The sequence below is a fragment of the Loxodonta africana genome, chromosome 5, assembly GCF_030014295.1.
Source record: "Loxodonta africana isolate mLoxAfr1 chromosome 5, mLoxAfr1.hap2, whole genome shotgun sequence".
Taxonomy (NCBI): domain Eukaryota; kingdom Metazoa; phylum Chordata; class Mammalia; order Proboscidea; family Elephantidae; genus Loxodonta; species Loxodonta africana.
In genome coordinates this window covers 26767368-26911546 of record NC_087346.1, presented here as the reverse complement: position 1 = coordinate 26911546, position 144179 = coordinate 26767368, and the positions used below count along the sequence as shown (strand labels likewise).

General features: G+C 39.6%; 1 protein-coding gene across 1 annotated transcript; it reads left to right on the top strand.

The window, feature by feature from the left end:
- Window positions 1-68737: 68737 nt before the first annotated feature.
- On the top strand, window positions 68738-123918 carry LOC104845436 (rho GTPase-activating protein 20-like). Its single transcript, XM_064285402.1, has 12 exons — window positions 68738-69152; window positions 74209-74395; window positions 76726-76824; window positions 77749-77798; window positions 80058-80219; window positions 87399-87589; window positions 94915-95035; window positions 98445-98596; window positions 109426-109575; window positions 110257-110418; window positions 121857-121968; window positions 123735-123918. Exons 6-9 carry the CDS (start codon window positions 87419-87421, stop codon window positions 109429-109431), a joined length of 450 nt encoding a protein of 149 aa, XP_064141472.1. The 5' UTR covers window positions 68738-69152; window positions 74209-74395; window positions 76726-76824; window positions 77749-77798; window positions 80058-80219; window positions 87399-87418; the 3' UTR covers window positions 109432-109575; window positions 110257-110418; window positions 121857-121968; window positions 123735-123918.
- Window positions 123919-144179: the final 20261 nt, after the last annotated feature.

The following is a 144179-nucleotide window of genomic DNA, read 5'->3' as shown; positions in this document are numbered from 1 at the left end:
GACTGTTTAAGTGTGTTTTGTTTTGTTTTGTTTTGTTTTTTACAATCAGAGTGCAGCTATAACAGAAATACCACAAGTGGATGGCTTTAACAAAGAGAAATTTATTTTCACAGTCCAACAAACTCAGGGCATCAGCTCCACGGGAAGGCTTTCTCTTTCTTTCAGCTCTGGAGGAAGGTCCTTGTCATCAGTCTTCCCTTGGTCTGGGAGCATCTCAGTGCAAGAACCTGAGGTCCAAAGGACACGCTCTGCTCCTGGCACTGCTTTCTTGGTGGCATGGGGTCCCCGTTGTCTCTCTGCTTGCTTCTCTCTTTTATATCTCAAAAGAGATTGGCTTAAGACACTATCTAATCTTGTAGATCTCACCAGTATAACTGCCGCTAATTCATCTCATTACATCATAGTGATAGGATTTACAACACATATGGAAGTCACATCAGATGACAAAATGGTAGACAGTCATACAATACTGGGAATCATACCTAGCCAAGACAGATATTTTTGGGGGACACAATTCAATCCATGACACAGTTACCCACCAATCCCAGAGGGAAGTCAAGCTGCCCAACCGTCCCACAGGAAGGCTTCATTTTGCTTACAGTATTTTGAGCTGGATGCTTAGTCATCTAAAGAAAAATAGCCACACATCGTTGACTTTTTCAGTATTCAAAAATGTTTACGAGCAATCTTAACTGAGAAACACTATAGATAAATTGCCTCAGGGACAATTTCCCATCTTAGAAGAGAGAAGGGATGGGTTAAAGCCATCTGAATATAGTTCTACATGAATATCTATTGATTCCTTAATATTAGAGAGAACTTTTGATTGGTTATCCTCAGCCTCCTGTCTTCCCCTTAACATCTCTTGAAGGAGCTTTTGATCTGGTACTTTGGGACTTGTAGAGTTTTTATTACCATGAGTTGAAGAAGTCATCAGTTCTCGAACAAATTCTGGACAGAGAAGACAAGAGAAAAGGGATTAAGATCAATTTCAAAGTTGTCAGTAGAGACCTTAACTAGAACAGACCAAAGAAATACCCATAGAGAGAATTCCCAGAATCTGGAAATTGTCTATTCATGCTTAAAGATCAGTTTAGCTGCCCTTTCCTAGGTTCTCCAGTATCTAAACTGTTCCATTGCTGTCAAGTCGATTCCTACTCATAGTGACCCTATAGGACAGAGTAGAGCTGCCCCATAGAGTTTCCAAGGAGCACTTGGTGGATTTGAACTCCCATCCTTTTGGTTAGCAGCCATAGCTCTTAACCACTACGCCACCAGGGCTTCCAAACCTGTTGCCATTGAGTCAATTCTCACTCATAGCAACTCTATAGGACAGAGTAGAATTGACCCAAAGGGTTTCCAAGGAGCAGCTGGTGAATTTGAACTGCCAACCTTTTGGTTAGCAGCTTAACTCTTAACCACTGCACCACCAGAGCCCTCCAATATCTAGTAAAGCTTTATACCTTCAACTTGCTACTGTCAGCAGTACAATACTACTATTCTGAGTTGAACCAGGTGAACTTACAAGTTGAGAAGAGGCTTCCCTTGGTTGTTCAGGCATTCTGAAATAAAAGAAAAATTGGTCACCAGAGAGCAATAGCTCTCTACTCTTACTGTATCTCTTAGTCAGCAGCACATGTTGATTGAGCACGCCCTACATGCCTAGTTCTGTCCTTAGCACTTTCTGGGGAAAGAAATAAAAACATGATAGCTTCCTTTCCCCCAGAAGCTTTCATTTAATTCTACAGAAAAAATGGAAATGCATCACATAGAGCCCATCTATCACACACAGTGAGGTCCAATGGACCAGCAGCACTGGCTTGATCTGAGCCTTGTTAGAAACGTGGACTTTCAGGACTTACCCAAACCTAGGCATCAGAATCTACATTTTAACAAAAGATCCCCAGGTGGTTTACAGGCACATTAAAGCTTGAGAAGCACTGAGAAATGGAACGATATTTTCTCCCCCCACAAATCTATGCCACCGTTATAAATGACCGCTGGCCCGACCACCTGCTGAGACTCTGAACGGACATATTCCTGGAAGGCAAGAAATCATCAAAATGAACTAACCTAGAAAGCTGGAGATACATTAGACAACCTTAGCAAAGGGGCTGTTGTTCATCTTTACTGCTACTGGAGTAAAAAAAAAAAAAAAAGACTTAAAGATTTCAGCTTATTATTTGTGGACCTCCAAAAGCTAAAAAATGACTTCATTAACGGGAAAAAAGATCCATAGTCTGAAATGTTTACATTAGTTTGCAAGGCTAAAGGAGAGCACCTGGAGGTTATTCAACTCGATTTATAAAAGATTTTGTGATTTAGTGAAGAAGATTTTTGTATCCTTATCTTTTTTTCCCCAGAAACCCTGGTGGTGTAGTGGTTAAGAGTTTGGCTGCTAACTGAAAGGTTGGCAGTTTGAGTCCACCAGGCGCTCCTTGGAAATCCTATAGGGCAGTTCTACTCTGTCCTATAGTCGCTATGAGTCGGAATCAACTCGAGGACGATGAGTTTGATTTGTTTTTTTAATCTTTTTTTCTAGAACTAGCATATCTCTAGAATATATCACCAAAAAGAGACATATCAATTAGGAAAAGATTTTACTCAAAAGGACGTTTCAGTTTGTATGTAAGAAAAAAAAAATCAGGCTGAACTGTGGAAGTTTAGAACACGTAATTTAAGTACATTATAAGTGATACAATATGAAAGCATTTTCATTTCAAAACTATTTGAAATCAACAGAAGATAATTTTATATGCAATAATAATAAACATAAAATCAATATTAAAATGACGACTGACATTGGTATAAAATGGGCAACAAGCTCTTTATTACTGGACCATGAAGGAAACACCTAAGAATCACAGGCAATTACTAAATTGCTCTTCACAGTACCAATTACACTTTGTACCATAACGTGCAATTAGGTCGATGTATAATTATTGCACATTACCATCGCATTAGTATTGTCATACAGTCATTCTTTATTCTTTTTGATCCCTTAAAGTATCAACGACACTCCTTGAAGCTAAAATAGATTCCATTCACATTAATGAAGGGTTTGATTAGTTAATGGAAAATAATTCTATGTACATTTCTGTATTGAATTACCCTTTTCAACTTTTTCCACATGACCCTGTACTCTTTGTTTGATATTAGCATCTGTGGTGTGAAATGCAGTTCGAAAGAAGAAGAAAGGTGTTATTGCTTTCTTCTTTCCTGACCTCCTGTAAATTCAAGTTGCAGTGCATAAAAATCACATTTGGTCATTAATGAATTATTTTTTCTTCTTCTTTGTGAACTTCAATTCCCAATAGTGATGAAATCTCACCATTAACTATGAGAAGGAAAACATAGCCATGACCCCAAAAGAAGTTCAAAATATACTTCTATTCTCAGTAGACCTGTATTAATGGGAGTATAAATTTGTAGGAATGCTGAAAAGACATTTGCTTCCATGCAAAGTGTTTGTCTTGCTTCGCCTGATGCTGTGAGGCACAGGTTAAGACAGATCACAAAGGAAAGGGTATAAATGGCCAATGGATTCTCAGGCTGGAGCTTTCTTCCTGGTATTGCTGTTCTATTAATTTGTTTTAGATTTGTAGTTAGTTAATTATCACTACCTGTAAAATATTAGCTTGTTCTAAAATATACTTTAGAAAATAAATATGTAAGTGTGTATATAATTCACATATGTACAGGGAGAAATATAAACTACATATAAAAATATTCATATAAAAACTAAAAATGATATAACATTAAGACTTAGACCCAGAATATAAAAGTTCTGGTCTGGAACTTAATTAGATTCAAAGATATTTCTCCTTTAAGTAATATTGAAAATACTATTTGGATTTCAGGTCCATTATGAAATCTCAAAATATGAAACACAAAAAATCATTTTATAAAAGAGTGAGTAACTTCTCTTTTCTCAAATATACCCTACAATATTTGGCTCATAATCATATCCACATCCCTCCCAAAAAAACAAAACCTATTGCTGTTGTGTCAATTCTGACTCTCAGTGACACTTTAAATTGCAAACAGAACTATTTAAACATTTTCCTATGTCATGAAAGATGAACTATCCCCTCTTTTTCATATGAAGTAGGTAGTTCATGGGATAGCCCCACACACTCATGGAAATCTTCATGACCAAAAGAAGGAAAGTCTAAATCAACAGTTCAGTGATTTTTCAAGTCTCATAACAGAAATGAATAAATTGGACAAAGTCAATTTTATGAGAACAGAATAAAATAAAATAAAGAGAAAGGAAAGACAAATACTACAATAACTCACTGCAATGAACGTAGGGTCAGGATAAGAAGAAAATTCTTAGAATCATGGATTCCATGCTAAAATTTCTCAATTTGCTGTCTTGATGTTTATTTAGGCGTCATAGCCAGGGTTTTTCCATACACAGTTTTTTATGAGGCTGGAAATCTGAATCTGCATGGAAAATCTGTGTATCCTCTAAAACAGTGCCATACCATTAGACTTCTACAAGGATGGATACGAAAAATGGTATTCCGAAGGCATAATGAATACCCACTTGGAGCCACAAGGCAGCCTCATCTGCTTACAGAGCTCTGGGTAAATTTCTCTGCAAAATTATCGGCACATAACTGACAGCATTTTACTTACTATTTCTATTTCTTTGTTTGAATGTGGGAACCCATTCTAGATATATAGAGAGAAGAGATATGCCATCTCACCTTGTTTTACAGTGTGGAGTGTGAAAGGACCTTTTCTGGAATACAAACTAAGTGATACTGTTTTCTTCACGATTCAGTTAATTTCAAAACATATTATATACGAAGTACCTACTATGTGAGAACTACAAGGCACTGTGCTAGGCCCTGCAAGGGAAGGGGATATAACAAGAGAAATATTACGAAATTCCATAAGACGTTTGCAATCTGATAAAGAAAATAGAACATTTCATCAATTAATATACCAAAAAAAAAAAAATTCTACCATGAAAAAGATTAAAACAAAGAGTAGACTTCATCAAACATACAGTCTCCTTCATCAGTCTCTGCATTCAGTATCTTCCTCATCCCCATTCCTTCCCTACCGCCTCCATGTTATGGGAGACCCTGGAGCTATCTTGGCCCCTCTCTGCTTAGACAAACTTCGCTGTCTCCTAGGATTCCAAATAGGAAGTGCAAAAGTGACATTTAAACCTCTCCTTCTATTCTTGGAGTGCCCTAAATTTTTCTGCAGTTGTATCATCAGCTCTCTCACATGGAGGGCACTACCCTGGGGGGGAGAGATTTGGTGGCAAATGTTCTCAGTAGTATGCCCCAATGAACATTTCCTCCATAGACAATACAGAAACAAGTGCATTAATCACCTTGAACTTTACCTCATCTTGACTCCCCAGTTCCACCCCTCTAATTGCCTTAATTTATTTTTAATTTCTGAATTTGCGTGGTGAATTTTTAAGAATACATTATACCTGGGAGGTAGATAGTAGGTAGGGGTGTGATTGGAGCTGGATTAGCCACAAATTGATGGTTGTTGGGGCTGAGTGATGGGTACCCGGGGGGGGGTTCAGCATACTTCTCTTTCTACTTTTGTGTATGCTTGAAATTCCCTATAATAAAAAATAAGTTCGAAGATAGACAAGGAAAGGAAAGAGAGGGCCACCACTTGAGATACCAGGACAAGGTCAAGGAAAGCTTTTTAGGATGAGGTAAGGCAGTGGTTCTCAATCTTGGCTGCAAAGGGAATTGCCTGGGTAGCTTTAAACAGTACTGAAGCCTGCCCTCATCCATTGCTGATGGGAATGTAAAATGGTGCAGCGATTGTGGAAAAGTTCGGCGGCTCCTCAAGAAGTTGAACATAGAATTACCATATTACACAGCAATCCCAATCCTAGGTATATACCCAGAAGAAGTGAAAGCAGGAACAGGAGCAGAAACCTGTACACCAATGTTCATAGCTGCACTTTTCACAATAGCCAAAAGGTGGAAACAACCTAAATGTCCATCGGTGGATGGATAAACAAAATGTGGTACATACATACAATGAAATATTACACAGCTTTTTATAAAGAAAAATGAAGTCCTAATGCATGTCACAACATGGATAACTCTTGAAAACATCATGCTGGACAAAACAAGTAAGTCTCAAAAGGACAAATACTGAATAATCTCACACATATGAAACAAGTATATAAAAAAGAAACAACCCCATAGGACAGAGCAGAGCCGCTCCATTGGGTTTCCAAGGAGCAGTTGATGGATTCCACCTGCCGACCTTTTGACTAGCAGCTGAACTCTTAACCACTGCACCACCAGGGCTCCAAAGATTTTCAGTTATCAGGGGTGAGAGGAAGGGGCAGAGGCGGAGCATTTGTAGGGGGGTCATTGAGTTTATGTTAATAGTGGTGGAATATGTTAGAAAAGGATAGCAATAATGTTGGCACAATACGAAAAACGTAATCAATGTCATTGAATTGTAAATGTGGAAGTTGTGCTGGCAGATGCTTTGGTGTGAACATTTTCACAATTAAAAATAAATAAGTTAAAAGAAGAAGAAAAAAGAATGCATTATAAATGCATCTCTGCAGAACTCCAAAATTACAGATCTTAAGTGATGTGCTAAGGCTTTGCCAAGTTGTACATGCCACTTCCTTCATCTATCAAGCCCTTCCTTACTTGTCTTGCTCTTCAAGATCCAATTCGATATCATCCTTCTCCGAAAGCAACTCTGAAGTTCTCTCCACACCATTTTACAGAAAAGGAGGATTCATCACGCCTACCTCTGTTTCACTGCTACAGTCTGTACACATCTCATTTCTTGCATATGTATCATTTTCTTATAATCATCACTGACAGGGTTATCTCCCCTTCTAGATTTGTCAGGGATTATGTGTATTTAATTATTTATTTTAGTTTAGTAAGTGAATGAATCATTGCATATATCTTAGACAAGAGAACAAAAGTATAGGCATCGCTATATCATATATAGGGCAGTGATGGCTCTGTGGTAGAATTCTCACCTTCCATGTGATAGACCCTGGTTCGATTCCCAGCCAATGCACCTCACGCGCAGCCACTACCCATCGGCCAGTGGAGGCTTGTGTGTTGCTGTGGTGCTGAACAAGTTTCAGCAGAGCTTCTAGGATAAAACAGACTGTGAAGGAAGGCCTGGTAATCTGCTTCTGAAAAATCATCCAATGAAAGCCCTGTGGATCAATGTGCAATCCCCTGTTGATCATGGTGATGGTACAGGACCAGGCAGCGTTTAGTTCCATTGCGCATCGGGTTGTCATGAGTTGGGGGCGGACCTGAGGGCAGCTAACAACAACAAATTTTATACATGTGGAAATCAACACTGTGATAGACAATAACCAGGTTAACATGGTGGTAAAACAGAAGCAAGGCCTTAACGTTTGGACGCTTAGTCCAGTGAACGACTGCCACCCTCTACATCAGGCTTTCTTCATAGCAAATAGGAGACACTCCCAGGAATGTAAAGGAAATTTCATGAAACTACCAGATAGAGACTCTTCAGTTCTCAATAGTTTCCCAGAGTTAATATCCATCCTCCACACATGAATACAAATTCAGTAATAATAATGGATTGTGTTTATTGAATCCTTACCATGTGCTAGGATGAGTTCCAAGCATTTATGTGATTTAATATATCTAATTATCACAACATTTTTTTTGTTGCACATAGTTATCCCCATATTATGGATGTGGAAAATGAAAGGGTAAGTTCAGTAACTTATTCAAGGCAAAACATGGGATAAGTGAAAAAATTACATTATGTACTCTTAAAATTATGATCAATATTAATGTTGAGATTGTCAATATGTTACTTAAAATTAGACGCATCTCATCCTGATACTTCTTCTTTCACATACATGGACTTCATTTGCACTTTAGCCAGAGAGCACTGAACACAGTGACTCTCTCCTTAGTTCCTTGCCTTTAGCACCTAAAGTCTCTGAGCCTTTCTATCTCTGAAATTGAAAAAATAAATTACTGCCTTTACTAATTCATTGCATTTTTTTAAATTAACTTTTATTGAGCTTCAAGTGAACGTTTACAAATCAAGTCAGTCTGTCACATATAAGTTTATATACATCTTAGTCCTACTCCCACTTGCTCTCCCCCTAATGAATCAGCCCTTCCAGTCTCTCCTTTCGTGACAATTTTGCCAGCTTCCAACTCTCTCTATCCTCCCATCCCCCCTCCAGGCAGGAGATGCCAACACAGTCTCAAGTGTCTACCTGATATAATTAGCTCACTCTTCATTAGCATCTCTCTCCTACCCACTGTCCAGTCCCTTCCATGTCTGATGAGTTGTCTTCGGGGATGGTTCCTGTCCTGTGCCAACAGAAGGTTTGGGGAGCATGACCGCCGGGATTCCTCTAGTCTCAGTCAGACCATTAAGTATGGTCTTTTTATGAGCATTTGGGGTCTGCATCCCCCTGATCTCCTGCTCCATCAGGGGTTCTCTGTTGTGCTCTCTGTCAGGGCAGTCATCGGCTGTGGCCGGGCACCAACTAGTTCTTCTGGTCTCAGGATAATGTAGGTCTCTGGTTCATGTGGCCCTTTCTGTCTCTTGGGCTCTTAGTTGTCATGTGACCTTGGTGTTCTTCATTCTCCTTTGCTCCAGGTGGGTTGAGACCAATTGATGCCTCTTAGATGGCCGCTTGTTAGCATTTAAGACCCCAGACGCCACATTTCAAAGTGGGATGCAGAATGTTTTCATAATAGAATTATTTGCCAATTGACTTAGAAGTCCACTTAAACCATGGTCCCCAAACCCCCGCCCTTGCTCCGCTGACCTTTGAAGCATTCATTTTATCCCGGTAACTTCTTTGCTTTTGGTCCAGTCCAACTGAGCTGACCTTCCCTGTATTGAGTGTTGTCCTTCCCTTCACCTAAAGCAGTTCTTATCTACTAATTAATCAGTAAAAAACCCTCTCCCTACCTCCCTCCCTCCCCCGCTCATAACCACAAAAGTATGTGTTCTTCTCAGTTTATACTATTTCTCAAGATCTTATAATAGTGGTCTTATACAATATTTGTCCTTTTGCCTCTGACTAATTTCGCTCAGCATAATACCTTCCAGGTTCCTCCATGTTATGAAATGTTTCACAGATTCCTCACTGTTCTTTATCGATGCGTAGTATTCCATTGTGTGAATATACCACAATTTATTTACCCATTCATCAATTGATGGACACCTTGGTTGCTTCCAGCTTTTTGCTATTGTAAACAGTGCTGCAATAAACATGGGTGTGCATATATCTGTTTGTGTGAAGGCTCTTGTTTCTCTAGGGTATATTCCGAGGAGTGGGATTTCTGGGTTGTATGGTAGTTCTATTTCTAACTGTTTAAGATAACGCCAGATAGATTTCCAAAGTGGTTGTACCATTTTACATTCCCACCAGCAGTGTATAAGAGTTCCAATCTCTCCACAGCCTCTCCAACATTTATTATTTTGTGTTTTTGGATTAATGCCAGCCTTGTTGGAGTGAGATGGAATCTCATCGTACTTTTAATTTGCATTTCTCTAATGGCTAATGATCGAGAGCATTTTCTCATGTATCTGTTAGCTGCCTGAATATCTTCTCTAGAGAAGTGTGTGTTCATATCCTTTGCCCACTTCTTGATTGGGTTGTTTGTCTTTTTGTGGTTGAGTTTTGACAGAATCATGTAGATTTTAGAGATCAGGCGCTGGTCGGAGATGTCATAGCTGAAAATTCTTTCCCAGTCTGTAGGTGGTCTTTTTACTCTTTTGGTGAAGTCTTTAGATGAGTGTAGGTGTTTGATTTTTAGGGGCTCCCAGTTATCTGGTTTCTCTTCTTCATTTTTGGTAATGTTTTGTATTCTGTTTATGCCTTGTATTAGGGCTCCTAAGGTTGTCCCTATTTTTTCTTCCATGATCTTTATCGTTTTAGTCTTTATGTTTAGGTCTTTGATCCACTTGGAGTTAGTTTTTGTGCATGGTGTGAGGTATGGGTCCTGTTTCATTTTTTTGCAAATGGATATCCAGTTATGCCAGCACCATTTGTTAAAAAGACTATCTTTTCCCCAATTAACTGACACTGGGCCTTTGTCAAATACCAGCTGCTCATATGTGGATGGATTTATATCTGGGTTCTCAATTCTGTTCCACTGGTCTATGTGCCTGTTGTTGTACCAATACCAGGCTGTTTTGACTACTGTGGCTGTAAAATAGGTTCTGAAATCAGGCAGAGTGAGGCCTCCCACTTTCTTCTTTTTCAGTAATGCTTTGCTTATCCGAGGCTTCTTCCCCTTCCATATGAAGTTGGTGATTTGTTTCTCTATCACATTAAAAAATGACATTGGAATTTGGATCGGAAGTGCATTGTATGTATACATGGCTTTTGGTAGAATAGACACTTTTACTATGTTAAGTCTTTCTATCCATGAGCAAGGTATGTTTTTCCACTTAAGTATGTCCTTTTTAATTTCTTGTAGTTTTCTTTGTATAGGTCTTTTATATCCTTGGTAAGATTTATTCCTAAGTATTTTATCCTCTTGGGGGCTACTGTGAATGGTATTGATTTGGTGATTTCCTCTTCGATGTTCTTTTTGTTGATGTAGAGGAATCCAAGTGATTTTTGTATGTTTATCTTATAACCTGAGACTCTGCCAAACTCTTCTATTAGTTTCAGTAGTTTTCTGGAGGATTCCTAAGGGTTTTCTGTGTATAAGATCATGTCATCTGCAAATAGAGATAATTTTACTTCCTCCTTGCCAATCCGGATGCCCTTTATTTCTTTGTCTAGCCTAATTAATTCATTGCATTTTTATGAAGAAAAAAAAAATAAGGATTTTGTGAACCACAAAATTGGATTTACACAATAAACTCAATAATCACTTAAATGTAAACTAAAAAAAAAAAAAACCTGTTGCCATCCAGTCGATTCCGACTCATAGTGACCCTAAAGGACAGAGTAGAGCTGCCCCATAGAGTTTCCAAGCGGCATCTGGTGGATTGGAACTGCCGACCTTTTGGTTAGCACCTGTAGCACTTAACCACTATGCCACCAGGGTTTCCATGCATGTAAATAGTGTTCTTATATTTGATTTTCACCACACTGCTCTGCAGTAAAGAAGTCCTGGTGGTGCAGTGGTTAAAGCGCTCAGCTGCTAACTGAAAGCTCAGCAGTTCAAACCCACCAGCTGCTCCGTGAGAGAGAGGTGTGGCAGTCTGCTTCCATGAAGATTTTAGCCTAGGAAACCCTATGAGGCAGTTCTACTGTGCGCTATATGGTTGCTGAGTTGGAATCGACTCAAAGGCAATGGGCTTTAGCAGACTCTGCAATAAGCAAGAAGGACTTTACAATGAACTCTGTACTGATGAGAAAAAAAGGTTCTGGAAGGCCAAGGACTCTTCATGGGCCACAGAATTCTTTACAGAGTGCAGCTGGGGCTGGACCTCCGTGTTTAGCTTCCCTTCCAGTGCTCCTTCCACTGTATCGTGCTGCCTTTCTGCAGATGGGACTATTCGTAGAGTTTCACACCCACATAACTCAACCCTCACCTTTGCAACAGAGAGAAAAAGAGTCTGAAAATGTGTGATCTAGCTTAGAGGTCTAAGTTTTAGAAGCATAACTGAGTAAAAACGAGGGCGTATACTATCAGCGTCTGAGTGTTGTTTATCCATTAAGCAAAAGCAACACCAGCCACAGCTGTGCAACTTTTCACATGCCGCCATGATGATCAATTTCAGACCTCTCTACCAAGTTGGATTGGATTTGACTCTTCACATTAATTTAATCATTTCCTTGTCTGCTGAGACTGGCAACAAGGCCACCAGTGGGCGTTCTTTTGGTTTAGCTTTTAAAACAGCTCTTGATAAAGCAAAAGATCCTGTCATCATTTTTACAGAGGTAGCCTTATTGATGGCTTCCACTCCAACTCCAGTCATTTATACATTCTATACCTACCGCCAGAAACCCTGTTGGCGTAGTGGTTAAGAGCTATGGCTGTTAACCAAAAAGGTTGGCAGTTCGAATCCACCACGTGCTCCTTGGAAACCCTATGGGGCAGTTCTACTCTGTCCTATAGGGTTGCTATGAGTCAGAATCAATTTGATTGCAATGAGTTTGGTTTTTGGTATACCTACTGCCGAGAAGAGAACCACCTGCACAGCCTGGTTTCATGGATGGGGTAACATACTTTTTTACCTCTGACTTGTCTTTGGGCTGCATGAGTTGGGTTTTCCTTTTGGAAAATAGAGACAAACACATTACGTGCAATTAGATTAACCACATAAATAGATTTACACTTCTCACTCTCACACACACATATACAATTTTTAAATTTTTCACTCAGTAAGTCAGTAGACAACAAAAGATTCTGCTTGCTAAATATGCCTGTTTTGTTAGACTCCTTGATATTCCTGGATTTCTATTTCCTTTTTGATAGATCATGTTTATTAGTTTCCTAGGGCTAACATCACAAAGTACTCAAACTGGATAGTTTAAAACAACAGAACTTTATTCTGTTACAGTTTTGGAGGCTAGAAGTCTGAAATCAAGGTGTCAACAGGGCCATGCTCCCTCTGAAGGCTCTAGGAGAAGAGCTCTCCTTGACTCTTCTTAACTTCTGGTGGTTCCTGGAAATTCTTACATTCCTTGGCTTGTTGATGCATCCTCCAGTATCTGCCTCTTCACATGGCTGTCTTTCCTCTGTATGTCTCTTCTCCTCTTTGTATCAGGACAACTGTCATATTGGATTAGCTCCCACTCACTCCAGTACGACTTCATCTTAACTAAAAACAATCTTCCAAGACCCTATTTCCAAACAAGGTCATAGCCACAGGTACCAGGTATTAAGTCTTCAACATACATTTTTGGAGGACACAATTCAACCCACAACTTACTCTAGTTAGGATCTAATTTTAGTTATTTTGTAATCTGTAGAGTTTAGGTTCCACCATACAATATTACCAAAAAAAAAAAAAGGTGTTAATAACAATGAGGTTGATACATTCACTTTCCATTTCTCCCCATTGAAGTAAGAGAAGCACTGCATCCCCAAAGTGGGCCCTGGGGTCTGATTTCAGTCCAGGCTCTTTACTAACTACAGTGCCATCCTGGCTAAGTCTTTGGATATGTCTGTACCTGAGTTGTTCAGCTTTAAAGTCCAAGAGTAAGTTGATATCTTAGCCCTCTTCTACTTTTAAAACTTTTGTAGTCCTATGAATACTGAAGGATCCCCCTATACAAACAGCATATAGTTGGGGATACAAAGATGTTTTCACTGTCTTCAGGGAGTTAATGGCAAATGTTACATAGCATTGGCATGAGCAGCTAAGGATAAGAGACATTTCTATTGAAAACATTTAGCTGTCTTTCAGCTTTACCATATGTAGCTAAATGACCCAGACCACATTATTCTACCTCTGACTCTCATTTTCCACATGGAGAAAATAATAATCATACATTCTTCAAAAAGAGATTGTGAGTATTCAATATAACAAAAGATTGCAATATGCCATATTAACTATAAGATACAAACAAAATATCATTCAGCATGTTTACAAAAAACTATTAGTCTGGGAATTTAAGTGAATGTGGAGTTGAAAAAAAGTTAGCAAAATCCGTGTACTGGAATTATCAAAAGAGAAAGCATTGGGGTTGAAAAAGAAATATATAGAATCTTAGCTAAGCACGCTGATTTTGGATTAAAAAAATTCTAAACTCTACTTCTGTTCTTGAAGGTACTATGTAACTTTGGGCAAGTCTTACAACTTTCTCATCTGTAAAGTGAAAATAATAGTGCTGCTTCTATAGGGCTGACATAAATGAGATAGTATGACTGCTCAAGTTATCAGTAACTTAATAAATATTGGTTATCATTAATAAGGACCTTAAAGGATATATGGGAAAAATGGAAAATTTAGGGCAATGGGAATGGACAAAGTGAGTTTAGGCAACAGAGACCAGACAGGGAATAATGTCTTATGTTGAGTAGAATAAAAGATACATTTAAAAAAATGAGTTAAGGTCATTGAGGTTAATGTCAGGAAGCTATTGCTGCATAATAAACTACCTCAAAAACTCAGTGGCTTAAAACAATGATTTATTCTCACTTACACATCTGTGGGTTGGCTGAGTATCGGCTGATCTAGACTGGTTTCAGCTAGGTGACTCTGCTGCAAGCTACAAGTCCAGCTTAGCATAATTGCTCACATTGTGTTGGGCTCATGTATGTTCCACATTTCTCTCATCCTCCTCGGACCTGCTTATTGACTTTTACAGGAATGGAAAAAGTACATTTGAGCATGTCCAACAATGTAAGTGCATTTCATGCCTCGGTTTGTGTTGTGTCTGCTAAAATTCTATTACCAAAGTAAGTCACAAGGCTAAGCCCAAACTCAAGGGTTGGAGAAGTAAACTTGACCTCCCATGAAGTCAAAGCAAGTCTCCTGACCAAGTTCAATATCAAAGGGGCAGGGAAGTATGCTCCTGCCATGGAGAGGGAGAAGAGAAAGGGAATGTTTTTTAACAAGTGTCTAATACACTATGCTAACAAATACCAGGCTTTACTTTAACACAAATGGTCAACCTCTAAAGTTGTTTTGAGCAGAGGAAACACATTACATCCATGTGTTTCCTGGAAAATAATCTCCCATGGGTGTGCCATAGAGAGTGAAGGAAGAGAATCAGGGAGACTGGTTAAGAGGCTAAACACTACAGCCATCTGTGAGTAGATACCAAAAAAACTAAACCCATTGCCGATAAGTCAATACCGACTCCTTGCAACCATATAGGACAGAGTAGAACTGTCCCATAGGGTTTCCAAAGCTGTAATCTTTATGGAAGCAGATTGCCACATCTTTCTGCCATGGAACAGCATGTGGGTTCAAACCTCCAACCTTTTGGTTGGTAGCTGAGTGCTTATTTATTCACTCTGCCACCAGGTCTCCTCTAAGCTAAATTGGGGCTAACATGGCAATAACATTTCAAAGAAGGAATAAATACCCAAGCCACTTCAAAGTAGGAAGCCATAAAACTTGAAAATAAATAATTTAGACATATATAGGAAAATATAGAGGTATGGGAAGGAAGATACAGGAAAAGAAGTAGATGTGGGAGAGGTGGTGTATTAGTTATCTATTGCTACACAACCAATTGCCCCAAAACTTTGTGGCAGACTTATTATCTCACACAGTTTCTATAAGTGAGAAATTTAAGAACAGCTTAGCTTGCTGGTTCTGGTTCAGCATCTCTCATGTGGTTGCAGTAAGATGTCAGCTGGGGCTAGCACAGAAAGGCTTCACTGGAGCTACAGGATCCACTCTAAAGCTTGCTCACACACATGGCTGGCAAGTTGGTGCTGGCTGTGGATGGGAGGCCTCAGTTGCTCTCCAGGTGGATGCCTCCACAGGGCTGCTTGACTGTCCTCACAGTACAGTGACAAGCTTCCCCCAGAGAGTGGAAGTGACAAAGTCTTTTACAACCTAGCCTCCAAAGTCACACATGGTTACTTCTACCTAATTCTATTCTTTACAAGGGATTATTAAGTCTACTATACATCTAGGAAGAGGAGAATTAGGCCCCCTTTTAGAGAGTGAGCTCGGCTGCTAACCAAAAGGTTGGCAGTTCGAATCCACCAGCCACTCCTTGGAAACCCTATGGGCAGTTCTACCCTGTCCTATAGGGTCACTATGATTCCGAATTGACTCAATGGCAATGTGTTTAAAGAGAGGAGTGTCAAAGAATTTTTGGATGTATTTTAAAACTGCTGTGTTTAGTTTTAGACTTATCAAGTTTGAGATAAGTATAACAAACAATGGAAATTCCAAATAAACAACTTAGCTATTGAAATAGAATTTGGATCAAAATGATCACTTTGTAAATTACCTACATAGAAGTAATAAGCAGTTGAAAACATTAAGAGAATTTAGTAGGGAAAGAACAGGGTTGTGTGCACTATTTGGGAGAAGGTAGAAGTGCAAAGAGTTAACACCTTCAGCTTGAAAGGTTGGAGGTTCAGACCACCCAGAGATGCCTCAGAAGAAAGGCCTGGTGATCTAGTTCTGAAAAATCAGCCATGAAAACCCTGTGGAGCACAGCTCTACTCTAACACACATGGGGTCACCATGAGTTGAAATTGACTCCATGGCAACTGTTGTTTTTTGTTTAAAAAAAGGAGGGATATCATAAAAGAAAATAAGAAAACAAAGAAAGAAGGGCCTAAACAGCAAATTTTGTATAAAAATCTAGGCTAGTGAAGCCATTGATGTTCTCCACAGACACCTGGCATTTCTTTGACAATGAAGGGTACCAAATAAAATGCTCCTGAAGATCAGAATATTTTCTTTTATCAAGTAGATTTTTGTTTTTCTTTTTTTAAGGTCGAGGAGTAATAAGATAGGTAGTAGGAGAACTAGGAAGCTGTTCAGAGTTTTGGACAAAGCAACTGAAATATTGTTAGCGCAGCGCTACCTGTGAAAAGACGATTTTAAGGGATGTAATTCATTCTTGAGATAGCTGTAAAGAATATTCAAGGAGAAATATGCTGGACACATAGAAGGAGGAGATTAATGAGAAAATCCAATAGCAAAATAATATGAGGAATTAAAGTAGGGTAGGGTCGAAAAACAATTTTTAAGAACAAGATTCACTGTCAAAAAAACTAAACCAAACCCAGGGCTGTCGAGTCAATTCCGACTCATAGCAACCCTATAGGACAGAGTGAACTGTCCCATAGAGTTTCCAAGGAGCACCTGGCAGATTCAAACTGCTGACCCTTTGGTTAGCAGCCATAGCACTTAACCACTACGCCACCAGGGTTTCCCAATACACTGTAGTTGTGTGGAAAATATATCACAAATAAAACTGAAAAAGAAATACTGCTAAAGCTGACATTTGCTGTCATATTCCATTCACAGAGATGTTTTTAAATGTGTGGTAGTGGGTGAAGGTAATGATACAAAAATATGGTCTTTTTATCTTTTGTTTCTTTAGAGTTTTGCAATTAACTAAATGTGTTTTTTTTATCTACTATGTTCTAAAATAAAAGGTAACACTTTTGACTATAATTTTCCTCGGGAAGACCAAAGGATTGTCAGACAAAAAATAAACACAAAACTTGCTCCAAATAAAACTTTAACAAAACTCTGAAGAGGCTCTGTGTGACAAGGACTTTGTGTGACAAGGAATCCTTGCAATAAGGACTGACGGTCATCAGCTGTCACAGCCAGGGAGAAAATGAAGTCGCCTATGTAAAATTTCCCTCAGAATCCATGGCTTAGTTTTCAAATAACTATTACATTCTTAGGTTGGTGTCTCAATAGCCAAAAGAGCCTTTCAATTTATACTTTTTCTCCAGGCAAAAAGATTCTAAGTATTTTGCTTAAAGTTTTTGGTTCCTCTTGGTTCTTTAAACTCCAAAACAGTTGTACCTGCCCCAAGCCCACGAAACACATAAGAACATCCACTCGCCAAAGAAGCTGTTTTTCCACAGAGTGGCGTTGTGCTGTCTGTCTGTCTGGGTTCTGTGCAGGTTCAATCGCTTCTTTTAAAACATAATAAAACTATAGAGAACGGAAGTCGGTGATCCTGTTTCACAGTTTTCCAAAGCACAAAAAAGAATAGAGGGCATTGAAAAGCAAGTCCAAACTTTCATGGGTTTTCTTTCCCCCAGACCTCAGACAACATCATTGTCATGAAGCAGCAGTATTCCTAAAGGGGAGTCTGGGCATTGATGTGCAAATGTAGAGTACACACATCCCATTTGGCTTCAGAATTCCTGTGTCTAGCACTGTCACACAAATAGTTTTTGAATCTGAGCAGTTTGTGCAAGACCATAAATATGTGTTTCACCCTGTGAACAAATTCTGTTTGCTCACAGAGTTCACAAGCGGTAAAATACAAGGTAGACTATAAAACAGCCTCTATTTGATGTGACGCACCTCTAAGCAAAGATGCTTTTAAATGGCCATATTTATACTCATTGCCCAAGATTTTAGTGCAATCGTAGCATACTCCAGATGGTAAATTTATTATTACTATTATTAAGATAGCTTTCTGTATTGAAATAATTAGTTCTCTAATTCCATTTGTAAAATAGAAATGGAAAAATAATTTCAGTTCACATTGTTAACACACTGTTAGTAAAATCATAAAAGCCATATTACTGTGTCTTAATAGATCAGTGATAGTGGAATTAAAAAAAAAAAGAATTTTTAAAACATTCAAGGAGGAGGTGGAATGAGAGGTGGATGTTTTCTAGGTTCTCTCTCTCTCTCTTCTTCTGTCTTTCTCTAGAGAAGGTTAATAAAGAATTTACTCCCTGAAGCAATGTAAATTAACTTTTAAAATAGTTTGAAAACATATTCCAATTACCAGAATTTTATTTAGCCAGGAAATTCATATAAGCGCTGCCCACACTTAACAATGGTATTTACAGCTTCTCCTAGCCACCCCACTTCCTTCTGTAACTGCTACACTCCTTTGGCACTAATTAGTAGTAGGATGTGAACAAGGTATTGGCTTGCATGTCACAAATACGATTAAGTCTCCATGCTCACATTACCATTGAACACACATGGGAAACTGTAAGACAGAGTATAGAAAAGTTCTCTTTCTCTGTTAGCGTCACCTTGATTCTTTAAAGCACTGGACCCACGATGCGTGTCCATTTTCATAACAAATCAGAGCTGAAGGCAAATGACCAGAAAAACATGAGATGTCAAAGAAAAACATAAAGGCTCAATGACCGTATGGGTGAGTCCAACAAAAAACATGTTATCAGAATAGAAACCAAACTGCTTTAAACCACTTATTACTAGTAAATTCTTCTTTGAGTGACTACGAAATAAAGAAATCTAAAGTCTGTAACTGCATGGTGCACATTGATGGCTACATTGAATTACAGCCTATTTTGATTTAATTTTCAGTATAAGATTTGTCCTCCCCGAAGGCACTCATTCTTGATTTTTCTCTCCTCTGTTCTTTATTTATTCAGGATGGCACCATACAGGAACGTAGAAATGGATGAGTTACACTGAGCCAGAGTGGTGAGAAGGAAGAGTGATTTCTCAGAAATGTTAGCAAAGTCACCATAGGCTACACGTTTGAGAAGAGAACACTATTATTAAATTAAGGAATGGAAAATCAGCAAATTTCTTTCATTTCCATTCTCATGTTTTCACAGGTTAATCCTTAATAATCACTTTATTTCACTGAAAGCACAACAGAATGTTAAAAGCTACCTGTACAAACAGCGTCTCAGAGAATTTGTTAAATATCTTAAATGTTCGTTGTTGTCAACTCCAACTCATGGCGACCCCACGTGTTACAGAGTCGAACTGCTCCACAGTTTTCTTGGCTGTAGTCTTAATGGAAACAGATTGCCAGGCCTTTTCTTCCACAGTATGCTGAATTTAAGGTGGATTCAAGGACAAATAAGTGATGTTTATGTGTTTCCCCCAAATCATTAATTTGATCTAATTGAATAAGGTGAGAATAACTACAATAATATGGTAATAAAATACTAGCACACTACTCTTCATACATTTGAAAATTCTGTTTTTTTAACGAGTTTTTCTTTTAATCAGCTTGTAATATCCATTCAACTTGAAAAATTGATTTAAGAAATGAAGACTCTATGACGTTTAAAAGTTAAAAATAGTTGCATCTAAGATTCCGGTTTCACATAAAAATATTAAAAAAAAAAGACATTAAAGGGATAAAAAAATCAAAGGAAAACATTTTTAAAACTATGGGTAAATATTTGTTCTTTTCTGATTGTAAAAGAAAGAAAAACTCGATCACTCCACTGGGAAAATGAACATAACAATATTCAGGAAGGAGGATGTTACGATTATGAATCAAGGCTCTCAATGCCAATAAAACTTCAAACAACATTAATTTTCTTGAGTTAAATTTCAGAAATATTGGTTTAACTTTGTTTTTCTTCTCTAGTTTCCAGCAGCACTCAAAGCGTGCCTCCTTCATGGTTATAAACAACTGGTAAAATACTAAAGTGCAAAGAAGATGGGATAATTTAGGAAAAGGAGAAATCAAATTATCTTTATTCCTTCTTGTGATTATTATCCAGGAATTTTGCGGGGAAGTTACAAACAAAAGGCATGTTGGAGCTTGTCTCGACATTGGAGGAGTGTTTTCTGCGGAAACAACCCCCCAGTTTGTTTGTTTCTATTTAGTCTTCACTTTACCAGAGTAATTGCAACGAATTACAAACATAAAATTTACAGAAAAACCTCTTCTTCAACTATTTTATTTTGGGTTTGACTGTAGAAGTCTTAAGATTTGAGTAATATTTTCACGACATCTGCTTAGTGTTAAATAAGTGTTAAATAAATGTACATTATCTTATACGTCCTTGTTTTTTACAGACCGGTGCTTTATTTGAGGCCCTGGTGCAATCTGTTGGACACAAGTAAAATTAAAGGCTGTGACAGCTGTTCCTCACATGAAAAAATGCAACCAAATGCAGTGCTTGTTCCTGAAGGTTAAACTTTTGTAAAGACACGTAGTGTTCCTTTCAATGTGCCCATCCAAATATGTCCAGCCTACTATTTCAATTGGACATTCCAGGAAATATAATGAAAAGTTTTGTGGGAATATTTTCTATCACAAATTTAAAAATACCATCAACATTCAAGAAACCTTAACTGAGTGTCCTGGAAACACAAAGATGGAGAAACTTAGGAACTTGGCTTTAGGATGCTTGTAGGCCTATTGGTTTATGGATCTAAAGAAATGCTGTAATAGAATTAATTTCATCATGCAGATGACATGTGGAAATTGAGGTAAAGATATTCTTAGAATAACAAATTTAATATTAGTTCTGGGAGAGATTTTAGCCAACAGCCTACTTTTGCAATTGAGAACACCGAGACTAAAATTTTAATATCTTGTTCACATCCTATTACTAATTACTGCCAAAGGTAAAACCAGAACCTAGGTCAACTAATGCCCTTTTCATGGTATTCCCTTCCTACACAATCACTTCTTATTGATATTTTATAGATAGCAAAGCCAAGGTAGAAATATCAATATAGATAAGATCATTTTCAAATGACAAAAAATGAGAAAGTGTATGTTCAAAATCATCTCACTTTTTTTTATTCATACATTGAGAGTTTACTGGTTTCACCTGTGTCCTTTTCCCCTAGACTATAATACTAACTACCAGAGATTCGCAGAATGTTTGGTATACGCATAAAAAGGTATATGATGAATGAAGGGATGGATGAATGGATGGACAGAAGAATGGATGGGTGGGTGGATGGACAGACAGATGGATGGGTGGGTGGATGGATGGACGGACGGGTGGATGGACGGACGGACCGACGGATGGATGGATGCTAAACCTGCTTATGCACTCTTAACCTAGTGAGAAGTGAAGTGTTAAACTAGACATAACAGGTTGCTGAAGGAAAAGCTAGTCTGATGCATGTGGATGGAATGAATAAAACTTTATAGACTAATAAAAATGTTCAGAACTTCCTCTAATTTTTTTAAGGGAGCCTTTAAAATCCCTATAGAAAATTTAGTTATACCCAAATTGAAGAATATCAAAGGATTAATAGCATTTAATGACTTGATTAAAATGAAATAAAAGAGATTTTCTGTTTTTTTCTGTCTTTAAAACAAATACTATTTTGGACAAGAAAAGACATTGAAAATCAGAGATAGAAGAAGGAGTCCCCAGCTAGAGAAAACTGCATTGCCCTAGTCACAAAATTTGGACATGTTATCAGGAGGGATCAGTCCCTGGAGAAGGACATCATGCCTGGCACAGCAGAAGGTCAGTGAAAAAGAGGAAGACCCTCAACGAGATGGACTGACACGGTGGCTGCAACAATGGGCTCAAACATAACAACGATTGTGAGGATGATGCAGGACCAGGCAGCATTTTGTTCTGTGGTATATATACAGCGTTACTATGAGTTGGCGCCGACTTGACAGCACCTAACAACAAGTCACAAAGTTGACAACTGCCAGTGCTAGGCACTGTTGCAATCACAAATCGTGTACTATCTCATTTGATCCTTCAGCCAGATCTTGTACATGGAAGCACAGGGTGAGTATAAAACACTGTTCAGCAGTAGATGCTTATGATGATGCTGATCATGACAAGAACTAAAAGCCCACCCATTGCTATGATTTTACAAAAGCCTAGTGTTTATTCTTCTACTCATATACTTTATTCCAGGAACTAAAAAATAATGGAGAATAAGAAAAAAGGGCTTATAATGCCCTCAAACTAACAGCAAAACCGTAAGTTTTTTTAAACAAAAATACTTGGATTTACATTGGGAGTCTATTTGTTTCCAAATCTATTTGCATTAACAAAAATACAAGTGCAAAAGTTATAGGCAGTCCTGTTACTTGATATTTTCTTGATTTTTAGGAGGATTTTGTAAAAATTTTAATAAAAGAATGATAATCCCCAAATGGTGGAAGTTACAGAAGTTTGCAATTTTGCTGATGGGTGTGTTCCAAAAGGTACAGTATTGAGCCTGAATTTTATCCAGACAAAAATCACAAAATAATTCATTAAAAATAAACAAAATCAAATAAAGTCAGTAGCTAGTCATTAAGTTTCGTGGTTTGCTTTCCTAAAATTGACTCAAATATGTTTAAAAAAAAAATCCCCTTTGAGAGGATTTCCTAGCTTTGCATTCTATCCCATAATGAAAAGAGGTAAGGATAACGTACACACAGACATAAACAATGGTTCTGCCTGTACATAAACGCATATGCTTTATATACAGATCTTGAATAGAAGGATTTATTTAGGTGACGTATATTACAGACTTTTAAAAAATGCTTTTTAAATTTTTCTTTCCTACAATGAAATATACTAGAATAAAGAAGCATTTTACAGGAGTGTTTTATTCTTGCTCTCTTTCATTAATTTGAAAAGAAACGTAAAGTTAATCTTAGGACAATTCCAAGCTCTGACAAACTATAATATTTGGGTTTCCACAGCAGAAAAAGTGATAATGAGATTGTCACTATTCAGTTGAATAAGCAGATTAATCAACAGTAAGATCAATAACAATGATATTAAAGCATTTCCCCAAATACCTACTCCCCCCTTTAAAAAAACAAAACAAAAAACCTGTTGCGGTTGAGTCAATTCCGAACCATAGAGACTCTGTACAGGGTAATCTCACCAAGGTATACAAATTTAAGTATCTTGAGGTTGATTGCCTAAGAATCAACTGCTTTGCAAAACAGGAAAGGAAAACTGTTGGCTTATGTTGGTGACTTTGTGACAATATTCCAATGGCGGATGTATTTCATATCACAAATACTCACTCACGTGCAAGTAAAAATAAGTCACAAATTTAACTTGCACTGTGATGTTAATATCTAAAATTAACAAGGTTTACATCAGAAAACGTTGGGAATATTACTCAAGCTTTTTTTTTTTTAAAAACTTTTGGGAAAATGTCTTCAGCTATAGTTATGTAGTAAGTCTTCATGAAAAAGTAAAACTGGTTTTAAAATGCTCTATAAATACCAAAGTTTTCTCTTGAAAATTCAGCATTCCACTGAAATTGTTTCCTTCTACAATTTTCACCTTTTCCAACATGTTTCTTTTACACATAAGGAATTTACGGGTCAAATTAAAGTTATCCAAATTAAATTTTTTTAATTTTAAAACTGACTTTATTGAAGTCAGAAAATTCAGTTTGAAAGTGAGAGTCCAAATCTTCACCAAAAACTTAAAATCATTTCAGACCTTCATTGAAAAGATGAAGTACAATATAGCGGAATGTTCACTTAATAGAGAATACATCACTAAACGATAGAGAAGAAAATATTCAAAGCAGATCAAACGATCAACCATGAAGTGAACAGCTGGCACCTACAGAGAACAAGCAAAAAATTCTTGCAGAAAATCAGAAAGAAGCATTTGCTCTTATCAAAGTCAGATGACTTCTCACGAGGAAGAAAACACACAGTAATTGGTTGAAAATTCTATTGGCCAAGGGAAAACTCAATGAATTAAGAAAATGCATACAAAAAAAGTCAAATTCACTGACACGTAACACTTTGTGTAACATATTGTTCTAAGTGAATGACTGATTTAATCTTCATAATCTTCTTATGAGGTCGGTAATACTGCTACCCCCAATTTAAATATGAGAAAAGCGATTCATGCGAAAGAACTTACCCAAGCACACACAGCTCTCAGGTGGCACAGCTGAGATTCAAACCCAGGAGATCCAGTCTTGAGTTGACCTAACCAAAAAACCAAACCCATGATTTCGACTCATAGCGACCCTATAGGACAGAGCAGAACTGCCCCATAGGATTTCCAAGGCTGTAAATCTTTGCGGTAGCAGACTGCCACATCTTTCTCCTGAAGAGCAGCCAGTGGTTTCGAACGGCTGACCTTCCGGTTAGCAGCTGAGTGCTTTAACCACTGAGACACCAGGGCTCACCCTGAGTCTACCTGCTTAACCATTAAACTATGCTGATAGGTTGACGAGAAATAGCATCTAATGATTTAAGCAAGTATCAGCAACTACTGGCGTGAGTTTCACTGTAAGTACAATTCTTACATGCCCTGAGTCTGAATTTTTTGTCCCAGTTAATTCCTTTTAATCTCTGAGACACTAGTATTTGGCTAATTGTTTACACCCCTAACATGAAAGTTTTCTAAGAATGAGCTGTATAGTGTACTTCTGTCTGGAAAAAATTTCTTTTTCTTCCATACTCTTTGGAGGTATGATCAAATGGTTGGCCTTTCTAATAAAAATCATGGTTCAGAAGTATTCTCTGACTTTCCAAAAATGAACTAAATATCTCAAGGAAGGACGGCATCTCTGAAAAAGAGAGAAATTATCCTAAAAGAAAAAGAATGCATAACATAATATTCTAAAATAATAGCATGTAATATATCTAAGAAAACGTTGCACTTTCCCCACTATAAAATGATGAGGTTACCTCTTAGAAATTATCAAATACTTTTATCCCTCACAGTGATAAGGCAGCCTACCTGGAGCTGAGCAGAAGGCCCAGGTCCTCTAAAGAAGAAATGATCCAATATTCCCATTTGTAAGTAATCCTAAACTAGCATATGTGCCATGGTTCACAGGACAAAATGCTTTTCCCCTGGACTCTAAGGGCCCCATTTATATCCAGTTTATGACAAATGACCTGTTAGTCCACAAATTCACACAGCTTTGACAACTATTACATAATTCTACCAGTGCTCACAGTCAGAGGTGAGGTGGTCAGGAAGGCTCTAGCCTGGAGGCCAGAGACTCCCCGAATTGAGAAGGGAATAGAATATTTTCTCGTTGACTCTCACACTATGCTATGAGACCAGAAATTGATTAAATCATTGGTCTCTTTTGGATACACACTTAAATCAGCCCACATTCCCAGAAAAAAACAGGGGTTTATGTAGCCATGCAGCATAGTGCTAGGATTAAAGACGAAAAATGGTGTCAATAATAACTATATGGAACCAAAAGATATTGGACACGCTGACTCTGGATTCAGAATAAGGCCAATTCACCGGGTCCCATCGCGCTTAGGGGCGGACCCTGGCGGGCGCCTCAGTTTCCCAGAGGCCGGCGAAGGGTGGGCGGCCTCCGGCTGGGCTCCGAGGGCGAGGGCGCAGGCAGAGCAGCCGAAGCCGTGCCGGCCGAAGACAGCGGCGCAGGTGCAGGCGGCGCAGACCGGGCGGCAGGTGTTGCCAGCGGCCAGGACGCGCCTGGCGGCCCAGGTGACCCTGGTGTTGCAGGCCAGGCGGGCGCCGGAGTTGGCGGTGTGTCCCAGATTCCGCAGGCGCCGCGGGCCCCAGGGCCTGGTGGAGACGCAGCGCCCGCAGCCAGAGGACCAAGAAGGCGACTGTTCCACTTCCGGCACCTTCACCGTGCCTTTCCCGTCCCCCCTGGAGGCAGAGATCGCCCAGCGGTTCCTGACCTCATATGCCCAACGGTGAGGGCCAGTTCGGAAGCAGCTCGCGGTGACCGGCAGCGCCCTGACTGTCCGATTGACTGCAGAATACCCCGGCCTACTGCGGACTTCATCATCTCCTGTCTCGACCAGCGATCCCTATTCGTGCGGACCGTACAGCGCTTTGTGTATCTCTTTTTTCTTAAGCCTCAGATGTTGAGCCTCAGAGGCCTAAGGCTGTGTATCCTCCTAGGCAGTGTGTCCTTCCCTGGGCATTGATTCCTGGAGTAATTGCTACTTTAGGATGGGGGCGGGGGGTAATTTCTTGCTTGTGCTGAACTTGGGGCCTTGGAGGGCACTTGATTTGTTGGTGCTTAAATGTTTGTTACTGCAGAAAATTGAGCTACTAAAAAAAAAACGCAAACAATAAGGCCAATTAAAACAGTATCAGCATTGAATGTATGTTAATGGCAGTGGGAAAAGATAGCGTGATTGCACGATTTGAAGAATGTACTCAATGTCACTGAATTGTACATGTAGAAATTGATGAAATGCTATATGTCTCGTGTGTATATGATTATAATAAAAAATTCATTATGCAAAAAGAAGACAATGTCAGAAGTCAAAGAATAAAGTTTCACTGCTATATTATTACTATTCCCGATGTTCAAATAAACACACTTAGTCAAGAAAGGGGAAAGAAAAGTAAAATGAAGATCTGAAGAAATTTTTCAATGAGGTAACTCAGAAGCTAGAAAACAAAATGTAATTATGTTTCATTTCCTCCTGTTTACTAAAGGAAAAAACGTAAAATAGCAAAGAGAGGGAAAAGAAGCTAGGAGACATAAGAGGTCACCTTGACTCTAAACTAAAGAAAGATAAATAAGATAAAAAAGCAAATATCAGTTCTAAGGGAAAGGGAAAGGATAGGAGTAGCTAATAAATGGTGAAATTTATAACATTCGACTAATACATACTACCTCAGATGTTCAACCACAAAACTTATAGATTAAAAGCAAGTCACTCTTATGGAATTAAAAAGAATAAAAACCTATGCACATCTGAAGTTGGAGGCGGTAGGACGCAGAAGAAAGCACATGGGTTTTGGAGATGGGAGGACCTTTACTTAAATCTCTGCCACTCACTGGCTGTATTACATTTGCAATTCACTTGGGCCCTTTAGGAATCACTACAGTAAAATAATAACTTCAGATAAACGACAACTCTACATGGATGACTGGCATAACAGTGCTAGGGTTACATTTTAAAATGGTGTCTAGAAACGGTTTTATCGAATTCCTGATTACGTTTGTATAAGATCAGATTATGTTTGAAGTGAATGGTGCTTTAACAAAGTTTTGTTGTCCCAGAGCCATTTGACCCATTGATACAATTTCTAACATTTATGACATCCGTGCAGAACATTCAAAAGCATTCCGGTGGAAGCTCTCACATCATCCATCAGTTACTTTTAAAACAGGCAGAGCTCTTTAGCGGGGCGTCTGGCTAGTCTCCTGATAACCTTTGATCTCATTATCCGGAGTGCGTCCACTCAGCACTCACGGCCCTCCATGGATTTTCAAGATAATAACTTAGTAAGCTTGGGAAATCCAAATTTCCTATCTCTTCTAATATGCTGTTAACTTTATGTTTGTATTATCTTAGGGAAGAGGAAAAGGCTGGGCAGTCGGGGTAAATTACATCCTTCTCCTCTCCAGTCAATACTCACACAGTTTCCAGAAAGTTTATTTTACTCCTTTACATACAAGAAGGAAGGCCGTATGGTATAGTAGAAAGAGCAGTGGACTTGGGATCAGCAGTGAAATGAAGCAGCAATGGTTTATTGAGCACCTGTGAAGTGCCAGGCACAAGCATTCTATAAATATAAATATTATGCATTAGGTACTGTATATAGCATATAAAGATATGTCTGAGTCTACATGTGTATATAGTATGTACATATATGTATGTGTGTGCATTTGTGTGCATATATACACTATGTATAAACATATATATACATTATACATAAATAAACGTACACTTTTTTTTAAATAAAAATATAATTCCACTCTGGTTTCAAAGCTCCACTTCACTGCTTACTTATTACGTGAACTGGGACAAATTACTTAATTACTCTGACCTTCAATGTCTTTTATAAATGAATCATAATATAATATCTACTTCACAAGATTGTTCTGAGGATTAAATGGAATAAAGTATGTAAAAGTGTGTGACGTATGCCTAGAACACAAAAGGTGCTCTGTAAAATCATAATGTGTATTATACAAATTCTTGTTGTTGTTGCTATCCGCTACTGAGGTGGCCCCTGACTCATGGGGACCCCCCATATACAACAGAACAAAACCCTGCTGGGTCCTCCCCATCCCCAGGATCAGTTGGGGACAGGACATTCTGATCCACAGGGTTTTCACTGCCTGAATTTCAGAAGTAGGTCGCAGAGCTTTCCTCCTGGTCTATCTCAGACCAGAAGCTTCACTGAAATCTGTTCAGCATCACAGCTACACACAATCCGCCACTGACGGATGGGTGGTGGCTGAGCATGAGGTACATTCTTGGGGAATCCACCCGGGTCTCCCACATGGAAGCGAGAATTCCACCACTGAATCACCACTGCCCTCTTAGGGAAATCAGGGCTTGTTGCTGTCTAGCCAATTCTGACTCATAGCAACCCTACAGGACAGAGTAGAGTACAACACCTCAGATTATCAACAGTGAGGCTGCTGGGCCAGGAAGGGCAAAGGGAGGTAATTTTACTGGAACCATAAGAGAAGACCTCATTGAGACAAGAGAGGCAGCCAGGCCAAAACAACTGGTCAGGGAAACGGACACTCTAGGCTCACACGTATTCTCCTGGGGGTCCCCTACCAGGTCCCTCACTGGCAGCTAGAATTCAGGGGAATCCCATTGACATAGCCCATCCTGGGGAGATTTCCAAGGAGGCAGCCTCCGGTAGAAGGGCTGGTACAACAGATTAGTTTAACACAGAATGCTTACCTCCTAATTCTAGCCCTGCCTTCTTGATATGTGGCCCCCGCAAACTTGTTCCCTCATCTGTAGAACGGTGATAATAATACTGCCTGCTTCCTGGGGTTATTATAGGGATTAAATCAGACAATGCACTCACAGTTCACGAGAGTTATTAAGGTCAACTATCAGGTAGAATAGCATGTCTGTACAAGCACTGTGACATATATAATGTAAAGGGAAAATTCCACATAAAGAGAAAAGGTTATTATTCTGTCATTGAAGGGGAAGAGCCCTGACAGTTAATGACAGGACATTACTTGATGTCATAAATCTTACATACAGTAGGTTAATATTTTGATGCAAGGTAATATTGAAATGTACCAAAATTGATTTGAATATATGAGGAGCCCTGGTGACATAATGGTTAAGAGCTTGGCTGCTAACCAAAAGGTTGGCAGTTCGAATCCACCAGCTGCTTCTTGGAAACCTGATGGGGCTGTTCTCCCTGTCCTGTAGGGTTAGTTTGCTCAATAAAAACATGTTAGTAAATCTCCTGATCATCCGAAACCTTCAACATTTGGTAAAAGATGATGTTCGCTGACAGAGAAGAAGCTGACGACAACATCACTTACGTTTTCGTTGACATTTAACAAATTTTTCAATGATCTTATAAGGGATTTTAATCTTTAAAGTTTACATAAGGAATTTCACAACATTTTGTAAAGCTCCTTCCCCACCGCCAAAATTAAATTTGCACCATGCACTTCTCCAGCTGAGAGTCTAATTTGCGTAAAATCTCAGTATAATACAATGGAACTAACGACTCGACGGCAGTGGGTTTTTAACACTGAGTTTGGAACCCGACAGATTCTTGCCTTGCAGCTCCTCTGGTTAGTATGATCCTGACCTTGGGCTGATGAGCAGGAAAGACGGTATGTAACAATTTACTGTAGATGCAGTGCCCGGCACATAGTAGGCCCACAAATGCAGTTCCAAAGATACTTCTAGGAAGAAAATTTTTGTCATCTAAATAGTTATGAATACACTCTGTATTATGTTCCATTCTCATTTTCTTATACGTTCTGGGCCAAAATGACCTGGACAACCTTGAAAATTCCCTGAACGGAGGTTTTACAGGCAATTTTCTTATGTATTTAGAAGCACAGTTAAAGCTTTTACCAAGTGATTCTTGCACAGCTTCTGAGGATGCACAGCTGACGGGATTCCTGAAGACCAGTCACTGTGGTCAGGGTGATGCAGTGGCTCAGGCGCCGGCTGACACAGGGGACCAGAAAACACCAACTGGCTCTTACTTGAGTGGTGAGAAAATTCTTGGAATAGTCACCCCCACCACTGGGTTTTTATTTCTTTCGTGCATTGCCTTGACATTTGCCTAACAGGCAGTAGCATCCCCATTGCCTACAGGAACATTAGGTTTTTTAGGCTGTAAAAAGTTGTCCAAAATGGACTTTTGAATGTTAAAAAGGAAGTCCCTGAGATGAACTGAGCATGGATCCTATGTCACAGGAAAGGCTGGAGAGGAAATAGAGGGAAAGGCTGATGAACCTGAGCCTCAATCTGGAGAGTTTAAAAGAAGGAGTGGGGCCTAGCCCTGGAGAATGTGGGGGTCACAGGAGAGAGGATAAAATCTTCAGGGAGAAGGAAAACACCTAGTAGGGTACGAGTAGAGCACCTACAATGGCCAACCAAGTGGCCCTGTGGAGGTAAAGCCAGTGCCCTCAACCATCCGGGGCATGCATAGATCCTCATCCACAGAAAGGGGCAGCCACAGGTGCCTTCTGGATCTTCTAGGAAAAGGGGGCCAGCCTGAGCTGTATGACTTTGCTGGGCTCCATTTAACTGCGCCCTGGGACCATAGCCTTCCTGCCAATGGCCCAAAAAAGGGTGGTTCTTTTTTCTTTTTAAAGACCTTTCTTTTGAGACCTGTTGTTGTTGTTGTTGTTAGGTGTCATTGAGTCGGTTCTGACTCATAGCGACCCTACGCACAACAGAACGAAACACGGCCTGGTCCTGAGCCATCCTTACAATCGTTGTTATGCTTGAGCTCATTGTTGCAGCCACTGTGTCAATCCACCTCATTGAGGGTCTTGCTCTTTTCTGCTGACCCTGTACTCTGCCAAGCACGAAGTCCTTCTCCAGGGACTGATCCCTCCTGACAACATGTCCAAAGTATGTAAGATGCAGTCTCGCCACCCTTGCCTCTAAGGAGCATTCTGGCTGTACTTATTCTAAGACAGGTTTGTTCGTTCTTTTGGCAGTCCATGGTTTGTTCAATACTCTTTACCAATACCACAACTCAAAGGTGTCAATTCTTCTTCAGTTTTCCTTATTCATCATCCAGCTTTCACATGCATATGATGTGATTGAAAATACCATGGCTTGGGTTGGGCACACCTTAGTCTTCAGGGTGATATCTCTGCTCTTCAACACTTTAAAGAGGTCCTTTGCAGCAGATTTACTCAATGCAATGCATCTTTTGATTTCTTGACTGCTGCTTCCATGGCTGTTGATTGTGGATCCAAGCAAAATGAAATCCTTTACAACTTCAATCTTTTCTCCGTTTATCATGATGTTGCTCATTGGTCCAGTTGTGAGGATTTTTGTTTTCTTTATGTTGAGGTGTAATCCATACTGAAGGCTGTGGTCTTTGATCTTCATTAGTAAGTGCTTCAAGTCCTCTGCACTTTCACCAAGCAATGTTGTGTCATCTGCATAACGCAGGTTGTTAATGAGTCTTCCTACAACCCTGATGCCTCATTCTTCTTCATATAGTCCAGCTTCTTGGATTATTTGATCAGCATACAGATTGAATAGGTATGGTGAAAGAATACAACCCTAATGCCCACCGTTCCTGACTTTAAACCAATCAGTATCCCCTTGCTCTGTCCGAACAGCTGCCTCTTGATCTATGTAAAGGTTCCTCATGAGCACAATTAAGTGCTCTGGAATTCCCATTCTTCACAGTGTTATACATAGTTTGTTATGATCCACACAGTCGAATGCCTCTGCATAGTCAAGAAAACACAGGTAAACATCATTCTGGAATTCTCTGCTTTCAGCTAGGATCCATCTGACAGCAGCAATGATATCCCTGGTTCCACGTCCTCTTCTGAAACCAGCCTGAATTTCTGGCAGTTCCCTGTCGATATACTGCTGCAGCCGTTTTTGAATGATCTTCAGCAAAATTTTGCTTGTGTGTGTTATTAATGATATTGTTCTGTAATTTCCACATTCGGTTGGATTGCCTTTCTTGGGAATAGGCATAAATATGGCCAGGAATCTGTCGCCCATATTTCTTGGCATAGACGAGTGAGCACCTCCAGTGCTGCATCTGTTTGTTGAAACATCTCAATTGATATTCCATCGATTCCTGGAGCCTTGTTTCTCGTCAATGCCTTCAGAGCAGCTTGGGCTTCTTTCTTCAGTACCATCGGTTCCTGATCATATGCCACATCTTGAAATGGTTGAACATTGACTAATTCATTTTGGAATAATGACTCTGTGTATTCCTTCCATCTTCTTTTGATGTTTCCTGCGTCGTTAATATTTTTCCCTTGGAATCCTTCCCTATTGCAACTCGAGGCTTGAATTTTTTCTTCAGTTCTTTCAGCTTGAGAAACGCCAAGCGTGTTCTTCCCTTTTGATTTTCCATCTCCAGCTCTTTGCACATGTCATTATAATGCTTTACTTTGTCTTCTCGAGACCTAGGGAGATAAATAAGGGAATAAATTACACTTACCATTTATTAAGTTCTAATAATATACTAGGCAAAATAGTTGCTTTTATAGATACTACCTTATTTAATCCTCCCAGGAAAACCATAAGATAGATATTCTTATTGTTCTTTTTCAGGTGAGAAAATTGAGGCTTAGAAAAATTAAGGAACTTACACAAGGCCACAGAGTTGGTAAATGGTAGAGCTAGTATTCAAAGTTCGTGTATCAAAATCCAAAGCTTAAATGAGCTGTTCACCACCAGGCCGTGAATCAGCAAAATATTTTTAAGAAGAAAATAGATTAGCCCTATTCTTTGTACCCCTGCCCCTCTCGATGGGCGGGCCCTACTCCTCCCCTGTCCCGGAGTTACCAGGAAGCTCCATGTCAACCCTCACTCTTTTCCAGGCTAACTTCATTCACTAACCTAAGTTTCCACCACTTGCTCCTGATGAAGCCCCACACTCTTCAGAGTGATAGTATGGAACAAAATAGTTCAGTGTATTATTGAGACAGGGTAGCTAGTCAGAGTTATGCATACTCACTCTTGATAAACCCTTTAAACTTAGATCAGTTACTCACTGCTAAAAGACAATTACTTAAGTTATTTTGAATGACGTTAATAATGTGAAATAGAAAAGGCAATAGAGGTCAAAGAATGTGGATAAGAGAAGCCTTTTACTAACGGTGAACTATGTGTCAGTAGTTTATCTACTCCTCCCAGCAAACAAAGTATGGGCATTTGTGTGTATTTTACACAGGGGAGCTAAGGCTCAGACACATTGTCCTGCCCGAGGTTAAAAACTCAATTAACAGTAAGAACAAAAATAGCCAAATATTGAGTTATTTACTCTTTGCTAATGAATTTTAACTGATTTACCTACATTCACTCATTTGTAACTCATGCCATTCCTAAAAGGTGTACTATTATTATTCCTGATGTACAGATGTGACAACTGAGGTGGGTAATACTAAGTTACTGAACTAAGGTCACACACTAGTAAGTGGTGGATATCTGGCTGTGGAGCCTGTGTTCTTGGCCAAAATACTCTACATCCTCTCCTTTGTAAAGTCTCTCAATCATCAGAAATTACATCTAGGTAGTTTACTTATAGCAGTAACACTGGAGATATATCTTATAATCAATCAAAGGTAAAGAGCTCTTTTCTGCACCTTCATAGCTACCTATAACATTTTGTCACTCAATCAATCTACTATTTCACAAACATGAATCAATGCGTAGCAGTGCTGCATGTAGGTGGCTTTCAAATACTCTGTGGATTGAGTTAAAAAGCACATACTAAAACTACATAAAGTATCCAAAATAACATCATATTTTTCAATGGCATTATTAATTTGATTTTATGTAATGGCTGTTCCCGTAATTACCTAGTCAAATCTTTAAAATTTTTAGGAAAAAAGTTCTTACTAGTTCTTCAAAACTGATTTTATCAGCTGCTAGCTAGGGGTGTGCATGTGTGTATCTATGTGTGTAACAGAGAGAGATGGCTAGCCTAAATTGTTCTTTGAACTCCATAGCCTCCTATTGTGCTTTTAGTGAAAAAAAAAAAGAAAAGAAAAACAGTTGATCATTTTTCACTTTATAAAAATTCCCTCCGTATTTGAAGACAGCTGTTATTTGTCCAATCATTCTACAGCCTTCCCCTTTGGAGGTAAGGACATGTGTAGAGGTGCCTTGTAGTCTTAGGATTACCAAGTTGAGAAGGCAACAAAATTAGTGGTAAGAGATTTGGTTAAAAATATACAGTAAGAAAAATAAGAAGATAATAAAAACATTTAATTCTAAGATGGGATTCTAGTATGCTATATTATAAAAAAAAGTTACTAAACTCTTTATGACTAGGTGTATTCATTTGTTATAATGGGTATGAAATACTTGACTCCATGGTCTGTGCATAATATTTTAAGTAAAAGTTTAATAGGAAAATGGTCACTTACACTTTTAAAAATAGTTAAGTTCAGAACCAGAGACATTTACAAGGGTGAGTTTTTTCTTTTTCACCAGGAACATTTTTTGTCTTGCTATCCACCTCCTACTGGCAGCTGGCACCCCCCCCCCATTCCTCTGCTCATTACTTGGTGGCCCCAATCTCTTTCGTTCTTCTCTGGATAAGCCCTATTCTTTGTGCCTCTGCCCTCTTGATAGGCGGGCCCTACTCCTCCCTCTCCTGGAGTTACCACGAAGCTCCTATCAACCCTCACTGTTTTCCAGGCTAACTTCATTCACTAAGCTATGCTCCCAGCACTTGCTCCTGCCAAGTGTTTCTCTTATTGTTTAAAGTTATGAGTTGGTACACAGTCCTGCTGTAACAGCAATACGCCTGGCAGCCAAGCAAACATAAGATTTGTTCTGTAACTTAATAAGACAGACTCATCATTTAAATGATAAATATTATAAGCTTCAGAATATGTGTTAATGGACAGCATGCTAATTATCTTTAAAGGTAAACATTTTAAAGTATTGCTCTTCTAAGATTTTGAACAAATAACCAGCTACAAGCACTGAACAAGTGAATGAGACCTAGGGACGTAAATAAGAGAATAAATTATACTTACTATTTACTGAGTTCTAATAATAAACTAGGCACAAGAGTTCCTTTTATAGATAATACCTTATTTAATCCTCCCCCCAAAAAACTCTAAGTTAGATATTCTTGTGGTTATTTTTTAAGACGGGAAAAATGAAGTTTACAAAAATTAAGAAACTTCCCCAAGGCCACAGAGCTGGTAAATGATAGAGCTAGCATTAAAGCTTGTATACAGAAACCAAAGCTTAAGTAAGCAGTTCATCACCAAGCTGTGAACCTCTCAATGTAATAAGCATGTTGTGTGGGGCATTGCCTTTCGGTTGATTGTAGATCTTGATCTCTGCAAAGGCCTCAAAGATCTTTAAAAATTTTTTTCAAAATTCTGGCCCATGCAAGGCATTGCCTGTAGATAATGTGTAATTGGGACCACGGTGGCACCTGGTTTTCTTGAGGCTGAAAAGCATAGATATGATCAAATATTACAAAGATGTTCACTCAAGAGAGAAACAGTAAAAATTTCATTATACACAGCCTCTGAATATGGTTGACTTTTTTACTGAGCCCCTGGAAAAAATTACGTTTAATGCAATTATATATATGAAAATACATATATATAAATAATATAGAAATACAATAAAATAATATATAATATATATGCATCCTTTTAGAAACAGATTTTCGTGACCATGAAAATATTTGCTTCCATGAATCACTGAAAAACATGGTATCTGCTCCCTGAAGTTAATAAATTTTTCTTAATAATTTCATTTAAGTCACTTTGAGTATTTAAATGTTTATTTGCTAGAATGATAGTGTCATTTCTCCAAATAAAGCAAGGTTTTATTCTTTTCTTTTTTAAAAATACTTGTGTTATAAATTCTTTCTTTTCGGCAAATATTAGGTTGGAACACAAATGAGGAGTTAACCTGAAACCAAATAAGAATTTTTGAGAGAATGAGACAGGTTTCTGAAAGTTGCAACTTGATGGATATTACAAAATACACTTTAAAAATAGGAAAGAAAATAAAAATAGAAGCTACTTGCTTTAAGAAAACACAAGGCAAAAGGATAAAGTGACAAGTGATTAGCTGTCACTCTTTTTTCAAATAAATATGTCCTTTATACTCTCATTGACTATTCACTATATGGCTGTATCCCACATTAGTATCTTTTATTTTTCTGGTATATCTCCTGAGCGGATAGCTCAGAGATTGAAGGAAGCAAAAGATTCTATAGTAGCGACTTACAGAAATTCTAGGTGGCTTTCATCAGCAACAAATTGCTGTCAATAAGTTGTACACCTGTAAAAATTGAATTGGCAAAAGTTGTAGGATAGATATATATACAATGCCAAAAAAAAAGAGTAGCTGCTGAGTCTGCTAATGTATGACACAAAACCTCGTAGATTTGTTGTTTTGGTTTGGAGGGTTAGGGTGGTAGTTTCATGGAATGTTCCAGTTAATTACCCTAATAACGTGTTTAGTGCTTTTGTTCTCTCTCCTAGTTCATCGTGTAGTGTCTGGGATCTTCAAAGCTTGAAAATGGCCATCCAAGACACAACAATTGGTCTCTATTCACCGGAAGCAACAGGGGAAGAACAAGCATGAGGAATAGAAGAAGGATACGGAATGTGTGGCTAATTACCTCCATGAACAACTGGCTCCTTTGCCATGAGACCAGAAGAACTGGGTGATGTCTGGCTACCATTGCTGAACATTTTGATCAAAGATTCTATAGAAGAATCCTGATCAAGAGAGGCAAAATGCAGAACAGAATTTCAAATTCTCGTGGACTCCAGACTTCCTGGAGCCATGGAGGCTGGATGTCCACCAAAACTGTCTCTTAAATATGAAGGTGAAATTAAGATATTTCCAGATAAACACAAGTTTTGGGAATTTGTAAAAAGCAAACCAAAACTACAAGAAATACTAAAGGGAGTTCTTTGGTTAGAAAATCAATAACATCAGGTATCAACCCAAGACTAGAACACTGGGCAGAGCAACCAGAAGTCAACCCAGAGAGGGAAGTTAAAAAAAAAAGCCCCAAACAGGATAACAGCAATGTTATTACATAAAAGAAGACAACATTAAAATAATAAAGAGGGACTAAGAAATATAATCATACACCTTCCCTATGGAGAGAAAGATACGGCAATACAAAGAAATAAAAGTTAGCTTTAAATTTAGAAAAATAGGGGTAAATAATAAGGTAACTACAAAGGAGACAAACTATCCTACTCATCAAAATAAAATACAAGGGAAAAATGCAGACTCAGCAGAAACAAAATCAACAACAACAAATATGAGGAAAGGACAATACGTAAAGAAAATCTACTCGGCACATAAAATCAAGTGGGAAAACGAAACTGTCAACACAGAAAAAAAGACAGCAAAATGACAGCACTAAATTCATACCTATCCATAATTACTCTGAATGTAAATGGACTAAATGCACCAATAAAGAGACAGACAGTGGCAAAATGGATTAAAAAACAAGATTCATCTATATGCTGCCTATAAGAGACACGCCTTAGACTTAGAGACACAAACAAACTAAAACTCAAAGGATGGAAAAAATATATCAAGCAAACAACAATCAAAAAAGAACAGGAGTGGCAATATTAATTTCTGACAAAATAGACTTTAAACTTAAATCCATCATAAAGGATAAAGAAGGACACTATATAATGATTAAAGAGACAATACACCAAGAAGATATAACCATATTAAACGTTTATGCACCCAATGACAGGGCTGGAAGATACATAAAACAAACTCTATCAGCATTGAAAAGTGAGATAGGCAGCTCCAAAATAACAGTAGGAGGCTTCAACACACCTTCGGTGAAGGACAAGACATCCAGAAAGAAGCTCAATAAAGACACGGAAGACCTAAATGCCACAATCAACCACCCTGACCTCGTAGACATATAGAAAACACTCTAGCCAACACCAACCACGTATACCTTCTTTTCTAGTGCATATGGAACATTCTCTAGAATAGACCACATATTAGGTCATAAAGCAAGCCTTAGCAGGATCCAAAACATTGAAATATTACAAAGCATCTTCTCTGACCGTAAGGCCATAAAAGTGGAAATCAGTAACAGGAAAAGCAGGGAAAAGAAATCAAATACTTGGAAACTGAACAATGCCCTGCTCAAAAAAGACTGGATTATGAAGGACATTAGGGATGGAATAAAGAAATTCATGGAATCCAATGAGAATGAAAACACTTCCTATCAGAACCTTTGGGACACAGCAAAAGCGGTGCTCAGAGGCCAATTTACATCAATAAATGCACACATCCAAAAAGAAGAGTCAAAATCAAAGAATTATCCCTACAACTTGAACAAACAGAAAGAAAGCAACAAAGGAAACCCACAGGCACCAGAAGAAAACAAGTAATAAAAATTAGAGCTGAACTAAATGAAATAGAAAACAGGAAAACAATTGAAAGAATCAACAAGACCAAAAGATGGTTTTTTAAAAAAAATCAACAAAATTGATGAATCACTGGCCACACTGAAAGAAAAAAGACAGGAGAGGAAGCAAATAATCCAAATAAGAAATGAGAGGGGCGATATTACAACAGATCCAACTGAAATTAAAAGAATCATATCAGATTACTATGAAAAACTATACCCAAACAAATTTGAAAACCTAGAAGAAATGGATGAATTCCTAGAAACACACTACCCACTTAAACTAACACAAACAGAAGTAGAACAACTAAATAGACCCTTAAAAAAAGAAGAGATTGAAAAGGTAATCAAAAAACTCCCAACAAAAAAAAGCCCTGGTCTCGACGGCTTCACTGCGGAGTTCTACCACACTTTCAGAAAAGAGTTAGCACCACTACTACTAAAGGTATTTCAGAGCGTAGAAAAGGACGGAGTGCTACCAAAATCATTCTATGAAGCCAGCATATCCCTGATACGAAAACCAGGTAAAGACATCACAAGAAAAGAAAAGTATAGGCCTATATCCCTCATGAATGTAGATGCAAAAATCCTCAACAAAATTCTAGCCAATAGAATTCAACAACATAACAAAAAAGTAATTCACCACGACCAAGTGGGATTCATACCAGGTATGCAGGGATGGTTCAACATTGGAAAAACAATTAATGTAATCCACCACATAGGGTTGCTATGAGTCGGAGTTGACTTGATGGCATTGGGTTTAGTTTTTTTTTTTTTTAGTTTAATCAACCACATAAATAAAACAAAAGACAAGAATCACATGATTCTATCAATTGATGCAGAAAAGGCATTTGACAAAGTTCAACACTCATTCATAATAAAAAGAACTCTCAGCAAAATAGGAATAGAAGGAAAATTCCTCAACATAATAAAGGGCATTTATACAAAGCCAACAGCCAACATCGCCCTAAATAGAGAGAGCCTGAAAGCATTTCCCTTAAGAACGGGAACCAGACAAGGATGCCCTTTATCACCACTCTTATTCAACATTCTGCTGGGGGTCCTAGCCAGAGCACTTAGGCTAGATAAAGAAATAAAGGGCATCCAGGTTGGCAAGGGAGAAGTAAAAGTATCTCTATTTGCAGATGACATGATCTTATACACAGAAAACCCTCAGGAATCCTCTAGAAAACTACTGAAACTAATAGAAGAGTTCAGCAGAGTATCAGGATACATGATAAACATACATAAATCAGTTGGATTCCTCTATACCAACAAAAAGAACATCGAAAAGGAAATCATCAAATCAATGCTGTTTACAGTAGTCCCCAAGAAGATAAAATACTTAGGAATAAATCTTACCAGAGATGTAAAAGACATATACAAAGGAAACTACAGTACACTTCTTCAAGAAACCAAACGAGACTTACATAAGTAGAAGAACATACCTTGCTCATGGATAGGAAGACTTAACATTATAAAAATGTCTATTCTACCAAAAGCAATCTATACATTTAAAGCAATTCCGATCCAAATCCCAATGACATTCTTTAATGAGATGGAGAAACAAATCACCAACTTCATATGGAAGGGAAAGAGGCCCCGGATAAATAAGGCATTACTGAAAAAGAACAACAAAGTGGGAGGCCTTACTTTACCTGATCTTAGAACCTATTATACTGTCACAGTAGTCAAAACAGCCTGGTACTGGTACAACAACAGATACATGGACCAATGGAACAGAATTGAGAATCCAGACATAAATCCACCCACATATGAGCAGTTGATATTTGACAAAGGCCCCAAAACAGTTAAATGGGGAAAAGACAGTCTTTTTAACAAATGGTGCTGGCATAACTGGATATCCACCTGCAAAAAAATGAAACAAGACCCATACCTCACTCCACGCACAAAAACTAACTGAAAATGGATCAAAGACCTAAATATAAAATCTAAAACGATAAAGATCATGGAAAAAAAAATAGGGACAACGTTAGGAGCCCTAATACATGGCACAAACTGTACACAAAACATTATAAAGAATGTAGAAGAAAAACTAGATAACTGGGAGCTCCTAAAAATCAAACAAGTATGCTCATCCAAAGACTTCACCAGAAGAGTAAAAAGACTACCTACAGACTGGGAAAAAGTTTTTAGCTGTGACATTTCTGATCAGCGCCTGATCTCTAAAACCTACACGGTACTGCAAAAACTCAACTGCACAAAGACAAATAACCCAATTAAAAAATGGGCAAAGGATATGAACAGACACTTCACTAAAGAAGACATTCAGGTAGCTAACAGATATATGAGGAAATGTTCATGATCATTAACTATTAGAGAAATGCAGATCAAAACTACAATGAGATTTCATCTCACTCCAACAAGGCTGGCATTAATCCAAAAAACACAAAATAGTAAATGTTGGAGAGGCTGTGGAGAGATTGGAACACTTAAACACTGCTGGTGGGAATGTCAGATGGTACAACCACATTGGAAGTTGATTTGGTGCTTCCTTAAAAAGCTAGAAATAGAACTACCATACGATCCAGCAATCCCACTCCTTGGAATATACCCATACAAAAACCCAGTGCCCTCGAATCCTAGAGAAATAAGAGCCTGTACACGAACAGATACATGCACACCCATGTTTATTGCAGCACTGTTTACAATAGCAAAAAGATGGAAGCAACCAAGGTGCCCATCAACGGATGAATGGATTAATAAGTTATGGTATATATTCACACAATGGAATATTACGCATCGATAAAGAACAGTGAGAAATCTGTGAAACATTTCATAAAGTGGAAGAATCTGGACAGCATTATGCTCAGTGAAATTAGTCAGTTCCAAAAGGACAAATATTGTATAAGACCACTATTATATGAACTTGAGAAATAATTTAAACTGAGAAGAAAACATTCTTTTGTGGTTACGAGAAGGGGGAGGGAGGGAGGGTGGAAGAGGGGTACTCACTAATTACATAGTAGATAAGAACTACTTTAGGTGAAGGGAAAGACAGCACACAATACAGGGGAGGTCAGCACAATTGGACTAAACCAAAAGCAAAGAAGTTGCCTGAATAAACTGAATGCTTCGAAGGCCAGCGTAGCAGGGGCAGGGGTCTGGGTACCATGGTTTCAGGGGACGTCTAAGTCAACTGGCATAATAAAATCTACTAAGGAAACATTCCACATCCCACTTTGAAGAGTGGTGTCTGGGGTCTTAAACGCTAGCAAGCAGCCATCTAAGGTGCACCAATTGGTCTCAACCCACCTGGATCAAAGGAGAATGAAGAACACCAAGGACACGAGGTGATTACGAGCCCAAGAGACAGAAAGGGCCACATGAACCAGCAATTACATCATCCTGAGAGCAGAAGAACTAGATGGTGCCTGGCTACAACCGATGACTGCCCTGACAGGGAACACAACAGAGAACCCCTGAGGGAGCAGGAGATCAGTGGGATGCAGACCCCAAATTCTCATAAAAAGACCAGACTTAATGGTCTGACTGAGACTAGAAGGACCCTGGTGGTCATGGCCCCCAGACCTTCTGTTGGCCCAGGACAGGGAACCATTCCCAAAGCCAACTCTTCAGACAGGGATTGGACTGGACAATGGGTTGGAGAGGGATGCTGGTGAGGAGTGGGCTTTCTTGGATCAGGTGGACACTTGAGACTATGTTGGCATCTCCTGTCTGGAGGGGAGACGATAGGGTGGAGGGCGTTAGAAGCCGACAAAATGAACATGAAAAAGAGTGGAGGGAGAAAGCGGGCTGTCTCATTAAGGGGAGAGTAATTGGGAGTGTGTTGCAAGGTGTATATGGATTTTTGTGTGAGAGACTGACTTGATTTGTAAACCTTCACTTAAAGCACAATAAAAATTATTTAAAAAAAAAATGCTAACAACTGATTGTTCCAGTTCCCTTTTTTGTAATTCAAACTAGAGAAAAAGAACATGAAAGTGAAATAGACGGGAAATTTGATTTGACCTTTCTAACAAAACCTTCTGTTATCTAAATTGGAAACTTTTCACTAATGGGTTACCCGTAAAACAGTATCAATTATGATTTTTTGTTCAGGAATGAGACTAGATGTGATCCTGTTACTGTACTCTGAGGAATGCTCAATCTTCTGTTAGCTGCTTCTATGCCAACTACCTTAGACTTGAGACTTTTGGGGGCTCGAAGTATCTTTCACTTATTTATAGATACACTAAGAATGTAGTTATTGGGAGAGGAGCTCCATTTACCTGGGTTCGAGTTTCCATGTGAAGGTATATCCACTGGAGTAACCTTTCTGATGTCTGTCCCTACAGATGGGGCATGACTCACCTTGTTGAAAGTTTGGGATAATTAACTTGGCAAGTTCAATATAAGCCATTCCTCTGTCAGTGACACCTTGAGGCTTGAAGGCATGAATTGGGGTCATCGCTCTGTGATGGAGAAAGAAATCTGCTTGTCCAGTTCTAGTGGCAAAATGGGTAACTCTGTCTAACTTGGGGGTGTCCACCTACTTTGCCATCAATCTTAAGAAATCCAAATTGTGATTTCACCTAGGTAAAGGTAGTAGATTTATTAGTGAACAAATAACAATTAGTGGAGGCTCTTACTACAGAAAGAATAAGTTGCTTTTGAGTTAAGGTAGAAATACCGCTCAATGAATGTATGAATTCAGAGGCTAAGAAGTCAATTAAAAAGGCTTATGTCTAGAACATTCTAATTCTAGAAATCAGGTTTCTTTTTAACATAGTGATATATTAAGTGATAATTTTTATCATGCTTGGTAAAGTACAGGGCCAGCAAAAAAGAGGAAGGCCCTCAACAAGCTGGACTGACACAGTGGCTGCAACAATGGGCTCAAGCATAACAAGGATTGTGAGGATGGCACAGGACCAGGCAGTGTTTCGTTCTGTTGTACCTAGGGTCGCTATGGCCGACTCAAGGTACCTAATGAAGTGGAGAAATTGTATTTTCTTTAGTGTTTTAATATTAGAGAGAATATATTTTCTCATTTGTTTTAGTATGCCTGTATAAAAATATATCTATATATATATGCCTGTATAAGCTGTGATTAATCTCTAGTCTTTAGAAAATGGCACAGGCTTTGTTCAAAATATAGCTGAGCAGCCTGTTGCTTAACTATAACAAATATATTTTACAAATATAACAAACACCCTAATACCTCACAACATGTTTTCTCCTATTCAAAATGAGTGATTGAGAGCTTGACATGACTAACGCCATAAGGATGCTCTAAGTAATCTCTAAACATTTTTTTACTGCACCAGCTGCACCGGTCTCTTCCAAAGGGGTATGAAGCTCTCTCAGCTCCTGTGGCCTTGGTCTCTCTTCTCTTTTTTTTTTTTTGTTCTCCTAAGAAATGGCCTTCAACCTGCAAAATGACAGGAAGGGTGTCTGGCATTTTTAATCTACAACTTTCTCTCTATCTCCCTATCTCAGCCAGAGTGGACTTGGCAGAACAGTTCCACTAGCCAAGAGATTCTTATGTGAGGTTTTTTTTTTTCCCCCCAGCCTGTTACAAACATACTGATTAGAGTCCAGATGTCTGACATACATATCTTTAGTGCAATAGTTTCTTGTAGTTGTTTTGTGAGGTATAAAACCATCTATGGACTACGTGCTCAAAACATCAGGTAACCCTGACCTTCTCCATATAAAACTCTCCCATCAACCGTTCAGGGTACACAGAATTTGGGAGAAATTTAACCCCCTCTGTCTCTTGGATACCGGTACTCAATAAAGCCCTCTTGCTGTTCACCTCCTCCTGTATCAGTATTGGCTTTGCAGCAGGTGGCTCGAATCCGTGATTTGCGGTAATAATAACAACAGCAGCAGCAACTTTCTTCTACTGGTATCTTACGTCTGTCTCTGGGTCGATTCCAGAATTAGGATGGGGAAACAGGATATTACTTATTGATCCTTCAAAACCCCAACATCATGCTAAATAAGCAGGGAATCTTGAGAAATATTTAAGGGTGGGGGGAGCAAAAACAGCATGGGGAATCATAATTTTCTAATCCAGGGCTGGGAACTTCAGTGTGTTGGTTGTGTGGTTTTTCTAACCCAGGTGGGGAGACAAAGAGACTCTTTTGGTTGGTTTGGCTTACCTTACAGACATGGCTCAAAGAGAGTTTTTTAGGCATCGCTGGGTAAAACTTTTGCAGCTTTTGTTGCATTTCTGAGTCAAGTCCTTAGGCCTGCACTTTAAAATCCAAATGCAGACATGTGGCAGGGCCTAAAGATGTGGCCACGAGCTGGGCCTTGTCTGCCCCAGAGGTATACTATGGCCCCTGCTCTGGAACCCTCAAGTGTGTGGTTGGCTCTCTTATTAGGTGAGTCCCACAGGGCCACAGCATGGCAAAGAAAGCTCTTTATAGAGAATAAAACTATGTCTTCTCATCTGGTCCACCAGAGCCAAAGAGATCTTTAGCAGCACCTGAGTTGGCACCCCAGACGGTTCTGTTGCCAACCAAGAAAATGAACTATGAAAAAATTGAACAAACAGAGGAAGTAGGGAGTGTTAGTGATTACGTCTACCTGCTACACCTGAAAGAATCACTCAGACCTTCAGAGGTGCTTCTTCTTCTTTTTTTTTTTTTAATTAATTTTTATTGTGCTTTAAGTGAAAGTTTACAAATCAAGTCAGTCTCTCATACAAAAATTTATATACACCTTGCTATATACTCCTAATTGCTCTCCCCCTAATGAGACAGCACACACCTTCCCTCCGCTCTCTTTTCATGTCCATTCGGCCAGCTTCTGACCCCCTCTGCTCTCTCATCTCCCCTCCAGATAGGAGATGTCAACATAGTTTCAAGTGTCTACTTGATCCAAGAAGATCATTCTTCACCAGCATCTTTTTCTATCCCCTTGTCCAGTCCAATCCCTGTCTGAAGAGTTGGCTTTGGGAATGGTTCCTGTCTTGGGCTAACAGAAGGTTTGGGGATCATGGCCTTCGGCGTCCCTCCAGTCCCAGTCTAACCATTAAGTCTGGTCTTTTTATGAGAATTTGGGGTCTGCATTCCACTGCTCTCCTGCTCCGTCACGGTTTCTCTGCTGAGTTCCCTGTCAGGGCAGTCATCGGTTGTGGCCAGGCACTGTCTAGTTTTTCTGGTCTCAGGCTGATGTAGTCTCTGGTTTATGTGGTCCTTTCTGTCTCTTAGACTCATAATTACCTTGTGTCTTTGGTGTTCTTCATTCTTCCTTACTCCAGGTGGGTTGAGACCAATTGACGCATCTTAGATGGCTGCTTGCTAGCTGTTAAGACCCCAGATGCCACTCTCCAAAGTGGGATGCAGAATGTTTTCTTAATAGATTTTATTATGCCAATTGATTTAGATGTCCCCTGAAACCGTGGTCCTCAAACCCTCGCCCCTGCTACGCTGGCCTTTGAAGCGTTCAGTTTATTCAGGAAACTTCTTTGCTTTTGGTTTAGTCCATTTGTGTTGACCTCTCCTGTATTGTGTATTGTCTTTCCCTTCTCATAAAATAAAACTTTTCTACTATCTAATTAGTGAATACCCCTCTCTTACTCCCACCCTCCCTCCCCCCTCTCGTAACCATCAAAGAATATTTTCTTCTCTGTTTAAACTGTTTCTCCAGTTCTTATAATAGTGGTCTTATACAATATTTGTCCTTTTGCAATTGACTGATTTCACTCAGCATAATGTCTTCCAGATTTCTCCATGTTATGAAATGTTTCCTGATTTCAACACTGTTCTTTATTGACGCATAGTATTCCATTGTGTGAATATACCATAGTTTATTTATCCATTCATCCGTTGATGGGCACCTTGGTTGCTTCCAACTTTTTGCTATTGTAAACAGTGCTGCAATGAACATGGGTGTGCATATATCTGTTTGTGTAAAGGCTCTTATTTCTCTAGGATATATCCAAGGAATGGGATTGCTGGATAGTATGGTAGTTCTATTTCTAGTTTTTTGAGGAAGTGCCAAGATTTCCAAAGTGGTTGTACCATTTGACATTCCCACCAGCAGTGTAGAAGTGTTCCAGTCTCTCCACAACCTCTCCAACATTTATTATTTTGCGTTTTTTGGATTTATGCCAGCCTTGTTAGATGTAATCTCATAATTTTGAATTGCATTTCTCTAAAGGCTAATGATGGTGAGCATTTCCTCATGTATCTGTTAGTGGCCTGAATATCTTTTTTAGTAATGTGCCTGTTCATATCCTTTGCCCATTTTTTAATTGGGTTACTTGTCTTTTTGTGGTTGAGTTTTAGCAGAATCATGTAGATTTTAGAGATCAGGCACTGATCGGAAATGTCATAGCTAAAAACATTTTCCCAGTCTGTAGGTAGTCTTTTTACTCTTTTGGTGAAATCTTTAGATGAGCATGTATGTTTGATTTTTAGGAACTCCCAGTTATCTGGTTTTTCTTTGGAATTTTCTGGGATTTTTATATTCTGTTTATGCCGTGTATTAGGGCTCCTAACGTTGTCCCTATTTTTTCTTCCATGATCTTTGTCGTTTTAGACTTTATGTGTAGCTCTTTGATATATTTTCAGTTAGTTTTTGTGTATGGTGTGAGATATGGGTCTTGTTTCAACTTTTTTTTGCAGATGAATATCCAGTTATGTCAGCACCATTTGTTAAAAAGACTGTCTTTTCCCCAGTGAACTGATTCTGGGCCTTTGTCAAATATCAGCTGCTCATATGTGGGTGGATTTATGTCTGGATTCTCAATTCTGTCTATGTGTCTGTTGTTGTGCCAGTACCAGGCTGTTTTGACTACTGCAGCGGTATAACAGGTTCTAAAATCAGGTAGAATGAGGCCTCCCACTTTGTAGTTCTTTTTCAGTAATGCTTTACGTATCTGGGGCCTCTTTCCCTTTCAAATGAAGTTGGTGATTTGTTTCTCCATCTCATTAAAAAATGTCATTGGAATTTGGATGAGGACTGCATTGTATGTATAGATTGCTCTTGGTAGAATAGACATTTTTACAACAATAAGTCTTCCTATCCATGAGCAAGGTATGTTTTTCCACTTATGTAGGTCCCTTTTGGTTTCTTGCAGTAGTGTCCTGTAGTTTTCTTTGTATAGGTCTTGTATGTCTCTGGTAAGACTTATTCCCAAGTATTTTATCTTCTTGGGGGCTACTGTAAATGGCATTGATTTGGTGATTTCCTTTTCAATGTTCTTTTTGTTGTTGTAGAGGAATCCAACTGAGTTTTGTGTGTTTATCTTGTATCCCAATACTCTGCTGAACTCTTCAATTAGTTTTGGTAGTTTTGGCGGGTGGGATTTTTTAGGGTTTTCTGTGTATAAGGTCATATCACCTGCAAATAGAGATACTTTTACTTCTTCCTTACCCATCTGGATGCCCTGCATTTCTTTATCTAGCCTAACTGCTCTGGCTAGGACCTCCAGCACAACGTTGAATAAGAGAGGTGATAAGGGGCATCCTTGTCTGGTTCCCGTTCTCAAGGGGAATGCTTTCAGAATCTCTCCATTTAGGATCATGTTCACTATTGGCTTTGTATAAATGCCCTTAATTATGTTGAAGAATTTTCCTTCTATTCCTGTTTTGCTGAGAGTTTTTATCATGAATAGGTGTTGGACTTTGTCAATTCCTTTTCTGTATCAATTGATAAAATCATGTGTTTCTTGTCTTTTGTTTTATTTATATAGTGGATTACATTGTTTTTCTAATGTTGAACAATCCCTGCATATCTGGTATCTATCCCACTTGGTCATGGTGAATTATTTTTTTGATATGTTGTTGAATTCTATTGGCTAGAATTATGTTGAGGATTTTTGCATTTATGTTCATGAGGGATATAGGTCTGTAATTTTCTTTTTTTGTGGTGTCTTTTACCTGGTTTTGGTATGAGGGATATGCTGGCTTCATAGAATGAGTTAGGGAGTATTCCGTTCTTTTCTATGCTCTGAAATATCTTTAGTAGTAGTGGTGTTAACTCTTCTCCAAAAGTTTGGTAGAACTCTGCAGTGAAGCCATCTGAGCCAGGGCTTTTGTTTTGTTGGGAGTTTTTTGATTACCTTTTCAATTTTTTTTTTTTTTTTTATTATGGGTCTATTTAGTTGTTCTGCTTCTGTTAGTGTTAGTTTAGGTAGGTAGTGTGTTTCTAGGAATTCATCCATTTCTTCTGGGTTTTCAAATTTGTTAGAGTCCAATTTTTCATAGTAATCTAATATGATTTTTTTAATGTCTGTTGGGTCTTTTGTGATATCGCCCATCTCATTTCTTATTTGAGTTATTGTTTCCTGTTTTTCTTTAGTCAGTCTGGCCAATGGTTTATCAGTTTTGTTGATTTTTTCAAAGAACCAGCTTTTTGTCTTGTTAACTCTTTCAATTGTTTTTCTGTTCTCAAATTCATTTAATTCTGCTCTAATTTTTATTATTTGTTTTCTTCTGGTGCCTGATGGTTTCTTTTGCTGGTCTCTTTCTATTTGTTCAAGTTGTAGGGACATTTCTTTGATTCTGGCCCTTTCTTCTTTTTGTATGTGTGTATTTATTGATATAAATTGACGTCTGAGTACTGCTTTTGCTGTGTCCCAAAGGTTCTGATAGGCAGTGTTTTCAGTCTCATCGGATTCTTTGAATTTCTTTATTCCATCCTTAAGTTCTTCTATAACCTAGTCTTTTTTGAGCAGGGTATTGTTCAGCTTCCAAGTATTTGATTTCTTTTCCCTGGTTTTTCTGCTATTGATTTCTACTTTTATGTCCTTATGGTTTGAGAATATGCTTTGTAATATTTCAATGTTTTGGATTCTGCAAAGGCTTGCTTCACAACATAATATGTGCTCTATTCTAGAGAAGGTTCCGTGTGCACTAGAAAAGAAAGTATACTTGGTTGCTGTTGGGTGGAGTGTTCTCTATATGTCTATGAGGTCAAATTGGTTGATTGTGGCATTCGATCTTCCATGTCTTTATTGAGCTTCTTAATGGATGTCCTGTCCTTCACCAAAAGTGGTGTGTTGAAGTCTCCTACTATAATCATGGAGGTGTCTGTTTCACTTTTCAATGCTGTTAGTTTGTTTTCTGTATCACACAGCCATGTCATTGGGTGCATAAATATTTAATATGGTTATATTTTCCTGGTAAATTGTCCCTTTAATCATTAGATAGTGTCCTTCTTTATCCTTCGTGGTGGATTGAACTTTAAAGTCTATTTTGTCAGAAATTAATATTGCCACTCCAGCTTTTTTTTGATTGTCGTTTGCTTGATATATATTTTTTCACCCTTTGAGTTTTAGTTTGTATCTCTAAGTCTAAGGTGTGTCTCTTGTAGACAGCATATAGCTGGATTATGTTTTTTAATCCAAGCTGCAACTCTGTCTCTTTATTGGTGCATTTAGTCCATTTACATTCAGTGTAATTACAGATAGGTATGAGTTTAGTGCTGTCATTTTGATGCCTTTTTGTGTGTGGTTGGCAGTTTCATTTTTCTACTTTTTTGTGCTGAGAAGTTTTTCTTTGTAAATTGTGTGTTCCTCTTTTTCATTGTAGTTGAATTTATTTTTTGCTGAGTCCTTATGTTTATCTTGGTTTTTATTTTTTGAAGTATGGGATTGTTAGTCCTCTTTGTGGTTACCTTAATATTTATCCCTATTTTTCTAAGTATAAACCTAACTTGTACCTCGCTATATCACCTTGATTTCCTCTCCATATGGGAGATCTGTGCCTCCTGTATTTAGTCCCTCTTTTTTTTTTTTTTTTTATTGTTTATTGTCATCTTTTACATAATGACATCAATGATGCCCTGTTTTGAGCTTTTTTTATCTCATTTTATTTTTGTGATTTCCCTGAGTTGATATCAAGATGTTCTGTTCTGTGTCCTTGTGTTGTGTTGATATCTGATATTATTGATTTTCTGACCAAAGAATTTTCTTTAGTAATTCTTGTAGCTTTGGTTTGGTTTTTGCAAATTCTCTAAGCTTGTGTTTACCTGTAAATGACTTAATTTCGCTTTCAAATTTGAGAGGGAGTTTTGCTGGATATATGATTCTTGGCTGGCAATGTTTCTCCTTCAGTGCTCTATATATGTTATCCCATTGCCTTCTTGCCTGCATGGTTTCTGCCAAGTAGTCCGAACTTATTGATTGGTGATTTTCATTTGGGATCTACCTTGTATAGGGTTCGATTATCATCTTGGATAGATATTCTTTCATCTTTCACGATGTCAGGGAAGTTTTCTGCCAACAGATCTTCAACAATTCTCTCTGTATTTTCCGTTATCCCTCTCCGTTCTGGAATTCCAATCATATGCAAGTTATTCTTCTCGATAGAGTCCCACATGATTCTTAGGGTTTCTTTGTTGTTGTTGTTGTTGTTTTTTAATTCTTTTATCTGATTTTTCTTCAAATATATTGGCACCAATTGTCTTATCCTCCATCTCCCCAATTCTGCATTCCAATTCCTCAATTCTGCTCCTCTGACTTCCTATTGAGTTGTCTAATTCTGTAATTTTATTGTTAATCTTTTGCTTTTCTGAATGCTGTCTCTCTATGGATTCTTGCAGCTTATTAAATTTTTCATTATGTTCTTGAATAATCTTTTTAATTTCCTCAACTGCTTTACCTGTGTGTTCCTTGGCTCTTTCTGTACATTGCCTTATTTCATTTCTGATGTCATCCCTGATGTCTTGAAGCATTCTGTAATCTTTTGTATTCTACATCTGGCAATTCCAGGAATATATCTCCATCTGGGAGAGACTTGATTCCCTGATTTGAGGGTTTGGAGAAGCAATCATGGTCTGCTTCTTTATGTGATTTGAAATTGACTGCTGTCTCTGAGCCATCCATAAGTTATTGTAATAATTTATTTTATATTTGCTCACTGAGTCTTCTTTTTTTTTTTTTCCAATATACCCAGATGAGCTACTAGATGTGCTAACTTGATTGTTGGAGTCTTGGAAGCACTTATGTCCTGTTACCAGTTGGTTAGAGCTCTTACCAGGTATATGAACCTATGAGTCCATTCACTATTCTTGAACAGAATCAGGTCAGGTGTCCTGATGGTTGGTCACCTAGTGTGTGGTATAGGCTCTCACCTACAATCTTAGAGGAATAGTGGTCATGGTTGTATGCACTGGTTTCTGGTAGTGGCAGAGGGTCACATTCTGAGGAGGGCAGGGTGCTGACAGCCTTCCCCCAAGTGCCAGTAAGGAAGGAGTGTCTCTATTCTCTAGAGTGTTCTGGTGGATGGGCTCTGCAGCTGTACCTTAGGCACCCAGTGCTTGTACCTGTAAAGACTGGCAGGCACCGCCATCCTTAGACCCCCTTCACGAGTGGCTAGGTGGTGTAGATGGAGCCTCAGCCCTCAGGTCCCTGCTGTGTGTAGGTGAGGGCTCTGTTTAATAGGTAGAGTGGTATCAGACCTCCAAAACCTGCCTCTGTACCGCTCATCTGAAACAATTACAGTCAGACCTCTAACAGAATTGCCTTTGCATTATAATAGCCACCTGGTTCCATGTAGGAGTGAAAGCCAAAGATTGTGGATCTCTTATGCCTGGACTGGAGCTGCTTCTGTTCTGATCTTTCAGTTTAGGCAAGTCAGGAAAGGATTTTTCCCCTGTTAATTGCTGCTTTCCCCAGGGAAGGAGAATGGGTTAGAAAAAAGCAGGGCACTTCTATCTCTTTTTTTTTCTATCTCTGGCCCAGGGAATTCAAATGTTAATGAAGCCAGCTGGGGTGGGGCGGGGAGGGGAAGGATCAGATAGATAGGAGAGAGTAGCTCCTGCTAAAATAGACAAAATCACTTATCTTGTGTGGGGAGGGCTGTTTTATCTGAGATTCCAGAGGGGTGCGTAGCCTGTATGTGCTGGTTCGGTCCCCACCGAGATTGCCCCAGGCGGTTAGGGCTGTGTCCCATGCCCCACTACACATGTGCCAAAGCACAGCACCAGGGGATCAGGGCTGGAGTACTGCATGCTGGGCCCCACAACTACTCACTGCTTCTGCATGGTCTCTCACTCCCGTCACTCAGGTCGATTCCTTAGTTCTATGTTTGATGGTCAGGGTTCATAGATTGTCATGTATGTAATCAATTCACTTGTTTTTTCGGGTCTTTGCTGCAAGAAAGTTCGGCAGAAGCTTCTGCCTAGTCAGCCATCTTGGTCCTGCTCCAGAGATGATTCTTGAAAGTACTTTTAGTCTACACAACTGGAGTGTAGTGAGGGAGGCAAATATTAACAACTGATTGTACAAATAAATAATCATAAACTGCAATGAGGGAAAGTCCAGGTCTTAGAGACGAGAGTGCACAACAGGGAAGCCTGATCTGTTCTGTGAGACTAAGGGAGGGTGAGGTATGGTTGCCCAGGAACCTTCACACAGATGGTGGCCACATCAGCATGGTCCTCAAGCACTGCTGTTTGACTTTCAAGAGTGACATCATTATTCAAAAAAGGAACAAGAAAACACATTATCCAAAGTTCCTAGTAAAAATAATCAAAACTCAATTTTGAAAGGAAAGGGATTTTAAAAAGTTTCTTTTGTTTTTTGCACAAATGTTTACAGAGAAGGAGGCATCATCAAAAGCAATGTGTGGGAACATAACAACCTGTACAAGGCAAGGTCTTGGTACCTCCAGAGACACATCCAAACTCCCTGAGGTACCAAACTGCTGGGCTGAGGGCTGTGGGAACCATGGTCTCAGGGTACATTTGGTTCAACTGGCATAAGAGAGTTTATAAAGAAACCGTTCTACATTCTACTTTGACGAGTAGTGTCTGGGGTCTTAAAAGCCTGTGAGAGGCCATCTAGGATACTTCACTGGTCTCACCCCTTCGGAAGCAAGAAAGAATGAAGAAAACTAAAGACACAAGGGAAAGATTAGTCCTAAGAACTAATGGACCACATTTACCATGGCCTCCACCAGACTGAGTCCAGTACAATGAGATAGTGCCCAGCTACCACCACTGACTGCTCTGACAGGGATCAAAACAGAGGGTCCTGGACAGAGCTAGAGAAAAATATAGAACAAAATCCTAACTCAAAAAGAAAGACCAGACTTGCTGACTCGACAGAGACTGGAAAAACACTGAGAGTATGGCCCCCGGACACCCTTTCAGCTCAGGAATGAGGTCACTCTTGATGTTCACACTGTAGCCAAAGATTGAACAGGCCCATGGAACAAAACAAGACTAAAGGGTGCACCAGCCCTAGGGCAAGGACTGGAAGGCAGGAGGGAACAGGGAAGCTGGTAATAGGGGATCCGGGGTTGAGAAGAGAGAGTGTTGACATGTCATGGGGTTGTTAACCAATGTCATACAACAATGTATGTATTAAATGTTCAATGAGAAGCTAGTTTGTTCTGTAAACCTTCATCTAAAGTTCAATAAAAAAAAGAAAGCATAAAGATCAAACTAATATAATTTTCTGACCTTAATTTTAACGCGTCCCAATTTTACTTGAATTAAAATTGGGTGAAAACTTAGTAAAATGATAAGAAACAGAAGATTATTAGAGATACTGTCCATATCTTCCATTCACAATAACATCATACTAAATTTAATATTCACCATTCTTTTGTCAGTTTATTGTAGTGTAGTGGCTTATGTGTTGCTGTGATGCTGGAAGCTATGCCAGCAGTATTTCAAATATCAACAGGGTCACCTATGGTGAAAAGGATTCAGTGTAGCTTCCAAACTAAGACAGACCAGGAAGAAGGACTTGGCAATCTACTTCTAAAAATATTGGCCAGTGAAAACTTTATAAATAGCAACAGAACACTGTCTGATATAATAGGAGAAGATGAGCCCCATAAAGATTGGAAGGCACTCATAAATCAAGAGGCAGTCTTTCGAAAAAGAACAGGAGATACTGTGTGGTTTTAAGTCAAGAAAAATATGTGTCAGGGTTGTATCCTTTTATCATACTTATTCAATCTGTATACTGAGCAAATAATCCAAGAAGCTGGAGTATATGAAGAATAACACAGTATTGGGATTGGAGGAAGACTCATTAACAAGCTATGATATGCAGATGACACAACCTTGATTGCTGGAAGTCAAGAGGACTTAAAACACTTACGGATGAAAATCATAGACCACAGCCTTCCATATGGATTACACGTCAACATAAAGAAACCAAAAATCCTCACAACTGTACCAATAAGAAACATCATAATAAATGGAGAAAAGATTGAAGTTGTCAAGGATTTCATTTTACTTGGATCCACAATCAATGCCCATGGAAACCGCAATCAAGAAATCAAACAGCATATTACATTGGACAAATCTTCTGCAAAAGACCTCTTTGAAGTTTTAAAAAGCAAAGATGTCACTTTGAGGACGAGGTGACGAAAATACCATGACTCATGCCATGGTATTTTTGATCACCTCATAAGCAAGTGAAAGCTGTACAATGAATAAGGAAGACCAAAGAAGAATTGATGTCTTTAAATTATGGTGTTGGGAAAGAAAACTGAATATACCATGGACTGCCAGAGGAACGAACAAATAGGTATTGGAAGAAGTACAGCCAAATGCTCCATGGAAGCAGGATGGTGAGACTTGGTCTCACTTTAAGCATATTATCAGGAGGGCCCAGTCTCTGGAGAAGGACATCAGCAAAAAAGAGGAAGACCCTCAATGAGATGGACTGACACAGTGGCTGCAACAATGGGCTCAAACAGCAATGACTGTGAGGATGGACAGGCAGTGTTTTGTTTTGTTGTAGATACTTAATGGAACCAATTTCAAGGCATCTAACAACAACAATTTTAATATGCTAATCGGTTACAATCATGAGGCACTGATGGTTGGAATGCAAAAGATGGAAACAAAGAATAAGTATCGGTAGTTGGAGAATATGGCCTTGGTGATAGAAACAATACCAGAGATCTCATGATTGAATTTTGCAAGGCCAACAGATTCTTCACTGCAAATACCTTTTTTCACCAACACAAAAGGACATCACCGGATGGAGTACACAGGAATCAAATTGACTACATCTGTGGAGAGAGATGATGGAAAAGCTCAATATCATCAGTCAGAACAAGGCCAGTGGCTGACTGAAGGTCAGACTATCAATTACTCATATGCAAGTTCAAGTTGAAACCGAAGAAAATTAGAACAAGTTGATGAGAGCCAAAGTATGACCTTGGGTATATCCCACCAGAATTCCGACAATCATATTATCATAAAACTCAAAGAAGTCTTTCCTGAGGTGCTGAGTTTTAACATAAAGTTAGTTCCTCAGAAACAAGCAATTTTTCTATGGGGAAAGGTGGGGACCAAGACTTACCAGCATGATGCCAGAATGCTGGCCCAAACCGGAACTTCCTGGAAACCCTAGTGGCCTAGTGGTTAAGTGCTTACCACTGCTAACCAAAACGTCAGCCGCTTAAATCTACCAGGTGCTCCTTGGAAACTCTAAGGGGCAGTTCTTTCGGGTTCTACAGGGTGGCTAGGAGTCAGATTTTGTAACCGGAACTCCCAATGGAAGTGGAGAAGGCCATCCTGCTTCCTTGCCTCTTACTCACTTTCCCTGACATTATTTTTCTTCAATCAAAATTGGTGATTAAAAAGTAAAAAAAAAATTAAAAAAAAAAAGACTAAATGATGTAAGAAAAAGATTTTACTGGGTCAAGTCAGCCTATTATCCATTCTACTCATGGTTTGCTCTTCAAACTGATCCAAATACGGTATTTCACGCAGTGAAAAGCTCCCAAAATTCCTAGCCTTCCCTCCCACAAAAGCACACCCTGTAGAAACAATCCCTACCCCGACAGAAAGGGGGCAGAACTTGTGATTTCAGGGGGCTATCACTTTCAAGATTAGGTCAAAAGGGAGATTATCTGAATGGATCTGATCTAAAAGTGAGCCCTGATCTGATATGAGCCATTAAGACTCCAGGAATTTCCTGAAGTCAGAGAGTTGGAAGTGAGAAGGCCTACGGAAGGGTGGCCACCAGGAAACAATTAGCAAGACAAGAGGCACCTCAGTCCTACAAGGGAAAGGAAATTAATTCTGCCAATAACCAGAAAACCTGGAAGAGAGCTCCAATATCTCAGACGAAATCTAATCAGCAGACACCTTTATTTCAGCCTTGTGAGACTCTAAGCAGAGAAACCAGCTATGCCATGCCTTCTGACCAACAAAACTAAGATAATAAATGGGTGTTATTTTAAGCTGTTGAAATTATGGTCATTTGTTTTTTTTTTAGTTATATAGCGTTAAAAAAACTAATACACACACTTAGGCATTTCTCATATAGTTAAATAACACGGCATGTCTGGTGGATAGTTTTTCAGACTTAATTTTACAAATAATTTCCTTCTTAATAACAAACATTAATTGTCTGTCTCCTTAATCCTCCTCACCCTAACATAAAAAAACAAAAAGATAAACGTTGCCATCAAGTCGATTCCAACTCATAGTGACTCTACCAGACAAAGCAGAACTGTCCCACAGAATTTCTCCAAGGAGCAGCTGGTGGATTTAATTGCTGACCTTTTGGTTAGCAGTGGAGCTCTTAACCACTGTGCCACCAGGGCTCCCACCCTAACATAAAAGCCATTGCATTTGTGAGTCAAAATTCACCCTCAGTGTTGAAGGACCTTTTTGGTCATGTGACCTTATTTCTGATAAACTGCCGAAGGATGGGAGGGTGAACAAAGTACAATTTGCCCAGTGAGATATAGCCCCCTGCCACCCCAGGCTCTGCTCTGCTGCTTTTCATGGGCCTTGAGCTCAAGGACATGGAAGAGAATTCCTAATCCAATTTATTTCAGGGAAAAAACTCAATAGCAGCCTCAGCAATCAAGAAATCAAATGCTGTACTGCATTGGGCAAATGTGCTGCAAAAGATCTCTTCAAAGTATTAAAAAGCAAAGATATCACTTTGAAGACCAAGGTGCACCTGACCAAAGCCATGGTATTTTCAATTCCCTAATATGCATACAAAAGCTGAACAATGGAAAAAATTGACGCATTTAAATTAAAGTCTTGGTGAAGAGTATTGAATATGCCATGGACTGCCAAAAGAACAAGGCTGTCTTCAAAGAATGGTAGCCAGACTGCTCCTCAGAAGCAAGGACGGTGAGACTTGTCTTATGAATTTTGGACGTGTTATCAGGAGGGACCAGTCCCTGGAGAGGGACATCATGATTAGTAGAGGGTCAGGGAAGAAGGGGAAGACCCCCACTAAGATAGATTGACACAGTGGTTGCAATAACGGGCCCAAACATAACAACAATCGTGAGGATAGCGCAAGACCTGGCAGCGTTTCATTCTGTCATGCACAGGGTCACTATGAGTCTGAGCCAACTGGAAGGCACCACAACAACAACAGGTACCAACAGTACCAACAACAGTGGTATCACACTCTAGAAGGCACTGGCTTGGCTACTCAGCACGCACTTGCTTCTGGATAAACTTCCACCATCCATCCGCTACTGGGCAACATGACCAAGTATGAAGATCACAGGGGCCACTTCAGGTGCAGCCGGTAGGCAGTTTACATTAGTTTGAAAACACCTTTAAAACGCAAAATTGTGCTCCTTGCTTACTCAGTCCACAGGCCTAGTAAGCGGCCGGAAAAATAGGAATTAACCAGCTTCTCCACTCTGCCCCATCGACTCTACCACGAGGAGAATCTATCATCCAAGGGGCACCAATCCCTACACGTGACTGAATCCGGAGTAGCAAGGCCAGGTCTCCCGACCGCGCCTGCGCGTTTAGCCAGCTCCGGCCACAGCGAGGGAGGGAGGGCGGAGAGGAAGCGCAGGGCGCCGCTGCGTGGTCGGGACAAGGAGATTCATCGCGCCTGCGCGAAGGGCAGGACGGCGGGCTGCGCCGTAACGTTTGAAACGAGTGGCGGGGAAGCGCTGCGGGAGCCGCGGCGGTCGCTGTTTGCCCGGTGTAAGCCGCGCCTTCGTCTGTGGTCCGAGCCATGGCGCTGCAGCTCACCCGGGAGCAGGGTGTTACCCTCCGCGGAAGCGCCGAAATCTTGGCCGAGTTCTTTTGTAAGTCCTCCTGGTGCAGGCCAGGGTTGGGGAGAACCGAGCCCAAGTCGTCCCGTAGGCCCGCGGCTCGGCCTCCGAGGCGGGGAGCCGGGATGGGCCGGAGCGGCCCTGAATCCGAGCCCTCGCGGCCCCGCGCGGTCTGGCGGCCCCGAGGAATCGGCGGAGAGGCGGATGCCGGCGCCTAGCTCCCGACGCGTTGCTAATGGTGGAGGAGAAGGCTGGGCGCTGCGGGGGCCGCCTCGCGGTGCAGCGGCTTCACCTGGAGCGGTTCTTTGGTCGGACTCCGCAGCCCCCTGAGACCTGGTACGGCTGAGCGGAGACCCAGTGTGTGTTTTGACCCAGCCCCTGCCCGGCGTTGATTCTGAGGCAGGGCACAGTTCATGAGACTTTGTCTGGATAGCATTGTCCCCGACCAGGCCAGCTGTGTGCACGACTTCTACTAGAGCCTGGCAGGACATGAGGGGAGAAAAGGAGGAAAAAGAGGAGAAGCTTGTCTCGAGCAGTTGACCAGTCGGTCCAAGCCTGTTTTGTATCTTCTAACCATGTAATCTGAATTTAGTCTTGGATTACAATGAATGAAATGTGGCAGTGGTAGGTTAATGCATTTTGGCGTGTAATTTGTCCTTTATTGCCACGTGAACGCATATATCGCTTTCTTTTACCTAGAAGCAAGATTTTATGGATATTTAATGCCACTTTGTGCACATCTACTCTGCCTTGAGTAACACACAAGCAAACTCGTGTTTAGGCATTTACAGTTTTACAGCATTAATGAAACCATAGCCACATCTAAATATTTATTTTCTGTAGCTACAAATGACAATGACTTTAACCTTTCTTTTACTTTCAGCATTTGGCATTGACAGCATTTTATATCAGCGTGGCATATATCCATCTGAAACCTTTACTTGAGTGCAAAAATATGGACTCACCTTGCTTGTGACTACTGATCATCAAATACCTGAATAATGTGGTGGAACAACTAAAAGATATTTAATAATTGAAAGCAGTTTGAGTTTTGCAGCCCTTCTTGGATCCACATTGCCTGTCATCTTGGTCGTTTTTCACCTTCCTATAAGAAGTGTGAAACACACTGCCTTCTTTGTTTGTTTGTTTAGAGTATATAAATTAAGTCCTTTTCTCCACCATGTTCTGAGGTGGCTGAGTATTTTGATGTTAGGAATATGTTATGGCTTGATAAATGTCTCCATCAGCTCCCCTAGAAATGATTTTTGCAGTAATTCAGAAGTTTGTATGGCCAGATGGTACAAGCTAGGACTTCACACGATGATGTTTGAGAAAATGTCCACTATAAATTCTTAATGTGATACTTTCTCTGTAGCCACTGAGATTTTAAAGTTATCGTTAGTGAAACAACAAGGAAAATAAAATTGTATTAAACCGGAAAACTAAACTTAAAAAAAGAAAAAAAAAAAAAAAAACTACTAAGTAACAGAACACTCAGTAGAGTTTTCTTATTTTTCACCGATTTCCTTTTATCTTTCTTTTTAATCTGCCTGTAACTGAGTCTCTTTTACTTGAACACCCAATTTTTTCCTTAGCTCAAGAAGTTGCTTTATTACCTGTTGTACCAATACTTGTTCTCCATCTATATTTTTCCCTTCTAGAATTTCTCATAGTTTTCCTTTCATGTTTCTCTCAACTTATGTTTCTCCCCATTTGTTTCTTCAAAATACTAGTTTGTCTTATAGAGGTGGCCATCCTTTTTCCTTTGAATTTTTAAATTCAGGAATCTTTTTTTTATTGTTGTTTCAGGTTTTTTTAAATGTTCGATTGTAGCTTTATTTTTTACTTTCTATTGTGGCTTTTTTTTTTTTAACTTTTCTGTTTTAATATGCCTTTCTCATAATGGCCATCTGACCTTTGTTAGCTTGATATCTCTTTCAAGCTGCATTATCCTCTAGATAAGCTAGTAACATTTCCCTGTCATTAACATCCACATGAGTAAAATCCCTTGATACTTGTGCGGGTCTGCATAGTAGGATCTCAAGCAATGGTAAAAAGACAAGGAAAGGAGGATAGGAGTACAGAGTTTCTCAGCCTCAAAGGACTTATGCTTTAGTAGGTCAGTGCTATCAGAATAGCAAAATTGGAGTGCTTTTGGGGATGTGGTATTAGACATTAGTCTCAGGTGCAAGCAGGAAGCCTGTCATTAGGAGTAGCCTCCCTCTCCCAGAGTTGCGTCCAAAGTTATGGGTCAGAGGGTCAGGGCTAAATCTCCCTTAGCCGTTCTATGGCTACACCCAGGTGAATTGGCCTAGAACCTCCATAGATCTGTATGTATAGATCTGTGTCTTCATCTTAATTTGATGGAGAAACAAGCTTTACCTAAGCCACTGGTTTATTGGATTATCTCTTTTGAGACCACACAAATGACATTCCACTTCAGATGTATCTAGACTTTCCTATTTAGCTTGTTCCATCTTTTGTTTTTGTTAAAATTGAGGAATTATTCTTCGAGGCAAATTGTTTATCTGTTTTGAATCCCTTTTTTAGCGTTCTCAGGGACTTTACACTACTTTTTCTCATATTTTCTCCTTCTGTTTTGCTTGGGATTCTTTCCATTGGCATCATCTCTCTCCAATTTTCAAAGAAGAAAAATTGCTGCCTACCTGAAATCTCCTTCAAATGACCACCTACTCTCCTTTTCCGAGCTAAACTTTTGATGGAAAGTTGTTGATATGTGCCAGGAGTCCAGCTGGTGGTCTGTGTTTGTACTGCCTGCAAACAGAACAGAGACCTAGGTGGCCCACAAAATCTAAAATACTCACTGATTACTAAATGATTTTTTATCTCTACAGAAAACTGCTGACTCCTGTATATGCTGTATCAGTTTTCAAGGTTAACTCAGAGCTCAATCTGAGGCCCTCCTCTCTATAATCTCTCTAGATGATTTCTGACATGCGCTGATAACCTTTCTGTAGTTGCCTCTTTATATCTAACCCAAATCTCTCCTAACTCCAAACCTATATACCCAATGGCATTCTTACGTAACTATCCCAGAGATACTTCAGACTCATCATATTAAAACCTAAATTGAAGATTATCTCCAAAATTGCTCCACTTTCAGTTCTCTTTCCTAGCAGTGAATGGCTCAACCATCCAAACAGTGATACAAGCCAGAAACTGGGGAGCTATTCCTGACTTGGTTCTCTTCCTTACCCCCAGAGCTAATCCAATAAGTTTTTATAAATGTCACCATGAAATCCCTTGAATCTATCTACATCTCCGTTTCTACCAATATATCCTCCTACATGCTTTCATTATCTCATCCTGGTTAAACTACTAAAATGAACTAATTAGTGTCTAAAAACCAAAAAACCAAACCCATTGCTGTTGAATTGATTCCAACTCATATGGACTCTATAGGACAGAGTAGAACTGCCCCCATAGGCTTCTAGGGAGAAGCTGGTGAATTCGAACTGTCAACCTTTTGTTAAACAACCTTTTGGTAAAGGAGTAAGGGGTCTACACTAATGTCTACATCCCCTGTAACCCATTTTCAGAATGATAGTTTTGAAATACGAATCTAATTATATCACATCCTGCTTCAAACACAGTAATGACTTCCCTGGTTCTTGAGATATAATTTCTTCATTCAGCCCACCTGGCCTTGCATGGTCTGGCTCCTGTTTATCTTTCCTGCAGTTGTACTGGCTTTCTTTTTAGTCCTCCGATCATGTGCTGTTCCTCTGGAGTGCTTAAGGCCTGTACCTTCTTCCCTCTCCTTTTGCATATTTAATACTGTTTGATCCTCAGAGCTAAGCTGAAGCCTTCCCTGAGTGGGTCAGTTTTTCATATTTAAATGCTCTTCATTGTACCATTTATCCTTCACAGCAGTCACCGCTGTTGTAATTTCACATTTGTTGGTGTGATGATTAGATCAATGCCCATCTCCTACACTCTTGCCTTGGTTGTGAATGAAAATGTCTCATGCTCACTGTATCCTCAGCAGCGAATACTACACTGGGTAGAAATACTGAGAAATTGAAAACAGGAGCTAGATTATTCATGTGACAAGTTTTCTGAGCAGGAGGGAGGGGGTACAAAATACCAGTGGTAGGAATTTACCGAGGATAGGAAGAGAGACCTGAGAAGGTAAAGAGTTGCTTTGCAGTGCAGCGGACCAAAAAACATGTCTTGTTACATGTTGCAAAATGGTTATACAAATGTTCTGCTCAGAAACTGGTGGTAGTCATCTCAAATATTGAAAGCAGTGAGGTCCTTGAAAGATGGCAGTTTGATATTGAGTGTGACAAGACTGCAAAGGATGACAGGTAAGTGTGAAATTATTTTTGCACTGATGAGTCTTTTCCAAAACTTGTTTTCCTTACTAAATGAGTTCTAAATGTATTGAACTAGTTTCATATGAAGTAAATTGCATAAAGTGTTTCTGTCAGTTTAATTTAATCTTCTCTAAAAAAAAAAAAAAAAAATTTTTTCCAACTTAGGCATTGGAGCTAACTTTATTCTGAAAACATATTAAATCTCCATAAATACAGGTTACTGTACTGAAATTCACAAGCCAACTGTTGCTGCCCACCCTTGAACCTAAGAAGGTGCTGGGCCCCCCAGTGCAGATGGGAAACTTTTGAGGTCCTAATCTGCTGCCCAAATCTCACATGACAGGGACCCCTTTATTTTCTAGGCCACATCTTATTTTCCTGAAATATTTTTGATCTTGCTGAGTCTGTCCATCTGCTTTTAAAACGGCATGCAATATATTGAAAATATTAGCAATATAGGTTGCTTTTCAAATAAGCTATTGGCTAAATTAATATTATTTTGGGTTATTATTGAATTTGTTTAGGTACATCAATCTAGCCAAAGAGAAAGACCACCTGAAGAGCATTCCCCTCAAAATCTTTACTGAGGACATCAAGAACTGTGCCTGTGTAATTGCCTTTAAGCCCCTAAATTAAATTCCTTGTCTCTGACTTAGGCAGAAGGGGAGAGAGAGAGAAGGCGTGTAGAAAGTACCATGTGGAAAAGCATATGTCTTTGTAAAAAGCAAACAAGTGGTAGGCAATATGAAGCAGGAGGAATCCATGTTAGTTGCACTGCTTAGCTTTGAAAGAATTTTGCGTGTTAAACATGGTTCATGTTTCTCTGGATTTGTCTAATAGCAACTATAGTGACTTGTTACCAGTTGATTTCCATAAGCAGGTATTTCCTGTCAGAATTCAGCATTGGTTTTCCGATTGTCACATACATATAGACTGGTTGTTTCTGAAGGTTTTTTAAACATTTTATTTGGAAATAATTTTAAACTAACCCAAAAGTTACAAAGATAAATAGTAAAGAATATCCCTATATCCTTTAAGCAGATTCACTTACTGATAACATTTTACCCATTTGTTTTATCATGTTTTTTTTTCCTCACTGTTTTTTTGTGTCTCTGTGTCTCTTTCTAAATGTATGGGAGTATATACATATTTTTTGAGGATCAGTTACATCCACCATGGCCCTTAATATTTTTTTTTAATAATTTTTATTGTGCTTTAAGGGAAAGTTTAGAAATCAAGTCAGTCTCTCACATGGAAACTTATATACACCTTACTACATGCTCCCAGTTACTCTCCCCCTAATGAGACAGCCCGCCCCCTCCTTCCAATCTCTCTTTTCATGACCATTTTGCCAGCTTCTAGCCCTCTCTGCCCTCCCATCTCCCCTCTAGACAGGAGATGCCAACATAGTCTCAAGTGTCCACCTGATGCAAGTAGCTCACTCCTCATCAGCATCTCTCTTCAACACATTGTTCAGTCCAATCCATGTCTGACGAGTTGGCTTCGGGAATGGTCCCTATCCTGGGCCTGCAGAAAGTTTGGGGACCATGACCACTGGGGTCCTTCTAGTCTCAGTCAGACTATTAAGTTTGGTCGTTTTTTGAGAATTTCGGGTCTGCATCCCGCTGTTCTCCTGCTCCCTCGGGGGTTCTCTGTTGTGTTCCCTGTCAGGGCAGTCCTCGTTTGTGGCTGGGTACCATGTAGTTCATTGGGTCTCAGGATGATGTAGTCTCTAGTTCATGTGGCCCTTTTTGTCTCTTGGGCCCGTAATTACCTTGTGTCTTTGGTGTTCTTCATTCTTTGATCTAGGTGGGTTGAGACTCATTGATGCATCTTAGATGGCAGCTTGCTAGCATTTAAGACCCCAGACGCCACACTTCAAAGTGGGATGCAGAATGTTTGCTTAATAGGTTTTATTTTGCCAATTGACTTAGATGTCATGGCCCTTAATTCTAAATATTTATATATTCCTTAAGAATAAGAATATTCTCTTATACCACTGCCATAGAGTTTCATTTTTTTCAGTTAAGATATAGATATAACATGTGCACCATGGATTCTTCATAGCCTTTTCCCTTTCTAAGGTCAGGTGTTGCATTTAGTTAGTCAAATACAAAATAGTTTTGAAATATTCTTCGTTCTGAGGATTGTCAGGGATTGAATTGAACTGAGATGTGTGACATTTTTAAGGGATCAGTATGCTTCTGCCTCATGTGTTTATGATAATGGAGAAAAAGCATTTAGCCCCAGTTTTGTGTATAATTTGATTTCTACAATTGTAGTACAGTAGACAAGGTGTTCACAATGATGAATGAGATGGATACTTCATATTCTCAATATTTTTATGACATGGTAGCCTCTCATACTTTACAGCAGCTGTAGATCCCACAAAACAGAATTTGTAGATGAGAAAAGGAGGTAGTTCAAAACAGTTATTCCTGTTCAACAGCAAAAGACATGTGGATGCCCTGACCTATTCCTAAGTGCCTGATGCCACTGCATGAAGGAGAGGAGACTAGAGAGCTCTCCTGTAGCGAAGCACATGCTGATCTCTGCCTGCTTTGTTTTCACTTGGTTACATTGAGAATTTTCATGGAAAATCACCTTGGAATTAAAAAAAGGTAAACTTAAAAATAATATCTGTAGTGTTCTTCGTTCATTTTCTACATTCATCAGAGATCAGAGTCTTCCTCTTTCATTCTTAAGAAACTTTCCTTAGCATTTCTCTGTAGTACACTTCTGATGCCAACAAATTATCTTAGTTTTCTCTGGAAATGTCTTTATTTCCTCTTTGCTCTTGAAGGTATGTTCCCGGGATACAGAATTTTGTTTGCAAGGCTGTTTTTTCCTTATAGCTCTTTAAAGCTGTTCCACTGTCTTTTGCTCTCCATGCTTTCTGATGAGTAGTCAGTGATAATACAGATCATTCGTCTGTATGTGATTTATCATTTTTCTTTAGCTGCTTTCAAGATTTTCTCTTTAGTTTTCAGCGGTTTGACTATTATGTGCCGAAGTATGGTTTTCCTTTAATTTATCTCGTTTGGGTTTTACTGAGCTTCTTGAACCTGTAAATTTATGACTTTTGCCAAGTTTGGGAAAATTTTAGCCATCATTACTTTAAACATTTTTTCTTTCCAATTTCTCTCTCCTCCTTCTGAGAAAAGTGTATTACACCTTTTCACATTATCCACAGATTCCTCATACTTTTTTTATTTTTAATCCTGTTTCTTCCTCAGATTGAATCATTGTTATGGATCTGTTTTCGAATTCACTGACTCTTCCATTTGTCATCCCTTTTATGCTGTTCAGAAACCCTGATGGTGTAGTGGTTAAGAGCTACGGCTGCTAACCAAAAGGTCAGCAGTTTGAATCCACCAGGCGCTCCTTGGAAACTCTCTGGGGCAGTTCTACTCTGTTCTGTAGGGTCGCTATGAGTTGGAACTCACTCAGTGGCAATGGGTTTTGGGTTTTTTTTAATTATGCTATTTAGGATATCCACTAAATTTTTTCATTCATGTATCTTTCAGATAAATTTTTCATTTTAAAATGTTTTCTAATTCTTTGCTGAAATTTCCTATACTTTTATTTGGTATGAGCATATTTTCATTTATATCATTGAGCATAGTTGTAATGGCTGCTTTTTTGTCTTGTGATTTGAATATCTGGGTCATTTGAGAGTTTACCTCAACCTTTCAGACTTGGCTTATATTTTCCTGGTTCTTCATATGTCGAGTAACACTACCTCATAGAACAAAATAGCCATATTTGCATTTTTTAATTAAATAATGCAATAGGTTTTTAAAAATTATTATTTACAAAGATATTTATTAGAATGTACCTGATTTATTTAAAAAGAGCAGCAGCAGGTAAACATACACAGGTCCCTGTAATTATTGTTTTGAACAAGCGTGTTCCTTATGCTAATAAAAACCGTTATCTCACAGATGAAATAAGTTAGGGATTATTAGCATTTCAAAAGAGATTTTCTACTTCACAAAAATTTTATGGAAGAATTCCTTTCAGTTAGATGGAAGGATTTTCAAACATTTTAAAAAATAGCAGAACCTTTCCTTCCAATGAAATACCAGGCTAAAGCCTGATATGTGAACCCTCCTAGGCACTTTAGCAATTGTTGCTTTTGTTAGGTGCCATTGAGTTGGTTCCTGCTCACAGCAACCGCAGGTACAACGGAAGAAAACACTGCCGGGTCCTGGGCTGTGCTCACAATCATTATGTTTGAGCCTATCGTTGCAGCCATTGTGTCAGTCCATCTTGTTCGGATCTACCTCTTTTTCACTGGTCCTTTACCAAGAATGATGTCCTTTTCCAGGGACTGGTTCCGCCTGATAACATGTCCAAAATACATGAGGTGAAATCTCACCATCCTTGCTTCTAAGGATCATTCTGGCTGTACTTCTTCCAAGACACATTTGTTTGTTCTCCTGGCAATCTGTGGTATATTCAGTGTTCTTCACCAGCACCATAATTAAAAGGCGTCAGTTCTTCCTTGGTATTCCTTATTCATTGTCTAACTTTTGCATGCATATGAGGCAACTGAAAATACCATAGCTTGGATCAGGCACACCTTAGTCTTTAAAGGGACATCTTTGCTTTTTCACACTTTAAAGAGGTCTTTTGCAACAGATTTGCCCAATGCAGTACATCATTTGATTTCTTTACTGCTGTTTCCATGGGTATTGATTGTGTATCTAAGTAAAATGAAATCCTTGATAACTTCAGTTATTTTCTCCATTTAGAATGATAAACATCATGGTAACCTTCAATAAAAAAAAAAAAATATAGGAAGCCCTAATTCCCCTGACTCTGGGTCCCTGAGCTCTACTTCTGGGTACTGAGAAACTTTTTCAGAATCCTTAGGGCTACTAGTAGCACAGTTTGAAATCAGTGCATTTAAGATGGTTTTGTTTCTGAAAATTGAATTAACGAACAACTTTCAGGGCCATCTGTCATATCAAGAAATTGGCTCATAAGAAAAAAAAAGGGCAAGTGATGAATTATGAAAGGGTTTCCTTTAGCTTTGTTTTTAATATCATTTTTGTTTCAAGGCCTGTAAGTGTCCACTTAGGCTGCTTATCTGTCCTCTTTAAGCACTATTTACCAGAGGACATAGCCCTCAGTGTGGATTTATGTGCTAATAGTGTAAAACCTATGTGCATATCTTGGTTACATGTCATAATCCTATTTTTAAATAATGTCTCTTAGAATTCCAATAGTTGAACAGATATCATCTCAGAATCCTCAGAGTCCCTTTCAGGTTGTTTTCCGCGGATTGTCTCCCTACTCTTATGGATCAAAATCTCAATGTGGGGTGTAGTTGAGAGCTATTATAGATACCCCGTTCACTGGCAGAGTTGGAACACAACTTAGATTTCTAAAATTTTCAGTCTTGCTTCAAAACCATTGGTTTTGTTTTAATTTTTTTTTCAATTCTTTTGAATTTTCAATGGTATTCAACAATAAAGATCTAAGTAGCCATTTTTCATGACAGATAGAAAATGGTGACTGAACAGTCCATTACACAAGATTTTTTATATCTAGTTCTTATTCTCATGTTACCATAGCTGTGGTTGAAATGCAAAACAGCAAAGCCACATTGTAAAAACACAACTCAGGAAGAGAGAGAAAGGGTCCAAATCTCTTCTTTTTAAATTGTCCCCTCTATATGGAGATTTTCTTGAGGGGAAGAGGACCAGTCTGTGTGCCCTCTCTGAATTCTCAGTCTTTCTTAAGTCATTATGTTCGTGGGCCACACATCCTTTATTTTAGAAAGAATACGTGTTTTACTGAAATGCTTTCTACTGCCTTCATATCTAAAACAAAAAACCAAAATCCACTGCGTTCGATTCGATTCCGACGCGTAGCGACCCTATAGGACAGAGTAGAACTGCCCCATAGGGTTTCCAAGGAGCGCCTGGTGGATTTGAACTGCCGACCTTTTTGGTAGCAGCCGTAGCTCTTAACCACTATGCCCATGGTTTCCTTCATATCTAAACGAATGAAAAATAAAACTATAATTAAGGATTTATGTTGTACATATGCTTTACTTTGTCAGTGTCTGAAATCAAGCTTTGCCTTTAGAATATGGATAACAATTTGCAATCATTATTACTTACCTGTTTTAAAATTCTTTCTTTACAAGTATGTTTTTTATTTCTTTTTTACAGCCTATAACTGTAACAGTAACAAATTGAGATACCATCAATGACATTATTAACAGATCACTACCAATGCTCAGAATCAGTGTAAGTTACCTGCAAACAATTTTTAGTTAAAAACCAACTTTGATTTTTGAGAGTTGTGTGTGTGTGTGTGTCTGTGTGTAAAATACAACATTTTTCATAAGGCAGCTGATTGTTCTAGATACCAAAGGCATATTGTGTCCCCCAGGATTTAGACATTGAAAGCAGCAAAACTCTAATATTAGTTTCTACACAGGTGCTGTTCTTAAACTCCCATTTTAAATTCCACGTAAACTTGAATTCATACAATAACTAAATGAACTATAATTTCAGCGTGCTCATAACAGCATGTATTTTCATTGCATATATTATGTATGGAAACCCTTGTGGCATAGTGGTTAAGTTCTACAGCTGCTAACCAAAGGGTCGGCTGTTCAAATCCACCACCCGCTCCTTGGAAACTCTATGGGGCAGTTCTACTCTGTCCTATAGGGTTGCTATGAGTCGGAATTGACTCAATGGCACAGGGTTTGGTTTTATATATATATAAAACCATAAACCCCTTGCCCTCAAGTCAATTCCGACTCATAGCAACCCTATAGGACAGAGAAGAGCTGTCCCATAGGGATTCCAAGGAGTAGCTGATGGAATTGAACTGCTGACCTTTTGATTAGCAGCTGAGCTCTTCCCCACTGAGCCACGAGGCCTCCATTATGTACGGGTACGTATACAACAAAATTTGTATAAGATTTTTAGTGAGATAGTTGTAACCTCCGCCTTACCTGTTCTGTTTTACTGTTCTTTCTGAACCTCCTTTCCTGGTTCTTCCCCTCCCGTACCTCATTCATCCTAATTGTCACTCTAGGACTCAAACTCAGTACGATGGATCCTACAGGACGTGTTTTGTAGTAAATTTTGACATAAGAACCCACGGTTAGAAGTCATCGCCCCTGACTGCAGGTCCTGAGGATGAGATGACTAATGCCTCTGATGAGTTGCTAACGAGGGAGACGAGTTCTCAACGAGACTCTGAGTTTAGGAGCATTTGTGTGCACACCCCTCTTGTCCTTGTTTTGCTTTTAGTGTTTGCTCCTTTCTATTTTGATGGGGCTGACCTAAGTTAATGAAATTTTTCTGATGGAAGAAGTGGCCATGTTTGAGGATGAGGGTGAGGTTGGGGAAAAGGAAAGAGTAATTGTAAGACTCTCCTGCTATATGAACACCACACAATTGAGAACTATTATTAAAGAGAATGACATTCGGATGGATAGAGACTGAAGGAAGGACTTGTATATCATGGCTTCTTACATAAATAATGTATCGATATGAAAATGCCTTGCCATTGTGGTGTGATGTGATTATAAGACTTGTAGTTAAGTTCTGCCCAACCTAGTGATATAATACCAAACCAAAAAGCAAACTCATTGCCTTTGAGTTGATTCCGGCTCAGAGACCCTATGGGTAATACAGTAAAGCCCCTTAAAAACCAGAATTTAGCATAAGCAATCAATGCTTTCTTTACTAGTGAAATTTAATAATACATTTTAAATACAATTGAATTTATATTCACTGAGTAGATCAGATACCTCTGCGCCCATATGATATATATGTCCTAAAAAAAAAAAAAAAAAAACTTAAATCTTTGAAACAGTGAGTAGCTTTAGGTATAGAGTAGATTGATCAAAGATACAGCTCGTTGTATTTCACGTTTGTGGTTTCCTTTTACTTAAAGTCATCAGTTTCACCAGACAAGAATTCCTACTTTAATAAAAAATTGTCGTTATTTGGCTTTACCTGTTCTAAGGGATTCGAACGTAGTATCCTGAGCCCCTACCTTAAAAGAAAAGATTTTTGTTAGATCTTCCTTACTATTTGAAATACAATTTGGGGCATATTTAGTAAAGTGTGTGTGTGTGTGTGTGTGTGTGTATATATATGCACACACACATATGTGCTTATGGTAGCCTCCATAGCTGGAACCCTCCTTCATACAGGCAAGGCTACATCTTATAAGGAGTCAAGGGAAGGCATATGAACTGTCACAAACAACTCCATTTGAAACATAATTTTTGCTTTATGTTCTTCTGGAGGACTCTAAAATAATTCAGCAGAGTGTGTATGATTTAGGCGTGGTTGCTTCAAGGATGTTTTCTACTATTGCTGGGTAGTAACTCTGCTGGGATAATAGTTCTCTGCATCTGGCCTGATCTCCAGCTTCGCGTCCTTTATCCTTCTCGCTCCAAGATGGAGCTTGTCCAAACCAAAGCCAGTGGACTGACTTCACTCTGCCCATCTCCTCAAGGCCTCTTGGGCATTTGTCTGTCTGCTCAAGGCAGCCGAACTTCAGATGTTTTTCAAGTTTTCCTTTGCTCAGACATAGTCACGGCAGGCTGTGTGTCTCTCTGAGCAGCACACTTGTCTGGGCAGAGACAAATGAAGACAAAGCCTAAGGTTCTCCAAGGAATCCAGAGACAGCAGGACCGTCAAGAAGAGATTAGACTTTTCTTTCTTAGTGAAGGAACCTAAATATGATTTCGTATCCACGGGCCACAGATAAAGTGAAAGACTGATTGCATTGTTGTTCCTTAGATCCCCGGCCTATCAGAAGGGACAAAGCAAGAATCTGGAGTAGTCTACTGGGTGCTGGGAGAGGGACGGGTTGCTGAAATCACCACTGCTAACTCAAAAACTGTGGCCGACTGCCTGGACTTACAGTATTTACACTGGTCCCAATTCTTTTGTTTTTTGAAAACAGAATGTTAAAGAAATGTGACCTCTTTCAAGTACTTACTGTGGAAGTATTGCTATGACTTTTTTTTTTTTTTGGTCTTCAAGGGTTACCAGTTGTGGGTCAGTTTTGACAAGAGGCCCCATTCCCACTCATTGGTAAATGGCAGGGAGCTCTAAGATGGGGTTGACTGGATTCAAAATTATAACTCTAACATCTCAAAGTATTGATTGTTTGGTCTTAAGTTTAAATATCCTTTAAAGTAAAAACCTCTTACAGTATCCATTCATAATTTGATAAATATTATCAAGGTTTACTCTGTCCCAGGCAATAAATAATAACATCTCTTCATTCAGCAGCTTGTGGTCAAGTTGGGAAGAAAAATGTGAATTTTTCCTCTGCTATTTCTCTTCACAAACAGTCCTGACTTGATGAACGTTTCTTTATATTTTATGAAAGCAGCTTGCGTTGGAGTTTCTTTTCCCCCTACATCATATTTTATATTGCATGCTTGAATTATTCTGTTCCATTTCCTAACTATAAAGTAGCCTCCATTTAGTAAGGATCCGCTAAAATCCAGCAGGTCTCTCTATCCAACTACAAATATTTACTGAATACCTGCTCGGTCCCCAGAACTTTTCTCAGCATCACAGGCAAAATGGGATGATCACATCTAGATTCCTGAAACCTTCACTGACTGACTAACCTGCACTTTGCCATTTTACATTTTACAGGCTGAGTTTTCCAATATTCGTTCTTGAAAGTACTGATAAATAGATTACACCTCTCTTGAGATCGTTATTAGAACCATTTAGCTAAAAAAAAAAAAATTCTTGGATTAGCAAGTTGATTTAGTGTGGTTAAAAGAAATTGAGCAAATAAAATAAAGGAAGGAACAGGCTCTGTAGCAGACCTTGCCGTGGGGCGATGGTGATAACTGATTGCTGTTAGAAATCCTGTGGAGTGTTCCCTCTTATCTACATTATCTTTTTAAATTCTTTCCACAATCCTATGAGGCCATTGCTGTGTCATTCAGGATGTTTCCAAGTGATCTGAATAATCTAAAAGCCAAGTTTTTTAGAATTCACAGAGTGCATTTTCTCAGTCTCAGAATATAACAAATCAGGTACACAGCTGAGGACCAAAATCCCATTTCATATTTTGTATTAATGTCAACATCTTTGTAAAAGTCATTCTGCAATAAAATACATAAAGAAAAACTAGACAAATACTTGAAATATATTTATTTTAATAAAATGTGTTTATTTAGATGAAATGAATGTAGGTGGTAACTTCTAAGCTTAGAACAGCTTCAGGCACCACTGCTGACTCTGTGGAGTCTTAATCGTCCATCATTTACAAGAGTCCTTTAACAGCCATTCTGTACATGGATTTTCATGTGCTTTCACTAGTCAGCTGTAGATTAGCTCCTGGTTACCCTGATGAATTTATTTTATTTTGTTGCTCTTATGGAAGCTTCTTTGTGGCTGTAGTTCTTGTTATGAACAGAGCATTCATATTGTATTTATACCAGGTGAAAAGGAAAGGCAAGAGCTCACCACATTACAGTCAGTCAGAACTAGAAGAAAGGGAGTGTTTGCTCTCTTCTTACAAAGCTAAATCTACATTGCAGCACAGGGCCTTTGAGAATTCAGTGGAGAGGAAGTCCTTTGAAGCATGAAAGAGCAAAAGAAATCATTTGGTGGTCAACAGCTAATGACTGAGGGTTCTGTTTCACTCTGTAAACAGTGTTGGGTTCTGTGTTTCCAATACTCGTTAGCCTTACCTCTAATCCTGCCTGTGAGGGCTACCCTCACAGGAGCCGGGGTGGAGGTAAGCATAAGGGCAGCTCTCCCTGCTGCTCTGGCTATAGCATTATCAAAATGTAATGAAATACCTGTTAAATGGCCATCTGTGTTAGAGAAGAGTGATCATATTGAGTCTTGACATGTATAGTTCAACTATTTAAAGGACAATAACCACCATTGTTTATTAATATATTTACTTTGTTATTTTGATATGTACAAGTGTGTGTAATACTGACGCTGTTTTAAATGATGAATTAAGCGTGGGGGTGGTCAGGTAATTTGCCTGAGATGCTCAGACCTAGTTAGTTTCTGGGCAGAAACTAGAAGGCTTTAAAACTTCCTGGGTGGAAACATAGCAACAGTCAACATGGTGTAGTGCACAAACTGATAGATACTTTCCAATCAGTGCAATATATCTAAAAGAATATTTCCCTTTAATTTTTTTAAACACCTTTGCTTTTTATGCATGGTGTCCCCCCTTGGGAGCACACGCAGGTGTGGTGTATGTGCGTACCATGAGGTAGGTTTGATCACTCTCATCACCAATTGGCCTGAATCTGTATGTACATGTGTATCTGTGTAGGAAATGAACATCCCTATGGAATAAAATGAGCCATCTTGAAGCCACTGCACTCCTGCCACAGCGTCCAGCGGGCTCCACATCTCCATCCACCCTCCAGGAGCCCTTCTTACTGGAGCAGCCATTCCAGAGATGGAAGGTCAGTTCGTCTGGAAGCCCAGGCACCCACTGAGGGGCCAGGAACAGAACGGTGAGTCCCCTTGCTTCCTGCAAGTGCCTTTTCTCAGCTCATGTCTCCTTTCCTGGAAACAAAATCATGACACAGAGCTGATTCTGCATGCCGGGGAGAAGGGCAGTGTAGGCAAAGATCCAATCTTCACCAAGAATCAGACTTAGAGAAATGTTAAAGGTCTGTCCTCAAGACCCAGCTGACTTTTAGAAAGTTCCTTTGCATTCCTCCAGGTAGTAGCTCCCATCTCTGTATTCCCAGATCCCTTCATACATATTTTAATTTGGAGTGTACATGTGTGTCTCATTAGCATGTGAGCTTCTTAAGGCCTGGAACTCATGTTTTCCCCATCTCAGGGCTTCCCCTGATCTAGGCCACAGTAGAAGGTGACTTATGACTGCCTAGCTTAGACACACCTGGAATTGAGGAACTTGAGTGGAGCAGAAGAGTTTCTGACTTGAATTGGAATCTCTTCTGAGCTTGGGCTGAAGTGGCCTCTATGTTCTACCTCCACAGCAAGCCACATGGACCAGGCTCACTTTCCTTGTGTGCTTCTGACTGATGTCTAGACTGGAGCAGGACTGAATGTTTATGGTTGGGGGCTTCTTAATCTTCCTTCTTACCATTCTTTTCCTACCATTCCTGTATTCTCCCATCAATGTTTCTTTTCCTGAAGAAAATGTATTATTAATTTGCAGAATAGTGTGGCCAGAAGAGAATTCATACTTAAAGTGGTTTTGTTGTTATGATAGTTATTCTATGAGCACAAAGTTTCATGAATTTTATTTTTTAATATTCATATCCTAATTACAAGCAGGAGGAAACACTACTCAAATCTTGCCAGGACTGTTTAAGAAAGCTTGGGTTTTTATAAAGTTAGCTTTTGAATCACCCCATAGTTTTCATGACAATAGCATATGTTTTCACTGGTCACCGAGGCAATGTGAAATCTCACACCAGATAATATATGTAACAAAAGATCCAGGGAAGCCCAAAAGTTCTTTTCAGAAAGTACAGAATTCAGTTTATACTTTGCCCTCTGTTTATGTCAGAGTAGCTTTATATATAGCTTTATATCAAGGGATAGAGCAATGTTCTTAAGAACTATTAAATCTAAATAACTGAATACATTTGGATAGTTTTAGAAATAATAAAATGTCATGGGTAGGGACACCAGGCTGAGTACAACTACTTCACCTATATGTTAACTCGTATGTTCAACTTTTGCACATTTTGACATTACTGATGTATAGGAATCCTTTCCTGGATCGAAGAATGTATTTGTTTTCCTTTAGACGTTTAAAATAATGGGGTGTGAATGTCAGCGTAGGACAAACGAGTCTTAGTGAAGTAGCGAAACTGGATGTTCTTTAGTGTTTTAATATTAGACAATGTATTTTCTCATTTGTTTTAGTATGCCTGTATAAGCTGTGATTAATCTCTAGTCCTTGGAAAATGCTGCAGGCTCTGTTCAAAATATAGCTGAGCAGCCTGTTCCACTCTTAAACATAACAAACACCCTAATACCTTACAGCATGTTTTCTCCTATTCAAAATGAGTGCTGGAGAGCTTGACATAACTAACACCATAATGATGCTCTAAGTAATCTCTAAATATTTTTTAATTGCACCAGCTGCACCATTCTCTTCCAAAGGAGTGTGGAGCTATCTCAGCTCCTGTGGCCTTGGTCTTTTTTTCTTCTTTCTTTGAGAAATGGCCTTCAGCCTGCAAACTGACAGGAAGGCTTTCTTTCTTGCTTCCTATCTCAGCCACAGTGGACTTGGCAAAACAGCTCTACTAGCTGAGAGATTCTTATGAGGGTTTTTCAGCCCGTTACAAATATACTGATTAAAGTCCAGATGCCTGGCGTGTTTATCTTTAGTTTAATAGAGTTTTTGTAGTTGTTTTGTGATGTATAAGACCATCTGTGGTCTACATGCTCAGAACATTAGGTAATCCTAATCTTTCCCATATAAAACCCTCCCATCAACCCTTTAAGTTGAACAGATTTTAGGAGGAATTTAACCCCCTCTGTCTCTTGAATACCGGTATTCAATAAAACCTTCTTACTGCTTACCTCCTCCTGTCTCAGTATTGGCTTTGTGGCAGGCGGCTCGAACCCGCAATTTGCGGTAAAATTAGTTAGGTGGAATGGTGGCAATCCTCCATGACTGCATATCTTTTGGAGGCTATGAAGCCAAATGGGGATAAGGTCTGCTTTTGGAGGAAGAGACTGATGTCTTGGTTGCCTGGGGCCCTCTGAGTGAGGAAAATTACCCTCATCAAGGTTGTTAAGAACTGTGCCTTGTGCTGAGCAGTACCTTATACATTTCATCTGTTTTATTACTCAGCTCCATGAGGTGTCATGTTAAAGTTGAGGAACCTGAAGTTGAAAGAGATTGTGTAATTTCTTCAAGTAAATGGCGGAACCCTCTGATCCAGCACCGCAAGTACTACACCTAAGATTATACTTGCCAAGTCCTAGAAAAGCCAAGTGGATGGGCATTTAAGGATATTTGGTGTAATGTTCCTCATCTATGTATCCTCCCACAACTTGGCTCCTCTGTGGACTCTTTTAGCATCTGGTTCTAAGCAGCTTAAGAAAATATTAGGATGCCTTATCAGGAAACATTTATAGCTGAGTAGTAGAAAAGACCTTTGTGAACTCAGATTTCATTGCTGACCACCTGGTCTTAGAAAAGCTCCTCTTGTTCAGCATTCCTTTGACAGGGACTGTTGGGTAGCTAAAAATCATCTCTGGGTAGCATGGGTGGGTGTTACAAGAAACAAGGCCACCTGAGTTCTCATCACACAGCCAGCATTTAAAGGTGACTTCCCAAGAACGCTGTCCTCAGGGGGAGGCACATCGTCCATGGAACTGCCTGAGGGTTGTGGCCCCTCGGAGTGAAGGAGTTATAGGCTGCCCAGGAGCTGGGGTCAGGGAGGTTGAGTCATGAAGGGCAGATCTTTTAAGAGTTCACAATAGTCAGGCACTCACTCAGAAAGCCAAAGAGAAATCTAGAGGGTGGAGACTTACTATAAAGGTAGATGATTATCAAACTCTGCTTGACTTTGATACCACATTTTTTAGCTTATGAAATGGGATCTGATCCTCATGGATCGTATTTAACATCAGTGAACTTGTACCACCACGCATTCGGTGCCTCAGGAGGCACTGCAACAGGAGCAGATAGCACCTGTAGGAAGTGTCACCTCCAGAAGAATTGAACCTGAGTCTGATCAAGCCTCTGGATGTAACTATCCATTTATAGAAAAACGGAAAACAGAACAAGTTAACACCACAAGGATGCGATCCACCTATCCCAGGATGGGGGAAAATCTACACAATTAATGACTGCATTTCTCTCTTCTAGCCCTAGCAAACAACATGCTCTACAAACGGAAACAGTGGAAATAAGTTTAAGTGAGTTAAAGTACTACTTCTAATAATCTCACTTCTTCCTTAGATTCAGGCCAGAAGATAGGTGAAAGGAAATGGACTATTATAAACTGGGTCTTTTGGTAGAAGCCTAGCACTTGCCAGGACAGCGTGTATACGGTTCTACCATCCCCCAAGCCAAGGAAGCTCTTTGGAGTTTCTCAAGGATGTTTGTGAGAATGACCACATGCCCACTCTTCTGAGGGCAGGTATCCTTCTGGCCGTCTGTGGTCCTCCTGAGGAGGGAGATTGAAGAAGGGAAGGTTCTGGAAGGTCGTGTGTTCTCATCCAAATCTGTTCCTAAATGGAGAAAGCGCTAGTCAGCCCCTGGCTTTGGCTGAGAAGCTTTGTTATGTTATTTCAAAGAATAAAAATTTGACTTAGTTATTGCAGAATCCTAAGGTAGATGCAATAGAAAAAGCTAATCTTGTCCACTCCACTGGTTTCAGCAAAGACCCACATTTGCCTGCTCAGATAAGTCACAATGTGCTCTGTGTATACCAGTCTCTTAATCAGAAGTTCCACTTTACCCTCAAATTTTCCTTTCAGCTCCTTCCTTGAACTCCAGGCTATTCTCAGCTCTCCCTTAGCTGCTTCTTTAGCTGAGACTTCTCAGTATTACAACTGAAAATATTTCTGTTGGTGTTTGATTTTATTTCAGATAGTGTTTGATTTTATTTCAAGTGCTTAAGTGTATGACTACAAGACATACCTTCTGGCACATATCAATGTCTTAATCCTGATAGAATGAGTCAAATGAAAGCTACAACGTTTGGCTTGTGTTGTCTTAAATTAGTATATTAAATCATCAGTGTTAACAGTTATTATCGAGTATCTCTCCAGGGGCTATACTAGTGGTTCACACGCTCACTGTGAAGAAAATCATCATCTTAAGTGCATGTTAGGCACCACCCCAGACACTGCAACTTTCACAGCAAATTTGGGGCAGTTACGATCATCATCAGGGAGCCCTGGCGTTGCAGTGGTTAAGAGCAGGGCTGCTAAGCAAAAGGTTGGCAATTCGAATCCACCAGCCCCTCCTTGGAAACCCTATGGGGCAGTTCTACCCTGTACTATAGGATTGTTTTAAGTTGGAAATGTCTTAGAGCAACTGGTTTGCTTTGGTTTATGATTATCATTTTTGGTTTATCACTATCATTTTTCCCATTTCACAAATGGGAAAAACATAAGCTTTAATATAGGTAAGTACTGTACTTTCTCCAAGGTCACCCAGTGAATAGGTGGTATAATAGATTTAAACCCCTCGGATTATGTGACTCCAACACCTATATTTCTACACTGCAAGCAGAGGCCTGTCTGGGGGGAGGAGGGTATTGGGCAGGTAAGGTGCCCGCTCTGTGCTCTGCCTGCATGCCCCAGGTACCTAGCTTGAGGAGGGGTGTCAGAGAAGTTTCTGTTGGCCACCACAGTTACCTTGGCCAACGGTGAGGGATCATTGAGAGATTTAACGTTAATTGCCCTAGGCACTGCTTTCCCTAGATAGGCCCCTGACTGCAAGCAGGAGACATGAATATAGAGAATAAGGAAATGAAAAAGTGAGAAACCAAACTCAACCATTGCTATCAAGTCATATCTCACTCATAGTGACCCTATAGGACAAAGCAGAATTGCTGCATAGAGTTTCCAGGGAGCGCTTGGTGGACTTGAACTGCTGACCTTTTGGTTAGCAGCGGTAGCACTTAACCACTACACCACCAGTGTTGCCAAAAAGTGCTGAAAGGGTTTAATTAGAGAAGGTTATCTGGAAGAGAAGGTTTTTGAGCCTGATTTTGAAAGAGGAAATACAGGACGTATAAATGGGGGATACAGTTGCTTAAAGGCAGATAAGCAAATGGGAAAAGAGTATGGCAAGATTTCCGCATTTGGGGAAAAGCATCCATATTATAGTGAGAAAAGAATGGTGAGGTAGGAAGAGGAGATTTAACAGAAACCTTAAAGTAGACAGAAGTTTAATTTAAAAGTGTAAATTTACTGAAAAAACAAAATCTGAATAAAACAAATGTTTGAAGTGTTTCAGTGTAGGAATGTAGAGTGGACCAATAAATAGAAAACATATTTAGAGAGAGACACACACACAAAAAAAGAAACTTAAGGATTTACTTCAGTCCTTCCAGCTTCAGCCCCATACTCTCCTGTAGCCTCGCTCCGGCTGCCAACAAGTGCAAGCTTATGCAAAGGCCTGTGTGTATAAAATTCTGCATATTGTCTTTTTCTTTTCCCCAGGATATGCTTTTCTTTATTAACCAAAAAGGGCCTCTGACAGAGGGCATCTTCAGAATTTTGGCCAGTGTCAGAGCATGTGGAGCCCTAAAGGAGAAACTAAGTTCTGGAGAGAAAGTGAACTTCGACAATGAATCTCTGTTGGTTGTAGCAACTGTCCTAAAGGTAAGGAAAGGTCTAGCCTCATCGTCACACAGTGTAGCTCTAAAGAAATATGATTGTCTTCCTCCATCATGATTGGCAAAGAACCATAGTAGGTATAATACATTCGGAATTTGAAAAAGTGAAAACCGTTACAGAAAGGTAAGGAAACTGCCGTGGGTGTTAAAAGCACACCACCTTCCCGGTCTGAATGCCACATGCCAAAAATGTAAATAAATAAAAATTCCAAAGCACGCACTTATATTTTTTTAAGCATCGTACTTTTGAGGAGGTCCTCACTGCAAATGATGGCAAAGTTTCTGAAAGAAATTTCTTTTTAAGCTTTTGAAAAGAATGACAAAAGTTTATCGTAGTAAGGAAATGTTTACCTTAGGGTGGGTCAAAAAATGCTCATTCAGTGAGACTAGAGGGAGCCAGCCCCCACAGCTCATGGTCCCCAGACCCTCTGTTAGCCCAAGGTTGAACCATTCCCGAAGCCAACTCTTCAGACAAGGATTGGACTGGCTCATAAGACAGATAATGATACTGGTGAGGAGTGAGCTTCTTGGCACAAATAGACACATGAGACTATGTGGGCAGCTCCTGTCTGGAGGTGAGATGAGAAGGCAGGAGGGGACAGGAGCTGGTTGAATGGACACGGGGTATACAAGGTGTTGAGGACTGTGCTGTTCTCATTAGGGGAAGAGCAACTAGGAGTACATAACAAGTGTATATAAGTTTTTGTTTCAGAGACCGCCTTTATTTTATAAACTTTCACTTAAACCACAATAAAACCACGAAAAAAAAGAAATGCTCAGTCAGGCCACCAACAGCTCCGTTTGCTTTATCATCATTCCTTCCCGTTCTCTTAATGCCTTTCACTTTAAAAGTGGCATAGAAATGATTCTACCGTTGGGCCTTCTTTTACCTTGACCACCTTTGGCATTCGTTGTTAATACGTGTTGTGCTTAACCTGCCACCCATGGTACAGTTACGCGGTAACCTGCTCTTCTCAAATGCCTTGCTCTTCACATCTTTAGAGATGCCTCACATTTTTAAAAAAATAGAACCAGCTTTAAGGAAACTGTTGAACCAAGAACAGCCTCTTGCAGGTCTACTTCAGGGCTCTGGTCCCCAGCGCAGTGTAGATGCAAGAAAGGCAGGGTAGAAACAGCCCGAGGGCCTCCAACTCTGGCTGAGGCATAAAGATCAAAAGTCCCTTGCCCAAGAGATAAGTAAAGAAGAATTTTCTACATTCCTTGTCTAGTCAAGTTCCAGGTGCCTATTTAATATTCATAAGTTCATATAAAATCAAATCTCTCTTGTTAAATGGCACATAATATATGCATTAGTAAATGGACATGTCTTGCAAACCCATGTCTCGGTCCATACGAAAATATATAGCAACAAATATTCAATCACTAGTATGTACCCACTTTTCTATATCACTCTCTTTCCACTAGCTTTTAATAAGTCGATTAGCATAAATTAGCCAGCACCCAGATCAAGAAGCGGTGGCCCTTTATTGCTAGACTTCAACCAAAACAGTATGTGGAATTGGGCATATACCTCCAGCCTAAGCTGAATTTTGGCCCTGTTATTTTGTGAGTTCACTGATTGGTCTCCTTGGAATCATTACAAGGCACTGGTAATGGAAGAAGGAGCATGGTCCTATTCAGGCAGTGCCATGTTGGAAGGACGTAGAGGAAGTAAGGTCACCATTGCTGTAATGAGTGAAGGGTGGGAGGGACTTGGGAAACTGATACAGACCTTCTTCATTAAGGTCATCTGGTTTGGTCTCTCTGGCCACATTAAGGGCCCTCAAGGCAACTGTGTTTAAGAGCTCGGCTGCTAACCAAAAGATCGGCAGTTCAAATCCATCACCCACTCCTTGGAAACTCTATTGGCCAGTTTTACTCTGTGTTTTTTTTTTATAGGATCACGATAGTTAGGAAACAACTTGACCATAGCGAGTTGGTTTTTGGTTTGGAGGCAGCCTGAGAGATACAAGAACCCTTTGGAGCCAGAAGGCATGCCATCCAGCACCGCCCAAAGATCCTAGCTTCCTTTCTTCTTTTCTGAGTGATGGTTCGGATGTCTGATATGACAAGAGAAGAGACAACTTCACCTGACTTTATCAGACTGAGGAGAACGTGTAGGGTGTTCTGAAAAGGACTGGCTGTAGTGTTTTATTCATGCTTCTTCCTGAAGGACTTGTCAAAGCAGTGAGATGGCAGAGGGACTCTTCAGGTTCCTCTAGGATTTAGGCCCTTTTTTTTTTTTTTTTCTGGTAGCATTTATTTATATTCCTGTTGCCCATCTGCCACCCATCCTCTTCTTCATGGATACTCTTTACTGTTTAACAAAGAGAACATACATTTGGAGTGAAAGAGTCTTCTTAACCAGTCAACTCTGGTTTTCTTTGTTGTAGGAAGTTAGAGTTAAGCTTAGCATAATTAGGAACCCATGGTAGACAGGTCAATATGTAAGTCTTTTGAAACCTAATCAGGGGAATGACATCCATCACTTTTGCTGCATTGTATTCCCTAGAAACAAGTCACTAGGTCCAGCCCACACTCAACGAGAGGGCATTACACAGGGCCTGGATCATATGGAGCCACCTCAGAAGCTGCCTTCCACATGCCTCTTCTATACCTGACTTCTAATGTGTATACAGAATTGGAACTCTGAAAATTCAGTAGATTCACATTTTAAAAGTAGATAATTTTTGTAATGATACCGCTAAAGCACAGATATCCAGGGGAGAGGCAATGGAACCAAGAAAGAATGTAATCGAACTACCTTGCTTCTTGTTAAGAGCTTTGAACAAAAGTATGGTATTGTGGCAGTGACTACAAACAGGTTCCCAAAAGTATCTTAGAATCTTGGTTACGCTTGGTCCTTCTATGTTCTCCATTAATGTTGGTCATATGGTAAATAAAGTAATGAAGGCATATTCAACCACTGTTACGCTGGGGCCCTGCTAATATACACCACGTATGCAAGTAGCAAATTAGGTGTAAGATGCAAGCCTTACAAGGCAGTAAGAGTTAGAGTTACCTATCTGCAGATGCCTGCCTTTTTCCATGTTCAAAGCAGGAACTAGCAAGAGAGTAGCCACCCATGGTTATACTTCTTAGACATTTGTGAAGTTTTCTTTTCCTAAAGTTGACAGACCTTGATGGGAATCAGACCTTGCAACCTTCTCCTTGTTAATACCATGCCAAAACTAACTGGACAGTTGCCTAAACCAGCAATGAATAATACATGATGAGGACCCCATTGAGATTGCCATTGAGCTGTCTATAAAGGATGTCCAACAGTAAATTCTCCTGGCATATTCTGCTTGGGTCATCCTCTGCTTCCTCACACCGTCCCACCAATGGACTCTGCACACAGGGTCCAGGAAAACAGAGGAGACACACGCTGTGAGTGCATGCAGGTTGGTGTACTTCAGGCAAAGGTCCTTCTAAACCAATGCCCCCCACGTGCTCCCAGAGCCAGCCATAGCTGGAGTTCATTACAGTCCAGATATATTGGGACCACTCCATGGGGAACACGGTGAGAAGCCTTAACTACCACAGATGGGTATTGTACATCAATACCATTGTAAATGTGTAAGAAAAATGGGACTTGCCCGTTTTCTTCACTGCTCTGTCCTCAGTACTCCAAAGAGTGCCTAGCACACATAAGAGCTCAGTAAATATAATGAGTGAATGATTTCCAGATTGTGATCATGATAGTTGCCCTGAGGCATTTCGTGAAGTAGCTGCTATTAAGAGAGGTCTGGCTGCACAGTGGTTAAGAGCTAAGGCGTGCCATGAGTCTAATCAAAAAGGTTGGCAGTTTGAATCCGCCAGCTGCTCCTTGGAAACCCTATGGAGCCGTTTTCCTCTGTCCTATAGAGTCGCTATGGGTCAGAATCGACTCAAAGGCAATGGATTCCTTTCTTTTTTGGGGGGGTGGGTTGGGGTTGGGGAGGTGGTAGGGTGCTTGAGCTATTAGTGAGACCAGTGGCAGAAAGATGTGACTTTAAAGCTAGCAAAATGATGTGACATCTTCCTGTCGTTACCACACAAAAATTAAGCTTAATAAATTTTAATATGCCCAACTGTATGATATTAAGACAGATTTTCCAGGCCACACTTAGGAAGCTCGCCAGTACCTGCCTCTGACTCTAGTACTCAGAGGTCTGAGGTTTTGCTGTATCTAAATTTTGATTATTTTTTTTCATTTTTGGAACATTTTACTTCTCAAACTAAAACTCAAGGAATATATGATGCCCTATCCCACCTTTCAAATTAAGATGAGGAGCCCTGGTGGTGCAATGGTTAAGTGCTCAGCTGCTAACGCAAAGGTCAGCAGCTTGAACCTACAGCCGCTCCTCGGGAGGAAAGACCTGGCAATCTGCTCCCATAACCTAGGAAACCCTATGAGGCAGTTCCCCTCTGTCACATGGGGTCGCTATGAGTCAGAATCGACTCGGGTACACAGAAACAAAAATCCTTAAAGAGATGAAAAATGAAGCTTTTATGAGAGGCGGTTTTTCCCAAGAAGCACATATATCTCAAGCTAGAAGACCTAGTCCTCTTTTATATGTGTTTGTGTGTGTGTGTGTGTAGTGTTTGTTTCAGAACTTTTCTCGCCAGGAATTAAGAATACCATGGCTAAAATAGACAATCAAAATGTGTATGTGTATTTCTTTTGAAGAAAATGATAGGATTTAGGGTGTTTATTACCAAGCTGTGTCACTTTGTACCAGTTGGCTAAACTGTACATGAAGACAAGGTTTCAGAAAATAGAAAGGGGCTTTATCTTTATTTTCAGCACAGCCCAGACTCTCCTTTTATGCCACTAGTTTTAGCTGGAGAAAATCCAAGCACCTGCTTATGGGTGTGAAAGTCAGCAAAGAGGTGGAGCCAAGCTCTGTGGATGTCACACTGTTAGGGGAGCAAACTAAATTTTTGAACTCAGTGTGATCTCTGTCATTTCTCTTAGTACATGTTTGCCATAAGAATAATATCATTTTTCATCTATTTTAGGATTTTTTTAGAAATCTCCAAGAAAGTTTGTTTTTATCTGATCTGTATTGTCAATGGCTTGCTGTTATTGATCAAGGGAGTGAGGAGGAGAAAATAACTGCAATCCAGAGGTAATGATTCAGTCAGTACTAAACTCTGGCCATGCCCCAAAAATACAAACAATACACTCTCAGATAAAAAAAAAAAAGCTTATATTTTACAACTTTGCCTACTAAATAAGGACCACTGTCAAATGGTTCCATGTGGTCACACCCATGGAGGCCAGTTTAAAAATAGATGTCTACCTTACTGCTGTCATCAAGTTACTGTTTTTCTCCTGACCTTACTAATAGGGGACCGTTGACCATTGTCCACCTTCTGAATATTTGAAATTAATAGGAGATGAAATCCGTTGGTCCAAGAATGGTGGTAGAGGCCAGCTCTAACAGTGTTATGATTTCACTTTCTCAGATATTTAACTAACCAGAGAAAGTCTTATCATGCTCAGGAATTAAATTTAACGAAGCATTTCTGTATGCGTTCATGCTTGCAACTCTGCTAGTCTTTAGGCACATGGAGGAGAACGACCTAATCCCTCACCTGAAGAAGCTCAGAGTCTGGTAGAGGAGAGAAGTAGATAAACTGAAATGTCATCAGTGCTATAAAAGGGACACTCAGAGGTACTGTGGGAACATGGTGGAGTGATAATTTAAACTCCCTGCAAGACTCAGAGAGAAAGGAAGCTCAAATTGCAAAGTCAAGACCTGATCACAAGGAATTCCGGGTCTATACCCATGCAAGTAGAAATTCCTGGCAGGACTCACCTTGAATATTATGTGCAACATAGCAGAATAGGAAAAAAGTGTCCAGTAATTCAATTTCCTAAGCATTACTTCTGTGAAAAACCCAAGAATTCCAATAGCATGTTCCTTTTGCATATGTCTATTGAGCATAAATCTTTCTTAGCAACTTCCAAATATTATGAATTATCACCTTCACAATACTTTTGGTAAACCCATTTTTAGCAGTAGAACATAGAATTTGCATTGAAGAGTTAGAAACTAAGGAACAGCTGTGAAAGTCACCAAAAAACCTAGGCCGTGGAACAAAATACCACTTCCATTCCCATTATGGTTTAGAGAAGACCGTTTGAGTACCGTGAGCACCAAGTCCTGTAGCTCTCTGTTGTGCCTGTTACCAGCTGCACTCCTATTACACTTCAGAGGAGACCAATCGCGTACCTCAAGCATCACATTATACAGCTCGTTGCTGCTCATAGTGTAAAACCTGTGTACTTCACACTGCAGTAAGGGTGTCTCATCAGTCCGTAGTACTGAGACCTGGGCTCCCTGTTCCTGGTGCCGTCTCTGATGACCATATTTTCTCCAAGTTGTAGCATCTTGCTATTAAAAAAGGAAAACTGTGAGTATGAACTGAGAAACAGTTTCAATGCATGATTTAAAAAAAAAAAAAAAATCAGTCACAAATATTAGAACATTAGAAATTATACTGTTGTAAACTTGTATGAGAAAGTGGTATTATTGACATAATTTGGAATAAAATTGACCTTGGATGCTGGCAGAGCAGAGCCTAAGATCTCAGAATGTACTTATAGTCTTAGCAGACAAGATTTGAGTGCTCACCATCAGATAGCGTTTTTTCATTGTTACCTTGAAAATAAAGGGAGTATTTTAACTGTAATTGCTGTTTAATTTCATCAGTAACTTTTGTGAGTTTTAGTTGAGCACGTTCTGGAATGTTACAGGGTTTTTAATAAATTTATATTATATTGTACATTAATAAGTTTAGTCCAAGTGAAACACAGAAATGTTGGTGGAGTAGTGGATAAGTGCTATGGCTGTTAACCAAAGGGTCAGTAGTTCGAATCTGCCAGGTGTTTTTTTGAAACTCTGGGGCAGTTCTTCTCTGTCCTACAGGGTCGCTTTGAGTCAGAATCAACTCCACGGTAACAGGTTTTTTTTTTTTTTTCAACTTAAACCCATTGTAGTAGTTCATGAGAAATATTTCAGGCAGCGTTTTTTATGAGACATAGCTCTACATTCTTTTACATTTTCATTGGGTTGTGGACATGGTGTACAAAAAAGAAATGTATTGTTCTCTTTCTCCGTATATACAGGTTCTTAAATGAAATGATTTAAGAGTGTGTTTTTCTGTATTTCAGGGCTTGTAGACCAACTGCCAATGCCCAGTGTTGTTCTTCTGTGGTACCTTTTTGGAGTGTTACACAACATTGAACAACATTCTGCCTCCAATCAGATGACAGCATATAATTTATCAGTCTGTATCGCCCCAAGCATTCTTTGGTCTTTTACTTCCTGCAGCCCAGGACTGGAAAATAAATCAACAAAGAAGGTAATGAGATTTCTCCTTTTTATGCCTTTGGGGCCTGAGTCCTCACTTCTAACTTGAAATTCAGGGTATTGTCTAAAGGACCATGTTTTAAAAGTGTACACTTTAATTGTACTCTTCTGGATGGCAGAGTCATTTATCTTATCATGGTGCGGTATGGGAAGGTGGGTTGTTAAGTGGGAAATTGAGAGCAGCTGAGTCACTTCTTCTCATTCAGGAGTCTAGATACTAGACTGACCGAATCATAAACACAAACCATTGCCATTGATTCAATTCCAACTCATAAGAACCCTACAGGACAGAGTAAAACTACACATAGGGTTTCCAAGGAGTGGCTGATGAATTTGAAGCACTGACCTTTTGTTTAGCAGCGAGCGCTTAACCACTCTGTCACCAGGTCTCTGACCAATCCATGGAGAGATGAAAAAGTGGTGTGATATGATAGGAAAACCTGGGCTTTTGAGTTAGACAAGCCAAGCTTCAACTCTCAGCCTTACCATTGCTGGATGTATAACCTTGGGTAAAGTCTCCAAGCCAGCCTCCTCATCTGAGGAATGGCAGTGCTGACAGCACCCAGCTCGTCTAGGTATCGCTTGCGGTTGTGCCCATCCACATCCCAGAGGGTCAGGCAGTATGAGAGCCTTTGGTTCCACACCCATTGGACTTCTGCCAACACTGGCCCACTCAGAGAAATACTTGGCTGTCATTTTATCTCTGGTACTGGGGTGAAGAAACTAGTAAAAATTCCAGAACATCCTAAGGGAGCCTCAGGGTGCCTAATGAGATCACAATTTTCCCTCTAGCACACCCAGACAGGAAGCCTAAGACAAGACAATGCTTGGGGAAGGACAGCAGTTAGACAGATTTTCTCCCCAGCTGCCTCATTTATTCACAGTCAGCCCACAGAAGAATTCTACTTCTCAAGTTTAAGATATACTTAAAAATGAATTTCATGAGTTTTTTATGTATTGAATGCTTTTTCAATTGAATAACATCTTCAGCCCCCAACAACTTATGTGGGTTATTAAAAAATTATCTTAGTTTTCACTGTGTAGCCATTGATATAAAAATACTAACTGTTAAGCCAAGGCCACAAATTACAACCTGTCTTCATGGATTAAAAGTTGTTTTTTTTTTTTTTAATATTTTTAATGTGCTTTAAGTGGAAGTTTACAAATCAAGACAGTCTCTCATACAAAAATTTGTATACACCTTGCTATATACTCCTAGTTGCTCTCCCTCTGAGACAGCACACTCCTTCTCTCCAACCTGTATTTCTGTGTCTATTCAGCCAGCTTCTATCCCCCTTTGCCTTCTCATCTCGCCTCTAGACTGGAGCTGCCCACATAGTCCCTTGTGTCTACTTGATCCAGGAAGCTCACTCCTCACCAGTATCATTTTCTATCTTATAGTCCAGTCCAGTCTCTTTCTGAAGTGTTGGCTTTGGGAATGGTTCCAGTCTGGGTCTGGGGACCATGACCTCTGGTGTCCTTCTAGTCTCAGTAAGACCATTGAGTCGTGATCTTTTTATGAGAATTTGAGGTCTGCACCCCACTGCTCTCCTGCTCCTTCAGGGATTCTCTGTTGTGTTCCCTCTCAAGGCAGTCATCGGTTGTAGCTGGACAACATCTATTTCTTCTGGTCTCAAGCTGATGTAGTTTCTGATTTATGTGGCCCTTTCTGTCTCTTGGGCTCATAATTACCTTGTATCTTTGGTGTTCTTCATTCTCCTTTGATCCAGGTGGGTTGAGACCAATTGATAAATCTTAGATGGCCACTTGCTAGCGTTTAAGACCCCAGGCGCCACTCTCCAAAGTGGGATTCAGAATGTTTTCTTAATAGATTTTATTGTGCCAATTGACCTGGATGTCCTCTGAAACCATGGTACACAAACCCCTGCCTCTGCTAAGCTGGCCTTTGAAGCTTCTGTTTTTTCAGAAACTTCTTTACATTGGTTTAGTCTAGCTGTACTGACCGCTCCTGTATTGTGCGTTGTCTTTCCCTTCACCTAAATTAGTTCTTATATACTATCTAATTAGTGAATATCCCTCTCCCTCCCTCCCCAGCCTCATAACCATCGAGGAATATTTTCTTCTGTGTTTAAACTACTTGTTGAGTTCTTGTAATAGTGGTTTCATACAATATTTCAATATTTGTCCTTTTGCAACTGACTAATTTCACTCAGCGTAATGCCTTCCAGATTCCTCCATGTTATGAAATATTTCACGGATTCATCATTGTTCAGTATTGATGCTTAGTATTCCATTGTGTGAATATACCGTCGTTTATTTATTCATTCATCTGTTCGTGGGGAAATTGGTTGCTTCTGTCTTTTTGCTATTGTATACAGTGCTGCAGTGAACATGGTTGTGCATATATCTGTTCATGTAAAGGTTCTTATTTCTCTAGGATATATTCCAAGGAGTGGGATTGCTGGATCGTATGGTAGTTCTATTTCTGTCTTTTTAAGGAAGCTCCAAATTTGCTTCCAAAGTGGTTGTACCATTTTACATCCCCACTAGCAAGGTATAAGTGTTCCAGTCTCTCCACAACCTCGCCATTTATAAGTTTCCATTTTTTGGATTAATGCCAGCCTCGTTGGAGTGAGATGGAATCTCACTGTAGTTTTGATTTGCATTTCTCTTATGGCTAATGATCATGAACGTTTTCTCATGTATCTGTCAGCTTCCTGAGTGTTTTCTTTAGGGAATTCCTATTCATATCCTTTGCCCATCTTATAATTGGGTTATTTGCCTTTTGTGGTTGAGTTTAGATTTTCGAGATCAGATGCCAATCGGAAATGTCATAGCTGAAAACTTTTTCCTAGTCCGTAGGTAATCTTTTTATACTTTTGGTGAAGTCTTTGGGTGAGTATAGGTGTTTGATTTTTAGGAGCTCACAGTTATCTAGTTTCTTCTTCTGCATTGGTAGTAATGTTTTGTGTACTGTTTATGCCATGTATTAGGGCTCGTAACATTGTCCCTATGTTTTCTTTTCAATCTCTTATTTTATTATGGGTTTATTTAATTGTTCTACCTCTGTGTTAGATTAGGGAGGTAGTGTGTTTCTAGAATTTCATCCGTTTCTTCTAGTTTTTCAAATTTGTTAAAGTACAGTTTTTCATAGTAATCTGATATGATTCTTTTAATTTCAGTTGGGACTGTTGTGATATCACCTATCTCATTTCTTGTCTGGGTTATTCGCTTCCTGTCCTGTTTTTCTTTTTTCAGCTTGACCTAAGGTTTATTAATTTTTTCAAAGAACCAGCTTTTGGTCTTGTTAACTCTTTTAATTGTTTTTCTGTACTCTATTTCATTTAATTCTGCTTTCATTTTTATTATTTGCTTTCTTCTTTTTCCTGAGGGTTTCTTTTGTTGCTCTCTATTTGTTCAAGTTGTAGGGATAATTCTTTGATTTGGGCCCTTTCTTCTTTTTGTATGTGTGCATTTATTGATGTAAATTGACCTCTGAGCCCTGCTTTCACTGTCTGTAGGAAATGTTTTCATTCTCATTGGATTTTATGAATTTCTTTATTCCATCCTTAATGTCTTCCATAAGCCAGTCATTTTTGAGCATAGTATTGTTCAGTTTCCAAGTGTTTGGTTTCTTTCCCCTGCTTTTTCTGTTTTTGATTTCTACTTTTATGGCCTTATGGTCAGAGAAGATGGTTTGTAATATTTTGATGTTTTGGATTCTGTTAAGGCTTGCTTTATGACCTAATATGTGCTCTAGAGAATGTTTCATGTGCGCTGGAAAAGAAAGTATACTTGGCTGCTGTTTGGTGGAGTGTTCTGTATATGTCTGTGAGGTCAAGTTCGCTGACTGTGGCATTTAGAACTTCCATGTCTTTATTGAGCTTCTTTGGATGTCCTGTCCTCCCCCAAAAGTGGTGTGTTGAAGTCTCTCACTAATCATGTCTTTCTGTTATCGTGGAGCTGTCTATCTGAGTTTTCAATGCTGTTAGAGTTTGTTTTATGTATCATGAAGCCGTGTCATTGGGTGCATAAATATTTAATACGGTAATATCCTCCTGGTATATTGTCCCCTGAATCATTATATAGTGTCCTTCCTTATCCTTTGTGGTGGATTTAACTTTAAAGTCTAATTTGTCGGAAATTAGTATTACCACTTTTGCTCTTTTTTGATTGTTGTTTGCTTGATATATTTTTTCTCCATCCTTTGAATGTTAGCTTGTGTTTCTTAAGTATAAGGTGTGTCTCTTGTAGGCAGCATGTAGATGGATCTTGTCTTTTATCCATTCCGCCACTCTCTGTCTCTTTATTGGAGCATATAATCCATTTCATTCAGCGTAATTATGGATACGTATGAGTTTATTGGTGTCATTTTGATGTCTTTTTTGTGTGTGTTGTTGACAGATTGTTTTTCCCACTTAATTTTTTGTGCTGAGTAGTTTATATATATTGTTTTTTTCTCTTATTCGTTGTCGATTTTGTTTTTGCTGAGTCTTTATTTTTCTCTTGTATTTTATTTTGATGTGTAAGATTGTTAGTCTCCTTTGCAGTTACCTTTATGTTTACCTCTATTTCTCAGTTTAAGCTTAAATTTTATTTCTTTATATCACCTTGAGATCCTCTCCATATGAAAGATCTATGACTACACTTCTTAGTCTCTCTTTATTGTTTTAATATTGTCTTTTATGTAATGACATTGTTGCTTCCCTGTTTTCAGCATTTTTTTTATCTTGATTTTATTTTTGTGATTTCCCTAACTGGGCTGACATCTGGTTGCTCTGCCCTGTGTTGTAGTCTTGTGTTGATATCTGATATTATTGACTTTCTAACCAGAGAACCTTTAGTATTTCTTGTAGTTTTGGTTTGGTTTTTACAAGTTCCCTAAACCTCAGTTTATCTGGATATATTCTAATTTCACCTTCATATTTGAAAGACAGTTTTGCTGCATATATGATTCTTGGCTGGCATTGTTTTTCCTTCAGTGCTTTATATAAGTCAACCCATTGTCTTCTTGCCTGCATGGTTTCTGCCAGGTAGTCCAAGCTTACTCTTATTGATTCTCCTTTGTAGGTAACTTTTCATTTATCCCTAGCTGCTCTTAAAATTCTCTCTTTATCTTTCGTTTTGGCAAGTTGATTATATGTCTTGTTGACTTTTTTTGAGATCTACCTTACATGGAGTTCGATGAGCATTTTGGATAGATATCTTCTCATCTTTCACAATATCAGGAAAGTTTTTTATCAACAAATTTTCAACAATTCTTTCTCTATTTTCTGTTATCTCTCCTTCTTCTGGCACTCCATCACTCGCAGGTTATTTCTCCTGATAGAGTTCCATATGATTCTTAGGGTTTCTTCATTTTTTTTTTTTAATTCTTTTATCTGATTTTTTTTTTTTTTTTTTTTTTACTGTATTGGTGGCAAGTGTTTTATCTTCAGTCTCACTAATTCTGCCTTCCAACTCCTCACTTCTGCTCTTTTGACTTTCTATTGAGTTGTCTAATTCTGTAATTTTATTGTGACTCTTCTGAATTACTGATTGCTGTCTCTCTATGCATTCTTGCAGCTTATTAAATTTTTCATTATGTTCTTGAATTACCTTTTAATTTTCATTAACTGCTTTATCTGTGTGTTCCTTGGCTTATTCTGTGTTTTGCCTGATCTCTTTCCTCATGTCTTGAAGAGTTCTGTATATTAATCTTTTGTATTCTGCATCTGGTAATTCCAGGAATACACTTTCATCCGTAAGATTCCTTGATTCTTTGCTTTGAGAACTTCCTGAAGCGATCATGGTCTGCTTCATTGTGTGGTTTGATATTGACTGTTTTCTTTGAGCCATCTATAAGTTATTGCATTAGTTTATTTTATGTTTGCTTACTGTATCCTAGCTTCTTGCTTTATATTGTTTAAAAAAAAAAAAAAAAAAGATATGATCAAATAGGCTGTTTGAGTGAGCTAGCTTATTTTGGCCTTTGAAGCTCTAATGTCCTGTCACGAGATTGCCAGAGCTATTACCAGGTATATGAGCCTAGGAGTCCATTCACTTTTCTTGTGTGGATTCAGCTCAGGTATCCAGATGGTTGGGCATCAAGTGTGTGGTACAGGCTGTGTCCCACAGCCTTAGATGGACAGGGGCGATTGGTGTAGGTACAGGTATCTGGTTTCAGCAGGGGATCACGATCTGAATAAGGCAGGGGGCTGACAACTGTCCCCCAAATGTCTGTGAGGAAAGCACGCCCCTGTTCCCTGGAGTGCACATGTGGGCAGTAGGTTCTGCAGCTGGACCATGGGCACCCAGTGCTTTTGGTTGTAAGGACTGGGAGGTACCAGTTATCCCTGGACCCCTGTTGTTGGTGGCTAGGTGATGTGGTTCAAGCCACTAGTCCTTAGGCCCCTGATGTGGGTAGGTGAGGACCCTGTTTAATAGGCAAAGTGGTGTCAAACATCAAACACCCACCTATACCACATAGCTGAAACAGTTGATGTCTGCCAACACGGACCTTTTCTCCTGAAATGGGCCCACACAGGTTCGTGCAGGGGTGACAGGTATTCAAAGTCTGTGGACCATTTGTACCTGGACAGTAGCCTCTTTTGTGCTGAGCTACCCAGCTTAGTAGAGCTGGCAGATTATTTCTTCCCCCAACTGTGAATTTATTCCTTCTCCAAGGCCGGGAGAACGGCTCAGCATATGCAGCAGGACCTATCTCAGGCTGAGGGAAATAAACAGCCACTGAAGCGAGCTTGGGGTATGGCGGGGGTAGTAAAATAAATGAAAGTTCTTAGCTTTTGCCAAAGACGCCACTCTTCTCTGGTTCCGGAGATTTGAGTAGGCTGTGCAGCTTGCTGTCTCTCCCAGGAAAACCGCATCCAGAGTGCTACCACCAGCCCCGCCTCAGTTGCTCCAGGGAATGGTGCCTGAGAGTTCCCGAAGATTCAGGTTCAGCAGCTCCTCCCCGCTTCTGAACCCTCTCTCCATCCCCCTGCTGCTCAGTCTGTTTTCTAACTTTGCCATTGATGTTCAAAGCTACTAGTTTGTCATATATATATATATATATATATACTTGTTTCACTTGTCTTTTTGGGTCTTTGTTTTAAGAGGGATTACCGGAAGTGTCTGACTACTCTGCCATCTTAGCCCTGCCCTCTGATTAAAAGCATTTTAAAGACTGTGCCCAAACTCCTCTTGAAAGTATCACAGTTTCTTAGAGAAAACTAGTTTACGTGTTTTCATATCAATTCTGAATTGTTTTTAGAATTCCTTCACATTTTTGTTAGATTCACGATGAATATGTGAAATGTGATTTATAACCCTACTAGATGAAAAAAAATATTCCATTTTTGCCCTTTTGTGTTACAGATTTCTCTTGTACAATTTCTTATTGAAAATTGCTTCAAAATACTTGGAGAAGACATCCTTTCCCTCTTGGAGGAAAGTTCAACAATCACAACGAGCTGTGATGATTCAGAGAAGGCATCAGGTACTGTGAAAGATTTAATGGCTTTTGTAAGAAACAGTGAGCCTGGTAGGATGCATGGGTGATGCCAAGACATCAGCTGTCATGGAGCCCACAGCATGACCCAAGGACAATGAAGCTAGGCCCAGGCTCTTCTTGCTCTGTCTTCAGAAGGGTGGCTCATGGATAGGGAGAGATAGCAGACTATTGTGAGATCAAAGAAAGGAGAAGACTCCGTCCATGATCTCAAGTTGCTGGTGCAGCTTGTAACAGCATCAGGAGAGAGCATGGTATGATACAGTGGTTTGGAGACTTTTTCAAACAAAACTTTGAATGGAGTGCGGAAATATCTAATAGATGCGCTATGATTGAAACCAAAGTGAGGGTCCAAGAGCACTGCCTGATTTACTTCTTCTTGCTCAGTGGTCCCTGAGGCACCTCAGGGATCCAGTGCTTTTTGAAACAGTTTGAAAAGAACCAGCATCATTGAGAAAAAAGGACTTGATGTCAAGCAGCCTTTCCAGAGTATGAGGCCCTGCACCACCGTTACCAGTTCTGTTACCTATGGCCATTTTCTCCATCTCAGCCTCAAAATCTTAATCTCTACAATGCAGATAAAAATGGTATCTAAATCTTAGAATATTTGTGAGGATTAAATAATATAACGATATCAAATAAACTTGTAGAAAAGACAACAGTGGGCTTGTAGATATTTATCTGAGGCCAGAGTTAGCAGTTAGTATTATGAGTCTAGCTAATCATACTTAAGGAGTCCCGGTGTGCTCTCTAGCGAGCGGCCAGGAGCAGAAAGATGAGTCCCTTCCCTCCCTGCAATTGATTTCCTCAGCTCATGTCTCCATTCCTGAAAACAAAATCATGACACAGAGCCGGTTCTCCATGACGGGAAGAAGGGCAGCGTAGGCAAGGATCTAATCTTCACCAAGAATGAGACTTAGAGAAATGTCGAAGGTCTGTCCTCAAGACCCACCTCACTTCTAAAAAGCTTCTTTTCATTCCTCCAGGTAGTAGCTCCCTCCTCTCTGTCCCCAGAGCCCTTTGTACATATTTTAGTTGGGAGCGTACATGTCTGTGTGCCCTTACAATGCGAGCTTCTTAAGTCTTGGAAACTCATGTTTTCACCATCTCAGGGCTTCCCTGAGGATCTAGGACAGAGCAGAAAGTGACTTATAACTTCCTAGCTTAGACACACAAGGAATGGAAGATCTTGAGTAGACCGGAAGAGTTTCAGAGTTGAGTTGGAATCTATTCTGAGCTTGGGCTGAAGGGTCCTCTCAGTTCTACCTCCATAGCAAGTCATGTGGACCAACCTCACTTTCAATGTGTTCTTCTGACCCAGGTCTAGACTGGAGCAGGACTGAAAGTTTATGGTTTGGGGCTTTTCAGTCTTCCTTCTTACCATTCTTATCCTACCATTCCTGTGTTCTCCCATCAATATTTATCTTTCTGATGAAAATGTATTATTAATTTGGAGAATAGTGTGGCCAGAATAGAATTCCTACTTAAAGTGTTTTTCTTTTTATGATATTCTATAAGCACAAGGTTTCACAAATTTTATTTTTTATTATTTATACTCTAACTACAAGCAGGAGGAAACAGTACTCAAATCTTGCCAGGAGTGTTTAAGAAAGGCTAGAGTTATAAAGTTATCCTGTTGAATCACCCTGTATTTTTCATGACAATAGCATGTATTTGCACTGGTCACAGAGGCAACATGAACTCTCAAACCAGATAATGTATGTAACAAAAGTCCAGCTAAGCCTAAAAGTCGTTTTGAGAAAGTATAGAACTCGGTTTATACTTTGCCCTCTGTTCATGTCACAGAGTAGCTTTATATATACCTTTATATGAAAGTATGTTCTTAAGGGGTATTAAATACCTAAATACATTTGGATAGTTTTAGAAATAATAAAATCAGGTAAAGGGTAGGGAAACCAGGCTGAGTACAACTACTCCCCCTATATATTAACCTGTATGTTCAACATTTGCACGTGGTGACACTGCTGAATGTATACAAATCCCTTCGTGGATTGATGAACGTGTTTGTTTTCCTTCAGACTTTTTAAATGATGGAGTGTGAATGTCAGGGCAGGAAGAAAGAGTCTGAGTTAGGTGGAATGCTGGCCGTCCTTCATGACCGCATACCTTCTGGAGGCTGCTAAGCCAAATGGAGAAGGGGGATGGGGTCTGCTTTTGGAAGAGGAGACTGATGTCTTGCTTGCCTCGATCCCTCTGAGTGAGAAAAGTGACTCTAATCAAGGTTGATATGAACCGTGCTTTGTGCTGAGGAGTACATTATGCATTTCATCCATTTTACCACTCAGTTTCTTGAGATGTCTTATTAAAGTTGAGGAACCTGAAGTTTAAAGAGATAGAATAATTTGTTCAAGTAAATGGCAGAAGCCTCTTATCCAGCACTGCAAGTGCTACACCTAAGGTTATGCTTGACACTTCCTAGAAAAGCCAAGTGGATGGGCATCTAGGGATATTCGGTGAAATGTTGCTTATCTGTTTATCCTCCCACAACTTGGCTCATCTGTGGACTCTTTTAGTATATGATTATATGCAGGTTAAGAAAATATTAGGGATAACTTATCAGGAAAACATTCATTCTTTGAACTCAGGTTTTCATTGCTGACCACCTGGTCTTAGAAAATCTCTTCTTGTCCAGCATTCCTTTGACAGGGACTGTTGGGCATGTAAAAATCATCTCTGGGTAGCATGGGTGGGTGTTACAAGAAACAAGGCCACCTGGGTTCTTACCACACAGCCAGCATTTAAAGGTGACTTCCCAAGAACCCTGTCCTCAGGGGGAGGTACATCATCCATAGAACTGCCTGAGGGTTGTGGCCTCTCAGAGTGAAGGAGTTATAGGCTGCCTAAGAGGTGGGGTCAGGGAGGTTGAGTCGTGAAGGGCCGATCCTTTTGATAAGAAAGAACTCAAAACAGTAGGGCGCTCAGAAAGCCAAAGAGGAATCTAGAGGGGAGAGACTTACCAAAAAGTTAAATGATTATGAAACTCTGCTTGATTTAGATACCACATTTTTTAGCTTTTCAAATGGGATCTGATTCCTCATTGATCATATTTAACATCAGTAAATTTGTACCACCAAGCATTAGGTCCCTCAGGAGGCACTGAAACAGGAGCAGATAGCACCTGTAGGAAGTGTCACCTCCAGAAGAATTGAACCTGAGTCTGATCAAGCTTCCAGATTTAACTATCCATTTATAGAATAAGGGAAAACAGAGCCAGTTAACACCACGAGGACCGCAGGATGGGGGAAATTCTACACAATTAATGACTCCATTCTGTCTCTTCTGGCCCTAGCAAACATCATGCTCTACGAACGAAAACAGTGGAAACAAGTTTGAGTGAATTAAACTACTATTTGTAATACTCTCACTTCTTCCTTAGATGCAGGCCAGAAGACAGGTGAAAGGAAATGGCCTACGATAAACTGCCAGGACAACGAGTGCACGGCGCTACCATCCCCCAAGCCAGGGAAGCTCTTCGGAGTTCCTCTCAAAGATCTTTGTGACAAAGACGACCTGCCCGCTCCTCTCCGGGTAGGTCTCCATTTGGCCTTCTGTGGCCCTTCTGAGGAGGGAGATTGAAGAAGGGAAAGCTCTGGCAGGTCAAGTGTTCTCATCCACATCTACCGCTAAATACAGAAAGCAGTAGACAGCCCCTGGCTTTGGCTGAGAAGCTTTGTTATATTATTTCAAAGAATAAAAATTTCACTTTGTTATTGCAGAATGCTAAGATACACACAACAGAAAACTAATGTTGTCCATTCCTCTGGTTTCAGCAAAGACTCACATATGCCTGCTCAGATAAGTCACAGTGTGTACCAGTCTCTTAAGCAGAATTTCTACCTTAACCTTAAATTCTCCTTTTAGCTCCTTCCTTGAATTCCAGGCTACTCTCAGCTCTCCCGTAATTGCTTCTTCAGCTGAGACTTCTCAATCTTACATCTCAAAACATTTCAGTTGGTGTTTGGTTTTATTTCAAGTGCTTAAGCATAAGACTACAAGACTCACCTTCTGGCACATATTAATCTTTTAATCCTGATAGATTGAGTCAAAGGAAGGCCGCAAAGTTTGGCTTGTGTTGTCTCAAATTAGTGTATTAAATCATCAGTGTTAACAGTTACTGAGTATCCAGTATCTCCCCGTGGGCTATACCAGGGCTTTACATGCTCGATGTGAAGAAAATCATCATCTTAAGTGCATGCTGGGGTACCACACCAGACCCTGCAACATTCAGGGCAAATTTGGGTTAGGTATGATTATCATCAGGGAGCCCTGGAGGTGCAGTGGTTAAGAGCTAGGCTGCTTAACCCAAAGGTTAGCAGTTTGAATCCACCAGCCACTCCTTCGAAACCCTATAGGGCAGTTCTACTCTGGCCTGTAGGATTGTTGTAAGTCGGAATTGGCTCAGGGTAGCTGGTTTGGTTTGGTTTATGATGATCATCTTCCCCTTTTCACAAATGGGAAAAATAAAAGCTTTGATAAAGGTAAGTAGTGTACTTTTCCCAAGGTCACACAGTGAATAGATGATATAATAGATTTAAATCCCTCAGATTACCAGACTCTTTCTACACTGCAAGCAGAGGCCTATCTGGGGGTGCGGGGTGTTGAGCAGGTGGGCACCCCTTGAGGTGGGGTGCCAGGGAGCAGTTTCTGTTGCCTCTGACAGTTTTCATCTCCAGCAGTGAGAGATTTAACAGTAATTGCCAGAGGCACTGTTTTCCCTTGATAAGCCCCTGACTGTAGGCAGGAGACAGGAAGATAGAGAATAAGGAAATGAAAAAGTGGTAAGATTCAGTTGGGGAAGGCTTTCTGGAAGAGAAGGTTTTTGAGCCTGATTTTGAAAGGGGAAAGGAAATACAAGAAGTAGGAGGGGAGATAGAGTTGCTGAAAGGGGGATGAGCAAATGGGAAAAGAGTATGGCAAGATCTCCACATTTCAGTAAAAGCATCCATATTACAGAGAGAGGAGAGTAGTGGCGAAGTAGGAAGCTGTTATTTAACAGATGCTGTAAAGTCGACAGACAAGTTTGATTTAAAAGTGGAAATTCACAGAAAAATGGAAATCTGAACAAAACAAGTGTTTAAGGTATTTCAGTGTAGGAATGTAGAGTGGACCAATGAATAGAAAACATTTAGAGACACCCAAAAAAAACCCCAAAAACTTAAGAATTTACTTCATTCCCTCCAGTTATTGCCAAGCAAAGATGTCACCTTGAAAACTAAGGTAGGTGTGCCTGATCCAAGCCATGGTATTTTAATTTGCATCATATGCATGCGAAAGCTGGACAATGAGTAAGGAAGACCAAAGAAAAATTGACGCCTTTGCGTTTTGCTGTTGGCGGAGAATATTTAATATACTACGGACTGCCAATAGAAGGAACGAATCTGTCTTGGAAGGAGCGTGACCAGAATGCTCCTCAGAAGCAAGGATGGGGAGACTGCATTTTACATACTTTGGACATGTTGTCAGGAGGGATCAGTCCCTAGAGAAAGACATTATGCTTGGTAAAGTACAGGGTCAGCAAAAAAGAGGAAGTCCCTCAACAAGATGGATTGACAGTGGCTGCAACAATGAGCTCAAGCATAACAATGATTAGAAGGACAGCACAGGACTGGGCAGTGTTTCCTTTTCTTTTGCCCAGGGTCACTATGAGTCAGAACCCACTCAACAACACCTAACAACAATATCAACAACATGGGAAAGTGATACCATTGAGATTGATTTGGAATAAAATTGACCTCGGATGCTGGCAGAGTAGATCGTAAGATCTCAGAATGTGCTTATAAATCTTAGTAGATAAGATGTGAACTCTCACCATCGGGCAGCATTTTTTCATTTTTACCTTGAAAATAAAGGGAGTATTTGAAATGCAATTTCTGTTTAATTTCTTCAGTACCGTTCGTGAGTTTTAGTTGAACACATTCTGGAATGTTACAGGGTTTTTAATAAATTTATATTAAATTCTGCATTAATAATTTAGCCCAAGTTAAGCATGGAAACCCTGGTGGCATAGTGCCCAAGTACTACGTCTGTTAACCAAATGGTCAGCAGTTTGAATCCACCAGGCACTCCTTGGAAACTCTATGGGGCAGTTACTCTGTCCACGATGGCAACAGGTTTTGCTTTTTTTTTTTTTTCAGTTAAACTCATGGTACTAGTTTCTAGGAAATATTTCAGGCAGCATTTTTTTTTTTTTTTAATTTTATTAACTTTTATTGAGCTTCAAGTGAACATTTACAAATCAAGTCAGACTGTCACATATAAGTTTATATACACCTTACTCCGTACTCCCACTTGCTCTCCCCCAATGAGTCAGCCCTTCCAGTCTCTCCTTTTGTGACAATTTTGCCAGCTTCCAACTCTCTCTATCCTCCCATCCCCTCTCCAGACAGGAGATGCCAACACAGTCTCAAGTGTCCACCTGATACAGGTGGCTCACTCTTTGTCAGCATCTCTCTCCAACCCATTGTCCAGTTCCTTCCATGTCTGATGAGTTGTCTTCAGGAATGGTTCCTATCCTGGGCCAACAGAAGGTTTGGGGACCATGACCGCTGGGATTCCTCTAATCTCAGTCAGACCATTAAGTATGGTCTTTTTGTGAGAATTTGGAGTCTGCATCCCACTGATCTCCTGCTCCCTTAGGGGTCTCTGTTGTCAGGCAGCATTTTTTATGACACAGAGTTCTACGTTCTTTTACATTTTTCATTGAGTTGTGGACATGGTGTACAAAAAAAGTCTTGTTCTCTTTCTCTGTATTTACAAGCCCTTAAATGAAAGGACTTGTTTTAAGAGTGTGTTATTCTGTATTTAAAGGCCTTTAGACCAACAGCCAAAAGCCAATGTTATTCTCCTGCGATACCTTTTCTGAGTATTACGCAACATTGAACAACATTCTGCATCCAATCAGATGACAGCATATAATTTATCAGTGTGTATAGTGCCAAGCATTCTTTGGTCTTCCACTTCCTGCAGCCCAGGACTGTAAAATGAATTCACAAAAAAGGTAATGATATTTCTACCTTTTGTGCCTTTGGGGCCTGAGTCCTTAACTTCGGACCTGGAATTCAGGGTATTATCTAAACAACTATTTTTTTAAAGTGTATACTTTAATCCTACTCTTCTGGGATGGCAGAGTCATTTATATTATCATGGTGGGGTATGGGAAGGTGGGTTGTTAAGTGGGAAATTGAGAGCAGCTGAGTCACTTCTTCTTTCCCATTGAAGAGACTAAATACTAGGCTAAACCGTAAACTAAAACCATTGCCATCAAGTTGATTCTGACTTACACCAACCCTATAGGACATAGTAGAACTGCCCCATAGAGTTCCCAAGGAGTGGCTGGTGAATTTGAAGTGTTGACCTTTTGGTTAGCAGTGAGCTCTTAAATCACTGTGCCACCAGGGCTTGAACCAAACCATAGAGAGATAAAAAACTGGTGCAATATGATAGAAAAACCTGGGCTTTTGAGTTGGACAAGCCAAGCTTCAACTTTCAGCCTTACCATTGCTGGATGTGTAACCTTGGGCAAAGTCTCCAAGCCATCCTCCTCATCTAAACAATGGCAGTGGTGACAGCACCCAGCTCATCTAGGCATTGCTTGCAGTTGTGCCCATGCACATCCCGGGGCACTAGGGCAATATGACCACCCTTAATTCTACACACATTGGACTTCTGCCAACAACGTCCTGCTCAGAGAAATACTTGGCTACTGTTTTATCTCTGCTACTGGGGTGAAAAAACTAGATTCCACAACATCCTAAGGGAGTCTCAGGGTGCCTAATGAGGTGACAGTTTTCCCCCTAGCACCCCAAGACAGCAAGACTAAGGCAAGACTACATGGGGAAGGACAGCAATTAAACAGAGTTTCTCCCCAACTGCCTCATTCCTTCCCAGTCAGCCCACAGAGAAATTCCACTTCTCAAGTTTAAGATACATCTTCACTTAAAAAGTGAATTTCATGAGTTTGCTGTATCAATTAAATAACATCTTTACCCCCAACACCTTATGTGGGTTATTTAAGAATTATCTTAATTAATTTTAGCTGTGTAGCCATTGATAAAAAAATATTAGCCCTTAAGCCCAGGACACAAATTACAATTTTATTTCACTGAATAAAATTTTTGTTTTTGTTATTTATAATTTTTATTGTGCTTTAAGTGAAAGTTTAGAAATCAAGTCAGTCTCTCACACAAAAACTTACATACACCTTGCTACGTACTCCCAATTACTCTCCCCCTAATGAGAGCGCCTGCTCCCTCTCTCCACTCTCTCTTTTCGTGTCCGTTTCGCCAGCTTCTAACCCCCTCTACCCTCTCATCTCCCCCACAGGCAGGAGATACCAACATAATCTCAAGTATCCATCTGATCCAGGAAGCTCACTCTTCACCAGCATCCCTCTCCAAGCCATTGTTCAGTCCAATCCATGTTTGAACAGTTGGCTTTGAGAATGGTTCCTGTCCTGGGCCAACAGAAGGTCTGGGGGCCATGACCACCGGGGTCCTTCTAATCTCAGTCAGACCAGTAAGTCTGGTTTTTTTTGTGAGAATTTGGAGTCTGCATCCCACTGCTCTCCTGCTCCCTCAGGGGTTCTCTGTTGTGTTCCCTGTCAGGGCCGTCATCGTTTTAGCCGGGCACCTTCTAGTTCTTCTGGTCTCAGTATGATGTAGACTCTGGTTCATGTGGCCCTTTCTGTCTTTTGTGCTTGTAATTACCTTGTGTCCTTGGTGTTCTTCATTCTCCTTTGGTCCAGGTGGGTTGAGACTCATCAGTGTACCTTAGATGGCTGCTTCCTAGCGTTTAAGACCCCAGACGCCACTCTTCAAAGTGGGATGCAGAATGTTTTCTTAATAGATTTTATTATGCCAGTTGACTTAGATGTCCCCTGAAACCATGGTCCCCAAACCCCTACCCCTGCTACACTGGCCTTTGAAGCATTCAGTTTATTCAGGAAACGTCTTTGCTTTTGGTTTATTCCAGTCGTGCTGACCTCCTGTGTTGTGTGTTGTCTTTCCCTTCACCTAAAGTAGTTCTTATCTACTATTTTTTATCTAACTAGTGAATACCCCTCTCTTAGTCCCACCCTCCGTCCCCTTTTTCGTTACCACAAAAGGATGTTTTCTTCTCAGTTTGAACTATTTCTCAAATTCTTATAATAGTGGTCTTACATAATATTTGTCCTTTTGCAACTGACTAATTTCACTCAGCATAATGCCTTCCACATTCCTTCAAGTTATGTAATGTTTCACAGATTCATCACTGTTCTTTATCGATGCGTAGTATTCCCTTGTGTGAATATACCATAATTTATTTATACATTCATCCCTTGATGGGCACCTTGGTTGCTTCCATCTTTTTGCTATTGTAAACAGTGCTACAGTGTACATGGGTGTGCATATATCTGATCATGTAAAGACTCTTGTTTCTCTAGGATTTATTCCGAGGCGTGGGATTGCTGGATCGTTTGGTAGTTCTATTTCTAGCTTTTTAAGGAAGCACCAAATCAATTTCCAAAGTGGTTGTACCATTTGACATTCCCACCAGCAGTGTATAAGTGTTCCAGTCTTTCCACAGCCTCTCCAACATTTATTACTTTGTGTTTTTTGGATTAATGCCAGCCTTGTTGGAGTGAGATGAAATCTCATTGTAGTTTTGATTTGCATTTCTCTAATGGCTAATGATTGTGAGCATTTCCTCATGTATCTTGTTAGCTACCTGAATGTCTTCTTTAGTGAAGTGTCTATTCATATCTTTTGCCCATTTTTTAATTGGGTTATTTGTCTTTTTGCAGTTGAGTTTTTGCAGTATCGTGTAGATTTTAGAGATCAGGCGCTGATCAGAGGTGTCATAGCTAAAAACTTTTTCCCAGTCTGTAGGTAGTCTTTTTACTCTTTTGGTGAAGTCTTTGGAGGAGCATAGGTGTTTGATTTTTAGGCGCTCCCAGTTATCTAGTTTTTCTTCTGCATTCTTAATAATGTTTTGTATACTGTTTATGCCGTGTATTAGGGCTCCTAACATTGTCCCTATTTTTTCTTCTATGATCTTTATCATTTTAGATTTTATATTTAGGTCTTTGATCCGTTTTGAGCTTGTTTCTGTACACGGAGTGAGGTATGGGTCTTGTTTCATTTTTTTGCAGGTGGCTATCCAGTTACGACAGCACCATTTACTGTCTTTTCCCCATTTAACTGTTTTGGGGCCCTTGTCAAATATCAATTGCTGATATGTGTTTGGATTTATGTCTGGATTCTCAATTCTGTTTCATTGGTCTATCTATCTGTTGTTGTACCAGTACAAGGCCGTTTTGACTACTGTGGTGGTGTAATAGGTTCTAAAATCAGGTAGAGTAAGGCCTCCCACTTTGTTCTGAATAAAATATTTTAAAGTCTCTGCCCACACTACTCTTCAAAGTATCACGATTTCTTAGAGAAAACTGGTTTGTATGTTTTCATATCAACTCTGAATTTTTCTCAGAATTCTTTCACTTTTTTTGGAGTCAGGATGTATATAGGAAATGTTATCTATAACTTTGCCATATGAAAAAAAATTTTTTTTTACCCTTTTTTTTTAACAGATTTCTCTTGTACAATTTCTTATCGAAAATTGCTTCAAAATATTTGGAGAAGACATCCCTTTCCTCTTAGAGGAAAGCTCAATGATCACAACAATGAGTTGTGATAGTTCAGAGAAAGCTTCAGTTACTGTCAATAATTTAATGGCTTTTGTAAGAAACAGTGAGCCTGATAGGAGTCATGGGTGATACTTGGACAGCAACTGTCTTGGAGCTCAGAGTGAGACCCAAGGACAATTAATCTGGGCCCGAGCTCTTCTTGCTCCGTCTTCAGAAGGGTGGCTCATCGGTAGGGAGAGATAGGAGACTATTGGGAGATCAAAGAAAAGAGAAGGCTCAGTCTATGATCTCAAGAAGTTGCTAGTGCAGCTTGTAACAGCATCAGGAGAGAGCATGGCAGGATACAGTGGTTTGGAGACTTTTTCAAACAAAACTTTAAATGGAACCCTGATATACCTAATAGATGCACTCTGTTTGAAACCAAAGTGAGGGGCCAAGAGCACTGCCTGTTTTATTTCTTCTCCTCTTCTTGCTCAGTGGTCCCTGAGGCACCTCAGGGATCCAATGCTCTTTGAAACAGTTTGAAAAGAACCAGCATCATTGAGAAAAAAGGACTTGATGTCCAACAGCCTTTTCAGAGTATGAGGCCCTGCACCACCATTACCAGTTCTGTTATCTGTGGCCAGTTTTTCCAGCTCAGCCTCAAATTCTTAATCTCTACAATTTAGATAAAAATGGTATATAAGTCTTAGAATATTTCAGAGGATTAAATAAGGTTAAAAAATAAAATAAAATAAAATAGGGTTAGGATGTAAAAAAAAAAAAAAAGGTAAAAAAGACAACAGTGGGCCAGTAGAGATTTCATTTGAGTCTAGCTAATTTTTTTTTTTTTTTAATTATAGCTAGGAAACCGTGGTGGTGTAGTTGTTAACTGCTACAGCTGCTAACCAAAAGGTCGGCAGTTCGAATTCACCAGGCACTCCTTGGAAACTCTACGGGGCAGTTCTACTCTGTCCTATAGGGTCAGTATGAGTCAGAATCAACTCAACAGCAGTGGTGGGTAGTGGGTAATTAGAGCTAAGGAGCCCTGGGTGGTTTCTAGGGAGGGGCCAGGAGTAAAAAGATGAGTCCCCTTCCTTCCTGCAAGTGCCTTCTCTCAGCTCATGTCTCCATTCCTGAAAACAAAATCGTAACACAGAGCTTATTCTCCATGCCAGGGAGAAGGGCAGTGTTGTTAAGGATCCAATCTTCACCAAGAATCAGACTTAGAGAAATGTCAAAGGTCTGTCCTCAAGACCCAGCTCACTTCTAGAAAGCTTCTTTTCATTCCTCCAGGTAGTAGTTCCCTTCTCTGTATCCCCAGAGCCCTTCATACATATTTTAATTGGGTGTGTACATATATGTGTGTCTTATTTGAATGTGAGCTTCTTAAGGCCTGGATACTCCTGTTTTCCCCATCTCAGGGCTTCCCTCAGGATCTAGGCCAGAGCACAACTTTTCCTATCACTGCCTAGCTTAGACACATCTGGAATGGAAGACCTTGCGTAGAACGGAAGAGTATCTGAGTTGAAATGGAATGTATTCTGAGCTTGGGCTGAAGTGGCCACTCTGTTCTACCTCCACAGCAAGCCATGTGGACCAAGCACACTTTCCATCTGAGCTTCTGACCCAGGTCTAGCCTGGAACAGGACTGCTTATTCTTGGGGGGCGGGGGGGAGGGGGTAATCTTCCTTCCTACCATTCTTTTTCCTACCATTCCTGCATTCTCCCATCAATATTTCTTTTTCTGAAGAAAATGTATTATTAATGTGGGGTAGAGTGTGGCCAGAATAGAATTCCTACCTAAAGTGTTTTTACTGTTATCATAGTTATTCTATAAGCACAAAGTTTTACCAATTTTAATTTTTAATATTCATGTCATACTTATAAGCATGAGGAAAAACTAAAACCTTTCCAGGACTGTACAAGGATGCCTATAAAGTTAGCTTGTTGAATCACTCCATAGTTTTCATGACAATAGCATGTATTTTCACTGGTCACATAGGCAACATGAACTCTCACACCAGATAATTTACATAACAAAAGGTCCATCTAAGCCCGAAAGTCCTTTAGAGATAGTGTAGAACTCAGTTTATACTTTGTCCTCTGTTTATGTTGCAAAGTAGCTTTATATATAGCTTTAAATCAAGGGATAGAGCAATGTTCTTAAGAGGTATTAAAGCTAAATAACTGAACACATTTGGATGGCTTAAGAAATAAAAAAATCAGGTCAAGGGTAGGGAAACCAGGCTGAGTACAACTACTCCACCTATATATTAACTTGTATGTTCAACATTTGCACGTATTGACATTGCCAGATGTATAGGAATCCCTTCCTTGACTGAAGATTGTGTTTGTTTTCCTTCAGACTTTTAAAATGATGGAGTGTGAATGTTAGGGCAGGAAGAAAAAGTCTGAGTTAGGTGGAATGCTGGCCGTCCTTCATGACTGCATAGCTTCTGGAGGCTGCTAAGCCAAATGGAGAAGGGGATGGGGTCTGCTTTTGGAGGAGGTTGATGCCTTGGTTGCCTTGGGCCCTCTGTGTGAGGAATATGACTCTCATCAAGGTTGCAGTGAATGGTGCCTTGTGCTGAGGAGTACATTATACATTTCATCCATTTTAGTACTTAGTTCCATGAGGTGTCATGTTAAAGTTGAGGAACCTGGAGTTCAAAGAGATTCGAATAACTTGTTCAAGTAAACGGCAGTACCCTGTCATCCAGCACCGCAAGTGTTGTACCTAAGGTTATACTTGCCATGGCCTAGAAAAACCAAGTGGATGGGCATTTAAGGATATTTGGTGAAATATTGCTCATCTGTTTTTCCTCCCATGACTTGGCTCGTCTATGGACTCTTTTAGCATCTGGTTCTAAGCAGCTTAAGAAAATATTAGGACATCTTATCAGGAAACATTCATAGCTGAGTAGTAGAAAAGACCTCTCTGAACTCAGGTTTCATTGCTGAGCACCTGGTCTTAGAAAAGCTCTTCTTGTTCAGCATTCCTTTGACAGGGACTGTTGGGTAGCTAAAAATCATCTCTGGGTAGCATGGGTGGGTGTTACAAGAAACAAGGCCACCTGAGTTCTCATCACACAGCCAGCATTTAAAGGTGACTTCCCAAGACTCCTGTCCTCAGGGGGAGGCACATCGTCCATGGAACTGCCTGAGGGTTGTGGCCCCTTGGGGTGAAGGAGTTATAGGCTGCCCAGGAGCTGGGGTCAGGGAGGTTAAGTCATGAAGGGCAGATCTTTTTGATAAGAAAGAGTTCACAATAGTCAGGCACTCACTCAGAAAGGCAAAGAGGAATCTAGAGGGTGGAGACTTACTATTAAGGTAGATGATTATCAAACTCTGCTTGATTTTGATACCACATTTTGTAGCTTATCAAATGGGATCTGATTCCTCATGGATCGTATTTAACATCAGTGAACTTGTACCACCACGCATTCGGTGCCTCAGGAGGCACTGCAGCAGGAGCTGATAGCACCTGTAGGAAGTATCGCCTCCAGAAGAATTGAACCTGAGTCTGATCAAGCCTCCAGATTTAACTATCCATTTACGGAATAAGGGAAAACAGAACAAGTTAACACCACGAGGATGTGATCCAACTACCCCAGGATGGGGAATTCTACACACTGAATGACTCCCTTTCTCTCTCTTCTAGCCCTAGGAAACAACATGCTCTACAAATGAAAACAGTGGATACAAGTTTAAGTGAATTAATCTACTACTTCTAATAATCTCACTTTTTCCTTAGATGTAGGCCAGAAGACAGTTGAAAGGAAATGGCGTATGATAAACAGCCAGGAAAACAAGTGCTCGGCTCTAGCATCCCCCAAGCCAGGGAAGCTCTGGATTTCCTCTGAAAGATGTTTGTGACAGTGACAACCTGCCCACTCCTCTGCGGGTAGGTCTCCTTTTGGCTTTCTGTGGTCTTCCTGAGGAGGGAGATTGAGGAAGGGAAAGCTCTGGCAGGTCAAGTGTTCTCATCCACATCTGTTCCTAAGTGGAGAAAGCACTAGACAGCCCCTGGCTTTGGCTGAGAAGCTTTGTTACATTATTTCAAAGAATAAAGATTCGACTTAGTTATTGCAGAATCATAAATAAGGTAGACAGAAGAGAAAACGCTGATTTTGAAAGAGGAAAGAAAATACAAGAAGTAGGAATGGGGGATACAGTTGCTTGAAGGGGGATAAGCAAATGGTAAAAGTATGGCAAGATTTCCACATTTGGGGAAAAGCATCCATATTATAGTGAGAAAAGAATGGTGAGGTAGGAAGGTGTAATTTAACACATGCCTTAAAGTCGACATAGAAGTTTGATTTAAAAGTGTAATTTCACTGAAAAAGGAAAATCTGAATAAAGCAAGTGTTTAAAGTGTTTCAGGGTAGGAATGTAGAGTGGACCAGTGAATTGAAAACATATTTAGAGACACCAAAAAGAAAAAAAAAAACTTAAGTAACTTCAGTCCTTCCAGCTTCAGCACAGTACTCTCCTGTAGCCTAGCTTTGGCTGCCGACAAGGGCAAACTTGTGCTGAGGCCTGTGTGTATGCAATGCCACATCCTGTTTCTTTTCTGCCCCCATAGGATTTGCTTTGCTTTGTTAATCAGAATGGGCTTCTGACAAAGGGCATCTTCGGAACATAGGCCAGTGTAAAAGCATGTGGAGCCCTAACGGAGAAACTAAATTTTGGAGAAAAAGTGAAGTTGGATGAGGAATCTGTTTTTGTTGTAGCATCTGTATTAAAGGTAAGAAAAGTTCTTGCATCATTTTCACACATTGTAGCTCTAAAGAAATATGATTGGCTTCCTTCGTCATGATTGGAAAAAACCATAGTAGGTATAATACATTCAGAATCTGAAAAACATTACAGAAAGGTAAGGAAACTGCCTTGGGTGTTAAAAGCACACCACCCTCTCTGTCTGAACGCCACATGCAAACGAAGTAAATAAATAAAAATTTCAAAGCACGCACTTACACACACACAAGCATCCTACTTTTGAAGAGTTCCTCACTGGAAATGATGGCAAAGTTTCCAAAATAAGTTTCTTTTTAAACTTCTGAAAATATGACAAAAGTTTAGCATAATAAAGAAATTTTTACCTTATGATGGGTCACAAAATGCTCAGTCAGCCACCAATAGTTCCATTGGTTTTATCATCATTCCTTCCCATTCCCTTAATGCCTTTCTCTTTAAAAGTGGCTTTGGAATGATTCTACCATTGGGCCTTCTTTCATCTCGACCACCTTTGGCATCATTTAATAATACTTCTTACGCTTAAATTGCCACTTATGGTACAGTTACACAGTAACCTACTGTTCTAAAATGGCTTTCTCTTCACATCCTTAGAGATGCCTCATGTTTTGTTTTGTTTTGTTTTTTATTCAGCTATTTTTTTTTCATTTTTTTTTTAATAACTTTTATTAAGCTTCAAGTGAACGTTTACAAATCCAATCAGTCTGTCACATATAAGTTTACATACATCTCACTCCCTACTCCCACTTGCTCTCCCCCTCTTGAGTCAGCCCTTTCAGTCTCTCCTTTCTTGACAATTTTGCCGGCTTCCCTCTCTCTCTATCCTCCCATCCCCCCTCCAGACAAGAGTTGCCAACACAATCTCAAGTGTCCACCTGATATAATTAGCTCACTCTTCATCAGCATCTCTCTCCCACCCGCTGACCAGTCCCTTTTGTTTCTGATGAGTTGTCTTCGGGAATGGTTCCTGTCCTGTGTCAACTGAAGGTCTGGGGACCATGGCCGCCGGGATTCCTCTAGTCTCAGTCAGACCATTAAGGCTGGTCTTTTTATGAGAATTTGGGGTCTGCATCCCACTGATCTCCTGCTCCCTCAGGGGTCCTCTGCTGTGCTCCCTGTCAGGGCAGTCATCAATTGTGGCCGGGCACCAACTAGTTCTTCTGGTCTCAGGATGATGTTGGTCTCTGGTTCATGTGGCCCTTTCTGTCTCTTGGGCTCTTAGTTGTCGTGTAGCCTTGGTGTTCTTCATTTTCCTTTGCTCCAGGTGGGTTGAGACCAATTGCTGCATGTTAGATGGCCGCTTCTAAGCATTTAAGACCCCAGACGCCACATTTCAAAGTGGGATGCAGAATGATTTCATAATAGAATTATTTTGTCAATTGACTTAGAAGTCCCCGCAAACCATGTTCCCCAGACCCCCGCCCTTGCTCCACTGACCTTTGAAGCATTCATTTTATCCCGGAAACTTCTTTGCTTTTGGTCCAGTCCAGTTGAGCTGACCTTCCATGTATTGAGTGTTGTCTTTCCCTTCACCTAAAGCAGTTCTTATCTACTGATTAATCGATAAAAAACCCTCTCCCACCCTCCCTCCCTCCCCCCCTCGTAACCACAAAAGTATGTGTTCTTCTCAGGTTTACTATTTCTCAAGATCTTATAATAGTGGTCTTATACAATATTTGTCCTTTTGCCTCTGACTAATTTCGCTCAGCATAATGCCTTCCAGGTTCCTCCATGTTATGAAATGTTTCAGAGATTCGTCACTGTTCTTTATCGATGCATAGTATTCCATTGTGTGAATATACCACAATTTATTTACCCATTCATCTGTTGATGGACACCTTGGTTGCTTCCAACTTTTTGCTATTGTAAACAGAGCTGCAATAAACATGGGTGTGCATATATCTGTTTGTATGAAGGCTCTTGTATCTCTAGGGTATATTCCGAGGAGTGGGATTTCTGGGTTGTATGGTAGTTCTATTTCTAACTGTTTAAGATAACGCCAGATAGATTTCCAAAGTGGTTGTACCATTTTACGTTCCCACCAGCAGTGTATGAGAGTTCCAATCTCTCCGCAGCCTCTCCAACATTTATTATTTTGTGTTTTTTGGATTAATGCCAGCCTTGCTGGTGTGAGATGGAATCTCATCGTAGTTTTAATTTGCATTTCTCTAATGGCTAATGATCGAGAGCATTTTCTCATGTATCTGTTGGCTGCCTGAATATCTTCTTTAGTGAAATGTGTGTTCATATCCTTTGCCCACTTCTTGATTGGGTTGTTTGTCTTTTTGTGGTTGAGTTTTGACAGAATCATGTAGATTTTAGAGATCAGGTGCTGGTCGGAGATGTCATAGCTGAAAATTCTTTCCCAGTCTGTAGGTGGTCTTTTTACTCTTTTGGAGAAGTCTTTAGATGAGCATAGGTGTTTGATTTTTAGGAGCTCCCAGTTATCGGGTTTCTCTTCATCATTTTTGGTAATGTTTTGTATTCTGTTTATACCTTGTATTAGGGCTCCTAGGGTTGTCCCAATTTTTTCTTCCATGATCTTTATCGTTTTAGTCTTTATGTTTAGGTCTTTGACCACTTGGAGTTAGTTTTTGTGCATGGTGTGAGGTATGGGTCCTGTTTCATTTTTTTGCAAATGGATATCCAGTTATGCCAGCACCATTTGTTAAAAAGGCTATCTTTTCCCCAGTTAATTGACACTGGTCCTTTGTCAAATATCAGCTGCTCATACTTGGATGGATCTATGTCTGGGTTCTCAATTCTGTTCCATTGGTCTGTGTGTCTGTTGTTGTACCAATACCAGGCTGTTTTGACTACTGTGGCTGTATAATAGGTTCTGAAGTCAGGCAGAGTGAGGCCTCCCACTTTCTTCTTCTTTTTCAGTAGTGCTTTGCTTATCCGGGGCTTCTTTCCCTTCCATATGAAATTGGTGATTTGTTTCTCTATCCCCTTAAAATATGACATTGGAATTTGGATCGGAAGTGCATTAAATGTATAGATGGCTTTTGGTAGAATAGACGTTTTTACTATGTTAAGTCTTCCTATCCATGAGCAGGGTATGTTTTTCCACTTAAGTATGTCCTTTTGAATTTCTTGTAGTAGAGCTTTGTAGTTTTCTTTGTATAGGTCTTTTACATCCTTGGTAAGATTTATTCCTAAGTATCTTATCTTCTTGGGGGCTACTGTGAATGGTATTGATTTGGTTATTTCCTCTTTGGTGTTCTTTTTGTTGATGTAGAGGAATCCAAGTGATTTTTGTATGTTTATTTTATAACCTGAGACTCTGCCAAACTCTTCTATTAGTTTCAGTAGTTTTCTGGAGGATTCCTTAGGGTTTTCTGTGTATATAATCATGTCATCTGCAAATAGTGATAACTTTACTTCTTCCTTGCCAATCCGGATCACCTTTTATTTCTTTGTCTAGCCTAATTGCCCTGGCTAAGACTTCCAACACGATGTTGAATAAGAGCGGTGATAAAGGGCATCCTTGTCTGGCTCCCGTTCTCAAGGGAAATGCTTTCAGGTTCTCTCCATTTAGAGTGATATTGGCTGTTGGCTTTGCATAGATGCCCTTTATTATGTTGAGGAATTTTCCTTCAATTCCTATTTTGGTAAGAGTTTTTATCATGAATGGGTGTTGGACTTTGTCAAATGCCTTTTCTGCATCAATTGATAAGATCATGTGGTTTTTGTCTTTTGTTTTATTTATGTGATGGATTACATTAATGGTTTTTCTGATATTAAACCAGCCTTGCATACCTGGTATAAATCCCACTTGATCAGGGTGAATTATTTTTTTGATGTGTTGTTGGATTCTATTGGCTAGAATTTTGTTGAGGATTTTTGCATCAATGTTCATGAGGGATATAGGTCTATAATTTTCTTTTTTTGTAATGTCTTTACCTGGTTTTGGTATCAGGGAGATGGTGGCTTCATAGAATGAGTTGGGTAGTATTCCGTCATTTTCTATGCTTTGGAATACCTTTAGTAGTAGTGGTGTTAACTCTTCTCTGAAAGTTTGGTAGAACTGTGCAGTGAAGTCGTCCGGGCCAGGGCTTTTTTTTGTTGGGAGTTTTTTGATTACCGTTTCAATCTCTTTTTTTGTTATGGGTCTATTTAGTTGTTCTACTTCTGAATGTGTTAGTTTAGGTAGGTAGTGCTTTTCCAGGAATTCATCCATTTCTTCTAGGTTTTCAAATTTGTTAGAGTACAATTTTTCATAATAATCTGAAATGATTCTTTTAATTTCATTTGGTTCTGTTTTGATGTGGTCCTTCTCATTTCTTATTCGGGTTATTTGTTTCCTTTCCTGTATTTCTTTAGTCAGTCTAGCCAATGGTTTATCAATTTTGTTAATTTTTTCAAAGAACCAGCTTTTGGCTTTGTTAATTCTTTCAATTGTTTTTCTGTTCTCTAATTCATTTAGTTCAGCTCTAATTTTTATTATTTGTTTTCTTCTGGTGCCTGATGGATTCTTTTGTTGCTCAGTTTCTATTTGTTCAAGTTGTAGGGACAGTTCTCTGATTTTGACTCTTCTTTTTGTATGTGTGCATTTATTGATATAAATTGGCCTCTGAGCACTGCTTTTGCTGTGTCCCAGAGGTTTTGATAGGAAGTATTTTCATTCTCGTTGCTTTCTATGAATTTCCTTATTCCCTCCTTGATGTCTTCTATAACCCAGTCTTTTTTCAGGAGGGTATTGTTCATTTTCCAAGTATTTGATTTCTTTTCCCTAGTTTTTCTGTTATTGATTTCTAGTTTTATTGCCTTGTGGTCTGAGAAGATGCTTTGTAATATTTCAATGTTTTGGACTCTGCAAAGATTTGTTTTATGACCTAATATGTGGTCTATTCTAGAGAATGTTCCATGTGCGCTAGAAAAAAAAGTATATTTTGCAGCAGTTGGGTGGAGAGTTCTGTATAAGTCAATGAGGTCAAGTTGGTTGATTGTTGTAATTAGATCTTCCGTGTCTCTGTTGAGCTTCTTACTGGATGTCCTGTCCTCCGAAAGTGGTGTGTTGAAGTCTCCTACTATAATTGTAGAGGTATCTATCTCGCTTTTCAATTCTGTTAAAATTTGGTTTATGTATCTTGCAGCCCTGGCATTGGGTGCATAAGTATTTAATATGGTTATGTATTCCTGATCAATTGTCCCTTTTATCATTATATAGTGTCCTTCTTTATCCTTTGTGGTGGATTTAAGTCTAAAGTCTATTTTGTCAGAAATTAATATTGCTACTCCTCTTCTTTTTTGCTTATTGTTTGCTTGATATACTTTTTTCCATCCTTTGAGTTTTAGTTTGTTTGTGTCTCTAAGTCTAAGGTGTGTCTCTTGTAGGCAGCATATAGATGGATTGTGTTTCTTTATCCAGTCTGTGACTCTCTGTCTCTTTATTGGTGCATTTAGTCCATTTACATTCAGGGTAATTATAGATAAATAAGTTTTTAGTGCTGTCATTTTGATGCCTTTTTATGTGTGTTGTTGACAATTTTTCCACATACTTTTTTGTGCTGAGGCGTTTTTCTTAGTAAATTGTGAGATCCTCATTTTCATAGTGCTTGACTTTATGTTAGTTGAGTCGTTACGTTTTTCTTGGTTTTTATCTTGAGTTATAGAGTTGTTATACCTTTTTGTGGTTACCTTATTATTTACCCCTATTTTTCTAAGTAAAAACCTAACTTGTATTGCTCTATATCGCCTTGTATCACTCTCCATATGGCAGTTCAATTCCTCCTGTATTTAGTCCCTCTTTTGATTATTGTGATCTTTTACCTATTGACTTCCATGATTCCCTGTTATGTGTATTTTTTTTTTTTTAATTAATCTTAATTTGTTTGTTTTTGTGATTTCCCTATTTGAGTTGATATCAGGACGCTCTGTTTTGTGACCTTGTGTTGTGCTGATATCTGATATTATTGGTTCTTTGACCAAATAATATCCTTTAGTATTTCTTGTAGCTTTGGTTTGGTTTTTGCAAATTCTCTAAACTTGTGTTTGTCTGTAAATATCTTAATTTCGCCTTCATATTTCAGAGAGAGTTTTGCTGGATATATGATCCTTGGCTGGCAGTTTTTCTCCTTCAGTGTTCTGTATATGTTGTCCCATTCCCTTCTCGCCTGCATGGTTTCTGCTGAGTAGTCAGAACATATTCTTATTGATTCTCCCTTGAAGGAAACCTTTCTTTTCTCCCTGGCTGCTTTTAAAATTTTCTGTTTAACTTTGGTTTTGGTGAGTTTGATGATAATATGTCTTGGTGTTTTTCTTTTTGGATCAATCTTAAATGGGGTTCGATGAGCATCTTGGATAGACATCCTTTCGTCTTTCATGATGTCAGGGAAGTTTTCTGTCAGGAGTTCTTCAACTATTTTCTCTGTGTTTTCTGTCCCCCCTCCCTGTTCTGGGACTCCAATCACCCGCAGGTTATCCTTCTTGATAGAGTCCCACATAATTCTTAGGGTTTCTTCATTTTTTTTAATTCTTTTATCTGATTTTTTTTCAGCTATGTTGGTGTTGATTCCCTGGTCCTCCAGATGTCCCAGTCTGCATTCTAATTGCTGGAGTCTGCTCCTCTGACTTCCTAGTGCATTGTCTAATTCTGTTATTTTATTGTTAATCTTTTGGATTTCTACATGTTGTCTCTCTATGGATTCTTGCAACTTATTAATTTTTCCAGTATGTTCTTGAATAATCTTTCTGAGTTCTTCAACAGTTTTATCAGTGTGTTCCTTGGCTTTTTCTGCAGTTATCCTAATTTCATTTGTGATATCATTAAGCATTCTGTAAATTAGTTTTTTATATTCTGTATCTGATAATTCCAAGATTGTATCTTCATTTGGGAAAGATTTTGATTCTTTTGTTTGGGGGGTTGGAGAAGCTGTCATGGTCTGCTTCTTTAAGTGGTTTGATATGGATTGTTGTCTCTGAGCCATCACTGGGAAACTAGTTTTTCCAGAAAATCTGCTGCGTCCAGTCCAAATCCCTGCGGGACGGTTCCCCGGCTCGGACGCTGCTCTTTCTGCTCCAAGACCAGTCACTGCCTCCCGGGGACTTCTCCTACCGGCTGCGTCCCACGCCGCCCGTGGAACCGGCTGGTCCCCGTCCCGGGGTTAGTTCAGGGGGGTGGAGCAGCTCTCTGTACGCTGGCTTCAGGCTCTGGAAACAATCGCTGCTTCCCCGTATTAGTTTGTTCTCCGTCTCTAAATCTGTGTTTGTTTTTCAGGGTTCGTAGATTGTTATGTATGTGATCGATTCACTTGTTTTTCCGTGTCTTTGTTGTAAGAGGGATCCGAGGTAGCGTCTGCCTAGTCCGCCATCTTGGCTCCTGCCTCATGTTTTTTTGAAAATAGAACTTATATCCCAACCAGCTTTTGGCAAAGTTTTGAGTCCAGAACAGCCTCTGAAGGTCTCCTTCAGGGCTCTGGTCACCAGCACTGTGGAGATGCAAGGAAGGCAGGGTAGAAATAGGGCCACAGTCCCCAACTCAAGCTGAGGCATAAAGATCAAAAGTGCCTTGCCATAGACATGAGAATTTTCTACATTCCATTTCCAGTCAAGTGCCAAGTGCCCCTTTAATATTACTTCATGAGTTTATATACAATGAAATCTGTCTTGGTAAATGGTACATCGTATATGCATTAGTAAGTGGACATTTCTTGCAAACCTGTGTCTTGGTCCATATGAAAATATGTAGCAACAAATATTCTATCACTAGTGTGTACCTGCTTTTCTCTATCACCCTCTCTGTCCACTAGCTTTTAACAAGTACATTAGCATAAATTAGCCAGCCCCCAGATGAAAAAGCTGTGGCCCCTCACTGCTAAACTTCTACCAAGACTGTATGCAGAATTCTGTTTATACCTCCAGCCTGAGCTAAATTTTTGCCTGATTGTTATTTTGTGAGTTCACTGATTGGTCTCTTGAGAATCCTTACAGGGCACTCGTAATGGAAGAAGGGGCATGCTTCCTTTGAGGCAGTGCCCTGCTGGAAGGATGTAGAGGAAGTAAGGTCACCATTGCTCTAATGAGTAAAGGGTGGGAGGGACTTGGGAAACTGATCTAGACCCTCTTCATTGTGCTCCTCTGGTTCTGTCTCTCTGGCCACATTAAGGGACCTGCAAGCAGTGTGTGGTCAAGAGCTCAGCTGGTAACCAAAAGATCAGTTCGAATCCATCACCCTCTCCCTGGAAACTCTATTGGCCAGTTCTACTCTGTGCTATAGGGTCACTATGAGTAGGAAACGACTCAACCGCAGTGGGTTTGGTTTTTGGTTTGGAGGCAGCCTGAGACATACAGGAACCCTTTGGAGCCAGAGGGCATGCCACCCAGCACCTCCCAAAGACCCTAGCTTCCTTTCTTGCCTGAGTGTTGTTTGGAATGCCTCATACGACCAGAGAGGACACAACAACTTCACCTGACTTTGTCAGACTGAGGAGAAGGTGTAGGGTGTTCTGAAAAGGACTGGCTGTAGTGTTTTATTCACACTTCTTCCTGAAGGATTTGTCCAAAGCAGTGAGATGGCAGAGGGACTCTTCAGGTTGCCCTGAGATTTAGGCCTTTTTTTTTTTTTTTTCTGGTAGCATGTATTTACATTCCTATTGACCATCTGCCACCCAAACTCTTCTCCTCTCCAGACACTCTTTACTGTTTAAGAAAGAGAACATACATTTGGAGTGAAAGAGTCTTCTTAACCAGTCAACTTCTGGTTTTCTTTGTTGCAGGAAATTAGAGTTAAGCTTAGCATAATTAGGAACTGGTGGCAGGTGGGTTAATATGTCAGTCTTTTGTAACCTAATCATGGAAGTGACGTCACATTACTTTTGCTATATTGTATTCCCTAGAAACAAGTCAAGGTCCAGCCCACACTCAAGTGGAGGGCGTTACACAGGAGCGGGATCGTAGGGAGCCATGTCAGAAGCTGCCTACCACATGCCTCTTCTATACCTGACTTCTAATGTGCGTACAGAATTGGAGTTCTGAAAGTTCAATAGATTTACGTTTAAAAAAATAGGTGACTTTTGTAATGATATTGCTAAAGCACAAGTATCCGTGTTCCTTTCTACAAGGGGAAGGAATGGAACAGAGAAAGAATGTAATGAAACCACCTTGCTCCTTGTTAACAGTTTGAACAAAACTATGCTCCTTGTTAACAGCTTGAACAAACAGGTTCCTAAAATTATCTTAGAATCGTAGTTACACTTGGTCTTTCCTTGTTTTCCATTAGCGTTTGGCTATATGATAAATGAACTAGTGAAGATGTATTCAATCGCTATTATGCTGGGGCCATAATAACATACACTAGGTATCTAAGCAACAAGTTAGGTGTTCCCCTTTGCAAGGTGCATGCCTTACACAGTGATTTGACTTTCCAGCAAGAGTTAGAGTTACCCATCTGTAGACACTTGCCTTTTTCTGTGTTCTAAGCAGTAACTAGCAAGAGGGTGGCCCCCTGTGGTTATAAATCTTAGACATTCCTAAAGTTTTCTTTTCCTAAAGTTGACAGAGCTTGATGGGAGTCAGACTTTGTAACCTTGTTCTTGTTAATACCATGCCAAAACTAACTGGACAGTTCCCTAAATCAGAAATGAATATATGATGAGAACCCCATTGAGATTGCCATTGAGCTGTCTATAATAGATGTTCAATAGTAAACTCTCCTGGCATATTCTGCTTGGGTCATGTTCTGCTTCATCACACCCTCTCCCACCAATGGACTCTGCAGCACAGGGTCCAGGAAAACAGAGAGGGGACATATTCTCTGAGTGCATGCCAGCTGGTGCACTTCAGGCAAAGGTGCTCCTGAACCACCCAGCCCCCCATGCTCCCATAGCCAGCCATAGCTGGTGTTCTTCACCCTCCAGATATATTGGGGCCACTCCATGGGGAACACAGTGAGAAGCCTTAGCTACCACGAATGGGTAGTGTACATCAATATCATCGTAAAGGGGTAAGGGAAAAGGGACTTCTCCGTTTTCTTCACCGCTCTGTCCTCAGTACTCAAAACAGTGTCTGGCCCACATAGAAGCTCAGTAAATAAAAGAATGACTAGATGATTTCCAGATTGTTACCCTGATAGTTGCCCTGAGGAATTTCCTGAAGTAGCTGTTATTAAGAGAAGCCTGGTGGTGCAGTAGTTAATAAGCACGGTATACTATCGCTGCAAACCAAAAAGGTCAGCAGTTCGAATCCACCAGCCTTTCCTTGAAAACCCTGTGGAGCAGTTCTACTCTGTCCTATATGGTCGCTATCAGTCAGAATCGACTTAAAGGCAATGGGTTTTTTTTGCTGGGGAGGGGGCTAGTAGGGTTAGGCTATTTAGTGAGACCATTGGTAAAAGATGTGACTTTGAAGCTAGCAAGATGTGACGTCTCCCCCTTTTTATCACACAAAAATTAAGCCTAATAAATTTTAACAGGCCCAACTGTAAGATACCCAAACTGTAAGATATTAAGACATATTTTCCAAGTCACCTCTTAGGAAGCTCGCTTATGCATGCCTCTAGCTCTAGTACTCAGATGCCTGAAGTTTTGCTGTATCTAAATGTTGATCATTATTATTATTATTTTAATATTTTACTTCTCAAAGAAACTAAAACTCAAGGAAAACATGATATCGTATCCCACCTTTCAAATTAATGTAAAGAGCTCTGGTTGCTCAATGGTTAAACACTTGGCTGCTAACCAAAAGGTCAGTGGTTTGAACCCACCAGCTGCTGCTTGGGAGAAAAGACCTGGCGATCTGCTCTCATAAAGATTACAGCCTAGGAAATCCTATGAGGCACTTCTCTGCCGTCACATGGGGTCACTATGATGAGTCAGAATCAACTCAGGGGAGCACAGAAACAACAAAAATCCTTATAGAGAAGAAAAACGAAGATTTTATGAGAGAAGTTTTTTCCCAAGATGCACATATACCTCAAGTCAAAAGAACTCGTCCTGTTTTATACCTGGGTGTGTGTGTTTGTGAGTGTGTGTCTGTAGTTGTTTGTGTGGTGCTTGTTTCAGAACTTTCCTTGCCAAGAATTAAGAATAATACCATGGCTAAAATAGACAATCAAAATGTGTATGTGTATTTCTTTTCAAGAAAATGATACGATTGAGGGTGTTTATGACCATGCCTTGTAAGTTCATACCAGTTGGCTAAGTTGTACATAGAGAGAAGGTTTTAGAAGACAGAAAGGGACTTTATCTGTATTCCCATCACAGCCCAGACTCTGCTTTAATGCCACTAGTTTTAGTTGGAGAAAATCCAAGCACCTGCTTATGGGTGTGCAAGTCAGCAAAGAGTTGGAGCCAGGCTTTGTGGATATCACAGTGTGGGTGGCTATGAAGGAAGTGGGGACCAAACTGAATTTTTCAACTAAATGTGATCTCTGTCATTTGTCTAATACATGTTTGCCATAAGATTAATATTATTTTTCATCTATTTTAGGACTTTTTTTTAGAAATATCCAAGAAAGCATATTTTCATCTGATCTGTGTGATAAATGGCTTGCTGTAATTGATCAAGGGAGTGAGGAGGAGAAAATAACTGCAATCCAGAGGTAATGATGGAGTCAGTACTCAACTCTGGCCATGCCTCAGAAATACAACCAACACACTCTCAGAAAAAAATAGCTTCTATTGTACAACTTTGCCTACTAAATAAGGACCACTGCCAAAGAGTTTCATGTGGTCACACCCATGGAGGCCAGTTTAAAAACAGATGTCTACCTTGGTGCTGTCATCCAGTTACTGTTTTTCTCCTCACCTTACTAATAGGGAAATTGTAGACCATTGTCCGCCTTCTGAATATTTGAAATTAGTAGGAGATTGAAATCCATTAGTCCAAGAGAGGTGGTAGAGGCTAACTCTGACAGTGTTATGATTTCACTTTCTCGGATATTTAACTAACCAGAGAAAGTCTTATCATGCTCAGGAATCAAATTTAATGAAGCATTTCTGTATCTGTTCATGTCTGCAACTCTGCTAGTCTCCAGGCACACAGAGGTGAAGGACCTAATCCCTCACCTTAAGAAACTCAAAGGCTGGTGGAAGAGAGAAGTAGATAAACTGAAGTGTCTTCAGTGCTATAAAAGGGACACTCAGAGGTACTGTGGGAACATGGTGGAGTGATAACTCCCTGCAAGACTCAGAGAAAAAGGAAGCTCAAATTGCAGTCAAGACCTGATCACAAAGAATTCCAGGTCTATGCCCATGCAAGTAGAAATTTCTGGCAGGACTCATCATGAATGTTATGTGCAATATGGCAGAATAGGAAAGAGTATTCAGTAACTCAATTTCCTAAGCTTTCCTTCTGTGAAAAACCCAAGAATTCCAATAATATGTTCCATTTGTGTATGTCTTTTGAGCACAATTTTCTTTTAGCAACTTCCAAATATTATCAACTTCACAATACTTTTGATAAACCCCTTTGTTAGCAATACAACACATAATTTGCACTGAGGAGTTAGAAACTAAGGAACAGCTGTGAAAGTCACCAGAAACCAAGGCCATGGAACAAAATACCACCTCCATTCCCATTACAGTTTAGAGAAGACCCTCTGAGTACAGTGAGCACCAAGTCCTGGAGCTCTCTGTCGCACGTGTTACCAACTGCACTCCTATTACACTTTAGAGGAGACCGTTCGGGTACATCAAGCATCACATCCTATAGCTCATTGCTGCTCCTAGTCTAAAACCTGTGTACTTCACACTGTGTTAAGGGTGTATCATCAGTCTGTAGTAATGAGAGCTGGGCTCCCTGCTGCTGGTGCCATTCCTTTTAAGCATATTTTCTCCAAGTTGCAGCATCTTGTAAAAAAAAAAACTAAAACTCTGAATATCAATGTAGAAACAGTTTCAGTGCATGATTAGAAAAAAAAAAAAGCTGTATCAGTTACAAATCGTAGAACATTGGAAATTATACTATTGTAAACTTGAATGAGAAAGCGGTACCATTCGGACTGATTTGGAATGTAATTGACCTTGGATCCTAGCAGAGCGGAGCATAGGATCTTAGAATGTCTCAGTAGAGATTTGGACTCTCATTGTCAGACAACATTTTTTTATTGTTACCCTGAAAATAAAGGGAGTATTTTAAATGCAATTACTTTTTAATATCAGTAACTTCTGTGAGTTTGAGCACATTCTGGAATGTTACAGGATTTTTTCAGGCAGCATTTTTTATGAGACAGAATTCTACATTCTTTTACATTTTTCCCTGGGTTGTGGACATGGTCTACAAAAAAAAAAGTCGTTCTCTTTCTCTGTATTTACAAGTTCTTAAATGAAATGACTTGTTTTAAGAATGTGTTTTTCTGTATTTCAGGGCTTTTAGACCAACTGCCAAAAGCCAGTGTTCTCCTGCAATACCTTTTTGGAGTGTTAAACACAACACTGAACAACATTCTGCATCCAGTCAGATGACAGCATATAATTTATCAGTGTGTATCGCCCCAAGCATTCTTTGGTCTTCTACTTCCCGCAGCCCAGGACTGGAAAGTGAATTGACAGGGAAGGTAATGAGATTTCTCACTTTTATGCATTTCGTCCTGGGTCCTCACTTCAGGTCTGAAATTCAGGGTATTATCTGAAGGACCATTTTTTAAAAAGTGTACGCTTTAATTGCACTCTTCTGGGATGGCAGAGACATTTATCTCATCATAGTAGGTTATGGGAAGATGGGTTCTTAAGTGGGAAATTCAGAGCAGCTGTGTGACTTCTTTCCCTTTCAGGAGACTAAATCCTAGACTGACTAAACCATAAACCAAAACCCGTTGCCGTCAAGTCGACTCCAACTCACAGCAGCCTTATAGGACAGAGTAGAACGGCCCCATAGGGTTCCCAGGGAGTGGCTGGGGAATTTGAAGCGCTAACCTTTTCATTAGCAGCGAGCTCTTAACCACTGTTCCACCAGGGCTTGGACAAAACCATAGAGAGATAAAAAGAAGTGGTGATACGATAGAAAAGCCTGGGCTTTTGAGTTAGACAAGCCAAGCTTCAACCCTCAGCCTTACCATTGCTGGATGTGTAACCTTGGGCAAAGTCTCCAAGCCAGCCCCCTCATCTGAGGAATGGCAGTGATGACAGCACCCAGCTCGTCTAGACATTGCTGCAGTTGTGCCCATGCACATCCCAGGGGGCCAAGCAATATGAGCGCCCTTATTTCTACACACATTGGACTTCTGCCAACAATGGCTCGCTCAGAGAAATACTTGCCTGCCGTTTTATCTCTGCTACTGGGGTGAAGAAACTAGTAAAAGATTCCAGAACATCCTAAGGGAGCCTCAGGGTGCCTAATGAGATCACAGTTTTCTCCCCAGCACCCCCACAGAGCAAGCCTAAGGCAAGACAATGCTTGGGAAGGACAGCACTTGGACAAACAGGCAGATTTTCTCCCTAGCTGCCTCATTTCTTCATAGTCAGCCCACAGAGAAATTCCGTTTCTCAAGTTTAAGATACTTCTTCACTTAAGAAGTAAATTTCATGAGTTTTCATGGATTGGATGCTGCGTAAATTGAATAACATCTTTACCCCCAACACTTTATGTGGGTTATTTAAAAATTACTGAATTTTAACTGTGTAGCCATTGATATAAATATATTAGTTATTAAGCCGAGGACACAAATTAGAACTTTATTTCACTGATTAAATGTATTTTAAAGTCTGTGCCCAAACTACTCTTAAAAGTATCATAGTTTCTTAGTGAAAAATGGTTCATATATTTTCATATCAACTCTGAATTGTTCTCAGAATTCTTTCACATGTATGTTAGATTCAGTATGTATATATGAAATGTGATTTATAACTGTCACACCCATTTTTGCCCTTTTGTGTTACAGATTTCTCTTGTACAATTTCTTATTGAAAATTGCTTCAAAATATTTGGAGCAGACATCCCTTCCTTCTTGGAGGAAAGCTGAATGATCACACCAGTGAATTGTGTTGATTCAGAGAAGGCTTCAGGTACTGTGAATAACTTAATGGCTTTTGGAAGAAGCAGTGAGCCTGGTAGGAGTCTTGGATGATGTCAAGACAGCGACTTGTCTGTACCTCAGAGCATGACCCAAGGATAATGATCCTGGTCCCAAGCTCTTCTTGCTCCTTCTTCAGAACCGTGGCTCAAGGATAGGGGGAGATAACACACTGTTGTGAGATCAAAGAAAAGATAGGACTAAGTCCATGATCTCAAGAAGTTGCTAGTGCAGCTTATAACAGCATCAGGAGAGAACATGTTATGATACAGTGATTTGGAGACTTTTTCAAACAGAACTTTAAATGGAACCCTGATATATCTAATAGAGGCACTCTGGTTGAAACCAAGGTGAAGGGCCAGAAGCGCTGCCTGTTTTATTTCTCCCCCTTCTTCTTGCTCGGTGGTCCCTGAGGCACCTCAGGGATCCAGTGCTCTTTGAAACAGTTTGAAAAGAACCAGCATCATTGAGAAAAAAGGACTTGATGTCAAATAGCCTTTTCAGAGTGTGAACCCCTGTACCACCGTTACCAGTTCTGTTATCTGTGTCCAGTTTTCCCAGCTCAGCCTCAAATTCTTAATCTCTACAATGCAGATAAAAATGGTATCTAAATCTTAGAATATTTGTGAGGATTAAATAAGATAACAATATCAAATAAAGTTATAAAAAAGCCAACTAGTAGAGATTTCTTTGAGGCCAGAGTTAGTAGTTAGTATTATCTGAGTCTAGCTAATCATAGTTAAGGTGTCCCTGGTGGTGCAAATGTTTAAGCACTCTGCTAATAACCAAAAAGTTGGCAGTTCAAACCCACTCAGAAATGTCTTGGAAGAAAGGCTTGGTGATCTGCCTCCAAAAGGGGCACTTTTATGAAAACCGTATTGAGCACAGTTCTACTCTGCAACACATGAGTCAGAATTGTCTCAATGACGCCTGGACATCATAGCTAACTGCCAACAGCCCATTTTACAAGGTGGATTTTAGATTCAGAACCAGTATCATGTCATCCGTCCCTTCATATTTTTGCTATTTCTTGGTTGTATGATATTTATCTCAGTGCTTTGAGGAAATCTTTAAGAAAATCATTTTATCAGGAACTGAGATGAGTCTAGTATCTGAGAATATGTTTATGCCAAGACAACTTTTTTTTTTTTTCATTCAGAAGTAACAACGGAGCAGCCTCTTGAATACAAGCTGATAAGAGTTACAGTGATTTACAGAAAGTCACAACTGCGGGATTCTGCCCAGGCCCTTTCTGACGTAGAGCAACTACCTGTCACCATTTTCTGAGTCCCTGAAGATTAGAACATCCATAATCATACTGGACTCTTCAGTATTACTCCTATCTATAAGACACCACTGAGAGCTGTTGTGTTTTCCAAAATGTTTACAGGGCTTTGCTGAATTTGGATTAAATCCTGAGATGCTGTCCAGAAATAAGCAAATTTCTTCGCACAAGAATGAACCAGGAATTCAAACTGATTTGAAATGCTTCAGTCAGGGACACGGAAACAAGGAAAGCCCTCTGTGTTGCACCACAACCAAATCTCTTGCCCATGAGATTTTGACCCTAGTAGGAAACAGGCAGTGGTGCCCCGCTCAAAAATGGCAGCCTGTGGCGCTGCTTTGAATGTGTGTCGCTCTCCACAGTCCTGCCAGGAATCCAGTCTCCTGCATCAGCTTCCTGGTTTCCTGATACGAGAGTTTCCTTATGGGGCAATGGTGATGGAAAAAATTTGGAGAAGGGTGGCAAAAATTTTTCCATACTTGAAGATGATAATCAGTGTCACTGAGCTTTACATGTAGAAATTGTTAAAATTTATGTGGCTGTGTATGTTTTTTCACACATATACACATACACACAAAAGCTTCCATTGTGGAGTTCATTACTGCTTATTAAAAAGCAGCACATATGCATTTGCTCATTTGATTCTCCTAGTAACACTGTGGGCAAAGTATTGTTTTATAGATATGCCACTGGAAATTCAGAATTCAGAGGCTCACTTGCTAAAGCACAAATAACAAATACTGAGTTCAGAAGTAGATCACAGCTATGTCTACTACATCATCTAGTGTGTTAAACGTTTTTAATTACTGCTTTGAGGAATAAAACTCATTATGGTTCTAAGGCAAATTATGGGCCAATGGCACTGAACTACTTGTTTTATAGGTAGTGGTTCTGACCCAGAAGAAAAACCTATTGTGGCATTGTTATGAAAACCTCTTATGAGTTGCCAGAGAAAAAGTAAAATTTATATGAATCTCATGGATTTAAAATATACTTAACAAAATTTTGAAATGTAACATAAAACAGCAAAGAAAGGAAAAAATATTTTGCAGTTATAATAATGAAGTAATTTTCTTCTGTGGGATAATTACATTGGAAACATAACTGTAACCCAAACTTAATTGGATCTTTGAAGAAGTGGGAGGGGGAAAGACATTCATGTGTGGCTTCAGAGAATCAGTTTGATCTTCCCTTCTTTCATAAAGATCAAAGGACTCATTGTTATTTGAGAAGGAAAAGCAGGATTCGATTATGCCTGAGATAGAAGTCAGAAGGAACAGAGTAGTTGCCTTTTCAATACTTTTTAATTGAGTGTCCTATCCCCAACTCCGTACTCTTGTAATTGATTCTGAAAGATCTTGATCCCAATAATTATGCCATTTAGACATGGGAGGATGTTAACAATCCAGCAAGAGCAACAGAATACAAGTCATTGCAAAGGAGTGCAGTGGCTAACTGACAAGAGAATTGGAAAAGGAGGATGATTTTTTCCTGATTTTGTTCCCCTCAAACATTAATCGGAATGGATCAGACTAGTTAATTTATCTTTCACATGCCAAATAATATGTCTTAGAAATCTCAGACCTTGTTTTTCTTTATATTAATCCATCCTTTGTTTCAGGTACAAAATCAAACTATTGCATATTGGTTTCCCATTCAGTCATGATCAACACATTTAGGTCCAAGCCCTACTCCACTCAGAGAATCTCTGCTGATGGTTGAATGTAGCAATAATTTCCTGTTTTTAGACGGTCTCTAAAAGGTACAGAATTGAATTCCATTTAAGATAAGTAGCTTACTATTTTTTATTTCAAGTTTGTCCAAAAATAATTCTTCTGAAAAATTAGCTGGTGATTTTGGTCTCTGTAGAAATACAAAATTATCAACTCATGAATTAAACCCACCGAGCTTATGAAATATCTTCTAGAGAGCAAAAAAGAACAGCATAACCGTGATGAAGTTCCTACAGTGTTTAATTTGATATGAACAATAAAACGTTATCTGTGTCGAAGAAAAGGTCTTATTGAAGACTCAGTGGAGGCTTCCGCCGCTGCTCCTCAGGTCCCGCCCCCAACCCGCCAAGCTGGAGTTTCTAACTGCTGCTGGGTCCCACCACGCGCTGGGCCCTAACCGCTGTTTTAATTGGGCGCCAAATACCCGCGCATGCGCGAACTGAGATCGCCCTCGTGGGCAGGACCTGAGTAACCCCCGGAACTGGACCCCAGGCCTGAACTTAGCTGCAGAGGAAGATGTCCCCCAGAATGTAGTTGCACCAGCGGCCATTTGCAAAGCAAAAGTTCCCATGTTTTGGAAATGACTGTCACTGGATCTCAAAATAGGCACATGGGAGGGGCTGGGGTGTCGGATTTTGGGCACCAGTCACGCCCCCTGGGGACTGAAGGGCAAAAAGCTCCAAGCTCCCTTAGGTCTGGGAGTGGGTGGTCTTTGGGCCGCTAGGCAAAAAAAGTTGCTCCTTGTTTGCACAAATAATAAATTTCCACTTTGTTTCCCTTGCAACTAGTGGTGTGGCATCTTATTTTGATTGGCTCATAAGGCAGGATAAGAACCTTCCTTTGGTTACAATATGTTCTATAGAAAGTAATTTAAGAAGGCAGATCTTAGAGGAGAACAGAAATTTAAAATTTGGGCCATGTATTTAATTATGTCTTAAACTGCAATTCTTGTATTCAGTTTTTTACACCTTGCTTACCTCAGTTGACAAGCCATATTCTCAAGACAGTCTTCTTTTTTGTCCTTAAATACCAACCATATGGGGTGGGAGTCAGGAAGGAAATTAGCATTCCTCAAATACTAGTCACTTTGTTTCACATCCCCTTGTTGTGTTTACTTCAGAGCTCTTAGCACAATCTGAAATGAACTTCTCTTCTGTTTGGTTGTTTGTGGTTGATTTTTCCTCACTAAAAGAAAAGTCCCATGAGAGCAGAGATCTTCCCTACTGGGAGCTCTTCTGTATTCTGAGCACCAAGGAGTGCGCCTGGCACATAGCAGGTGTTCAAATTGCTAAATAAATTGCAGCCCCACGTTGTGATCATGTTCAAAGCGCTACTGAAATGTGAATATTATTGTCCCTCTTTTACAATGAGGAATTAAGGCTTAAAGGAGTTAACTAGCTTGCCAAAGAGTAAACAGTAAGAAAATGAGGACTTGAACCCAGGTTGACATGTGTTCTATTTGTGGGGCATGTTTGTGTCTCCCAAAGTGTGTCATGGGTTGTAAGCCAGATGATTGTAAGTAGTAACAAAGTGACATTAAGTAATAAATCATTACATAATAATTAAATTATTCCTTTTAAAAATTCCTCTTAATTAATCTTACTACATCAAGAATAAAGTCTTAGATTAGTGCCAGTATGTAGCTAATGCTTAGGGGTAGATAAGAACACAGCCAGCGTATCAATACTTTTCACAATCTAATAAAGCAGGTAATTCTGGTTTTCCATTTGCAATAGTATATACTCCCCTTATAGATAAATTTGTATATATAAATCCTGAGTTTATAAAAATATTAATTGCAGGTGGTATATATACATTATGGCAAAAAAGCATGAAGGTGACATGTTTGGCAAAAATTGTTGAGGTGTTACACAATGTCTAATTTCAGAAATCCTGCTCTAAAGCACTTTACAAGGTCCTGAAATGGAAACAAAAAAAGAGGGTATTGGCTATCATAGAGAAACACAGAGACGTAAAATAATAATTCTAAAACAACTGTAAGTGCTGTATTTGAGGCACAGAAATTGAAGGCAATTAACACCTGGCATAATGGGAAAATACCACTGTGATAGACATGTTGGGAATACAACAGGTTTAAGTATCTGCCCAGTGGTTCCTAAAACATACTGAGGGCTGTATATAAATCATCAGAATAGAAATAAGGAAAAAAAAAACAGTGTCTTAAAGGAGGAAAACACACACACACGATAAGGGAATTAATAGTATTAATTACCCTTTGGTTATCATTAACTTTAAGGATTCCTGGTGGTACAGTGGTTGAGCACTCAGCTGCTAACCCAAAGTTTTTCAGTTCAAACCCACCCAGCAGTCTGCAGGACAGAGGCCTAGAGACCTGCTTCCATAATTATCACAGCCAAGAAAGTCCTATGAAGCAGTTCTACTGTGTCACGTGGGGTCACTATGAGTAGGAATCGACTTGATGACACCCAACAACATTATTGAATTAGTTCCTTATAATTAATAATGTTATCATGCACACTGAGCACAGTAATAAATTACCTTGCTAATTCCAATATAGCTGTTAACCATCAAGTGGATTTCAACTCATTACAAGGTAGAGCTGCTCCATAGGATTTTCTCAGCTGTAATCTTCCTGGGGAAACCCTGGTGGCATAGTGGTTAAGAGTTATGGCTGCTAACCAAAAGGTTGGCAATTCGAATCCACCAGGCGCTCCTTGGAAACTATGGGGCAGTTCTACTCTCTTACAGGGTCACTATGAGTCGGAATTGACTCAACGGCAGTGGGTTTTTTTTTTTTCTTTATGGAAGCAGATCACCAGGCCTTTCTTCCACAGTGCCGCTGGGTGGGTTGGAACCACCAACCTTTAGGGAAGTAATCCAGCGCAAACCATTTGGACTGCCCAGGGACCTTAATTCTGATACATAGATATAGAAATGAAAACATAGCTGTAATCCTGCTTGGGATAGGTATGCAAATAGAGAAATACTCATATTTGCAAAAGTATAAGGGATACCCTTTTTTGTAACTGCAGGAAGAGTCTCAAGAGGTTTGGCAAACATGACATGCTAAATTACCAGGATTTAAAAAAAATCTAGTTCACATCCCCAGTGAAGCTTACATGTTTTTTATGTGGTACAAGGGGCCTCACGAAGGCATGGTGCTGCCTGAAAAACTGTCATCACTTAATATGCTTCAGGGCAAACTTGGAACAAGGAAGGGGCTGGTTTTCCTCTTAAATTCTTTATGCTGACATCTGTTTATATGGAGTAGTAAATTTACAGGGTTCAAAAGCTTGGGCTTTATGTGGGGGTCACTTGTCGGCAGCTTTTAAAGACATAAATTTGAAAAGACATTTGCTGCTTTCTCATTAAGGAGAGGCTGTCCAGCGTCACGAGAGCATCTATTCTCTGAGCACAGGCCATATGTTCAAATTCTGACTCTCCTATTGACTTGAGTAAGTTGCTTAATTTCTCTAAGTCTCCATTTCTTTTTTTAAAATTTTATTGTGCTTTAAGTGAAAGTTTACAAACCAAGTCAGTCTCTCACACAAAAACTTATATACACCTTTTCTACGTACTCCCAATTGCTCTCCCTCTAGTGAGGCATCCCACTCTGTACCTCCACTCTCTTCATGTCCATTTCATCACCTTCTAACCCCCTCTACCCTCTCATCTCCCCTCTAGGGAGGAGATGCCAACATAGTCTCAAGTGTCCACCTGATCCAGGAAGCTCACTCCTCACCAGCATCCCTCTCCAACCCACTGTCCAGCCCAATCCCTTTCTGAAGAGTTGGCTTTGGGAGTGGTTCCTGTCCTGGGCCAACAGAAGGTCTGGGGGCCATGACCACATGGGTCCTTCTAGTCTCAGTCAGACCATTAAGTCTGGTCTTTTTATGAGAATTTGGAGTCTGCATCCCACTGCTCTCCTGCTCCCTCAGGGGTTCTCTGTTGTGTTCCCCGTCAGGGCAGTCATCGGTTGTAGCTGGGCACCATCTAGCTCTTCTGGTCTCAGACTGAGGTAATCTCTGGTTTATGTGGCCCTTTCTGTCTCTTGGGCTCGTAATTACCTTGTGTCCTTGGTGTTCTCCTTTCTCCTTTGGTCCAGGTGGGTTGATGCAAATTGATGCATCTTAGATGGCTGCTTGCTAGTGTTTAAGACCCCAGTAACTCTCCATTTCTTTAACTGTAAACTGAGGGAAAGAACAGCACTGACCTGATTAGGTTATTTTGAGGATAAAGTGAAAGAAAGCAAGAGAAACGCTCAGTGAGGCATCTGACACATAGTTTGCCCACAGTTCAGATTAGCTGTATTAGCCTGTGTTCTGAAGCACAACATTCCCTCAGCTCGTCTTTTCTAGAGACCTCAGGTAACAAGCCTTTTTAATCTTAGCCTCTTGGGCTGGTACCTACTCTAATGCTGCGGGCCAGCACCATACATACACATGCCTGAGATGTTTCCTCAGTTTCCAAAAAGAATTCTCTTTCTTTTTCTCTGCCTCTCTGTTATGTACTTCTGTACCCCTAAAAGATATGATATTGACGTACTAACCTGCAGTACCTGTAAATATCAACTTATTTGGAAATAGGGTCTCTGCAGGTGTAATAGCATGAAGTCATACTGGAGTAGAGTGAGCCCTACTCCAATGTGACTTGTGTCCTTATAAAAAGAGAAGATACAGAGATAAAAAGGGAAGATGGCCAGGTGAAGACAGAGGCGGAGATTGGAGTGATGCATCTACAAGCCAGGGATGACCAAAGATTGCCAGAGACCACCAGAAGCTAGGAAGAGACAAGGACGAATTTCCTAGAGCATTCATAGAGGGTGGCCCTGCTATCACCTTCATTTTGGACTTCTAGCCTCCAAAACTGTGAGACAATAAATCTTTGTTGTGTTAAGCCACCTGATTTATGGTACTTTATTACAGTAGCCTTAAACCCAACCCAACAGTAGCCCTAGGAAGCTAAATAAACAGTCTCTCAGCCAGCCTAGGTATTCAGTTACTTACAGGGAGTTCTTTTGATTTCCTTTTTAAGCATTCCTGATCAGAGAATGAAGCTCAAAGCACACACCTCCCTTTGAGACTCAAATCCATCTCTTAGAGTACAACCAAAAAGAAAGACTGCATTAACACTCAAAAGGAATCTTTGGTTTCTCCAAACTGAGATGAGTAGCTTTTCACCATATCTTTGTAGAGTTAAGTAAGGAGCTTATTGCTCTCATTTGCCATTCCTTTTTTTTAGCCAGATCTTCAGGCTAAAGGTAACATTAACACAATGCTCATCTTAGTCTTTTTATAGCCACTAATTGTAACTCCCCGGCAACATTTACATTTTGCCTCTGACAAACACTATGTCAACACATAATAAAGGAAATGTTTGAATTCAGCCTGTATGATTTTACATACCTTTTAAAAATCTTTATAGCCAAGTATTAGGATAAGGAAGATTTATAAGTTCAGTGACCTATAAAGAGTATAAGACCCTTAGACACATTTATCTGTGTATAAAACAAAATGTTATTGATAAAACATTTTAATTCTTTAGAATATCTATTTGGAGAAAGAATCACCACTAAGTTTTATCTGTTTTTTCAATTTCTTGAGTGGTTCAAATGGTAAAGCACTGGCTCCTGATGAAAAGGTTAACACTTGGAACTCATTCAGAGGGACCTCAGAAGGAAGACTTTGTGATCTGCTTTTGAAAAGTCACAGCCATGAAAACCTCATGGAGGACAGTTCCACTCTGACATATGTGGTAGTCCTGTGACCCAGTATCAACTTGACGGCATTTGGACTTGCCTGGTTTATACTGTTACTTTTGTGTATTGCCTCAAGTGTGAAGTAGGTCCTACCACTCTGAGTGCTGTGTTCGGTCACACTGCAAGGCTGGTCATAGCTGGTCGATCCAGAAGCCAAGTGATCTCTTGAGAGCCCATTGGAACTGAAAGACCACAGAACTCTTACTTTTGAGGTCTTTGGAGTTACCTTGGTTTTTGTTCTTCCTGAGTTTTCCCTCAAACCTTTCTTGGATTTTCAATGTCTGTATCCTTATTATAAATTGTTTCTTTATGTTTAAGCAAGCACAAATGGATATCTGTTGTGTGTAACCCAAAGAATCCTAATATGTGTTTTAGTTTTTTTTAAACTTCTAAATATATAAATCTTGTCAGCATTATATTAGGCTTCTGTTTATCTCTAAGCATATTAAACATACTATTAGAAAGATAGTAAACTTTCTTTTCATTATGAAATCCATGCTACTTGCTACAGCCAACAAGTAGGGTTAACTACCTCTTTAAAAATGCCAGTAAAGACAGGGACAGGACTGGACTATAAGATAGAAAATGATACTCGTGAGGAGTGAGCATCTTGGCTCAAGTAGACACATAAGGCTATGTGGGTAGCTTCTGTCTGGAGGGGAGATGAGAAGCCAGAGGCAAACAGAAGCTGTCTGAATAGGCACAGGAATACAGGGCGGAGAGAAGGAGTGTGCTGTTTCATTAGGGGGAGAGTAACTGGGAGTATATAGCAAGGTGTGTATAATTTTTGTATGAGAGAGCGATGTGACTTGTAAACTTTCACTTAAAGCACAATAAGAATTAAAAATTTTTTCAGAAAAAAATCAGTATAGAAATACACTCTCTTTCAGTGAATTTCCCAAATGTAATGATGCATTAAAAAACATAACATACCAGGCGCGAAGCAAAGATGACAGAGCAGTCAGATGCTTCCAATGATTCCTCTTACAACAAAGCCTTGAAAAAACAAGTGAAATGATGATATATATGCCAAGCTAGGAGAACTAAACATCAAAGGCAAAGTTAGGAAATCAGACTGAGTGGCAGGGAAGGAGAGACAGTTCAGAAGCAGCAAGAATTTGCCAGACCTGACTTGGCGGGAACCAGCACCCCTCAGGCACAATCCCCTGGAGCAACCGTCGGTGGGGGGGGCTGGTGATAGCGTTCCAGATACAGTTTCCTGAGGGAGAGACAGTGAGCCACACGGTCTATTCACACCTCCAGAACCAGAGAAGAACAGTACTCTTGGTAAAAGTTAAGGACTTCCATTTTTTTTTTTTACTGCGCCCTTAGCCCTTAAGCCAGCTTCAGTGGCTGTCAATTTCCCTGGGTCTGAGGTAGGTCCTGCCGTATGCCCTGAGCCATTCTCCCAGCCTTGGAGAAGGAATAAATTAACAATTGGGGGAAGAGATAATCTGCCAGCTCCACTAAGCTGGGGAGCTCAGGACAGAAGTGGCTCATATCCAGGCACAAACTGTCCACAAACTTTGAATACCTCGTCCCTGCATAGACCTGTGTGGGCCATTTCAGGAGATTAGGCCCAGGCTGGAAGACTGTAGTGGTGCATGTGCTTGAGATCTGACTTCAACTGATTCAGCTGCATGGTAAAGAGGTTGGTTTTTGATGTTTGATACTGCTTTGCCTATTAAACAGGGTCCTCATCTACCCACATCAAGGGCCTGAGGACTAGTGGCTCCACCTACATCACCTAGCCACACACAACAGGGGTCCAAGGATAAGCGGTGCTTCCCAGTCCTCATAATCAAAACCATTGGGTGCCTGTGGTCTGGCTGCAGAACCCACTCACCTGTGTGCTCTAGGCAACAGGGAAGCACTTTCCTCCCAGACGCTTGAGGGATGGTTGTCGCCCACTGCCTTTTTCAGAGCGTCACTCCTTGCTGCAACCAGATACCTGTGCCTACACCAATCACCCCTGCCTGTCTAAGACCGTAGTACAGAGCCTGTACCACGAACTTGATGACCAACTACCTGGACACCTGAGCTGAACCCATACAAGAAAAGTGAGTGGATTCCGAGGCTTGTATACCTGGTAACAGCTCTAGCCATCTAGTGACAGGATGTTAGAGCTTCAAAGGTGCAAATAATCAAGCTAGCTCACTAAAGCAGCATATTTCGTTATATCAAGACAAAACAAAGCAAGAAGCTATGATACAGTAACAAAAAATAATAACTTATAGATGGCTCAGAGACAACAATCAATATCAAATCACACAAAGAAACAGACTACAATCACTACACTACACTCTCAAAACAAAGAATCAAGGAATCTTCCAGATGAAGATATCTTCCTGGAATCACCAAATGTAGAATAAAAAAAAAAAAAAGCTTTTTTTTTTTTATTCTACATTTGGTGATTCCAGGAAGATACCTTCATAAATCTTCAAGAGATCAGGACAGTGATCAGGCAAAATGCAGAACAAGCCAAGAAAAACACAGATAAAGTAGTCAAAGAAATAAAAAAGGTTCTTCAAAAATGTAATGAAAAATTTAATGGGCTCCAAGAATCCATAGAGAGACAGCAATCAGAAATTCAGAAGATTAACAATAAAATTACAGAATTAGACAACTCAGTAGAAAGTCAGAGCAGCAGAATTGTGGAAGTGGAAGCCAGAATTAGTGATTGAAGATAAAACACCTGGCACCAATATATTCAAAGAAGAATCAGATAAAGTAATAATAAAAAAAATGAAGAAACCCTAAGTGTCATCCCTATGAGTGATTGGAGTACCAGAACAGGGAGGGATAATAGAAAATACAGATAGAATTGTTGAAGATTTGTTGGCAGCAGGCTTCCCTGACGTCTTGAAAGAGGAGAGGATACCTGTCCAAGATTCTCCTCAAACTCCACATGTGGTAGATCTCAAAAGAAAGTCACCAAGACATATTATAATCAAACTTGCCAAAACCAAGATAAAGAGAGAATTTTATGAGTGGCTAGGTATAAACAAAAAGTCATCTACAAAGGAAAGTCAATAAAAATAAACTCGGACTACTTGAAAAAAACCATGCAGGCAAGAACGCAAAGGGGTGATGTATATAAAGCACTGAAGGAGAAGAAATTGCCAGCCAAGAATCATATATCCAGAAAAAAGTGTCTCTCAAATATGAAGGTGAAATTAGGACATTTGCAGACAAACAGAAGTTTAGGGAATTTATAAAAACCAAACCCAAACTAAAAGAAATATTAAAGGGAGTTCTCAGGTTAGAAAATCAATAATATCAGGTATCAACCCAATACTAGAACACAGGACACAGCAACCAGATATCAACCCAAATAGAGAAATCACAAAAATAAATCAAGGAAAAAAAAAACACTCAAAACAGGGAGACGGCAATGTCATTATGTGAAAGTACACAACATTAAAATAATAAAGAGGGACTAGTAAATGTAGTCATAGATCTTTCATAAGCAAAGGAAGTCAAAGTGATGTAAAAAAATAAAACTTAGGTTTAAATTTTAAAAAATAGGGGTAAATATTAAGGCAAAACCACAAAGGAGATTAACAATCCTACACATCAAAATAAAATACAAGAAAAACATAAAGACTCAGCAAAAACAAAATCAATAACAGCAAATAAGAGAAGAAGACATTATTTAAACTACTCAGTACAAAAAAATAAGTGGAAAAAAGAAACTGTTAACAACACACAAAAAAAGACATCAAACTGACAGAACTAAACTCATACCTATCCATAATTATGCTGAATCTAAGTGGACTAAATGTACCAATAAAGAGACAGAAATTGGCAGAATGGATTAAAAAAAAAAAAAACAATATGTCTATATGCTGCCTACAAGGGACACACCTTAAAGACACAAAGAAACTAAAACTCAAAGGATGGAAAAAATATATCAAGCAAACAACAAAAAGAGCAGGAGTGGCAATATTAATTTCTGATAAAATAGACTTAAAAGTTAAATCCACCACAAAGGATAAGGAAGGACACTATATAGAGATTAAAGGGATAATACACCAGGAGGATATACCCATATTAAATATTTACGCACCCAATGACAGGGCTTCAAGAACAAACTCTAACAGCATTGAATGCTGAAATAGACAGCTCCAAAATAATAATTGGAGACTTCAACAAACCACTTTCAGTGAAGGATGGAACATCCAGAAAGAAGCTCAATAAAGATACGGAAGATCTGAATGTGACAATCCACCAACTTGACCTCACAGACATATACAGAACACTCCACCCAACAGTAGCCAAGTATACTTTCATTTCCAATGCACCTGGAACATTCACTAGAACAGACCACATATTAAGTCATAAAGCAAGCCTTAACAGAATCCACAACATCGAAATATTACAAACCATCTTCTCTGACAATAAAGCTGTAAAAGTAGAAATCAATAACAGAAAAATCAGGGGAAAAAATCAAACACTTGGGAACTCAACAACATCCTGCTCAAAAACAACTGAGTTATAGAAGACATTAAGGATGGAATATAGAAATTCATAGATTCCAATGGGAATGAAAACACTTCCTATCAGAACCTTTGGGACACAGCTAAAGCTGTGCTCAGAGGTCAATTTATATCAATAAATACACACATACAAAAAGAATAAAGGGCCAAAATCAAAGAATTATTTCTACAACTAAAACAAATAGAAAGAGAGAAATAAAAGATAACCTCAGACACAAGAAGAAAGCAAATAAAAAAATAAGAGCAGAAGTAAATGAAATAAAGAAGAGAAAAACAATTGAAAGAGTTAACAAGACCAAAAGCTGGTTCTCTGAAAACATTAACAAAACTGATAAACCACTGGCCAAACTGACAAAAGAAAAACAGGAGAGGAATCAAATAACCCAAATAAGAAATGAGATGAGCGATCTCACAACAGACCCAACTGAAACAAAAAGAATAAAATCAAACTACTCTGAAACATTGTGCTCTAAAAAATTTGAAAACCTAGAAGAAATGGATGAATTTCTAGAAACACACTACCTACCTAAACTAACACAAACTGATGCAGAACAATTAAATAAACTCATAACAAAAGAAGTGATTGAAAAGGTAATTAATAGACTCCCAACAAAAAAGGTCCTTGCCCAGAAGAACTAGATGTGCCCGGCCACAACCAATGAGTGCCCTGACAGGGAACACAACACAGAACACCTGAGGGAGCAGGAGAACAGCGGGATGCAGACCCCAAATTCTCATAAAAAGACCAAGCTTAATGGTCTGACTGAGATTAGAAGGACCCCAGTAGTCACGGTCCCCAAACCTGTTGGCCCAGGACAGGAACCATTCCCGAAGCCAACTCGTCAGACATAGATTGGACCGGACAATGGGTTGGAGAGAGATGCTGATGAGGAGTGAACTACTTGCATCAGGTGGACACTTGAGACTACCTTGGCATCTTCTGTCTGGAGGGGAGATGGGAGGGAGAGGGGGTTAGAACTGGCAAAATGTTCATGAATGGAGAGGCTGGAAGGAAGGAGCGGGCTAACTCATTAGGGGGAGAGTAAATGGGAGTATGTAGTAAGGTGTACATAAGTTTCTATGTGAGAGACTGACTTGATTTGTAAACTTTCACTTAAAGCACAATAAAAATTATTTAAAAAAAAATTTAAAAAGTCCTTGCCCAGACAGCTTCACTGCAGACTTCTACAAAACTTTCAGAGAAGAGTAACACCACTACTACTAAAGGTATTTCAGAGCATAGAAAAGGACAGAATACTCCCAAACTCATTCTATGAAGCCAGCATATCCTTGATACCAAAACCAGATAAAGACACCACAAAAAAAGAAAATTATAGACCTATATCCCTCATGAACTTAGATGCAAAAATCCTCAACAAAATTCTAGCCAATAGAATTCAACAGCATATCAAAAAAAAAAATTCATGACCAACTGGTATTCGTAACAGGTATGCAGGGATGGTTCAACATTAGAAAAACAATTAATGTAATCCATCATATAAACAAAACAAAAGACAAGAACCACATAATCTTATCAATTGATGCAGAAAATACATTTGACAAAGCTCGACACCCATTCACGATAAAAACTCTCAGCAAAACAGGAATAGAAGGAAAATTCCTCAGCATAATAAAGGGCATTTATACAAACCCAACAGCCAACATCATCCTAAATGGAGAGTCTGAAAGCATTCTGCTTGAGATCAGGAACCACTCAAGGATGGCCTTTATCACCACTCTCATTCAAAATTGTGCTGGAGGTCCTAGCCAGAGCAATGAGGCAAGATAAAGAAATAAAGGGCATCAGATTTGTAAGGAAGAAGTAAAATTATCTCTATTTGCAGATGACATGATCTTATACACAGAAAAGCCTAAAGAATCCTCAAGAAAACTACTGAAACTAATAGGAGAGTTCAGCAGACTATCAGAGCACAAGATAAACATACATAAATCAGTTGGGTTCCTCTACACCAACAAAGAGAGCGTCGAAGAGGAAATCACCAAATCAATACCATTTACAATAGCCTCCAAGAAGATAAAACACTTAGAAACAAAATTTACCAGAGATGTAAAAGACCTATACAAAGAAAACTATAAGACACTACTGCAAGAAACCAAGAGACCTACATAAGTGGAAAAACGTATCTTGTTCATGGGTAGGAAGACTCAACATTGTAAAAATATCTATTCTACCAAAAGTGATCTGTAGATACGATGTGATCCCAATTCAAATTCTGACATTTTTTTAATGAGATGGAGAAACAAGTCACCAACTTCATATGGAAGGGTAAGAGGCCCCAGATCAGTAAAGCATTCCTGAAAAAGGAGAACAAAGTGGGAGGCCTCACACTACCTGATTTTAGAACCTATTATACCACCACAGTAGTCAAAACAGCTTCATACTGGTACAACAACAGATACATAGACCAATGGAACAGAATTGAGAATCCAGACAGAAATCCATCCACATATGAGCGGCTGATAGTTGACAAAGTCCCAAAGTCTGTGAAATGGAAGACAGTCTCTTTCACAAATGGTGCTGGCATAACTGGATATCCACCTGCAAAAAAATGAAACAAGACCCATACCTCACTCCATGCCCAAAAAGCTAACTCAAAATAGATCAAAGACCTAAATATAAAATCTAAAACAACAAAGATCGTTGAAGAAAAAGTAGGGACAATGCTAGATGCCCTAATTCATGGCATAAACAGCATATAAAACATTACTAACAATGTATAAACAACAGAAGAGAAACTAGATAACTGGTAGCTCCCAAAGATCAAACACCTATGCTCATCCAAAGACATCATCAAAAGAGTAATAAGATTACCTACAGACTGGGAAAAAGTTTCAACTATGACATTTCTGATCTGCATCTGATTTCTACAATTTACATCGTACTGCAAAAGCTCAACAACAAAAAGACAAATAACCCGATTATAAAATGGGCAAAGGATATGAACAGGCACTTCACCAAAGAAGACATTCAGGTAGCTAACAGGTACATGAGGAAATGCTCACCATCATTAATCATTAGATAAATGCAAATCAAAACTACAATGACATTCCAGCTCACCCCAGCAAGGATGGCATTAACCCAAAAAACATAAAATATTAAATGTTGGAGAGGTTGTGGAGAGACTGGAACACTTACACATGCTGGTGGGAATGTCAAATGGTACAACCACTTTGGAAATCGATTTGGCTTGTCCTTAAAAAGAAATATAACTACTGTATGATCCAGCAATCCTACTCCTAGGAATATATCCTAGAGAAATAAGAGCCTTCACAGGAACAGATGTATGCACACCCATGTTCATTGCAGCACTGTTTACAATAGCAAAAAGATGGAAGCAACCAAGGCACCTACCAAGGGATGAATGGATAAATAAACTATGGCATATTCACACAACAGAATATTACACGTAGATAAAGAACAATGATGAATCCGTCAAACATTTCATAACGTGGAGGAGCCTGGAAGGCATTATCCTGAGTGAAACTAGTCAGTTGCAAAAGGACAAATTTTGTATGAGACTACTATCACAAGAACTCAAGAAATGGTTTAAACATAGAAGAAAATATTCTTTGATGGTTACGAAGGTGGGGAGGGAGGGAAAGAGAGGGCTATTCACCAACTGGATAGTCCACAAGAACTATTTTAGCTAAAGGGAAATACAACACACAATACAGGAGAGGTCAGCACAACTGGACTAAACCAAAAGCAAAGAAGTTTCCCAAATAAACTGAACACTTTGAAAGCCAGAGTAGCAGAGGCGGGGATCTGGCGACCATGAATCAATTGGCGTAACATAAGAAAACATTCTGCATCCCACTTTGGTGAGTGGCGTCTGGGGTGTTAAATGCTAAGATGCATCTATTGGTCCCAACCCATCTGGAGCAAAGGAGAATGAAGAACACCAAAGATACAAGGTAATTACGAGCCCAAGAGACAGAAAGGGCCACATAAATCAGAGACTACATCAGCCTGATACCAGAAGAAATAGAGGGTGCCCAGCTGCAGCTGATGACTGCTCTGACAGGGAACACAACAGAGAATTCCTGATGGAGCAGGAGAGCAGTAGGATGCAGTCCTCAAATTCTCGTAAAAACACCAATCTAATGGTCTTCTTGAGACTAGAAGGACCCCGGAGGTCATGGTCCCAGACCTTCTGTTAGCCCAAGACTGGAACCATTCCCAAATCAAATTCTTCAGACATTGAACTGGACTGTAAGATAGAAAATGATACAGGTGAGGAGGGACCTTCATCGCTCAAGTAGACACATGAGACTATGTGGGCAGCTCCTGTCTGGAGGAGAGATAAGAAGGCAGAGGGGGAAAGCAACCAGGAGTACATAGCAAGGTGTATATAAATTTTTGTATGAGACACTGACTTAATTTGTAAACTTTCACTTAAAGCTCAATAAAAAAAAAAAAACATAAACGTACCAAATTTCTTTAATCTTGATCAGAACAATCCTTTTTTTTTTTTTAATGACCCAAAATATTTGAATTAACATAGTAAGAGTTTCTTGGGATATTCAAGTGCTTAATAATATATATTAATTATAAAATTCAAAGTAGTGATAGAATGTATTTTGGAAGTGGGTATTGTTTTTTAACAATAGATGAAAAGCAATTTGATGTGTCAGGAACTCTCAATAGTTATTTTACTCTTTTTTGTAACATAAATGTTATGAAATTTTGTCCCAAGATGATTTTTCAGCTTCCTCCTCCACCACCACAAATACCCTCCATACATAGCATGCATGTCCTTATCTCTGAACCTTTCCTTCTTCTTCTTCCCCCTTGCTCCTCAGACCTTTCTTCATGCTGTTGATGCTATTAGAAATTCTAGCTTCACCCTGTCCCGCTAAAGCTTATTGGCCAGGAAAACTCATTATTCACCCTGATAATATCGTTTCCTCTGGGGAGTATTCTAGGTGCACCTCCTGTCCACACATCTTTGGACAGAACCCACCCTTTCCAGCAGCATTTTTTTTTTTTTTTTTTCCCATCATATTCTTTTGTAAATTCCTAATCTAATCTCTTTGCCTTTTCAGGTCAGTCACCTGAAATCGGCTGTGAATCCCTTCAAGGCAGGAACTATGACTTGATCATAATCCTGTCTTTCTAGCATATTGAACAGGTCTTCATTCATAGTTGACATTCAATAAATGTTTGTTGTTTTAAATAAGAAATTTAAGTTCAGAAAAATGTGAGGAAGATTTGAGGCATTTCTAGAATAACGATTTGAGAACTATTAGAATATTCCTAAACTTAATGCCAGGACGTCTTTGGTTTAGATATATTTTTCAATTTATAAGTTTATTTAAGTTTGCTAAGAGTTTTTCAAAGTGGTTGTATTAATTTCTATTCTTAGCAGCAGTACATGAGAGTTCCAGTTGCTCCATAGTTGTCAACACTTAGTGTTTTCACATTATATTTACAAATATATGTACTGCTTGATTTGGTTAGCTATTTTATTTACTGTTTTTGTTTCTAATGTTTGTACCTGAAATTGGCCTATATTTTTAAT

Coding starts and splice junctions, on each gene's coding strand:
- LOC104845436 (XM_064285402.1), top strand. CDS start 87,419: ATGCCCAGTGTTGTTCTTCTGTGGTACCTTTTTGGAGTGTTACACAAC. Junction 87,590..94,914: donor AAAATAAATCAACAAAGAAG/GTAATGAGATTT, acceptor TTTGTGTTACAG/ATTTCTCTTGTACAATTTCT. Junction 95,036..98,444: donor TGATTCAGAGAAGGCATCAG/GTACTGTGAAAG, acceptor CTTCTTCCTTAG/ATGCAGGCCAGAAGACAGGT.